General features: G+C 39.5%; 2 protein-coding genes across 6 annotated transcripts; one reads left to right on the top strand and one right to left on the bottom strand.

Moving 5' to 3' along the window:
* Positions 1 to 54,706: 54,706 nt before the first annotated feature.
* Positions 54,707 to 102,205, bottom strand: RNFT2 (ring finger protein, transmembrane 2). Of its 4 annotated transcripts, none has more exons than XM_075178510.1 (10): positions 102,086 to 102,205; positions 100,968 to 101,180; positions 92,925 to 93,430; positions 91,211 to 91,287; positions 90,655 to 90,755; positions 82,742 to 82,895; positions 66,408 to 66,557; positions 59,673 to 59,738; positions 58,062 to 58,160; positions 54,707 to 57,439 (listed from the first exon to the last, which is right to left on the bottom strand). In XM_075178510.1, exons 2-10 carry the CDS (start codon positions 101,039 to 101,041, stop codon positions 57,305 to 57,307), a joined length of 1,362 nt encoding a protein of 453 aa, XP_075034611.1. In that variant the 5' UTR covers positions 101,042 to 101,180; positions 102,086 to 102,205; the 3' UTR covers positions 54,707 to 57,304. The 4 variants fall into 4 exon arrangements, with proteins under 4 accessions (XP_075034611.1, XP_075034609.1, XP_075034610.1 ...); XM_075178508.1 differs by having other exon boundaries at positions 58,062 to 58,163; positions 102,086 to 102,197; XM_075178509.1 differs by lacking the exon at positions 102,086 to 102,205 and adding an exon at positions 101,796 to 102,071 and having other exon boundaries at positions 58,062 to 58,163.
* A 69-nt stretch (positions 102,206 to 102,274) lies between these two features.
* Positions 102,275 to 112,287, top strand: SPRING1 (SREBF pathway regulator in golgi 1). 2 transcript variants are annotated; one of them, XM_075178513.1, is made up of 5 exons: positions 102,275 to 103,194; positions 103,690 to 103,842; positions 105,115 to 105,266; positions 105,835 to 105,948; positions 111,588 to 112,287. In XM_075178513.1, the coding sequence occupies exons 1-5, from the start codon at positions 103,131 to 103,133 to the stop codon at positions 111,669 to 111,671; spliced, it is 567 nt and encodes a 188-aa protein (XP_075034614.1). In that variant the 5' UTR covers positions 102,275 to 103,130; the 3' UTR covers positions 111,672 to 112,287. The 2 variants fall into 2 exon arrangements, with proteins under 2 accessions (XP_075034614.1, XP_075034613.1); XM_075178512.1 differs by having other exon boundaries at positions 102,280 to 103,194; positions 103,686 to 103,842.
* The last annotated feature ends 519 nt before the right edge of the window (positions 112,288 to 112,806 follow it).

Below are 112,806 nucleotides of genomic sequence, written 5' to 3'. Positions count from 1 at the left end.
AATGCAGGCTGCCAGTCCTGTGTTCTAAAAATACATGAAACCTTTTGCATGTTCTGAGACTGGTTTACGCCTCTGTGCTCAAGCTTGTTTAGTTGACTACTAACACATCCATCCAATATTCCCTTCATGCCAGAGCATGAGGTGTTTATATGATGCCAGATCAGCATATAAACACCTCACCGCACTGTTGCATCTTCCCCTGATGTCATGAGATGCAAACTAACTCTCACACACCAGGATCTCAGGTCCTGTAACCCCTTCACTGTCTTTCTAAGCTGTCCCTGCGGTCCGGAGGCTCTGCTGGTCAGATCTCTCTGCAGGATGCTGCCCAGAATGTCTCCACTCCAGAGATCCCTCTAAAATCAGTACATGGGCGCTGGTATTTTTATTCCAGTCACCTTATCCCTCGCAACCAGTCAGAGTGCTGCTGCAGCTCAGCTGACCGCCCAGCTGATCAGGCTGGAGCTCTTGCACTGGCAACAGGTAACGTTGATTCTTCAGACGCCAACCAGCAGTCTGCAGTATAACCATTTATTCCTGCTCAAACAGTGCAGTCCGCAATCCGGTTCCAGCTGTCCGGCCCAAAAATCTGGCTCCACCAGTCCGGTCCAACAATCTGGTTTCAGCAGTCCGGTCCAACAATAAGGATCCAGCAATCTGGTTCCAGTCCAGTCCAGCATTCCGGTTCCAGTCTGGTCTCCTTTGCTGAATCTGACCACCATATTGCTATTCTTCACCACTTGCCAGTCTCCAGTGCCGTTCATATACTCTAGTCTCCTGGTCTCACAGCAACCAACATCTGCATCAGTCCCTTCACTTTCCTGCAAAGGCACCTAATCAAGCCACCCATCTTTTTGCACATAGTTACCAGTTTTGCTCCAGAGACACAGCCCAGCCCGGGTACAGACCTCAGGCATAACACTACCAGTCAAATCTCTCTCATGTGTATTGTGTGTTTTAAACAAATTAATTAAAAATAATCCTTATAATAAATGGTTATCCAGTGTGAACACCATAAAGGCAAAAATTTATTCAAGCATCTGTAAGTAAATGCTTCTTTTGTAACAATTGTGTATGAGCCCTAAATGTGCCCAATGATTGGAGGTGGTTTGAATTATTAACAGTGCAGGGAGGGTTGGCAGACAATGGCATAACTAAAGGGGTAAGCTCTTCCAAGGGTTTGCTGGTGATATAGTAAGTGCAAAGTAGGTAAGATTAATAATTGTCAGTACAATGGGGGGCTGGTCATATGTTCAACAAAGTGATCTGAGAATGGGACCAGTGCAAGATAGAAAGCAGGAAATGGAATCAATGCAAGAACCACTAAAGTGTCACCAGAGCTGAAATAAGGATCTGGGGGGCCTGGGGCATTTAAGACAAGGGAGGGGGTTATCATTTTAGATACATTGTAGACAAATACACAAGCAAAACTGTGTGCACTACTGTTAGATACATACAGCTCTGCCTTCACGAGCAGTACAGTGCGAAGCGGGACATACCTCCCAACTGTCCTTGTAGTCAGACTAAATCCTGACTAAGCGAGACAGTCACCCAAATTCAGGACTGCTCAACCAGATTCAGGACAGTTGGCAGACTGTCCTCTCTCCTACCTGTTCTTGTCACTTTCACCACCTGTGGCTGCTGATGTCTTTAGATCAGTTGCTGCTTCTTTGGATCCTGGAATTTCCACTCCAACCAACCCCAGCATTAAATCAATAGCATCCACAGGCCTGACTCCAGCCCCAACATTAAAATAATAGTACTCACATTTGACAAATAGATCTATTTCCCTCCAACCAATCCCCTCCAAACAGCCCCAGCAATAAATAAATAGCATTTACGTTTAATATAACCATTTCCTACAACCATCCCCAACATTAAATAATTAATACTCACATTTAGTAAATAGCCCTACTCCTCAAACTCATCCCCACATTCATTTAATAGCCCCAAACCACCCCAGCATTACATTATAGGTACGGTCACCACATCTTAATTTAATAGGCCCCAGTATTAAATTAAATTGAATTGCCCCACCATCACCCCACAAATAAAATAGCACTGAATAAATAATTAGCCCTCACCTTATTAAACTAATAGGCTACCTACCACCCATGTACAATTAAGACAGCCTCCATCCCTTCCCTTATAACACACAATATATTCAGGGCCGGATTAAGGGAATGGAGGCCCCATTCCCCCGTGAGGGCCCCCCCCCCTGTGATCTGAGCTGCCCCCCCCCCCCCGACACTTACCTCCTTCTCCAGCGCGCTGTACGCTCTTTACTGAGGAGATCTCATGAGAGTGAGACTCACGAGATCTCCTCAGTAAGGTGACTACAGCGCGCCGGAGAAGGATCGCAGTGAAAGTGCTCAGCAGCACTGATCGCGCCCACCCACCCCCGACCGATCAATACTGCTGCTGAGCACTTTCAAGGGCCCCCTGGATGCCATAGGCCCCTGGTCTATAGCCCAGTTAGCCCTATGGTTAATCCGGCCCTGAATATATTAGCAGAGCTGTAACTAAGCAAGTGCGGGCGGTGCTGTCGCCCAGGGCGCAAGCCCAGGGGCAGTGCCGTAACTAGACATTTCAGATCTTAAATTAGTGATATTTTGATCACTAGAGGGAACAGTTTTATTCACTGCACTTTTACAAATTCTAGACAGATAGAGAATACAAGTTCAGGGTTAAATCATCATTTGGATAAATTATAGTGTCAAGACAGCATAGGACAGATGTACAATGTCTCATAACTAAATACCACGGGCCTATTTATGTATTCTTAATTGAAGCAAATAAAGGCAAGCTTTACAATTTGAGAACCACTGATCTACTCATCACTAGCATATTCAGCATAGGCAGCAAAAAACTTAATCTGAGAAATATCTTCCTGGATAGGCAGCCCCTTCATGTTTTATGACAGTGTGTCACATTTATGTTCCCTTGTGTTGGTATAGCTATACATCAAAATATATATCAAATATTGAGCTATGAATTAATAATTAACCATGTAAGCAGTCTGAAACACTTATATTTGAAAATGTAATTGAAGGGATGGATTTGATTTCAGAATGTTATAATGCACTTTCAGGAGGTTTTTATGGATGAACTGTCTCCTTCTCCCAAACTGTGTTTAGTCTTCTTATTTACATATTTAGAAAAGCTTGTTGCCGTTTCAAACCACGGTCAGCAAATCTGAGATTTTATGACCTAATAGTCGAGTTTGCATTAAATGTTTTTTTTTTATGTGAAATCAATAGACTTTTATGATGACAGGCATAATGACTGAATCAGGAAAGCATAATTTTATATTATTAGTTAGTTCTATAATATCAGTGTAATTCACAATTTTGTACAATGTGTCAGGCCCAGACGAGCAATCTGGAAATTCTGGCATAATGCAGACAGTCTGGGGTGACTAAGAGCATAAGCGGCTGCTCCACTCTGGTAGAACGTTCTGCTGTGATGTCACTAGTGAAGATGGACTCTAGTAGGCTCCTAGCTTCAAGTAGGCTTTCTGCAGCTTGTCCTGCATCCTGATATTGCTATATTGTTGTTTGAAATATTGTGATTTTCCTCCTCTAAGTCTGATATTACTCTGGTTTTCGCAGATTTTCACACGTTGATTCGTGGGACCTACTACATCCCATATTACTTTAAATGCATAGGTTAGTTTCTTTAAGTTGCAGTAAAATGCTATAAACTCAAGGAACAATCCATTTTTAAGAAACAAATGTATAGACCAGTTTGTGTGTCCAGGTTCCAAATTTCTATACATGGCTTTTTACATTCCTCATTTTGAATATGATTGGTATGATTCAGATTTTGTTTACAATGCCTTAATTTACCATTTTAAAACGGTACTTAGAATAATTCACTCTTAGATATGTGGAGTTGGCAATCAAATTAAGTTTGGCAAATCATAAAAACTTCTGATGCTATCCTCTCATGCCTCTGCCCTCTTCGGATATCCCTGGATAACTTCCTCACCTTGGTACTCTCTGCTCCTACTAGCACCCTCCCCCTTGTCTTCTCTCTCTCCTTGTGTCCCTGGTTCCCTTTCTTAGCCTTACCTACTTCCCTTTGCCATTCTCCCCTGCTATACTGATCCCTCACCCTCCCGGTTTCTCTACCATCTCATGCATATATACATCTATCTCACACACAATTCATCCCATTTCCTCACTCCCTACCTCATTGTCAGCCCCTCCCTTTCTCCTCCTTCCCCCCTCCTGAGTCCCACATTCACTCCCCTCCCCCTTTCCCTTTACCATCCTCCCCTCTGAACCTGGCAACTTCCCTTCCTTTTGTGTTACCTTGTTTGTCTACATCTACCTTCTAGATTGTAAGCTTTCATGAGCAGGGCCCTCTTCCCTTGTATTCTCCTCCTCTCTTCATCAGGTCACCTGTCTCTTCCTTTGTAACCTCAACCAATGGCTCTGATCCAGTTTGCTGCACCCACACTCCTGGGTTCAAGTTTGGATTATACCAATTTGCTCCTCCACTAGTCATTATAAGGGACTACCCACTGAGCACTTCATTTCCTGCTGGTTTGGCTATTCGTTTGCTGTATATTCTATTGTTTTGCCTGTTTTGTAGCGCATTGATTTTGCCCTTATTGTAATGTCCTTTTTTGTCTTGTGCTGTTTTACTGTATCTTCTATGTATGGTGCTGTGGACCCTCTGTGGTGCCTTACAAATAAATGATAATAATAGTTTGAAGATTGTTTCAGCTATGATGTGTTCAAATTTGGCCACAAATTTGTTCTTATCTAACTTAACTTATTTTTACTCACTGGTAATATCAGAGGTAATTTTAAACAATACAAAGTATATCTAACATGTGCATGTTATACATGTCTCTGCATTATATGTGGGCCGGACACACTGTATATAGCAAGAATCTATTCGCTCTAGTGAGTTCAAACCTGGCGTGACAGTGGAGCCTTGGCGATTGTAGAGGGCTGGAAACGCCTGGGCACCAGAGGATGCCAAGACTGACATAAGAGGCACCTGTTAGAGGTGTATCTAACCAACAACTAAAGATAGGGTAGGCATTATATCTACAGTAGAAATATTATGCACATTTCAAGTGGGAAAGGTGACTTTATCCTATTAAAATGGGAATGTATTTATAGAAACCATGAAACAGGTTTAGAAACTGTTATCAGGAAGAAGGGTTTATTTTTGGCAAATTCTGATTACCTTACATCTCTAGTTGCCTATATATTTTATATACATATGTCCTAGTGTATAAGCATGGCTGAAACCTGTTTGCTTGTGCGTTTGGGCAGCAGAGTTGCTGGTGAAACTATAAGATTTGCTTCCCAGGTGTAAACCCTTTTGTGGGATGGGTTTTTTGTTATATAACTTTTGTTTTTTAATAAAAGCAGGAAAAAATATTTCAGAAATAATTCCAGTGTTTACATCCCTTGTTACATGGAGAGAAGTACCTCGGGCGGCACAGTGAAAAGCAGTTCAGATGGTTGGCAGCTATTGCCAAACATCTGATACAAAAAAAAAGCAACATCTTTGATTCTGTAAATTAGATATTTTGTTTTGATAAATAAAGACATAATGTAATACAAATTTTACTGATATTCCAAGGCAGACTGAAATCTGTGATATCTCTACTAAAGTAGCTATGGTTTTTAAAGACAATAATTATCTTTACAGTTAATCTACAGAAGAAGAAAAATCCATAGTGTATATTCTCGGATATGAGATCACATCATAGTTTGGCATTAAATACCATGATAGGAGCCAGATAGAATAATTCTAGAAGGTTTTATCATGACCAGTAACACTGAAAAATGAAGATCAGAAATCTGTGATGTTAATTATCCTTTGACCAATCAGGTACTAATTGCTGACTGTACAGTTGTCAGTGTAACATAACGTAAGCTGCTGTCTACAGGTGCTTATGAAAGCCTCATTTTTTTTAGCCAACTAAAATGCATGCATGTTTAATTAGTGGGCAATAATTATTAATTAGAAATTAACAAGTGAATTAGTAATGGTGGGTGGGGCATGGAGGCAGATCTGGGTGGCATGCGGGGGTTTAAGTGACACGTGGGAAAGTCTACTGGGAGGGTTGGACTACATGTGTGGCATTTTGTTGCAAGTGTGGGTTGGAAAGCATCATCATCAACATTTATTTATATAGCGCAAACAAATTCCGTAGCGCTGTACATGTGAGCATGTGAGGGTGTGGTGGTAATTTGGGGGTTGCTTTTTATTAGTTATATATATTTTTAGTTTTGGTTTTGGGGGGTGGCCTGATCAGCAGAGTGAAGAAGGCAAAATAAAGGTGCAGAGTACTGGAGAAGAGTGTATGTGGTTCAATATCTTGTTTTAACTTATCACTGAGATTAAGGGTAACGTGCAGCTCTTTTGAAGGTTAGAGGACTGCACATGCCCTATTTGAGTGTGAACGTTTGCCCTTCACTGACCTAGATGGCCAACAATGCACACATTAAGCTGCTCTCAGGAGATGCCTGTGCAAACTAATGGTGTGTGGCGAGGCAAAAATGGAAACATCACGTCAAAACACTCAACCACTTCAGATCCACCTCTTTCACTAAATAAAACTTGTTTTAATTTTTGCTAAAATACTGCTTCATTCATGACTTACCCTAATGGTGTGTGTGTGTGCGTGTGGGTGTGGGTGTGTGTGTGCGTGTGGGTGTGGGTGTGTGTGTGTGTGTGCGTGTGCGTGTGCGTGTGGGTGTGGGTGTGGGTGTGGGTGTGTGGGTGTGGGTGTGGGTGTGTGTGTGCGTGTGGGTGTGTGTGGGTGTGGGTGTGTGTGTGGAGGGGGGGAGGGGGGGTTATTAGGACTGTTTTATTTATTTGTGGCACTTTTGTGTGATTGAAGCTTTGTTTTGCATTGTTGTGCCTAGATATGTCCTTTGCAGTTGAAGTGCAACTGGAAGTCACAAGATGTATTCCACTAAAAGTATAGGGCGAGATCTAACCTCCGCCAGCTCACAGGTGATGCAGAAATCATGTACGTTTTATGAACTGAAAATGGCTGTGCGACCAGCAAGAAACTCCCTGAAAACTACACACTTTCTACCTTGTTATGACAATTCAACAATCTCGCTATGCAACTTGAAACCTTGTTTTCGTACAGTTCTGCCAGTCTGCATCTACTCTGTACTTTGCAGAGAATGCTCTCATCTCCCTGACACCTCATTGTCCAGTGCAAAAGTCTCTTCCTTCACAAATTCCAACATCTTGCTCCGTAAACCTATACACTTTGCTGAAAATCAAGGAGCACTTCCAATGAGAGTTTTTTTTACTTTATACATAAAGGCCCTGTGACTGATAAGCTAACATTTTTATCACAACCTTACAATGTATTTTTTATAAGATTGGTGAGAAATATTAATAGCATTTTATCAAATTTAAAATATAGGCCTGTCCTATTGTAAAGGTTCTGCTTCTGCTGGAAGCCACATACATGAATCAGCTGGACACAAGAGTGAAATATAGAGGAGTCGGGATATAATTTGTTTAAGAGTAATATTGTACTTAAAAACTGTGGGACAAAATCTCATTTACTGAGTAGTCTTTTAAATAAGACAAAACAGCAATGTGATTTGGTAGAAAACTGCTAGTAAATGAAATATAAGGCTAAATAAATGATAAACAATATTTTATATTTTGCACTGCCCAGCTTACTAAGTCAATAAATGTCACAGTTGGTGCTTGGTGAAAAAATGGAAGAAACACAGAAATTTTATTGCTGTGAATAAATAACAGATCACTGTCGCAGGAAATCAGCTGCTGAAGGAGCTCACCCTGTGTTTTAGATTGAATTCTCTGTGAACAGTGATTTATAAAAAGCGATATATAATGTATTAAAATTTATAACATATAAAGTACTTTAGTAGTCTACCAGCCTGAAACGGATTGCACAATATTTTCAGTATTTGAAACATTTCCAAATAAGATGTTTCAATTAAAATTACAACAAATGGTGGAGAACGCCTTAGATATACATGATGTTGACTATATTAGCACAATATTAGCATGGGTGACATTTGGAAACATCACACACTCCAGCCGATGTACGTTAGGGCAAAATCTCATCCATTGCAGTTACATTTAATTAATGTAAAATTAAACTAGAACTTTCCTGTTTATTCTTCCATCACAACCTATTCAACCTGCACAAAGAAAATCTTCTAATTTGGGTTACAATTAAGAAATTCCAACCTCCTGTTAAAAAGTACCATGATCATGAGCCATTCCAAGCCTTCTCCATACTTTTTTTCTTCCCATTATTCTGGTACAGGTTAATGTTAGTTTCATCTGTCCAAAGAATGCTATTCCAGAACTGGGTTGGCTTTTTTAGATGTTTTTAGCCAAAGTCTAATCTGGTCTTTCTATTCTTGAGGCTTATGAATGGTTTGCACCCTCTGTATTTGCTCTCGCAAAGTCTTCTCTTTTTGGTACACTTGCATAATGATATGTCTACCTCCTGGAGAGAGTTCTTGGCTGGACCATGGAAAGGATCCTGCAATCATGCACTATTGTCTTCCATAGACGTCCAGGCCTTTTTGTGTTGCCAAGCTCACTAATACCACTTTCATACTGCCGCCCCGGCAATATCCCAGGTTTTTCAAGCCGGGTTTTTGCCGGGACTCGGAGTGTCCCAGCTCAGAAACACCATTCATACTTCACCTCGGACCCGGGAATTTCCCGGGTTGACCCCATTCATACTGCACAAGTCTGTGCCCTGGCAATTTGTGGGAGTCATCACCAGAGCAGTTTTCATTGGCTGAAAAATGGTGATGTCATTGAAAGGTGACTGGTTTTTTCTCTATAACAAACCTATGACTTTAATTGCTCAATTGTGCACACTCTGTGCTCTGGTAGCTACACAGTTAACACTTCACACACTGGTATCTAAGGGGTCAACCCAGCCAAGCAATCTATCTCTTCTAAACAGACAGTGAATTTGTTTAGAGCAATAAGAACAGTTCTTATTAACTGTTAGATTTAATATAGAGACAGGCAGACAGCCAATCAGCTTGTTTTCTGTGCAACCCGGGTTGAAAAACCCGGGTTGCACCATTCATAGTGCAGACGACCCGGGTCCGACCCAGGAATTACCCCTCGATAAATCCCGGGTTGAAGACCCGGGATTTTTGACTTGTACCATTCATACTGCACCAAGACCCGGGTCGTTTGAGCTCGCCCCAGCAAAAACCCGGGATTTTGGTGCAGTATGAATGGGGTATAATGCATTCTCTTTTTCTTAGAATGTAAGGTTGATTTGGCCACTCCTAAGAATGGCCTGTTTCACTTGCATTGAGGGCTCCTTTGACCGCATGTTGGGGGCTGCCAGCAACAGCTTCCAAATGCAAATGAAACACTCAAGACCTTTTGCCTGCTTAATTGATAAAGAAATAACGAAGGAATAGCCCACACCTGTCCTTGAAACAGCTTTTGAGTCAATTGTCCAATTAGTTGTCATGCCTTGAAAAAGAGGGCACCTCATATTAAACAGCTATAACTACTAAACCCTTTATCCAAATTGGATGTAAATATCCTCAAATTAAAGCTGATAGTCTGCACTTTCGGCCCATATTCATTAACTGTAACTTGAATATATTTTGGTAAACAGCTAAAATAACAAAAACTGTATCAGTGTCACAATATATATGGACCTAACTGTATGTCAATGGAATATCTAGAGAACCCCTGAAAGTGCCATTAAACCTAAAATAGAAATTGTATTACATAATAAAATAACACTGATAATATTTATATAATAGATGTACATATTTTTCAGGACCTCATGCAAAGATAATTGGAATAACCTCATTCTTAAGAATTATGACAGTTGAACAGTAAGGCCAGATCAAGGTGTGGCCTATTTTGTCCCACATTTACAATCAAGACTGTTGGCAGGTGTGTATATTTTGTTTATGTTTAAACAAAGCAACAAGTAGGACATTGTTGTTATCTACTTTGTATGAATAAAATAATGCCCAGATGTCTCCGTTTTATTGCTTGAGGTTGCAGTTTTTGTCTTGTCATTATTGTCATTGTCATATTAGGTCTGAGTCATTAATTACAACAAGGCAAGAAAAAGTAGTAAAGTAGCGGAGTTCTCTGGGACAAACCATGTTACAATGCAAGGGGTGCAAATGACTTTATTATTTTGCACATAAGTTAAATACTGGCTGTTTTTTCATCTAGCACACATATACTTGATAGCTTTATTTTTACACTGAAATTTAAAGTTGATCTAGAACATGTCCTACCCCAACTATAAATCTTTCTGCACATTTTAAATTGACCTTCCCCTCCAATGCAACATGGTTCTGCCCAGATGCAAAGTTACTCCTTTTTTTTTGCTTTGCTCTCCTCAATGACTCAGGCCCATTGTGTCCATGTGCCTTCTATCACTTGGTCTAAAAGACTTGTAATTTTTCACCATACTGCAGAGACTACCTTCATTATCACGCTTTTTAACTAATACAGTTACCTTTGTTTAATAGAGGAAATGGATAAAGAAATATGGCCAAGTGACTTCTAGGGAAGGAGTATTATCTTAATATTTTAATTCAGTCTCTCCTATCAGCTTTTGTCTGACAACTTAGCAAATTGCAGTCTGGGCAATATTTAAAACTAGTGCACAGAAACATTAGGGGACGCCCAAATCTGTTTGATTTGACTGCAATACAAAAATGATAGCTATAATCTGCAATTGACAACACCACAGTTTTCATGTGCACTAATTTTCATTCTAACCAACCTACTCCAGGCTGCCATGTTTGCAGAAGTAATTTTTACTGAAGCTGGCAAGGTTAAAGATCTATAGAATTGCACTTGTTGCGGTGAAAGGGAGTTTAGAAAAACTGTACCTAAAACTCATGAGATGTATGTTAACTCCAAGTTAGCTTCTGCCTTGATTTTCTATTGAGAGAGAGTTCTCTACATAAAAATTTTTTTTATTAAATAACTGCCCTTCCCAATAATAGTTCTTACGGGGTCTCTCTCCTTGGGGACCCTAACAATTTGCTTTATTAAGCAGAGTGCCAGCACTCGCATAGTGCTGGAACCTTTGCCATTCACTTTGGGACTGCTGTCTCCATAGCAGGAAAATTTAGACACAGCAGGACTGAATCAATAGGGACCATGCTGATACGTTCCATATTCTGCGTAAAATTGCACTGCGCATGCCCGCAATCGGAGCATACACCAGAGAATGCATGTGTTTTCAATTTATCTTTGAGCAGCCTATGATTTCAGGGGTGGAACAGCGAGTGCCAAGCTAGAGCACACACAGCAGCCTCCATTTCAAGCTTTGGGAATTTCAAAGGTATGTTTTTTCAGTCGTATTGTAATACCCTACAAATCACTGGTATATTAATACATGCACTCACTCAGAGAACTAAATCTCCCAGACTATCTCTGGGAAGTTCATTGCAAATTGTGTTGCCCATTTTGGGGTGAACAAACCGCAAACTACAGCCCCAGGCTGCTCACAAGAGCCCCAGACTGCACTAGAAGCACACAGAGACAGTTAGACACTGCAACAAGTTGCAAAAACCCTCGACAAATAGACATTTTGGTACCAGAATGTACTAGAAGGCTTCAGGAGATTCTTAGGGAAAAGGGGAGGGGCCAAAAATGGACTGTTGGAAGCTAGTGGTTGTGGCTGCTGGCTGACTTAATGGAGGGTCTTCCCACAAAGGGCATTGAAAACAAGTTAACCACATTATCTAAGATCCCTTCCTTTCTATTTCAGGTTTTACACTCACAGAATCTCACTTGATTTTAGGGCTGCTTGTTAGAGGCTTAGGTGGAGATGCTGTTTTTCTCTTAAGCATTATCTATATGGTTGCACAACTCCATATCGATGAAAAGTGGAGAACCGTGAATTTGGTTTCTAGGTGCTTCAATGCATAAAACACATTTGCTGCATGGAATACCTTGTTGCAACCTCTATTGGTCATAGGTTTACCTACCATAAAGTATATGTCCCCCACATTGCTCAGCTCTCAGCGTGTTGTGTTAATTTACTTTTCATAGGCAGTGGCCTGCTTTTCCTAGATTTCTCTACAACTTTTTTTCTATAGGCTTCATCTATCATCATTATTATTATTTTGTTTTGTCATTATTATTCTTCACTTGTTATATTTATATTTTATAGTATTTATGTCTGTGTCATTTTGTGCACTCTATCTATTGTATACATTTTTATTTGGGTCCTTTATAAAATAAATCAAACATATTCGTAAAATAACTTCTTTGATTGCTGAAAGGTAGACTTTACCTTAAAAATAGACAGGACACCAGTATAGTTGTATGTATTGCTGACAGGACCACTTTAGTGGGTTGTTCACATTCGGACAAACCCTACTCTTTAGTAAGTGGCACCCTTTGTAGCAGTTTGGTGGATGTCCTCCCCCTGTAATTTCCAATGTTACCTTGTAATCATAAGTGGTCCCCCAACATCACAGCTTGCAGGCAGGTCAGGTCCAACATTGGAGAACTGCAGACGTTGATGCAATTTACTCTAATGTAGAGAGTAGATATGTTTGCAAATGTGGCACTTGCTTGTGTGCTGAGATCGCTGGCCATATATCTATAAAATACACGTCTCCTGGTGTGAATCCTCCACTCCTCTATGGATCTTCTGCACAAACATGTCTTGTGTACATGTTGTGGAACAATGGAGACTAGTTGTAAAAAATAGTTAACAGATGGAATCCCAAGGAAAGGACTATTGCCCAACTGCTCCAAACGGGAACCATTAATGAAAGGGGGAAAGTTGTTGTAAATCTACACAGCTGACATGAGTATGTCATTCTTTCCCTGGGTGGCCTGATAGACTCTCAATTGTTATTTGCATTATTGATATCAACATGCATAAAACTTATGTTAATAATATAGCAATAATGTAAGTAATATTCATAATCTATTACTGAAATAATAAATTAAGTAGATACATAGACAAGCTAGAAGGTATTTGGAAGGTAACAATAAAATTTGTTTGGGTAATTTATTTTTGTTTATATAAAAAGGAATAGGAAATGTGCCAGACGGAAGATATAACATTCTGTTTTCAAATTCTGTTATGTCTGTTTTTATGTTCTTGTTTATATTGCAGTGTTTTTATTTAATTAAATATGGAAATGTAACTTCTTATTGTTTTAATGTAGTCAGGCTACTTGAAAGTATTATTTTTTTACTTACATTTTATAATTATTTATTGGACAATTACATTAAGTGTACAAACCATATAGGTAGCTATCACTGGAATTGAGTAGGGCTATGTGACATCTCCTTAATCTTAGCTAGGAGACGACAAAGTTCCAAATATATGACCATTATTGCAGGGGCGGATCAAGAAAAATGCTGTACCCGGGGCGATTTAGGGGGGGGGGGGCGATTTAGGCCCCGCCCCTTTCTAACATCTTAGTCTGCCGACGGCTGCACAGTATGTGCAGGTCCGTCCAGCCGTGACAGGCATGGACAGTGTGCTGCCCGGCTGCTCTGATTGTGTTTTAAACACAGTCAGAGCAGCCGGGCAGCACACTGTCCCTGCCTGTCACGGCTGGACGGACCTGCACATACTGTGCAGCCGTCGGCAGCAAGTGTCTGCTGGGGGGCGATCGCCCCGATCGCCCCCCACCCCCTGAATCCGCCACTGCATTATTGTCAAGAGTGTAGAAATCCAAATTGCATCAGAGACACTGCAATCTGGAAGCAAGTTATAGCAGGGCTTAGGCCTTATAAAGGTGTGTAAGTGTAGGAGTATATTACGTAAGGAAGTGTTGGAACTAATAGATTCATCAGAATTTAATCACCTCCTCACGTGTGGGAGATCTGTTTGAGGTTGGTTCCGGACCAATGGAGGCTGAAGCTTGACACTCCAGCTCTATGCACATCATAATTCTGTATTTATATGCAACTGTCCCAGTCTACGGTGCACCCCAAAGAGAATAGCTGGAGAGACAGATAACACCTTGTGATCCTGGCCCCCTTCATGCTGTGTAACCACCTCATAGAGGCATGGTTACTTACAAACTGCACCCCTGAAGTAGTTCCAGAAAACTTCAGCTGGCTATTTCACTCTATTGCAGACGGATAGACCGTCCGGCTTAGATAAAAGGCCAGATGCTGTATGCTCTCAAATTCAGGACCTTTATCTTAAGCATTTGTCTAAAAGACAAACAAAACCAGGGGGCGTAAGTACAAGTCACTCACAGAGAACCTGTCACGCTGTAGGCCTATGAGGCTGAAGATAATAAGACACTAACCGGTATTGGTGCCACTGGTCAAACAGGCGCGGAGTCTAACGTACCCCTGGTGTTCACCAGGGACCCCCGCAAGGAGGTTTGGACTTCGCAGCAGAGAGCACGCAGGTCGCGGTCCTATTAGCCAGTTACCAGTGTAGCGTAAGAGAGGTCAGACGGTTCCGGGTCACAGCAATCAGGAATATCAGGTACAAAAGGGTAATCCAAAGGAATAGTCGCCAAGCCGAAGTCACAGTACAGAATGGGTCACACAGAAGAGTACAATGGTCGCCAAGCCGGGGTCACAACAGGTAATCAGGAATCAGAATACTCAGGAGTATGAAGGAATAAGGAAGCCAGGAACACTGGTGGTGAACCTGTTACTCTGGCACCCTAATGGCGCCAGAGGCAGGTTTAAATAGAATCCAAACAGAGGTGATTGGTGGAGAGCGGAGGCGGAAACTGAAGCAGCGTCCCGTTGCCTAGCAACGGGACTGAGGCCAGGGCGCATGCGCCCGCAATCCGGAAGTCCGCGGCTGCCGACAGGGTGATCAGACGTCCGTTCCCCGTCTGACAGGGAATCAGCGGGGACGGCGTCTGACAGTACCCCCTCCCCTTCTCCATCTCAGAGAAGGATTACCTTTCCTCAGAAATTTTGCAAGGAGACAAGGAACATGAAAGTCGGCTTCCGAGACCCACGATCTCTCCTCCGGACCGTAACCTCTCCAGTGTACTAGATACTGAGGTTTGCGCTGGAAGAAATGTCTCTTCAGAATTCTCTCGATCTCGAATTCATCCCCTGAAGATGTTTTAATAGGTGGAAGAGGAGCAGGTTCTCTGAAGAATTCGTTGAGAATCAGCGGTTTTAGCAATGAAATATGAAATGTGTTATGGATCTTAAGAGACGGAGGTAATGTAAGTTTGAAGGAAACAGGATTGATGACTTGTGCTATGGAAAAGGGACCAATAAACTTAGGAGCCAATTTCATGGATGGAACTTGAAGCCGAAGGTTGCGCGTAGACAACCAAACACGGTCTCCTACCCTTAGTACTGGAGCAACTTCTATGAAGATCAGCCGCTTTCTTCTGTCTCTGTACAGAAGTAAACAGTGCTTCTTTGGTTTGAGACCAGATTTGAGAGAAGTCATGGATGAGAGTATCAGCCGCTGGTACTAGAGAAGAGAAGAGGGAGCTTCGGATAAGAGAGGAGGAGTGGGATGTCTGCCGTAGATAATGAAAAATGGAGAACGACCAGAGGAGGAATGTAGAAGATTGTTGTGGGCGAATTCGGCCCAATACAGAAGATCATTCCATGTCGTTTGATGATCAGAAGCAAAACACCGTAGAAAATACTCCAAGTCTTGATTCACTCGTTCTGTCTGTCCGTTAGTTTGGGGGTGATATCCGGAAGAAAATTTGAGACTGACTCCAATCTTATTACAAAAAGCTCTCCAGAACTTAGCGACAAATTGTACTCCTCTGTCAGAGATGATCTCTTGAGGGCATCCATGAAGACGGAAGATGTTTTTTAGAAACAAATCTGCGAGTTTAGGGGCTGAAGGGAGACCTTTACAAGGAGTGAAGTGTGACATCTTTGAAAAGCGGTCTACCACGACCCAGATGGTATTGTAGTCATTGCTCAAAGGGAGATCGGTGATGAAGTCCATCGTAATGCTGGTCCAGGGAGAATCCGGAATAGGCAGAGGAAGGAGAAGACCAGGAGGGCTTTGTCTTGGCACCTTGTGGCGTGCACAAACCGACCATGCAGATACGAATTTTTGAACATCTGAAGCCAGTTTAGGCCACCAATAATATCTGGAGAGGAATTCTTTGGTTCTCTTGTAACCGGCATGGCCGGCAAATTTGGACTCGTGAGCCCAACACAGTAGTTTAGAGCGGAGATGAGGTTCCACGAATGAACGCCCTGGAGGGGGAGAGGTTACTAAAGAATTGGTAATGGCCACTGTTTGTATTGGATTTAGAATCATTTTGTTGTCTAAACAAGTGAGAGTACCATCATTATCAAAGGACCTGGAGAGAGCATCGGCCTTGGAGTTTTTGGAACCGGGACGAAAGGTGAGAATGAGTTGGAACCTGGCAAAGAAAAGAGACCAGCGAGCTTGACGGGGGTTAAGACATTGTGCTTCCTGGAGATAAGTAAGATTTTTATGATCTGTCATGACCGTGACGGGATGTAAGGCACCCTCTAGTAAGTGACGCCACTCCTCAAGGGCAATCTTGATGGCTAATAATTCCTTGTCACCGATTCCATAATTTAGTTCAGTGCTAGATAATTTCTTAGACAGGACTCCACAAGTCTCTAATGTTCCTGAAGCAGATTTCTGGGAAAGTATTGCTCCAATCCCGACTGAAGAAGCGTCCACTTCAATAAAAAACGGTCTCCCCTGGTCTGGCTGTTTGAGTATATGGGCCGAAAGAAATGCTTCTTTAAGAGTTTTGAAGGCCAATATGGCTTCGACAGGCCATGGTTTGCTGCAGGCACCTTTTCGAGTTAAAGCTGTAATAGGACAGATAAAGGATGAAAAGCCTTTAATGAACTGCCGGTAATAATTGGCAAAGCCGATAAAGCGTTGGGTAGCTTTGAGACCAATAGGTAATGGCCAGTTGACAATGGCCTTCACTTTCTGCGGATCCATCAGCAGGCCGGTGCCAGAAACTATGTATCCTAGAAATGGAACTTGTGAACGCTCAAAAAGGCATTTCTCCAGCTTGCAATATAAGGAATGTTTCCGGAGACGAGAAAGAACAGTCTTGACATGGAGACGATGAACATGTAAGTCAGATGAAAATATCAAAATATCGTCCAGGTAGACAATCACAAATTGATACAGAAGATCCCTGAAGATCTCGTTGACAAAATCTTGAAACACTGCAGGGGCATTGCAAAGTCCAAACGGCATGACTAAGTACTCATAGTGCCCGTCACGGGTGTTAAATGCCGTTTTCCACTCATCGCCCTTACGAATGCGGATTAAGTTGTAGGCCCCTCTGAGATCGAATTTAGAGAAGATTTTGGCTCCTCTAATCCGGTCGAACAGTTCTGTGATCAATGGGAGCGGATAGCGGTTCTTGATGGTAATATCATTAAGACGGTGATAGTCTATGCACGGTCTTAATGAACCGTCTTTTTTTTTTACAAAAAAGAATCCGGCTCCTGCTGGCGAGGTAGACTTTCTGATAAATCCTCTTTGAAGGTTATCTGATATATATAAAGACATTGCCTTAGTCTCAGGGAGAGCCAGAGGATAGACTCTACCTTTGGGAATAGTTTTGCCGGGAATTAGCTCAATAGGACAATCCCATGCTCGATGTGGAGGGAGCGTCTATGCAGCGGTCTTGCTAAACACATCAATAAAGTCTAAATACGGCTCTGGTAGTTTGAGGTGGGAGTCCAGAGAGAGACAAGGAAGTTGGTTAGGAGGAAGTATTTTCGAGAGGCATTGATTGAAGCATGAGGAGCCCCAGGAGGTAACTTGAGCGTGAGCCCAATCGAATTGTGGTGAATGTTTCCTGAGCCATGGTAGCCGTAAAATGATGGAATTAACGGACTGTGGGATAACCAGGAACTGAATCCACTCTTGATGGAGAACCCCTACCTGCAACTGAACTGGAGCAGTAGTGTCAGTGATGGAACCGTTGCTGACACGGTTACCGTCAACTGCAGTAAGAACCAGAGGTTGCGGCAATGGAGTGCAGGGTATGTAAAGCTTCGACACCAGAGTGGCAGAGATGAAATTTCCTGCAGATCCGGAATCCACAAAAGCAGAACAATTTAGGGAAGAGTCCGAAAATGTGAGGGTGACAGGCATCAGAAAACTGTTATCTTTGGAAGGAGAGGGAGAATGGAGACATGAACCTAGAACAACCTCCCTGGTGTTGCCTAGGCGGTGAAGTTTTCCGGCCTCTTGGGACAGGAAGATAGCAGATGGCCGGATTCTCCACAGTACAAACACAAACGATTCTTGATCCTGCGTTCTCTCTCATCCCGTTACAGGCGAGAGCATCCAATTTGCATCGGCTCTTCCGCTGGGAGAGCTGGAGATTGAAAACGAGGAGCCAAACGCACAGTGCGACGACCTTGGACCCTATCCTGAGAGCGCTCTTGAAGGCGAATGTCTACCTTGACACACAAAGAGACCAAGTCGTCAAGCTTGGATGGAAGCTCTTGCGAAGCCAGTGCGTCCTTGATAGGGTCTGACAGGCCTTGCCAATAGGTGGCGGAGAGAGCTTCATCATTCCAGCCTAATTCTGAGGCTAAGGTACCAAACTGAACCGCGTATTGACCTGCAGTTAAGTAACCTTGGCGAAGAGCTAACAAACTGGATGCAGCCGAAGACACACGACCAGGTTCATCAAATACCCTCCGGAAGTTCTCAATGAAAGTGTCAGAATGAAGGAGAGATCCATCTCTTCGTTCCCACAGTGGCGAGGCCCAAGCTAGGGCCTGTCCCGTCAGGAGGGAAATAATATAGGCCACCTTAGCTCTCTCAGATGCGAAGTTTTCCGGTGAAAGTTCAAACTGGATGGAACACTGATTTAGGAATCCACGGCATCCTTTGGGATTACCGTCGTATTTCTCTGGGGTTGGAATCCGTAGTGTTCTAGAGGTAGCAAGTATTGCGCTTGGTGGGGCAGCGGCCGGAGCAGGATCAGGAACTGGGGCTGCTGCCTGAGAAGTGCTCAGGGCATCCAAGCGAGAAATCACTCCTTGTAAACACTGCAAGAGTTGTGCTTGGTTGGCCTTCTGGCGTTCTACCCGTACTCCTAAATGGATGAGGAGGTCTCGGGATGAGGGTTCTTCGGTACCGTCAGTCATGGCCGGAGTAAACTGTCACGCTGTAGGCCTATGAGGCTGAAGATAATAAGACACTAACCGGTATTGGTGCCACTGGTCAAACAGGCGCGGAGTCTAACGTACCCCTGGTATTCACCAGGGACCCCCGCAAGGAGGTTTGGACTTCGCAGCAGAGAGCGCGCAGAGAGCGGTCCTATTAGCCAGTTACCAGTGTAGCGTAAGAGAGGTCAGACGGTTCCGGGTCACAGCAATCAGGAATATCAGGTACAAAAGGGTAATCCAAAGGAATAGTCGCCAAGCCGAAGTCACAGTACAGAATGGGTCACACAGAAGAGTAGAATGGTCGCCAAGCTGGGGTCACAACAAGTAATCAGGAATCAGAATACTCAGGAGTATGGAGGAATAAGGAAGCCAGGAACACTGGTGGTGAACCTGTTACTCTGGCACCCTAATGGCGCCAGAGGCAGGTTTAAATAGAATCCAAACAGAGGTGATTGGTGGAGAGCGGAGGCGGAAACTGAAGCAGCGTCCCGTTGCCTAGCAACGGGACTGAGGCCAGGGCGCATGCGCCCGCAATCCGGAAGTCCGCGGCTGCCGACGGGGGAATCAGACGTCCGTTCCCCGTCTGACAGGGAATCAGCGGGGACGGCGTCTGACAGAACCTTCTTTAGTTTTTGTCAAATTACTCCTTACAGTTGGACATCCAATGGATACAATTTAGGGACAAATTCTTCAACAGCCTCATTAATGGGGCTGCTAGAGTGGATACATGATGTAAACTTACTATAGTAGTAAAATGACTCTACTTATTTTTTATTTGTGAGACTGATGCACCTTTGAGAGCCTGAACTTTATTGTGGCATAACAATATTATATTTTAACAGGTTGATTCTCGATAAACTGTGAAAGAAAGTGACTAGAAACTCTTTAGCTAAAACACCTAAGGGTCATGATGTACCGAAACGTGGCTTCATATAACCTGAGGACCTAAATTACTTTTCACTTGTAACTGGGTGTATAAGTACAGCCTCATGCTCCTCAATAACTTTAAGAAGTTAACATGGTAAATTTGCTTCCCCTTTCTAATTTTGGGCTCAGCAATTTCATAATTTACTTCTCCATCTCTGTGTAAGACCTTGAAGGGACCCTGCCATTTGGCCAACAATTTGCTCTCTTGCAATAACCATATGGTGTCACCTGGAGAAAAAATACGAGATCGGCATTATCATTATACCGCTGCTTCTGGGTTCAATGTGAACTCCTCAAATTCTCCCTAACCAGTTGACAAATTATACCTAAGCAGTTATGCATGTTCATCACATATTAGTGAAACATTCTTGTCCCTGAAGCCCCTATTTCTTCCATGACTCCTAAAACAAATCAAGAATGTCTCAAGGCTATAAAAACATTCATACACTGAAAAGTCAGTTGAAGCCTTGGGAACTTTTAGGGCTGTGAACAAGATAAAGGGAAGAAGTTCGTCCCAATTCTTCTTTTTTTGGACACTTTGTATTAAGCATAGCCTTCAAGAAGTTATGAAATCACTTGACTTTGGTCTGTGAATTCTCAACACCCTAACCATGCAAGTTTTCATGAGTTTCATGATGCCCTGAATCAATCAGGACATAGAGTCTGTACCCTGATCCATAAGGACAAGTTCAGACAGACCTACTTGGAAGCTCTATTAATTTTTTAGCTGTTTGTTTAGCAATGGCAGCTCATAACAGAAATACTTTAGAATATTTAGTGTCATAGTCGACCACCACTAGAATAATCTTAAATCTTTCTGATGAGAGCTGTATATGAAGTACTAGATAAATTCCTATTTCTCAAATCAAACCCCAAATATATGGAGAGAATTAAAGAGGCCAGATTAATATCTAGGTTTCATCATCTGATATTACATGACAGACAGTGCAACTCTTGGCTACTTCAGCATAAATCAGAAAAAACGGGCTGTGATTCTGTCAAGTGTTTTGTCCCTTCCCAGGTAGCCTCACCATGGAATAGTATGGACAGAAGTCAGACCTCTTCCTTTAAGGGAGCAAAGACCTCCAATTGCTGAAATACCTCACCTGTTTGTTTAGCTTTCCGATAAAGTATCATCATCATCATTTATTTATATAGCGCCACTGATTCCGCAGCGCTGTACAGAGAAATCATTCACATCAGTCCCTGCCCCATTGAAGCTTACAGTCTAAATTCCCTAACATACAAACACACAGATGGGGAGAGAGAGAGACTAGGGTCAATTTTGATAGCAGCCAATTAACCTACTAGTATGTTTTTGGAGTTTGGGAGGGAACCGGAGCACCTGGAGGAAACCCACGCAAACTCAGGGAGAACATACAAACTCCTCACAGAAAAGGTCATGGTCAGGAATTGAACTCAGTACCCCAGTGCTGTGAGGCAGAAGTGCTAACCACTAAGCCACTGAGCTGCCCAAATATATCACTTTCTAGGATAATGGATGGTTACCTTGGCTTAGCAAAGTTATACTCCTGGTTTCCTGTTCACAATTCTAATTTTTAAAATTCTCTAAACAAAGCAGGATCTTTTCCTTGTGCTGCCCTATGGTCAGGAAGACCTAATATACTTCAATTATATCAGACAAGGTAACATTAGCATAAGTGATAATAATATCAGGATTAGCCTTAGTATTAACACCTGCATTAACATCAGTATCAGTTCCAGTATTAGCGGTTACACTTGACCTTTCTCTCAACTTCCCCATTAGAACTTATCATGAAATCCAGTCTTTATGATTCATTTTCCTCAATCTATAAGTTTTGGAGGTCTTTAATTGAGACAGGCAGAGGTCACAGAAAAAGATATGTTTCACCATCGAGTTCCAGACTCCCAGTCTTGATATTCTTTTTTTTTTTTAATACAGTATTTTTAGTGAGATTTTTTAGTTACAACATACAAATAACATATTTAACATCTAATCCAGGCCTGTCCAACCTGCGGCCCTCCGGGTGTTGTGAAACTACAAGCCCCAGCATGCTTTGCCAGTAGACAACCTGTTGATAGCTGGAAGGGCCTGCTGGGACTTGTAGTTTCACAACATCTGGAGGGCCGCAGGTTGGACAGGCCTGATCTAATCTAACTAACATCTATCTCTGCCTATGTCGCTATAAACATTATACAGTGATATCTAGTGACCTTTTAGGGAGATGATATCATCATAGCATTTTCACTACCTTCCAGGTCACATCAATTGAAGCTGCACAGGGCTGAGAGTTAACCATCCACCTGGTGACTCCCCAAACCCACCATATCATCCTGATGAGGGTGGATAACATAACCTGATTCATACCAGTGGTGCCATATCTTATGGTATTTATGTATGGCCTTTCTACACTCATACATGAACTGCTCATGCCTCCATACTTCAGTAACTAGATTAATCCAGTGAGGTACACTAGGTGGTTCAGTCACCATCCATCCCCTAGCTATAATAACCTTAGCCAGGAAGGTTAAGATCAATATATATTTGAAGTGGGGTTTACTTAAATTTTCTACTAATGTAGTGCCAAATAGACAGATCTTAGGTCATAACAAAAGGGTCACAGGTAGTGTGGAAGAGATGTAGTCCCATATTTGGTCCCAGAAGGACTGGACAACTGGACATGACCATAAAAGATGTCAAAAAGTGCCCTCACTGATACCGCACCTGGGGCATTCCGAAGAGGTGCGCAGTCCCATCGCGTGCATCTTGGTGTTAAGTATACTCTGTTTACAATTTAAAAATGGATCTGCTGGCACAGAAAAGATTGGAATGTCTAGTATTTCTCACCACCATATTCCACTCCTCATCAGAAAGAACCCCTAAATCGGTTTCCCATTTTATTCTGAGCAGATCTAATCCTCTTGGGTACACGTGAGGTAACAATAAGGCATAGAGCACAGAAATAGTTTTATATGACCCTACCGATCGTAATATATTTTTAATCAGAGAATCTGACATATGAAGCAAACCTTCAGGAAAGTGGCCATTCAGTGCATGTCTCAGCTGTAGATACCGGAAGAATTGGTTGTTGGGTAATGGGAAGGTCGCTCTCAACTGTTCATATGTAACTAATTGACTGTCTATATATATTTGGTAAATGGTGTGAAGATAGGAAGAAAACAATTACCCACTAAACTACTCACAACTTCCTGCATGGGCAAACCTATTGCTAAAAGGAGTGGGGGCATATAAAACCATGAAGTTACTCCTTCTCTAAGCAAAACCATGTTTATATTGTGCGGTGCCAGATTATAAGTAGGATGTTTGAGGTGGTAACCAAGAGTTCAGGACTATAAGGGGTCGAGACCCTCTCTATTTAAATACAGAACAGTAAGTATGACCTTAACAAAAAAAAAGAAAACTTGGGCTGAGGGGCTTGTTTCAATGTATTGGGGAGACTCTATTGCTGTTTATTGCATAACATTTAGAGGACCAGGCTTGCTTCATATAGTAAAATATATGAGTTGAGGCTCTTGGTGAATGTTCTAATGAAAATGTAAGCTAACAATTGTTCTGTGGGGAATATTAAAAATTCATGTGTGTTTAATTGATGGCTATGAAATAAAAAAGTAAGTCAAATGGGGGGAGAGGGCTGGGGGTGGGGGGGGGTGGGGCAATTGATTGAGCACAGCCCAGAGGCTATGGAAGGTTTAATCCACCTCTGCTTATCTATGCATATTAATATAATAAATTCAGTGAAGCAAGAAGCAGTACTTTAGAGATTTTTATACTTAGAATTTATAACAGCAAACATAGAATTACCGGAAGAATCTCTAGGAATGAATATTGTGTATGGGAATAAAAAAAATGAAGAAAGAAACCAGATAATATATAAACATAAATTAAGCATCAAACAATAGACTCAAGAAACATTAAGTTAGCAACACAGAAATCAAAAAGGAGTTGTCATAATGATGCAAACAAGATGACCAAATGTTATCAAATAATCATATGCATCGTATAAAACATACACTTTCATTCGGCATAATAAATTTCACTTTATCCTTGGATTTGTAACATGAGACATGGTCCTTTGTTCAACTGGCAGCAAAGTGAACCTTAGCAGCTATGTTCTTGTACGTGGGTTACGGCAGAGCCGTAACAACGGCGGTGCGGGCGGTTCGACCGCCCAGGGTGCAAGCCCAAGGGGGCGCAGCCGCCCGATACCTGCCTCTGTGCCCAGACGAATCACGGCTCTAATCCAGCTCCCCTACAAGCAACAATCGATTCCCGGCATCAAAAGCAGTGCAGTGGAACGCATGTGCGTTCCACCGAAAGCAGGAAGTTCGGCATTTGGAATGTATTTGCGTTCCAAATGCCAAACTTCCTGTCATTGGAACGCACATGCGTTCCACTGCGGGACGGTAAAAGGCTCAAGAAAAAAATCTCTCCCCCCACCCCCACCCCCATACTTGAAATCCTCTCTCCTTTCCTAATTTTCTCTCCTCTGTTCCTCCTTTTCAGAACTCCTTGTTGTTGCAGCTCCACATGTAGCTCCGCACAGTCAGGATCCAGGGCTGCCAAAAGGAATTCAGGGTCCCGGTACAACAAATTCATGGGGCCCCCCTTATAGTCGAGTATGCTAAAAAAAATTCTGCTCTGCGCAAATTTTTCCGAAGGTGTGGTCATGCATTTGGGGGCGTGGAAAATGCGCCATTGGGGCGTGGCTAGCACATCAAAATCAATAGGCTCTCAATTCGCTGGAGCGTCACATATGTCCAAGCACTCCTGATTTTCAGGACATCTAGCACCACAGTGTAGTATAGAAAGAATGCAGTGTGTACACAAAGAGTTCAGTCTTGGCCTGCACCTTACATTGGGCACAACACTCACCAAAAACTTGCATTGTCCCTACTAGAATCACAACATTTCACATACTGTCCTGCTCTCTCCTACCTGTTCTTCTCACTTTCACCACCTGTGGCTACATGTTTCTTTAGTTGCGACTTGTCTGGATCCTGGAATGCTGGGGGTCATATTTGGGAAAAAAATGGCTACATTTAGATATTTCCAAACAACCCTGGCGTTAAATCAATACCACCCACGATTAATAATTAGGCCTTCCTCCAGCTCCAATATTACAATAATGTGCCCCTTCATCATCGCCATGTCTTATGATCACACTGTGCCCTCCATGCTGCTTTTGCCCCTTCACCTGGTTCCCCTTCATCACACTATACTGTGCTGCTCCTCCCCCTTTTTCAATCCCACTGTGCCATGCCTCCCCCCTTTTTAACCCCACTGTGCCATGCTGCCCCCCGTTTTTGAACCCCACTGTCGATGCACCCCCCGTTTTTTAACCCCACTGTGCCATGCTGCCCCATTTTTTAACCTCACTGTGCCATGCCCCCCCCATTTTTTAACCCCACTGTGTCATGCCGCCCCCCATTTTTTAACCCCACAGTGCCATGCTGCCCCATTTTTTAACCCCATTGTGCCATGCTGACACCTCATCTTTTAACCCCTCTGTGCCATGCTGACCCCTGTTTTTTAACCCCTCTGTGCCCCCCCTCATTTTTTAACCCCTCTGTGCCCCCCCTCCCCCTCCGTTTTCCTCCCTTCACTTACCTTTTCTTCTCTCTTCTTTCTTGGTCTTCTCTGCTGCTCTGTGTTCCATTGCTCCAGACTGTCTGAATGCTGGGCGTGACATGATGCCGTCACACAAGGCATTCAGACAGTCTGAATGGAGCACAGAGCAGCAGAGAGGAGGGACGCTGGCGCCGCGATCACGTGAGTATGTTTTTTGGTTTTTTTTAAATACCCTGCTCCCCCCACCAACGACCGATGGGGTGCTACAAATTAAATAAATGGCTGAAAAGCACAGGAGAAAATCAATGTATCAAATGTTGCAGGAGGCCATACAAGCTAATACATTAAAGTCATCTAAGGGTGGTAAATACTTTAAAGGTTACTATTGCTAAAATAAAATAATTATGACTTAATTATGCCAAATATTATTACATTTACATTTTACTCGGTCTATGATAATAGTGATGGGGTGTGGAGAAAACTCAATTGGGAATTGGTAAAATCATAATGATGAAACTGAATTTCTTGACAAATCAATGCAGATTCTGACTCCTTTGCAGAGCTGTAACTAGGCATGTGCGGGCGGTGCCGTCGCCCAGGGCGCAAGCCCAAGGGGGCGCAGCAGCCGCCCGCTACCTGTCTCTGTATTAGACTTTTACTTTCCCGCATAATTCTTTCAGTAAAGTGCTAGCCACACCCTCAGATTAGGTTGGCCACACCCACTTGGCAAATGTCACTCCCATTTAGATGGGGGGCGCCAGTGCCCTGTCTCGCCCAGGGCACTAAAATGTCTAGTTACGGCACTGGGTTACGGGGTAAAGGTGTGAGGCACAAATTAAGTGCCCTTAAGAGGTTTTAAAGATTCTTCAATGATCACTCTTCTCTTGGAAAGTGAAGTAGATGGGCTTCGCAACGTCCACCCCGACCTCCCTGAATTACAAAGGGAGAAAAGTATTTCAGAGGAGGAACGAGTATTCTCTTCTAGAGATTAAAGTCCTGTTTTTGCATAAATGCACCTGCTATTATGTGCAAACATATTGCTTTGTGGGGGTCGAGATGGCGGCAGCAGGAAAGTGATAAAGTTTGTTGGCAGATTAGGGGTATTTCTTCCTGTGTGTGAGCCTGACAGGTGATTGAAAACACTTACCTATAAACTTGCATTTTAAAAACGAGATTTTGTTTTGTCAGATGAAATTATTTGAAAGAGATCCAAGGGGTAAATAAGGTACATTGAGGGTGACAATGCCTGCACGGGTCTTGTGGAGGAGATAGTGTCAGGGGTGAAGTCATGATGCATTGTGGGTGTCTGTCCTTTCTTTCCCTCTCTTTGTATTTGCTGTTTGTCTTCCTTTATCACTTTTATTATATCTATCCACCTTCTTCTACCTTTTACCTCCCACAATCCACTTTTCCTCTTGTCCAACACCTTTTCCATCTCCCCCTGTTCTTCAATGTCTGCCTGTATCACACCTTTCCTTCTTATTCATCTTCTGCTAGACTTTATGATGGAGAACTGCTGGCTGCCGATCATCAGAAGTAATGTGGATGAACAGAGGCACAATTGTGCCCAACACCACATAACTGATTTTAAGATGTTACGATCTATTGTGATTTTGAGACACTGTCGGTCAAGGATACCTCATAATCCCGTTGTTGCAGAGACAGGGTTTTCTCATGTCGTCCTATACATCACAGCGTTACTGCCGGCAGTATGAATTACCTCCTATTTAAGTATCGCAATGGTTAACATCTGTTCTATTATTTCTATCTCAGGGTGTTGGTGACAGAATAAAATAATTAAAAAATACTTTATTCTTTAAATAAAGTATTTTGGGGCATAAAAGAGGAAATGTGATTTACATATTTTTTTATTAAAATATTTTTTATTTATTTTTAAACTTTGTTTTTTAATCTATTCCACATTAGCGGAACTGAAAGCCCACTAAGGAATTAAAATTAATCCAACTTCCCTGGCCATTTTGATAGTGCTAGTTTCTACAAGCTACTTGTTCCTATAAAACACAAATAATCTAAATATAACTTCTTAAACTATATCTCATGTTTCAGCAATACAAAAATTCCAAAATATACTATATATCAAACTGGTCACCCCCTTGCAAGCTTTGACACCACTATAATTAGCAGATGCACTGGTCCTGTACCTTAAATATCATATTTTGCTGTCAGTGTATGGACTGAGGTCTACTATACATAATACTAACTATAATTATACAGTGGGTGACTCACCCGGATGCCCAATGCCCAGTGAGTACCTCCAGAGTTTCCCTAGCTCCCCAGTGGTGCTGGCGCCAGTTTTCAGGCTGACAGCAGAGTGAGGATGGTGCAGAGCAATTGGCAACCAAAGAAGATAAGAAGACGCCAAAAAAGTGGATGAAAAGTGGCATTAATTCTTATGAGCTGTTATATCTCAGTACTGTTATAATACCTGCAGTATGTTCAGTAAAGACTAATGCAGATCCCAAACACCATGCAGATCACAAATGCTAGTACATGTCACGCACGAGACTCTCAGGTCCTGTTACTTACCCCTAGGCTGTATTTCTAAGCTAAATAAAAAATATTAAGAGAAATGGGCGCTACCGGATATCACATGGGAAAACACAATAAAACCAAAACTGTCCTGCTCTAGACTATGGAATGATCTTACAATGTCTAAAACATAGAATCCAAAACACATAAAGCAATAAACAACAAGAAACCAATTCCAATCGTAATACTCAAGAAAGTCTATAAAGTTCAATAACTGTGTATATTCATTCTTCTTTGTTGCTCCAAATCTTTTATGGTCGTAGAGTCAGCTAGAAATCAAGCATATCACTGAACAGATGTCTTCTTGTTCACTTTGTATCCGGAACACCAGATTCCACTCCACCGTTATATAAACATGGGAGAAAAACAGTACTCCGTAGTGTAAAATCATTTTTCAATTTATTTCAAACATATAAAAAAACTAAAAGACGTTTCTTGTACAGGAAAAACTTCATGCATACATTCTTGATATAAAAAACTCCTGCACCGAGGGTGGGTGGCCTCTTACCCTTTAGCTGAAAACGATAAGCATGATGTCAAATACAGCTCAGCACGGACTATCCCGGGTAGAGCTCCCGCAACTATCGCTTCCTAAAAGGGGGCAAGGTCCTCACACCAACAGAGTCCCGGTCGGAGCGTCTGACGTCACTTACTGCCATCACTTACTACATCACTATATATTTTATATATTTCTAAGCTGTTTCTGTGGTCCGCAGGCTCTGCTGGTCTCAGATCTCTCTGCAGGACATTGCCTAGTCTGTCTCCACTCCAGAGATCCCACCAAAACCAGTGCATAGGCAGTGCCCTTATCATAAAAGGACTTCCTAGAGCCGTAACCTGTTGCCAGTGCAACATTACCCAGATGCCAACCTGGTTTCTAGCAGTCTGATCAGGTCATTTTGCCCAGGCAGTGCAGCCTGCATTCTGGTTCCGTTCTGGTTCCAACATTTCGGTCCCAGCATTCTGGTTTCCGTCCGGTGCAGCATTTCAGTTCTAGTCCGGTCTTCTTTGCTAATCTGATCACCACCCTGCTACTCTTGACTTTTTGCCAGTCCCCTGTGCCACTCATACGTAGTAATCTCCTGAACTCTCAGCAACCACCACCAGCACTTGTTCTTTCCTCTCATGTGAAAGGACATTATCAGTGCAGCCAGCTTTATGCACATAGCCACCAGTTCAGCTCCAGAGACACAACCCAGTCCAGGTACAGACAAATCCCCAGGTGTGACAATACATATGTTTATGCTGCATCCAAGCCTGGATTTGTGGAAGGGCCGCAGGTCTATGGTAGCACTAAAGTAATAATGTATTTGTTATATTTTACAGATATTTAACCATAAGTTCAATAAGCGGCTGATTTTTTTCCCCATTTATTTATTTTATGTACATGATCAGGGTCTGGGACCATGTAGAGCTAAACACGGGGAAGAAGATTATGGGGAAGCACAGAAAGAGCAGCCTTAGGGGCATAAAATGTAAATCCAGGCTTGGTTTTTCCTGGGCAAGCATTGATTCCAGAAACAATGACTGACTTCACTAGCCAACTTCTATGTTATAAGCAGTGTTCACTTCATATACATGTTTTTCTTTCATGATATGTATGAAGACAATTGTACTACATAGTTTGGATAACTTGATTGCATTTTTTGTGAGAGAGAATGTGAAAAGGAATATGTGATGCAGGGTGTATTGATCTAGCTCATAGATCAGGACAAGTGAAGTGTAAATTGTGTTTGAAAGAAGGGGAATTTGTTAGAGCATGGATGCTGGAAAAATCCTAATCAAAACAGAGATTTATTGGCTGTATTTCATGACTCATAAATGTTTGCAGGAAAATGGGCAGTTGAATTTAATGGTTGTATTGTTAATCTTGTTAGTCAGAAATGAATTAGCATATAATTTAACTCAGCAATGTGTTTGAGGTTGAGCAATGTATAAAGCTTAGCTACTTAGCTGATGTTTGTCAGAGAATGTGAACCTCCAAGGGGAAAATATTCCAATGAAGCACTTGAGCAGCACTGGTAAATGACAGCATAGTAATGTAAGTACAATGTTACCAGTAGGTATACTGGCATACTCTTAACTTGGCTTCCATCTTCAATGAGACATCATAGAAGCAAATATATTAGCACAAAATAAACTATCACCAATCTAGCTTATTTACCCAGTAAAGAATAAACCTTAGCAATGTTTAGCTTAATTATGTTGGCACCTCTTAGTGGCTCCTCTAAGTGCCTTATGTGATCTCAAGGGATGGTTGTCAAATGTTTCAAATTCACAGACAACAGAAAGTCTCAGTGGAATCAAATAATATAATTAACATTTCACAAAACTTTCCTCTGTTCACCTGGAATTGTATTAAATGTACTTTGTTAGAGCAAGTTTTGAATTACAGTTTCAATAGGGTGATTTGCCTCAACTGTCAATATTCAGTGACCAATTAAGAGAAATCATTCAAATTGTGTGTATAATACTTAGGAAACCCTCCTGCCTGACTGCAAGAGAGCCCTTAAGTGTATTTAGTTGCCTAGAGTAAGAGGACAGAGGTTATATGTAAATATTTCTTAATTATTTTCTCTATGCAGAATTTAGCAAAAAATGTTCATAGTATCAATGTTTGAATAAATGACACCATGTGACAGGGCTGCACTTGTTATGGATGTTGTTTTTCTCCCTGGTACTTAAGTCAATATACAGTAGTTACTTTAAATTTTTGTGGAAGAAAAGCAAACATTGGAAGAAAAGTCTCCATTTAGTTAAACCTTTTCTAAATTCTAGCTGTGTTAATCCAGAGAGAGGCCAAATAAAAAACACAGGACAATTGAGTAGGACAAGAAAATCATACTGAGAAATCTGACAATTTAACATCATAGAGGTAAAAGTCCATTCTAACATAAATCAGGTTAATTCCCTGGAAACACTATTATGTAACATATAAGTAACCATACTGGTTCTTGTAAGGAAGGCATCCAACCCATTTCTAGTGAATCTGCCATCGCTAGCTTATTTGGCAGGACATTTCCTGGCCTGACCACAGCCTAGTGATAAATTAACTTTTATTCTAGTTACAAAGGGTGCCCCATTGTTACTTGCTCAGTCCTAGATAAATGGGGTAGAAGAACCAAGCGTTATTATGTGGTGCCCAAAGAGATAGACTATGGAAATCTCAATTAATTCTTCCAGATTCAATATGGTTGCCCACTATATTAAATCAAAACTTTATTTAGAATTCTTTACAGTCCAATTAGAATAGCAAGTCAGCAAAATAATCGAGACGTGTAAAGAGTTAAAAATCGTACGCTGGGGGTTAAAAGGATATCACCAAATTATTCTGTGTAATCTATTATAGTATGTCCACATTAGAATGATCATTGTCAAGGTGGTGAATAAGTAACTAAGGCTTCTAATATTACTCTATGTAATGGTTTGTTCTTATATTGTATTCCATTTAATAGAAGTCACTAAGTAAAGGACTAGAGTTGATTAGAGTTACTAAGAACAGATTAGCTCTCCTCACATTCCGGAGTATGATGGTGCCATATTAGAGTGTTTTCACTCTATGTGCATTTAATGATCGTCAACAAATCGTTCCATTGAGGGATCTCGGAAACATCTGTACGTATGGTAAATTATATTATGACACACTTTAGGGTGTCCTCTTGCACTGTGTATTTAGAATCACATATTTACATATATTTATAACACACCTCACACTCTGCAACAGATTGCATGCCGTTGTTACACTTTTACTTACCCTTTGAATCGATGTAGGGGTGAAATGAACTGCTATCATCCACTCCTTACGCATTAGCAATTTCTTTATTGCCGATAGTAACAACGTTGCCATGTTACAACAAACTTAGTTTAGTAACCATGAAACACCTAATAATAATTACAACAATGTCCACCGAAAAAAATGAGCGAGCCCCCCCCCCCCTTTAGGGACAACCAGCCCAGTGCTGAAAGCACTAGGGCTCTTCCTACACCCCTGGGAGGTGGGTGTAGAGTAGTAGACGGCGATATAAGTGTAAACAAATAAGCGGATGCCATTTTGTTTTGTGGAACTACACGTCCCAGCCAGCCAGGGTGCCATAAACAGTGTGGGCATGCTGATATTTGTATAAGTACAAGCACCAGCATACCCATGGCAGCCAGGGCATGTTGGCACTTAGAGAACCACAAGTGCCAACATGCCCTGACACCCACGGCTGGCTGGGACCTGTAGTTTCACAAAAGAAAATGTTAAATAAACCACAACACCCTCATTAAAACCACTAACATTTAATAAAAATAATAAAATCCCAATAAAGATACTAAACATCCTCATTTATACCACATGTTTTTATTAAAAATAATAAATCCCCATATACTCACCACTGATGTTTTCATCTGTTATCAGCAGCTTTTAATCTTAAAATGGCTGTAAACCAAGTCTCAATTAAATTTGTAATCAATAGTCCGGCTTGAACAAGTCCAAAATAAATTTGTAATTCCCAAAGTCCGGCTTGAAATGTCCAAAAATGATTTCTATCCTAAAGTCCTGCTTGTAATGTCTTTTCTTCTTCTTGGGCAAAAAGCCCCCATTGTTGATTGAAGTCTTCATTTCTTCTTGGCCAGGAGGGCCCCCTTGTTGCTTGAAGTCTTCTTATCTTCAGGAAGGAGGGCCCCAGATTTGTAATATCCACTTCGGAACATGTGTGGAGATGTGCCCCGCTGTGCCCATGAAGAGGGCGAAGATGTGCCCTGCAGTCCAGCTGCCCATGAAGAGGGCGAAGAAAGAAGAGAAGAACAGTTACTTACCATCCCCGCGCTCCAGTGACGGTAAATATATTTCTTTCTCCGCAGAGGGCAGATGAGCCAAGGGCACAAGGCCCTAGTTAGTGGGCTCAGAGCCCAAGGCACAGAGGGCATAAGGCCCATAGTCAGGGCACAAGGCCCTGTAGGTATGACCACAAGGTCCTTAGTAGCTGGGCAGAGAGCCCATGGTGTAGGGCATAAGGCCCTGGTAAAGAGGGCACCAGGCCCTGTAGGCAGCAGGCGTGAGAGCCCTGAGCTAGAGTAGGGTGCAGTCCCAGAGTTGTGTGTGTGAATCTAGGTGATAGTCCTAGGCAACAGTCCAGCAGAAGGCTCCTGTTAGTGCTATACTAAATCGTGTGGTTAGATAGCAGAGGTGTGTATTCCGTGGTCAGCCTTCCAGATACAGCAGCAAAGTCTTATTCCGTCTGTGTGGTGAATACTGTATTGTGCATTGTATTTGGTTGTGCTGTGTGTGTTTATTTACAGGTGCAAGATGTCAGGCCCCCATTAAAGGTAGGCTCTTGTTTTCTTATTCTTAACCTGTGTCTGTGGGGACAAGGGGTACACACACAGTTAGGGAACAACGCACGGTAGTCTTCCCATCCCGTAGGTCCCTGGGGTTACACTGCTTTCCTGAGGCAGTGATTGGGCACCTCACTGGCAGTGCAGCCCAGCACATTTGAGTTCCAGGGGTGCGTCTCATGGTTCCAATTGGGTGTTCCAGTTTAAGTTCCGGCAGGGTCCCTGCCCTTCCAGATTGGAGCGGTGTTCCGCTTGGGTGAAGGCGGCCGTTTCGAGTTCCGGTAGTGACAACTGGCGGTTCCATGCGGAAGCTGCCACTTTGGTGGTGCGCTGCTCCAGTGAGCTTTAGTCGTGCAGGTAGCGACTGGTCCTTGGGATTCCGTGAGTGACCCCACAGTGAGAAGATAGTCTTCTCAGTACGATCTGGGTGAGGGTTTTATGATCAGCCCTCCGGAGTAGAATGTGAATACCGGCTGGTGTTCCCCGTAGGTAGAGGAAGGAGGCTTAGGGAGTACACTACACCCAGTTTATAGTAAAGTTGCGTTCCTGACCGTTAGTTAGTTGTAGGGTCGGGCCGCCTGTTGTTAGTTAGTGCCAGTTGTGTGGGTTGTACATACTAGCCTCACTTGTAGAGTAGAGGGAGGTTGTGTTTTGTCTGTCTTCCACAGGTGACGGAGAGGAGCACGAGAGCAGGGACCGGAAGTTGGAGTGCCCGGTGATTATAACGCTCTATTTTTATTCTTGGAAGGAGTGAGGTGGGCCAAGGTTTTTCAGCTTCTACAACATCCTGATCGTCTACAGCAGCATAATCAGTGCATAGTTCTCCCGTCTCAGTCTGTCTATGACAATTCCCGTCCGTGTAAAATGTAAAATCTACATTTTCTAAGGTGGTGTCACGTATGTCGGGTCTTGCAGTAAAGGTCTGGTTCAGATATTCAATACAATTATGCGTATCAGTATACCTGCAAAACTCATCCCCAACCAGGGTCTCCTCACCTCCCACCCTTTGTGGGAGGTATGTAGCTGGATTTAAAGTACTACACCGTTTGATGGTGATGTTTGTGGGTGCCATCAGAGCTAGTTCCCATTTTGTGAACCTAGCTGAAGAGACATGTCTGGTTTGAGCTAAATTCAACAGAGCAGATACCGCATGAGGTGTATAGATGGTTGAATCATGTCCTAATACTACGTCCTTGCTATTACTTACCAAAAGAGCAGTTGCTGCTACACTTAGACACGTTGGCAGTGATCTTGCCACAGTGTCCAATTGTGCACAGTAGTATGCTAACGGTCTGCTAGCGTCACCATGTTTCTGCGTGAGGATACCTGCTGCACAACCATCAGCTTCCATACATTAAAACTCAAAGGGCTTTGCATAATCAGGTATTCCCAATGCAGTTGCTCTAGTCAGACTATCTTTAAGATTAAAGAACGCTTGCTCTGACTCCTCTGTGTGTGTATGATACGCTCAGGTTTTGAGGAACAGTCTAACTCCTGCAATGGTAACGCCAGAATAGAAAAACCCAGGTTCCAGGATCTACAGTATCCACACATCCCCAAGAAGGTACGGATTTGCTTTTGGTTCTGTGTCAGAGTCATGTGTTGTATTGCCTTGATTCTGTCCGTTGTCAAGTGTCTTAGCCACTGGGTGAGACAGTGTCTCAAGTATTTAACCTTAGTCTGACATGGCTCTAACTTGTCCTTTGCAAGCTTGTGCCCTGTTTGCGAGAGATGAAGCAACAACAATTTAGTATCATGTAAACATGACATAAACGAATCAGAGAACAACAAAAAATCGTCCACATATTGAATTAGAACAGACCTATTGCTTGGTTGGAAGGATTGTAAGCAGTTATGTAAGGCTTGGGAGAAAATACTAGGGCTGTCAATGAACCCCTGGGGAAGTCTGGTCCATGTGTATTGCACCCCCTTATAGGAGAATGCAAAAAGATATTTACAGTCAGGGTGAAGAGGGACTGAGAAAAAAGCAGAACAGAGGTCAATGACAGTAAAGTGACTAGCAGACAGTGGAATCTGCATGAGGATGATGACTGGTTTGGGCACTACGGGGAATTGGCTCTCAACAACTTTATTAATTCCCCTTAGGTCCTGGACTAATCTATAGCCCCTCCCCCCACTCTTCTTCACATGGATGGGACTATTGGCTGTGCTGGATACACAAATTAATATCCCTTGTTGCACCACCTCTCAATAACAGGATACACCCCTAATTCCACCTCCGGTTTTAATAGATACTGTGGGATTTTTGGAGCTATCCTACCACTTTTAGATTAACCATGACATGAGCTACATTTGCCATCAATCCAGTGTCCTGTCCATCTTTGGTCCATAGAGAACCCGGTATTTGCAGTAACATTTCCTTTACCTGAGATGGACTTTGTTCTATAACGGTAGAGTGTAACATTAACCTTAGTGGGGTGTTCAATATGTCCTGTACCTCATGTGCAACCATCCCTGGTATGTCTAGGAATACACCATCAGGGGTACAGTATATGACACATCCTATTTTGCACAACAAATCCCTGCCCAGTAAGTTAGTAGAAGCTGCTGTAGTCAAGAGAAATGAATGCTTGGTGTGCAGGGGCCCGATACTAACCTCTGCGGGTTTAGTCAAAGGGTAATTTAACACTCTCCCCGTTACTCCCATAGCTGGAATGGATTTGTTTGTGACCTGTAGATTTAAAGGAGAAGTTATCACTGACCTGGCCGCCCATGTATCTACAAGAAATGTTTGTTTCATACCAGCTACATCAACTGTTATTGTAGGTACTTCCCTCAGACTCTCAGTTAACCTAACTGGCTGTAGAATACAGGTATGACCTGATCCTTAGTGCTGACTATGACTTTCCCGCACAGCATTTGCTGCTATAATATGCGTGGGTAGCTGCTGTGAATCTTCTTACCCTTGTATGTGTCTCCTTTGTGGGTATCTATGTGATCCTCCTCTATGTGTCCTGTTTCTTTTCTCTCTACATCAGTGGTTCCCAAACTTTTGCAGTTCGCGGCACCCTTAGAGTCTCCAAATTTTTTCAAGGCACCCCTCCAAAATAATTATTGAGCAGTCCTGTTTTAGAAGTAGTTGGGTCAAAAAATTGTAATAAGTATTTAGGTCAGGACAGAAATACTTATTTAGTTGTATGCAAAAATGCCCCCTCTGCATCCAGACACTCTGTCCTCAGGCACTCTGCCCCCTTTGCATCCAGACACACTGTCCTCTCTCACACTACCCCCTCTGCCCTCTGTCACGCTGTCCCCCCTCCTCTGCCCTCTCTCACAATGTCCCCCTCCTCTGCCCTCTCACACGCTGTCCCCTCCTCTGCCCTCTCACACGCTGTCCCCTCCTCTGTCCTTTCACACGCTGTCCCCCCTCCTCTGCCCTCTCTCAAGCTGTCCCCCCTCCTCTGCCCTCTCTCATGCTGTCCCCTTCTCTGCCCTCACACGCTGTGTCCCCCTCCACTGCCCCTCCAACACTGTGTCCTCCTCCACTGCCCCGCTGTCCCCCTCCTCTGCCCCGCTGTCCCCCTCCTCTGCCCCGCTGTCACCATCCTCTGCCCTCTGTCCCCCTCCTCTGCCCCGCTGTCCCCCTCCTCTGCTCTCTGTCCCCATCCTCTGCTCCGATCCCTCTCACTCTGCCCCGCGCCAACCATAAAAAAAAAAAAGAACACAAACTTACCAATCCGTCGGGCGCCGGGACCCAGCAGCCTCCTCTCTCCCGCAGCTGTCACTGACGTTGATATTCAGTGACAGCTGCGGGAGAGAGGAGTCTGCTGGGTCCTGGCGCCCGACGGATTGGTAAGTGTCTGTGTTCTTTTTTTTTTTCTATGTCTGGCCCGCGGCACCCCAGTGACAGCGCCGCGGCACCCCTGGGAGCCGCGGCGCACAGTTTGGGAACCGCCGCTCTACATTGTTTTATGAGATTTCCTTCTTCATTGCAGTTGTAACACCTCACTGCCATATGTCTCTTTTTTGTGTGCTGTAAGCTTGTGGTCGTGTGTACAGTCCCTCTAAAGCTTGGATACTTACCATCATCAACCTATCACTCTGTGGCTCTTTCTTTCTAAAAATGTTTTTGTCATGCTCCACGCAGACTCTCTAAGATCATCTACCGTGATGCCTCTCCAATTAGGTGATGAGGTTTGTACCCTTGTCTTTAGATTTTCTCAGAGACCATCTATTAATACTGTTACAGCCACTTCCCTGTGATGTGGATCCTCTTTTATGTCAGATATCCCAGTGAACTGTGTCATTGCCTTGACAGAGCTCTAGCGAAATAATCTGCTGCAGTTTCACTATCCTTTTGTTTGATAGTGAAAATTGCTCCAGTTCACTACCACTGGAAAATAGAGGGCCAATTGTGAGGCAATTTTCTAAATATTCTCTTGGTTATCCTCGTCTGTTAAGGTTCTGTCCTCCTCCAACATACAGTCCTTAAAAACTTCTGTATGTCAGTATTGGGAGGAAGACAGGCTCTCAACATCACTTGCCAATCTTTATTAGTTGGCTAGTGCGCATTTCCTAAGTCTTTGACAAATTTCTGACATCTGGCCAACTCTTTTCTAGGATCTGGGAAATCAGTCATAATTGAATGTAGTTCCGATTTAGTCCAAGGACAATGCATTGCTACATTTCTTATAGGAACTATACCATCCTTGTCCGCTTTCACGTTGGGAATTGCTATTGTGTGGACAGGATAAACACGGGGGCGCGCTTGTGCTCAGTTCTCCACGCTCATCAATGGCTACTTCCGCTGTGCACGCACTGCCTTGCCACTCGTTCCCTTCTCGTTACCACCATTTTAAACAGTCATCATGTTCAATTCTCACTTTTATTGATTTAATCAACTGTACTTTATCTATAACATTGTTCAACACATCTGAATCGAAACTACTGATCTTTGGAAAAGGCCTCACACAATCCTTGGTCATCTTGACCCATTTGTCGCAATACGCCGTTTCGTATGCACAATATTTCTTAAACATAAGAAACCTCGCCGAACCAATCAGCCCCTCCTTAGGCAGAACATCGACCATCTCTAGCGTATGTTTAGCTCCCATGTGAAAATCAAATTTTTCTCCAACCCTACGCAACACAACTACTGCTAGAGACCTTAACGGCTGTGGACGGATTGCTCAAGCTGCGTCCACCCACGTCTTCTCGTACTATATGAGGAACACAGAAATATCAACGTGAACCACAGAAGTATCAGCTCCTCGATACCCTGTCTCTTCAACAAATGTGCTGCGTTTATTACCAACTGGTAGAGTTGGGGTTACCCACCTTGCCAGTGTAATTTCTTCAGCTGCTCTCCCAAGTCACAATCACGGTCCCTGTACCATGCGGTCCGATCGCACCGCTTAAAGACACTAATTATCAGTCAGTGATGCGATTACTATTGGGCGCGCTTGTAAAAACTTCTCTTGTTTTCGCCACCAGTATGCCTGCCTCGTCAGACAACAACCAATACTCTCTGTCTCTATACGACAATAAATCAACTCTTTCCTATCACACAATATATACTTTTGTCTTCTGCGCAGAAAATCAATTTTCCAAACATTAGTAATATCTTTTCAGAGACTTTAAAAAGTGATTATACTATACATATATAACAGACTATCAAAACGACTGTTTAAACACGTGGAAACACTACCGGAAATACACATACGCAATGCAGGAAGTACACATACGCTATGCAATGCAATACATTTAAAACGCAAAATGACAATAAAAAGAAACAATTCTCTTTCTTGTCCCTAGATTCAAGTTAGCGCTCCTTAGATTATGCAAAAACGGACATTCGTTTTCACAACACAGAATGAACAACAGATTTTGAACACATTGCGTTCTTACCCGTATGTGACGCGTCTCCAACCTTTGTTGAGGAACCGAAATCCGTAGGCTTTGCGAATCGTCCGGTAGCTTAACCTCCGCCATGAGCCCCCAAATCATTATGTACGTCTAGTTGCTTTCCAATAACGATTGTCCACTTACAGTGATGTGGTTCCAAATCACAATGCGATTTAATAGCAAAAAGCAGCAGAGTAACAATGCAAAATAAAATAAGTACAGCCGTTACTTATAGCAAACGCCTTGGATCCAGTGTACAGTCATTCAGGTCTGAAGGCTGTGGTCAAGTAGACTGAACACTGGTCCAACTTATATACAGTCAGTGATACAGTGAAAACAATACAGATGATCTGGCTTGTTTCTATAGGATCAGGCTCCAGGAAGGTCCAGTGCAATGCAGGGCATTGGCCAGTTCAAACAATGCCATCCAGGGGTGGGGTCAGCTCTCCAGAAGATGCATAATTAATCTTCCCGCCAAGAACTAGTTCAAACTGGTCTATTTGCATTACACAGACAATATCATTCTAATCATTTATTCCATACAATCCATAACTAGCATACGCAAGATGCAATCCATTTGGCGATTGAACCAGACGTCTGCGAATAAATAGAGGATTAGAATAATACCAGACAGGATATGTTTCCTGTGACCTGAACCTTAGATCTCACTAACGTGTATATAACATTATAATATTTAACCATAAACTCTGCTACCTTTCTACATAAATATGTGTTGCAACTTCTTTTAATATGAGCTAATTACAAGTGTATGTGTGCGTGTAAATGTGTGTATAAGTGTTTGCCATGTGTTGCAGTTAATTAAGATCCTCCACGCCGTAGCGTGCTATTCGCATAATTTCAGACAAAGACAATCAAGTTGTTAGATAATAATTGAAATGACCATATCCAATTATCTGACTTTGACAAGGGCAACACTACTGTGATGGAGGTTTGAACTTGATTTACAAGGTATTCATCTGGGGCTAAATTAGGACTGGCTAATCCTAACATCATCCACTTGATCCAATGACTATTATGTTATATTTAGTTATTTTTTATTTACAGGCAACATAGTATGTAATTTATAAACAGGAATTGTTCCTACTTTCCCATACATACATACCTCCAACCTGCACAGCTATTTGCTTGTAGTCCATGTCAGAAAGGTAAACATGTCTCCTCAATGTCACATTATCACCGTTTAATTAAATACAAAATTTTTTTGTCACCTACAATACTGCTCCTAGGAGCCTCATTAACTTTTAAATCACATTGGTTTATGTATCCATATTAATACTTTTGCACTATGAAAAACACAGAGGAGGAAGGAAATAGGGGCATGTAGGTTGTGTAAATATCTGGATGTTTTTTGCTACCAAAAATGCTTTGAGAACTACCGCTAAATCAGAAATCGGAAATGCCTCCAACAGAATTCTTTCTGCACCTCTTAAAATGCATTAAAATATATACTATGTCAGGGGCAGGCTGGGCTGGGGGGTAGGGGGCATCTGCCCCCTGGACCAGTCCAGACCCATAGAGGGCATAACTTGGGCTGGGTTATTGGGCCATCTACATTATTTTCCTTTAAAATGTTCTTAATAGACTACTGAGTCAGTCTTGCCCCTGGGCTAAAATGTGCCAGCCCTCCCCTGTACAAACAAAACCTCATGAAAATATGAATGTCTTGGAGTACTCTGTTTTACCAAAGCCAACAGTTGATCAAGTTAGAAATACTCTGAAAAATCACTCAGCACAACAAAAAATATGCTTTTAATATACTTTTTCTACTCAAAAAGCTCTCCAACTTACCGACACTTAGTGAATACAGTATCTGCCATTATATTTTTAAGCACGTATTTCCTTTCTTTTATGTAGCTGGTTACACACCATGATCTGTAAGGAGCTACTGACTGCAGCAGCAGGGGAGCAGATATACTTTTCATGTAGCAATTGCTGGGCAGATTTGTAAGAGATCGCGGGATATAAATACACATAGAAACACTTTCAGGTGATGTGCAATTGCTGGGCTCCTCTGATGTGAAGTAGGCTGAATAGGATCCTGTTGCCAGGCAGTTTCCGTTCAACACATCTGATTACACTAGTATACATGGAGCGCTCTCACTCTGCACATCAGCCACCCACGGGTTAAACTCACCTCCCCGATCTCATGTGAACGTTCCATTGGGGGAAGATGATGTAAACTCTCCTTATTCCCCTCCCTTGTTCCCTATCTCACCTCCCCTAAAATTCACCATGTGACACGTGAATTAATAATGGAGCTGTTAGCACAATAACAGCTCAGCACACGTTCCCCCTGATGTCTGGAGCTTTGATCTCAGCTGGAGAAGAACAGAGCCATGTGCCCACTACCTTTCCATGCCAGTCTGCCAGAGGTGTGTGTCTGCAGCTCTGAGCGACCAGGAGAGCTCTGTTCCCGGGTACAGCTGACAGCTGCCCGGCTCAGGATGGTCGGGGATGAGCTACACGAGGTGACAGTGCAGAGGAAAACAAGCCTGGGCAGAAAGAGGCTGTGCACCTGCTTTTACCTGCTCTACACTGCCACTCACCTGGCAGCACTGGCACTACTTATGCAGGGCAAGAGAAACCTGTAGGAACCGGGGAAAGATGGAGCTGTCCATTTCAGCACCAGCAACAGGTACTGTACGTCAAGCAGCAGCTGGTAAACTGAGCGCTTGCTATACTTGTTATGTCATATGCAGCACATCGCTTTGATGTCTAATAACTTGATATTTAATGTGTTTAAACATATAAAACTTTTTCTTTACAAAACCACATTGCACTGATTGTTATCAGTTTATGTGCATTTAAATTATTACGTTTATTAGTGAACCACATCACTGTGCATAGCTCACTGCGTTTTACAGGTCACTTACCACCCATTTGATCATGTTCTAATAGCAGAACAAGGCAATGGGAGGTAACATACATTTATGTTGTAGTACAGCTGAAAACAAGACGTAAGGAACTGTTACACTTGTCTCATGGTTTGTTTTTAAACGTACTTCCAGCATTATGTCTTATCTTAAATAGAATACATTAAGAGATGTCCTGTTTATTGTTTCTGCTATTAGACATGGAAGGCAGGTTAGGTAAAGTTTCTTCCTAAACTAATGGTAATATTAGATATATTCTGTAGATCAAAACATTCCCTTTACAGGAGATGCTATTATCTAGTTGTCAGTAAAATAAGGCAAGGTAATGCCTTATGTTAGTAGATTGTAAACATGTTAGGAGAATATATATAAAATCACATTTGCAACAGTTAGTTTGACTTTCTTTGGACAACACCATGTTGCACTTAGGGGATTTTAAATAGAAGTGGAAAGGTATATTACAAATAATTTACCAGATATACTTTAAGAGTGCTAATAGTTTGATATTACACAAACTTGGTGAAATTCTGTGAAATGGGGATTTACTAAAGATAGATGTGTGTTGTACATATACTTTATTGCATACTGTTTAATTATGTTATGGTAGCATGAAACCACCTACCTACATTACTATATATGAAAAATGTGATAATTTCTACGTAGTACAATATGACTCCATCGGGTAAGTTTCCCCTAGGGTTTGTATTAACGGAATACACTCTAGACCTATTGAGACGTGTTGCTATGGTAGATAAGGATTTTAATTGTATAGTCATATGATAAAGTGATTACATAGATAATATAGTGTCTATCAGATAAGGTGTATGGGACATGCTTACATAAGCTTGTTACATTAGACTAAGCAAATGTCATCTAGCTAAAAGTTTAAACATATGTAAACACATGTACACACAAACATATGTAAACATATCTAGTGCAAACACTAGAAGGGCTTTTTCTCTTTGTGTTGAAATACATAATATTAACTGATCTGCTATTAAATTTCACTATGAACTATCTTCAATTTACAGTAATTGCAAATAATTAATGGGACTGCTATGGGATATTATAATCAACTGTAGAACTACATATACATACATTTCCAATGGGTTGTTTTGCAGATCTGGTGCTTAAGATCATGAAGCATCTTATTAAGTAACAGATAATATTTTAGTATAACAGTAATAATATACACTACTGTATGATCTATTACCACAACACAGAAACACTCTTATGTAATACTCAACATCGATCATCAGTCTTCCGTGTGACAACGGTTAGTTAACCTAAGTGTACAAGATTACAGAATTTGGGTTTTGTGTTTCCTGCCATAGTAATAACTAGGTGTCTAGGCAGCTGCAGTTTGAGAAACTCATGAGTCAATACATCATGTGACATTGGTAGGATGGTCCATTAAGAGGACAAGACACACTATTGTTCATCATATGACACTTTAAGGCAGAAAATTTCTAATTAGTCCATTGAGGTTGTTTCTTAAGAAAATCAAACATGCAAACACAATAATAATCCATGAGTTGGATGATTGCTCTCTGGGAAAAAGATAACTGGATAACATTGCTTTACACAGCCCTCATCTCTCTCTCTTCTATGATTATTCCCCTCTCACTTTGCTCCAACCTACAAACAAATATCTCTCCACAGACCAAACACAGCATATTCTGAGCACACACAGTCCTGGGAGAATTGTCCCTTCTAGAAATAATCATACATTAAATCCCCAAAGAGATACATACTCGTTGTATGTGGTTTCACTATATCACATGACTGTACCTGAAATCCTTGTGGGCTGCATTATCAGGACAGTTTATAGATGCACTTGTCTCTAAGGCAGTTTTATTTTTGTTATCAAACTGTAATTTATTATGAACCAGTAACTCTTATTAAAAAAGCAGTGGAATGAGCACCAGTTACATCTAGTAACTGTGGAGTGGTAGATGTGAGGATTGTTCAGTTGTGTAAGAAAGACTGGAGGGGTTACATATTCTGGCCTAACATGTAAAGCGATTACTGTATGTTTACAAAGGGCATATTTGTATATTCTCTAGAACAATAGACTCTACCTATCTCAAAGCACTTGAAACATCAATGATTTAAACAGATGATAATTTAATGCAGCTAATATGCAGGAGAATGGGGACTTCAGCAAAATACTATTACTACTAATAATAATATGTAATTAATAATTAGTTGTTTATGTTTAGTTGTTGTACACAATCGATTAGAGAGACAGCAATGACCCATCCTAAATGGCATGTTGACCCATATTTTGGACTTTTATTCTGTGTCAGAGACCCATGTTTGCTTTTCCAAAGGTAATTTTTATGCTTCATTTTAAGGTATAACAAGTGCAGTAAGTACCAGAAAATAAGGGAAGGAGTTATTATCAAGGGCTGAAGAGTGTCTAGTCCGATCTCCCTATAATAAAAATCAGGCTTCAGACACTGCACGTTCAGCACTAGTACTAAAACAAGTATGTGTTTAAACATCCAGGTCCGAGAGATTCCATAACTTCCAGATTGCCTAGAACACTGCTGTGTTGTTATGTGGATGCCTACATATATGACAAACATTTTGTTTACATGACAATAACCTCATAACAATATTAATTTGTCCTGGCACTTTTAAGCAATAGCTGTTTGTGTCCTGTTTGCGTAGTGTACCTGGACAGACAGATGGAACGGGCCAGAGATATTGGTGCCGATGACAAAAAAAATAATTAAATACATATCATACGAATTATAAAACAATTGATTTTCAGAGGTGGAGGCAACAGGAAAGCTTTATAAGAATACATGGTCTACTGAGTCACAGCTAGAGAGCCTGACTTAGAAATATACGTCACATTGTTATTTTATTACTATAGCACCAACATACTCCATGCATATACATATTAACTTACTACCACAGTATTGCTTTGTTGTTGGTTGTACATAAAATGTGTGTTTTAATCTAATCTGGTACTAGATCCTCATTAGTATATTAGTCTAGATACGAGATTCATCTAAAAGAGAAAATTTTGCTAAAAAAACAGACTTATATCCAGGCTCATATGGATATTTCTCCTTTAACAGGATAAATGTTATTTCTCATCTTCCTAAATAATAAAAAGTTAGATAGAAGCCTGATTTAAACGTACAAATGTAACTTTTGCAACCACATTTACATTTCTGAAGGCTGTATTTTGAGTTGTGTGTATCTTACAGAAATTACATGTGAAGGACCTAATCTGCCTCTCCAAATGCTAGGGGCTATGTATACACAGTGCAACAAATTTTACGCAGGTTGAATGTTTACGTGGTACAAATGGAGTGATCAGCAGATTTGCATAGAGAAGCTTCAGCCTGTTGCTCATCACTATACAATGTATAGTATTCATGTTGTTTCCCAGAGCCATTCTTAGCCTTCAGTTACTTGTGATATGTGCATGCTACTGAAATGAACAAAAAACAAAACAAAAAAAATGTGTAATCTTAAAAATCAAATGGACAGTTTGTAAACTCCAAACTGCATAGTATATAATGTAAGCCATGAAATACTCAACTTAAACATAGGTACTAGGGTAGATACGGAATTCAGTAAACATAAAACACTTTCTTTGTGGTTTTTATTTGGCATTGAAGTGACTTAAACATTACACCAAAATATTTGCTTAAACATCTATACTCAAAGGCAGCGATCATCTTAGTTGTACAAGGCACAAGTATTAAAAGTACCTATCCATGTCTGGGACTTCATATATTAATACTATGTGGTCTTCACAGATAATGCTGGACTGAATCATCTGATGTAATGTCTGGCAGTGACTGGATTAGGCTACCACATTTATGAGAGGGTGTGCCAATCTATCGCCAGGCACCTATCTAATTTTGTAGAACCTGTCACAGCTCCTTTCTACAGTATATTGACAATGCGAAGAGCCCAGATATGGGAGGTTCACACTATTCACAGTCCAAGAAGAAATGTAATATAGAAATAGCCAGAGCCAGTTTGTAACTAGCTTTAAAATCTTCTTTGTCATTGGATTTGAATCATTTAAATGAAAAAGATCCTAGGTTAGAGCTAAAGCCTCCAGAAATATATTATATGTTTGCAGGTTTAATAACCAAGTTATTTCCTATAAACTTCTATTGTTCCATATTTTTAGCATGATGAGTGAATGAGGTCAGTACACGTACCAGCTATGTTTAGCTGTTCTCAAAGCCCTTTCAAATATTTATTTTTTAAATATGTGCTTGTAAACCATGGACAAAACATTCTCCTGTTGTAAATGTAAAACACAGACTTTTGTACACATGTCCTTGTAAAACTAGGAATTGTGCACTTACCATTCTGGGTTTTAAAAAAAACAAACCACGTATATAGCTTTAAATATGATTGTTAACCCTCACCCAGTCTGAATTTCTATACCAGTAGGATGCAGAGAAATTTGTATTTTTTGTTGAATCAGTAATCCAAGAAGGCATACAAGGACAGAGGGTTTTGTTATTGCAGAGTTCAACCTAGCGTTGTTCACTTCACATGATGACATACACATGTTGGCTGGACTTGTAAGCTGAACAGGTCATTTATGAACCGCAAAATATGTCAGGGCACAAAGCATTTCATTTTGGACATGAATGATTGGTTGCCTCATCTATATCTAGTAGCACCCCTTCCATTCCATTTTTAAAACATTTAGATTTAGAACTGCCCCCATAAAAAGTTTGCAGCTACTTTTGTGTTATTGCAAGTACACATAGGCATGTACATGGTAAAAACAGTAAAAATGACACTACAAGGTCCAATAAGACATTAGGACCTCTCCATCCATTCAACTTTTACATTTCTCTCCTAAAACACTGCTCGGTTTGCCTCTCTTATTTCTTCAATTAATGATGAGTGAAAGGATATCAGGATTGTATTAATTATGCACAATCTGTTGTTCTTGAGTGTGTTAATTACACTATCTAGAAATGTGCCATACAATGTACACATGGAAGGTGCATAGGCCGATTCCAACCCCTTTGAAGACATGTAAAATTAAGTTCTTTGCAGTGTAGCTGCCAGAAAACCTGTGCACACATCTCTAAGTGTGTCTGGCCGCACCGTGAATCATATCTGAATACTGTCCAACTAAATGAAATATTGTTTGTTTATCTATGTGGATATAAAACAGACGACGCATACTTTTATTTATCAACATCTCTGATCCGTGCTGCTCTTCTCATCAGAGCAAAAGGAGAAATACATCACAAAACTTATTCTGTACGTCATAATATAAAAGTGTATCATTAACACAATTCACTAAACTATAGAATGAGGACAAAAGCAGTGTTCTTCTGAGTAACATTGGGTAAAAATCTCCCAACATGCAAAACTGCTTTGTGAAGCTACTGCATATTCAGACTTATGATACCTCTTTGCTATACAACAGAACCACAGTTGAAACCATAGCCACAAAAGTCACTAAACCCCCCCACCCTCCACAAAAAACAAGACTTAAATTTGTCTGGGGACATCAAAGCAGTTTGCTAATATTGGTCGCCTTAAATATTTCTTTACAGTTGGACTGATTGACCACTAGCCACATTATATTTTGGCTATAGCCTTATACTGCAGCTTTGAGAATACATAATATATTCATGTAAAATCCCTATGCTTACACAAATCCCAAATGATTAGAAAAATAAACAAAACCATTCCCTAGTATAAAAGAATCCCAAGTTACAGAAACCTCAAGTGGTTTAGCCTGTGTGCTCATGCCATCCATAGCGTGCCAGACACCTCCCAAACATACTGCCCTGTACACAACAGCAACTGTTAATCTACTGGGATTCATGATTAAACCTTTACTCACTATTACTCTAAAAGAGCAACATACACAATGTAATGGCATGAAACAATGCATGTCACTTTGCTGCAGTAGAACCCCCTTCCAACCTCCAATGCGTGGCTGTATGAATATTTCTTATTTTCTCACCATTGGAAGGTAAATATGAAATGATACACCTATACCTGAATATTAAGCTGAGATAAAGGAACAGGCAATATACAATGGTTTTATATAGGGCCTACACACTGTGAAGATATCTTAAAAAGGAGTTATAACATGAATTACTATTAATAAAGAATACACGGGTGATCATCTCTCTCTTCCTCTTTCAGGTTAGGAAGTCTGGCATCCTCGTGAGGAGTAATTGAAGCCATTGGTGCCTGAAGATGAAGAGGATATTCCTGTGCTGTACATATAGTGCAGATGAAGGAAAAGTTACATGGAATGGCTGTGAGGGCTGACAACAGCGGCCATCAGGGCCTCAATGCATGCAATGAACAATCAACCTTACTGTCCTCTAAGAGTGGGGAGGGGCAGCATTTCAGTAGGTAGCTGCCGCTAGCCAGCAAGGTCTGGAAGAATGTGCAATGAGCTGATTAATGTGTGGTGTGGTGAAGCTCTCCTGGAGGGCTCTGAGCTAAACCTGTAGTGTAATGGTCAAACTACAACCAAGAAGCACTACAGGGTTGCAACTGCTTCCAGTCTAAGAAGTTTGTTTGCAAGTGTGCGGATTTTTTGAGGTTTCTATAAGACACACTATATATGTGTGTAAATATTGTATGTACATAATAGAGTCTATTTATTGTACATAAAGTGGTTACCCTTTTCATTTAGTACACACTCTTTCAGAACCATTACTGACAATTACATTTTTAAGATTTATATTGAATAGGTTTATTGCTCATGAGAAAGCAAAATTTACTTGTCAACTGATTTATTATCTTTAATGGAAAAAGAAAGATAAAGCTATTTATTAATGTTTATGTTATGATTATTTATATGTGTGTGTGTTACAGATCAGACACAGCCTTAATGATTTTTGTAGGTGCTGTAAAAAGGAGATTTACTCAAGGATGTGTCTCTAAATTGGAATTTTATCGTTATCCAGCAGAGATAGCCAAGAGTCTAGCTGTTGCTTGGAAATACAATGTAAAGGCCATTTATGTTGTACTATTCTAAATAACCAAGACTATTTTTTCAGACAGCTACTGTTAACCAGAACAGGTTTGTGCAAACCAAATCCTCTCTTTTACAGCACACTTCTACCTTCTCTTTTGTAAGTGGTTTAAATGTGAATTCTTATCTTTAATGATAAGTAATCAACAAGCATTTTAATATTGTGCTTTATTTAATTGACTTGTAAATAAATTATCAATCAGGCACTTAGCATATGGATTTGGATGGATGTACTAAGATAGTCTTTTGTACAGCACATATACAGTCCCTAAATGAGTCCTTCCATTGATTGGAGGTTTAATATCTTTCCCTGACCTGGATGTTTTGTAATTTGCGAAATATATATATATATATATATATATATATATATATATATATATATATATATATATATATATATATATATATATATATATATATATACACACATATATACACCAAAACAAACATATTCTGCAGAACTATAAATACGTAGATAACCAAACATTTCCAAGAAGTATCCCCCCGATATGATAATTCAGCATTGAGATTATACATACATATATACACACATACATACATACACACACATACGTATCCACTTTTATTATAATCCATGTGATATGATCATGTTGGGGGTTACTTACTTATAGGAAACATTGGGGTATCTATATATTTTAAAAATGAATGAATTTATACAAAACAATGCTGTGGTAATGAAACCTTCTACAGGTAATTACAAATTCAGCCATTGTAGCATGGCCATTTGGCAAATGAAAAATTAGATATTTGTGCCAATAAAAAAATCCCCCAAAGTAACAAAAATCCCCTAAGTATATTTTCACAACATTCGTAAAAAAATTTTTTTGCAGTATTACCAGTTATGGTATACATGTTAATGTTAACGTAAAATTATCCAAATTAATTGCATGACAGGCCATGTATAACATAGTCCATCCCTCATGTATTTATATTGTGTACACTGAGGTGCACTTTCCTAATGTTTAGGTTCAATAAGTGGGTTGTTTTATATCGAAATAGCAATGCTAGTTCACATCTATGCCGATTATAACTAGATTTCATGCATTTGTTAAATGCACTTTAGAATGCCTAGAAATAAAAGACACTAGAGATGGAGCAGATATTGTTCCAATGAATGGCACAGCATGGCAGATTGATTTCTGAAATTCACAGCTAAAATAATCCTACATTTGTCATAAGATAGCAGGTATTCTCCTCTTAATCCTTAGTCATGGTGCACCCATCCACTACAATCGTCTCTGCTATATTAGTTTGACAATAGAATATTTCATACATTCATGCTGAAGCTTTGGTGAATTTAAAATCAAACAACAAAACATTTTGCTATTTATTAGCTAACACCTTGTCCAGCGTTTACTGGAATACACCAAGCCATTAGAAGCAAATAAAAGGACTCTGGCACCTATTTGTAGCATTAAATGCATAGCAATGTAAAGTAATTACATTTGGATACAGTGATTTTGCACTATTCAATCTACAATGTCTCTAAGCTACACAATTCAGCAAAAAGAAAAAAACCCCACAGCAATATCTAGTAATGTAAACGGCACCTCGGTTATTGTGTGCAATATAGCACATTTTTGGACTAAGACACTGGCATAGGGTCTATGTTATATGACCTGTCATAGAATACTTTTTAAATACCCTTAGATTAGTTAAGTTTCAATAAGCAAATGTCACTGGTAATTTTTTTTATTGAATTTGTGACATTTTCCTTAACCAGTTTTGTACCAACCTTTGTTGAAAGGCTTTGTCTTAGCCAGTTACAGTGTACATTGTGGGTACTAAGGAATCTTTTGTTCTGTATGCATAAGAACATATGTTGTAATAATCACTGCTTTATGACAAGCATTTGGTGCTGTATAAAAAATTATCATAGCTTAAAGCTCTGGTTACATAACTGTCTTTATTGATAAGATGAAATATAACACTTTTGTGTAAGTGCCTGATTTGATCACCTTGGTCTATATACCACTAAGGTTAAGTATATAATGTTACAACATGACTGTTAGAACTGTACAATATTAACCAAACATGTATTTTATTTGCAGTGTGCTATGGGTCTATTGTTCTGCCTTATAAAATGAGGCTGGTGCTGGAGAGTTAAGTGGGATAGGAGATCCCTATAGATCTAGGCTGGTCCTGGGAATTATGTTAAAGCCTTATGAACGTAGGCTGGTAATGGGACATGAGAAGAGTCAGTAGGCTGATGCTAAAGCCTAGGTGTAGCCTTATACATCAAGGCTGGTGCTTTGTGTTAGGTAGGCCTTTTAAACCAAGGCTGTTATCCTGAAGAGTAATCTTAGGAACGACACTCGTGATCAAGGCTTGGGCTGAAAAATTGGGAGTAGATTATGCAGAATCAGAAGCAAACTTGAGTTTTATGGACTTCGTATAAAACTAGTTTGGCAATAAAGACTGAGGCTAGCTGTTTCTGGGGCCTGGGTAGCTTCATGGCAATCAAATAGATTGTTTTTGGCCTGGTGCTAATTCCTGTGTTTGTGGTGCTATGTTCTCTTGAACATTTCAAGGGCTGTTGGATTGGTTTATAAAAGAAAACAAAAACAAAACAAAAACAACAGATAGATAAAGACAGAGTACATTTTAGATATACAAAAATAAGGAACTATAAAGCATTTTGATTCTTAAAGCTTCCAAGTGGTCAATGTATGAACCAGCACAAAGGTATACTTTTTTGTAGAAAAACAAGACAAAACTGTTAACAAAAGTACACTGATACAGTTACTTAACTTTTTTTTACAGCAGCATAATTTTCCTATTATTGCTCTCCATGCTTTTTTTTGTGTTTTCACGCAGGCCAATCATTAATCGGACGAGCATAAACTATTTTTCCAAAAAATGTTTTTAACTAAAAACAGGCAGATTTATATACCTATATAGCACTTACACTTTTTGAGGATGGACTAAACCTTAAAACACACACACAAGCCTTAGCTCAACTTTAAACATTGAATGAATTAAGTAAAACATGTTCCAGTAATCATACGATCAAGGTTGCCTGCATATTATACAAAAAGACTGACATTTCAGACAGTGGTTTGGGCTGTAGGGCATTTATTTTACTTGAATAAATACTCAGGCTGGTCAGAATTCAATATTCAGAACTTTAAAGGGGACCTATTCACCATTTTTATATAAGATTAAAGCTTACATGTTATTTTATCATTCTTATGTTTTTTGGGCATTCTTGAATTACTTATAGTAATTCTAAATAGATTAACATCCCTTATAGCATAATCACATCAATAGAGACCGCTCACATCAGCCCACGGCCGTTTAGATATTCCTTTTCCTCCAAGTAAGGGGGAATAGAGTGACCGTAACAGAACATTGGCAGAATTTGCTTCATGTTGCAATAAAATAAATAAATAATAAACATACATGAGTATTTTCATTATTGGTCCAAAAATATTCCTTTCCATATAAAACCATTTACAGACAGGACATTTTCATTATTTATTCCCTCTAGTATTCACGTGTGTACTTATCCTTGAATATGCTTTTGAACTGAGCTGCAGTTAAAGACAATGGATAAATCGGTTTCAGAAGCTCAAAGTGTTTTGTAAGCCATTTACAGAACACGTAATTGTGAGCTATGAGGTTTTACCCATGTATCTGTATTTCTTGCCATTTATAAAGACAAAGACATTTTGGAGAAATCTGTTGCACTGACCATACACAAAACATTCTTGTACCTTTTAGTTAGCAAACTAAAAGAACGTAAAGATTAATCTAAGGCTATGTTGGAGGACTGTTATAGTAGGAATAATAAAATAAATACATAAAAAGTAGATTGATGTTATTTATTGTAGATACCAGTATTCCTCCACCCAGACAGGGCACATTCAAAGAAAAATGCTTTTGTGCAATGGTGCAAAATCGTATTTCTTTCTCCCTCATGAAAGCACAAGAGCTGGGTGTTAAAACAATAACTTTCTTAATATTAATTGCAGATTAGTACGGATTATAATCACCTATTAGTTCTGCACAAATCAAAGCAGCCCATCGCTGTGGAAATAAGTACAAAACCCGATACCATAGATGGGACATTAAAGAATAAATAAAATAATGCATTATGTTGAAAAGGTTTCCTTTATGTAATAAAAAGGATACTGGGTATATATTTAAAACCCCCAACTATCTTTCTGCATGTGACTTTCAAAAAGGAATGCTTGTCTAATTTGGCAATGTTAGTCAACTGTTTCACTTTGACAATGAGACTATTTCAAGAACCCACTCTTGGATTAATATGTAGAAATCAAAGCATATTCCTGCAATAACTAGATTTTATGTTGTATTGAAATAAATCTGTCTACACAATGCTCCATCAAGATGTTGTAAAACAGATATTTAAAAACAGCTTCTTAGGGAAAAAGAGCCTTTGTCTCATGAATTGATCTGATGCAGTCATTTCGTAGCAATCCCTTATGTAACAGATACACTGCAAAGAATGCAGGTTGGTGGATTGGGACATTGCCAATTAATGTGATAACAGCATAACTGACCTGGTATGCTTTGTGGCCTATATAAGCAACAGGTTTCCCTTTGTTTGATAGCTCTGGCATTTAGTGTATTCTGTTTCTAGTGGAGCGAGTAGGAAATTCTCAATTACACTTTACTTTGTAACAAATATGAGTCAGGGCAAGACCGAGTAGTGCTGTTTATCTACATGTTTTATAGAAGAACATTGTCATTTCAGTAATTGTCCTTTAAAGTGTACCAGCCACTAAACTAGTATTCATGAGAATCAATTCACTAGAAACCAGTCAAGAAACACGAGACACTTTACCTTAGTGATGTCACTAGTTCCTCCTGAACCGATAGGCCAGTGATGGCTAACCTGTGACACTCCAGGTGTTGTGAAACTACAAGCCCCAGCATGCTTTGCCAGTTATCAGCTAGTTATCTACTGGCAAAGCATGCTGGGGATTGTAGTTTCACAACACCTGGAGTGTCACAGGTTAGCCATCACTGTGATAGGCTGTACTCTTAAGAATGATTGTGTCACATGATTTTGTGATGTTTCTAGCTCGCAGTAAATCAATAGGCTGCACACTCATGAATAATGCTTTAGCACACAATATGGCTGTCTCCACCGTCTTTAAATCGATGAATAAACCTCTCTCCATGAACGCCAATTTGGGATAACATCCTACAAGAACTTACAGCTTACTTATTTTTAGAACATTATTTTTTCCATTATTGTTAGAAATGTTGAATGTAATTTTTCTTGTGTTATGCTTTTCATTGTCGTCATAAAACCGGTTAGCACTATTTCTTCTCTGAAATACCATTCTAATTTAACCACAGAGGAAAGAGATCATTTGGATGAAAGATGAAGGACACAACTAAAGCATAACTTTGTTGACTGCTGTCAAATATAGGAAAAAATAACTGTATACCGAAGGCTTTTTAACATAAAAGAAAAAAACATTTATTATGCATACAAGTGCACTACTCAATTTCTTTATTTTACTATTTGCCGGTTTTATTTTTCTGTGCATAGTGAGAATACAAGGTGTACCGTTTGGATACAATTCTCCTGCCTGTTTTATGACAAATGTAAAAAAATAAATAAAGATGTCTTTTTCAAAACGTAATATATCAGTTTACAGAAATTCTGATTACAGGCGTGTTTAGTAAAGCTTGCAATTCTTCTCGCATTTCTCTGCAACAATTATATACCATAACCATAAGACACACTGTTCCATATGTACCGATACATGATCAACACTCTATACCACAATACAACTAAACACTTTCAGTTATACTGACAAAATAAATCCATTCATTTGGACATATATACACAAAGTGTAATATAGGAAGAGAAGAAAATGGCAAATTCTGGATAATCTTAGATTTGTTAGATACATTTTTATTTTCTAACAAATAGGGAGAAAATGGAGACTGTCCTAGACAAGCAGATTTGTCAAGGTGGAAAGTCCCTTCTGGTGATGAATCGCATCAGCCTGTGTGTGGCTAACAGTCCACATCGATCCGCTAAATACTCTTTGTTTGACCTGTCCACCAAATAACTGTGCCCAATTAGGAAATAAATCATATGGCCAAATAACAGTAGGCAGAGAGTCACTCACTCTTCACAAGTCACCACGTGTGGGTCTAGCTTTAACCTCCTGAATACTCCAAGGGACTTCTCAAGCTTGGTGACTACAGCTTGCATGTTGCACAACAATGCCACACATGTCATATTCGGTCAATTTATAGTATGTTTTACAAAAACATTTGGAAATTTTGCAAGATACTATTGTATGACCCTTTTGGGTCTTGTTTCTAAGTTTTTATTTAAATGGTAGCAGTCTTAGGCAATATCTTACATAACACACTACGGTTGCAGCTACAAAAGCAATAGTTTGTTTTGCTTTGGAAGAAGCTGTTCACAACAAGAGCTAAATTCTTACAAATTGAGGAACATTTAAAAAAAACTAGCGCAAAGGAAAAAGGTGCTGTTGTACAGGGCAATCAGATTTGATAATTTGTTGCTATGGGCATTACAACCTTTTTTCATTTGCACCAGTCTTTAGAAGTGTCACGAAATTCCACATGTTTCATAGACTGCGTATCTCCTATATGTGCCTAGATGTGGATGACTTACAGTTTTTAAATGGTTTTAACTACTGCATATCCTACCATGATCAAATGCAAAAAAAAAAAAAATATTTACCATATATAGGATCAGTCTCTGCTGGGTTCTGCATATAAAAGCAAAACTGGACTTTCGCTAAAAACTTCAAAAAGTAGAAGTAAATGTTCAGCACATGGACCTATACTTATGTATAAGAAAATAAGAACACCACAATGCACACAATTATGTTGTAGTGTTTTCAAAAAAAGGAACAATTTATTAAGAACATGACTGGGGATTACAAAAAAAAGAATGAATAAATCTCTAATTCCAAACTCTAGCCCTACAATCTATTCACACCACAGAAGACCATGGTTGGAATATATCACAGCTGAAATAAATCAATTTTAATAGATTAGAAAGTTTGGGGAACTAGTAAGCAATTTATGCAGATTTTGGGTGATTTTAACTTCTGAACAAAACTGACCTTTGATACATCGCCCCTTATGTGTCTTAATAAGTCTGCAGCCACCATGAGCCATGGGAACACTTTAAAGATATCTTGGTATAGATTCTGGGATAAGAATGGAAGACTACAGTAAGGATGCAACTCCAATCCTCCACGTCATTTCTTTAACTGATACTTTATAAATGGAGGTGGAAAGTGCTGTCTCTGACAGTGGTCCATAACCTCTCATCTACAATTGCCCCATTTGATTGCTCCTTTCCCTCAGGCTTCCATATCAAAAATGACCTCCTTTCAATAAGGTCTCTGAATGTAGCCATGGAAGACAGCATCTTTGTTCATGGGCTATTGAGCATTATTTTTAGGACTATAAACATGCTGCGGAGTTAACTGCTTCATTGCCCCATAAAACCAAAATGAATGTGTGAAAGCACCTACTTCAAAATACGTTGCTTCTTCATTTATCCAGTTATCCTAATGGTCAATGGCAGTTTGCTGGATTTCTTGATCACATATGTCCTACTTTGCAATGACTTTTGTATTTATTAATATGTATTTATTAAATCAAAGGCAGTATATCGTCCATGTTACCTAGGCCTAGAAGGTTTAGAGACATCATCTGTACAACACTCTGGGGGGATGAATCCATTTATTTCCATAACATATTTTCAAACCGTTTCTATTAAGTTTTAACTATAACCTGGATAGGACACATGTACTGTTTGCTTTTGGGATAATTACAGTATAAATAGAATTTTAGTGGACAACAAACAGATATCAGACAATATATTTCCTCCAGTAAATGTTAAAAGACAAAAATAAAAGACATCTGGATTCCTCCAGGATGATGTTCCTCTGTTCAATTCTACTTAAAGTGACAGAACTATTGTGCCGTTTGATCAACACAGGTAGTGACTCTTCACACAATTGATCATAGTGTACATTAAAGCACTGTATGTCAGTACACCTGGAAGTGAGCAGAGGTGGAACCGTCCTTCCACAAGCGGAGGGTTTCAACAGCTACAGAACGGCAGAGGGGACAGGTTCTCTCTCTGTCAAACCAAAGACACAAGCACTCCTCACAGAAAACGTGCTAAGAGATGGGAAATATAAAACAGTACAGAAAGGTCAATTAAAGGAAATACAGAACACGTCAATGGAAATATGCCTAATGCATACACAATTCTTTAGCAGTACTGTCTGCATTACAATATTCTATGTAACCACAATATAAAGAAACAACCAAATTACTTCAACCTAATTGTTTGCAAAATGGAGAAAACCAAACAATGGTTTTAAAATAGGAGTTAAACCCCCCCCCCCCTACTACAGCACACTTCAACAAGTACCCCAAATATGTAAGTAATAAAATAAAATAGTTGATAATTTTAATTTAGGATTATTTATAGTACGATTCCCCATATGGTACAAATGGATACTGTAGCTCTAGCTAACACTTTACTGATAGGAACATAAAGCGTAAATCTAAAATATAAGCAGTATTTTTCTGAAATACTGGTATAATTTCATTTTTATCCAACGTTCAATTTATGTTACACAAACTTCAGGATATTTGATTAAACCTCCTATGATAAGGTGGAATTCTCTGCTGAACTTAAACGTTCAGTCCTTTTTTTTCTTTCTTCATATAAAAATTAAATAAAAGTTAATTGCACTCAGACTCTGCAGTTTATCGTTAACTGCTTCAATATTACCTGACATATTAGAATGATGGGGTCTTTGAAGTCTGCCTGGCAAATGGCACATATATCCCCAGCTTCACTGCATTGCTGGCTGCTAGCACGGACACCATACTTCTGGCAAAGAAGAAGGATTGGGATAAACATGTGAGCACATATATAACTAACTTAACAGGTTAAATCAATACAGTGCCATTAGGTATTAGCCTTACCATGACATACAGCATTATCCCCATGAAGATGTCACAATATTACAGACATTCCAATATACACTGTACATTATTCAGCTACACTACTCCAACTTAAGCCAAGTCAGCTCTAACTGATACACAGGAGATTAATGCTTATGGGCTGCTGACATCACCCACCAAGGTTTACACTCACAAACCCTGTGATATCGTGGCACAATTACATAAACAATTGAGTGAATGTTTAACATATTGATTACTAAACTTTCAAACTGTAATATTAATAGACATAAAAAGAGTGTCGCACTGTATTTTACTTCACACAAAGAGACTTGAAATGTACACATCTTTAGGTCTGTTGGAAGCCAGGCCTCAGCCAAAGCTTTTAATGTAACACTTTTTGCAACTTGCAGGCAGAATGCAAACTAGAACTTGGAAAATAACCGTAATGACGGCATGTAAGCAAGACTGACATCTTGCACCAATAAAAAGTACTGCACTCTTGCATATTTTAAAATTTGGACAAAAAAAGAAAAAAGAAGTTGATTATAGGTGCACTGAAGCTTCCAATTCCTATTTGAATATTAATTAAAATTTAATAATAACAATATTTTAAAATTTGTAAACAACTGAAATTATCTGGTATCACTAATTTTGACGCTCAAGTATTTCAACAATTTATAACTATTATGACCACCCAATGCACAGAACAGAGTGTTTTCCATGGCACTAGAAAACAGCTCACTCACTTTATTCAACTGGGGGCTCAAACTGTTCATGTTTCCAGCTATCATTCAAGTAAAACGTCCAAAACTGTAGATAACTGGAGGGCTGCATTAAAGATTATGTGAATTGCGCTTTCTGTCTTGACTGCAGGGGCAAATTATAATAGGTCATTGCGGCTGTAGCCTGGGGTCCAAGGCTGCCACCATTCAAAATTAGTGGTGCATTATGAAGATAAAGTGAGCTTGTGTGAGGGGCTTGCTGTATATTCCCATGAACTCTGCAAGGTGTCCTTGCTGATTATTGTAGATGCATGCTATATCAATACAGGGCAAGGGACAGTGAATGTTTTCTAATGAAACACGTAAATAAAAAAGATGTACAGAGTTGATATGAAAGAACTCAGTGGGTGATCAGACATGAAATCATATGTAGAGAAGGGATAGCTTGAGCAAGGCAAAGAAATTATGGTGGTTTTAATCAGCCAATGTTTCAAATGTTGAAGCCTAAACTAAGTCTGGTAAGAAAAATGATGTCCCAAGATCTGAACCAGGGTGAAACAATTCAATAAAAGAAGAGGATAAACACCTATATGGCTTGACATGCTAATATGGGTATGTCCTCTTGCAGACCAACTGAGCTAAACTTGATATTGCATTAAATCCTCAATTATTACACCTTACATCTCCTTTTATGGGGTATGTAAAACAAATACCTGTGGATGGCAGAGAATCCGTAAAGCTTTCCTTAAGCCTCCAATACGACCACAGATGTCAAACGACTAGAAAAGAAAGAAAGATCATTTATGATTTGAAAATGTAATGCTAGTGCACAAAATAATTTAATACACTGTACAGCTTCAAATATTGATAAACTTTTTATAGCCTTAAAAAGTATCATCTTATTTAGTTCACAAAACAAGTATTGACAGTATAAATTTGATAATACAAATATATAATCAGATTTTTCTACACACAATACAAGGTTTCACAACTGACTGTGTAGTTCAGTAAAACTAGATATAGTACCAAGGTCCTTAAATAAATATTTTAGTATACTATAGTTGGTCTGCTCCAGACAGTCTCTGGAGCGATTTCTACTGGTCACAATATTATCAATAATATCAAACTGGGTGATACTTCCTGAGTTTATTTAAAGGGTAATTACATCTTCAAAAAATGTGCCTGTTTTTGTTTTATTTTTGACACATTACTTTTATTACAAATATGTTTTATGACCATAAATTACTGTTTACACGATCATCTGGGAATCCCTAAAGAAAATTTTCTGGATTTGTGTCCTGTCAAAAAGCTGTCCTGGTGGAGGAGGAAGGAGGAGTCTGCAGTGACATCACAGCATGGTGTAAAATGCATTTGGCATACTAGCCTACTCTCCCAGGAATGTTCGGGAGACTCACAAATTTCAGGGTGTTCTCCTGGACTTCCGGAAGAGTAGGTCACCCTCACAGAACCGACCCGATATTTTGTAATAGGGACGGGGCAGTTTAACGTCCCCACTGCACAATGATGCAAATTGTGGCATTGTAGTTGTGGTGGGGTTTGGGTGCTGTGATAACGGGAATTGTATAGACACAGCCACACACAATTTTCTCCTTCCCTTCAGCATCTTGTCTTAAACAGAATCTGTCTCCCCCTATGACATCATCAGCAAGTGGCCTGTTGGACTCACATCTTGTTGGATGAGATGGTGTGTGAATGCTGTCTGCACATAGCTAGTAGTTGTAGTGAATGTAATGCAGAATGGAGTTTGAAGTGGGAGGGGACAAACAGTCCTAAAGCTGCAAAACTGTGAAAACTGCAGATGATTATGTAAAATGTGAGATATGAGACGTGTGTGTGCAATAGCATAATGTAATATATTGTAATTAATGTTAAAGCAAACTAGTATATTACTGTGCATGTATAGGGAAGAAAGATGGATGTGCGACATCTCTGAAGGAGAAGGCAATGGGTATTTTCAGATGGTGATCATCTGCTGGACCCATAGAGCTCAAGTGACATTACTGTTGTCATATCTGTCTGAATGCTGGTCCCACTGACTTCAGCGGTCATTGTTTCCATATCAATACAAGTGCCCACTGAGCTCAACTGTGATTGCTGTTGCCAACTCTGTTTGGCTGCTGGTCATACTGACTTCAATTGTCATTGTTGTTTCCATATCAATAGGCTGCTGGTCCCACAGAACCCAGCCAGCATCCTGGATCATATGTCAAAGCTGCAGAGACTACCTACTATCTGTTCACAATCCTTATTTAACCCAAAAAAAATTCCATATGCCTCAGACTTAAAATCCCTCCAACCTTATACATATATCTTCTCTACCCTCCCCTACCTTTATCCTGTGCGCTATGGAACGCAAGAATCAATTGTAAAAATCGCAACTATCCATGATCTGTTCATTTTAAAAGCCCTCAACTTCCATTACAGACACCTGGCTTACCTTCTCTGACACTACATACCCTGCAGGGGACTCTCCCGCAGCCACACTCCAAGAACTGTAAACAGACATGGTGGTGAAGACATTCTACTTTCTCAATATTGCACCTAACGAGTCATACTCCAAAAACCCTTAGGGCTAGATTTACTAAGCTGCGGGTTTGAAAAAGTGGGGATGTTGCCTATAGCAACCAATCAGATTCTAGCTTTCATTTATTTAGTACTTTCTACAAAATGACAGCTAGAATCTGATTGGTTGCTATAGGCAACATCCCCACTTTTTCAAACCCGCAGCTTAGTAAATCTAGCCCTTAGTCTCTTTCTTCCCTTGAAGTCTACAGTATCCATCTATTCTCTACTCTCAACCTTTGTGTTGCTTTAAATTATCACCCCATTGTCCAGTTTCCCCAATTCCTTGATAACTTTGCTGTATGGCTCACTTATTTCCTATCCTTTGACCTGTCTACTTACATTCTAGGTGATTTCAACATTTCCATTGACAACCCCAATGTCTCGCTACCACAAAACATCTTTCAATTACTTCCTCCTTTGATCTTGGTCGACTTCATCTTCCACCCACTGTGATGAGCACAGCTTCTGCTTCATCTCTAGTTTCTGCAACTTGACCTTCCTGCTTTTGACCACAAACTACTTTCCTTCAGCCTCACCTTACCTCATGCCCTCCACCCCCTGCACCTAAATCCACATGTACACAATGACACCTAATTATTGTCGACCTCATACATTTCTAATTTTCACTAAAAGAGCTACTTTCTACTATGACTAACCTGTCCTGCCCTGACCAGACTGCCTCTTTCTACAACAAAGCACCCACTTCAGCCCTAGACGATGCAGCTCCAGCTATCCCATAGTCTTCAAAGATCAAACCTCAACCATGACATAACAAACAGTTCTGCTACCTGCAAAGGATCACACACTGCTAAGTATCACTTTTATTCCATCCTCTCATTTTAGAACAATGCCCTTTTACTTGCTAAACCAAACTACTTCACTTTTCTAATATCCACCCAGTCTTCTAACTCTCGATGCCACCTTCAACTCGCATCTCTGCCTAACTGCATGTACCCCCCTTCCCCCCTCTCACTACTATGGTTTTGCCACTTACTTCAAAGACAAATTGACACCATTCACCAAAACCCAAACACTTCACCCACCTTCTCCTACACTTCCCAATCCATCCTCAGTTCATTCTCTCCTGTAACAGGAGATAACTCCACCACTTGGACTCCCCCTACTGAATGCCCACCTCTAGCTCCCCACTTCAACCTATCTCTCTCCACTAGCACATTTACATCCTCCTTAAAACACACATTCATCTCACCAATCCTAAAGAAACCACTCTCTTCCCAACGACTGCCCTCTTTCTCTCCTCCCCATTGCCTCCAAAGTAGCTGAGTGACTTGTGTACACCCATCTATCTCACTATTTCTCCTCTGACTCTATTTGCGATTCTTTACAATCGTGATTGCACCTCTAATGTTACACTGAGACTGAACTCACAAAAGTGAAATAATCTACCTACAACAACGAATAAGGGTCACTTCTCCGTACTCATCCTTCTAGACCTCTCTGCTGCTTTTGACCCAGATCGCCATCTTCTCCTGCACTCCCTTTACTCCATTGGTATTTGTGGCACAGTCCTTTCATGGTTCACTTCCTATCTATCAAACTATTCCCTTAGGGCCTGAGTCATTAAGGAGAGCAAAGCATAAAAAAGGAGTAACATTTGCACCTGGGGAAAACCATGTTGCATTGGAGGGGGAGATAAATTTAAAATGTGGGACAGATTTATAGTTGGTGTAGGGCATGTCCTAGATCAACTTTACATTTCAGTGTAATAATAAAGCTATTAAGTATTTGTGTTAGATGAAAAAACAGCCAGTATTTAACTTATGTGCAAAATAATAAACTAATTTGCACCCCTTGCATTGTAACATGGTTTGTCCCAGAGAACATTTACTCCTTTTATGCCTTAATGACTCAGGCCCTTAAGTGTCTCTACCTCTAGCACATTCTTTCCTCCACTCCCACGATCTGTGGGGTTGCACAAAGTCTCCAGTACCACCACTGAGCTAACACCAAAACCTACCTCTTCTTCCCTGACCTGTCCCTTTCTGTACAATCTCATGTAACAAACTGTCACTATCTCCACATGGAAATTCCCAATGCTACCTCAAGATCAATACGTCCAAAACAGAGGTTATCTCCTCCAAGAGCAACCACCTCCCGTCAAATCCCACTTACCGTGAATAACACCACGATTTCCTCAGTCTCCCAGGCTCGCTGCCTTCATGTTGCACTTAACTCTGCCTCTGCTTTATTCCTCACATCCAGTCTCTCTCCTCCACCTTAGAAATATTAGGATTCGTCCTTTTCCTGTAGAATATGTCCTTTTCTTACCCAAGATGCTACTAAACCTCTTATCCATTCTCTCAACAACTCCTGTCTTGACTATAACAACCTCATCCTATCTTGCATTTTCCTCACCCATCTATCCCCGTTTCAATCCACCTTAAATTCTGTGACAAGACTGACTCCAATTGAAATTACTCATACAATAAAACTGTTGTAAAAATAAACTCTTACTAGATACAGTCAGACGGTGGTATAGTCATATTCTCTATGCTCCCAAAGTAATTATTTGTGCAATGTCCAGATAGCATTATCAAAAGTATTCCCTCTATATCTGAAAACTGAAACCTTATTAATTCTTTATATTAAAGTAGAAGTTTACTTAAGGTATATGGGCAGCACGGTAGCTAAGTGGTTAGCACTTCTGCCGTACAGCACTGGCATCGTGAGTTCAATTCCCGACCAAGGCCTTATCTGTGAGGAGTTTCTATGTTTTCCCCGTGTTTACGTGGATTTCCTCCGGGTGCTCCGGTTTCCTCCCACACTCCAAAAAACCCAAAAACAAAACATACTGATAGGTTAATTCGCTGCTAACAAATTGACCCTAGCCTGCCTGTGTGTGTGTGTTTGGGAATTTAGACTGTAAGCCTCAATGGGACAGGGACTGATGTGAATGAGTTCTCTGTACAGCGCTGCGGAATTAGTGGCGCTATATAAATAAATGGTGATTATGATGAAGGTACAGTATTCACAGGGGATATACAGTGTATGAGATCACCAGGAGTGGCTTTAAACCCTTTACTGCTGATAATTTTTGTCATCCCTGTGCTAAGTATATTTTGGCACTATTGGTCTCACCATACCGCAACATCAGTCATTTTTCTGTGCAGCACCCACACAAATCAGACCTTATTTTTGTTTATAGAAGACTTTTTAAAAAATACCATTGTTTTCTCTATAACCCAAGACTAAAATTCACAGAAACAGCAGGTGGCAGACTAGGGACAGTCGCTATTCTCCCAATAAGAACTGTACCCCATTTGTATATATGCAACTACTTCTTTTTGTGGGATTTTTTTTTCATATATGAGGAGTTCATTGTAAAGTGATAGGGTATTTATTAATACTTGCTGCCTAGATGTTGTATATTTCAGCAAGAGAATTCTTGATGCTATGGTTAAATAAAACCTACTGGTCATAGTGGGCAGTGACTGGTGGGTTTTCTTTTAACCCCACTTCAGGACAAGAGGGATTCCCCCTTATTAGTAATAGAGTGCATGAAGACGTTCCTCCCGCTCTTGGCAGTCAAAGGGTTAAGGTGCCCTCCGGCTAATCACAAAACATTTGACCCAAACAAACTTGTACAAGGTGATCCTGCAGTAATGCCCTCCAGCTGGCACTGTTTGCAGAGGCAGGCACCAGTCAGGCTCTAGACAAAACTGTATGAATCCGTTTTAGAACATCAAGGACAGTTTCCTAAAGTTATTACTGCACTTGAAATGTGGCTAGGTAGAAGATAAATCAAATCAGCTGGAAACCTTCAAATATGAGTAAACTACATTTCAACAAACATTTTAGCATCTCTCTCTGGAGTCATGTTCCAACAGTAAGATATATATAGAGATTATTGGTTAAAACAAAACAAAAACCCCCTGAAATCTGATTCAACAGTGAAGCCTGAAAGAGCTCGTGTAAGTGTAAAATCAGCACAAGAACTTCACCGTGCTGCCTCCCATCCCATGCCAGCATAGCTGTATTTATAGAGCTTTGGTGGGGAGAAGAAACAAATTGGGCACGGAGAAGAAATGGACATGTATGTGACGCAGGGGAAGAGATAGACAAACTGAGGAGGAAATAAAGGATAAAATAAAACAGGAGCTGGAAAATTTAAATTGTAGCTAGAGATTAATTATTACATGTATTTTACTCTTCCCACTGACACCCCGTCCCCCGACATCCTCTCTCTAGAGATTCTCTGTCCTCTGGGACACTCTCCCCTTTAATGTATAAACATGTGTATACCTCCCAAGATGTCTCATTTCATGCTGCAGTGCATGGTTTATCCAATGTTTCATGTTTCCTATATCAGTAATGTATGCCCAAGTCATGAAACAAGCAGAAATTCAGGTCAAGGTTGTAGTTTTAGGGCAGAATCTTATCATACTTTGTCTGGGATCCATCAAATGCTGATCAGGAATGGTAGAAAGGGGACAATGACAGTGTATGCAGACATTATTTAACCGCAGTAATAGATTATCATATGATTTGGCTGTTTTGCTTGAATTCTGAAAAGCTGCATCTATCTAATCTGGCCACACATCCCAGATCAGGTTGTTGGGTTGGCACCATTCACCTGTAATGAATTAAGTGATGCTGAAGATATTTTTAACATCAATGTAGCACAGGTTACTGCAACGTGAAAAGTATTGATTAAACTGGAGCAGAGAGATGTGTACCAGGTGAGATGGGTCTGGCTGGCAGTCACGTAAAAGGACAGAAAGACTGATTGTGTAATTGCAATAGGTCTTTTTTTTTTTACATTACTTGGGAATATGACATTCTGGGGCACGCATTATATACATAATATTACTGACCAGATGTGGTGAGTAGTGTGAGCTCACCTTACAGAGGCTGTACAGGATTATCAACATGCCTCCTAAGAAATAGGTGCTTGAAGGATCATCACCTATGATATATTTATACCACAGCTGGATGGGCACCAGGGAACGGACCAGCTGGCTCAGCTCTTCAATCAGCAGGTAAAACTTGCCCTGTAGAGACAACAGTAAATACTTAATGCCAGAGAGACAAGGCAGACTCAAACACAGAGGCTTTGATTACTGTACTTCATTTGGTATTATGAATCTATTGAGAATATGTAATTAGGAACTGCAAAACTCTGAGGTCCAGAACAATTAATCTACAGATAACTAAACATAATTTATAGTATAAAAATGCAAGGTATAAAACAAGGGCTTTTACCCACACATCACCACAAACATTACTGCCTCTTAGATCCCCACCTTCATAATTCCACAATTACTAAATGTACGCTCATATAAAACTGGGTTCTGCCTAGTCTGAGATCAGGCCAAAAATACAACCATTACTGGAGAATTACAGTTTACTGTCTATTGTCAACAAAATAAAAAAATACTTTCAACTATAAAAAGAAAAAAACATTTTTTTTTTATTTATTTTTTTACAGTTTAAAGAATATGCAAAGCCACTATTTGACACAGATAAATAGCAAAGGCTACATGACATAACATAGTAGATGTAGTTAAGTATACACACTAAAGTTATCAGCAGGTTGCCATGTCTATAAACAGGCAAAGTGACTGCTTGCAGAGTTGCTGGGCAGAAATGCACTATGTAAATCGGTTGATTCATACATATGGCCAAGGCCATTGGTGTCACAATAACTCAATCATGATAATGCCCAAAATATATGGGAGGAGCTTTGGCTGTCTAAAAAAGTGGGGAGGTTACACATTACTTTTAACAAAAGGATGGAATGTCAGGGTAACAATAAACAATGCATTTACCTGCATGGTTTATATCTGAATTTTAGATCATGTGTAACATCTCTTTTAATTGATGAGCAAACAAACATAACAATTCCTAAAGATCTTCCTTTATTCCTACAAGACACTATATATCTGCTGGGGCACTTTGTGACTTCTTGCCTCAGTGATGTCACTGGTTCATAGTTAATTAATGCTCTCCAAACCTTGGTTCTGCCCTCAAAATTGCTGCTCTTACTTTGTGTGTAGACAACAAGTTCATTTCTAACAAATCAGAACTCATCACTGCAGGTACGAGACTCACAAGTAAAGCTCATTGATAAGCTAACTTGTTACTTGCACATCACTTCTCAAGTCAGCATACCCTAATGTGCTAGTCTCGAGGCCAAGAGTGGCACAATATATTTTGAGTTTTCGAAAAAAAATGCATGCTGGAAACTAACTTTAATATTTACAACCAAAAGCAAAACCAGTCCCAGAAGAACGTCTGAAACACATGTCAAAACACAGCACATATTAAAAATAACTACAATAACAAAAAGAACATTTCACAGAGTTTATGAATTTTATCTCACTGGGTTTATAGGCAATGTCCTAATACTGGCCTCTGGCTTGTGAACTAATGATGGCACCAATTACTGAAGAGCATGTGTGTCTGGTGCACATGCCGACATCAGCTCATTAAGATCTTAGGAAACTGGCACCAAAGACACCTCAATCTCTCCAGTGCAGGAACATGTGCTATCGCATTGTGTAGAGTACCGCATATACTGCTGTGCTGCAGATGAAAAGACCAGAGAGTGTGCTACGCTGATTAACGACTCAGACATAGATTAAAGCCTTCTCAGTCATTGTATCCCCTGAGATCTTTGTAAGAGGAGGAGTGTGTGTTTATGCCTGTGTTTAGAGGCGAAGGAAGGTGAGATCATACTGCATGCCTTGTGTTTTACAGTCCCGCTGCTAGGAATAAGTCTCATTGCTCAGAGCTTTGGCATTCTTATGATCTCATAGCCCTCCAGTGAGCGGAGAGCCAGTATTTTCATCTGCTTACAACACCTCACTTGCATTGTTTTCATTTACATTTTACTCCATAGGAGTGAAATCAACAAGATAATTATGTCAGAAGATTATTTACATTCACATTGACTATTAAAATGAAACATCTGCAATTGAATGGAAGGGCCAGAAAATATCTTTGTTTAAACTATTCACAGCACCTCGATCCTTCAAAATGAAATTATAAATCTCAAAGGTGCAAATTGCAAACAATTGAAGAATCTGAGCCATCATGGTACATTCATTTTAGCAATTTACAATAACAAGATCAGTTTCATTTAGTGGATTTCAAATCTATACATTGAATTGTCAAACCGTGTATGACTGATCGATAAATAATCCCATGGAGTGCAAATGGATCAATTCATTCACCAAAGGGCCCATTACAACAGCACATTTACCTATGAAGAGATCAGCGCTGAAGTAGAGTAAAACTTTCATTACCATCAATAAGTAGTAAGAAATAGCAGGATGACCTCAAAATGAGTAGACCAGTGGGTTGTGGCCTAAACAAATGGGTCCCAAGGTTAGTTAGGGTAGGTCTCCATGAACAACTTTGTACAAAATAATAAAAAGTAGTAACACCTAATGTGTGTGTTATTTTATAGCATTTTGCACCAAATTGTTGTATATTAAAATACTGATTAGTTCATAACTAACAATTTTGTGAGCAAAGAGAAACAATGCACACTAGCCCCACATATCCGAAATAATGAAAATATGATATGCAGCTTGTACCTGGGAACTTTACAAGTATACATTTATGTGGCCGCCAAATTTTCCTGAGAATTTCAATGTGTGTGTGTGTTTGGGAATTTAGACTGTATGCCCCAATGGGGCAGGGACTGAAGCGAGTTCTCTGTACAGCGCTGTGGAATTAGTGGCGCTATATAAATAACTGATGATGATGATAATGATAGCCTCTGATTTATGGAATATGTTTAAATACTACTGCAAATAAATAGTTTTAATGAACATACAATCCGCCCCATATAAACATAAATAACACTGACATTTCATATATTTAGCTTTTTTAGTCTGCCAACACAACAATAGCAATATAAAATATGATAGTTGCATGCATGATATACATTACAAATAATGTGAAATAATATGCATGGATAAAAGTTACAAGAAGTAAAACAGGGGATCCTCGATCCGGTGCGATTATGATAGATTGCAGGGTATGTAAGGGCAGATTTAAAGAAAAAAAACCTGAAGTAAATATAAATGCATTAGGAAATGTAATGGTTTAGGATACTGCATGGCCAGTGGTAGACTAATCCCAAGTCGCATCAATCATATCCAAGACTAAAGTGAAAGGGTTGAAATTTGCAATGCACCAATCAACTAAGCACTCTGGTTGCTATCACAAAGCAGCAGCATTAGGTAATTTGCTCCATATAGATACAAGTATCTTGACTCACACTCTCCCTCTACTGGACATACTGTGACAGCAGCAGCATCGTTTTGTGTAAAAATCTCTCGCTCTCTCTCTATTATCTATCTACATATACATTATATATATATTATATATATATATATATATATATACATACACACACACACACAGACACATATATATATATATATATATATTTTCCTTTCTGCAGTGCAAGAACAAGTTATGTATTTTTATCTAAACAACAATGTATTTAAAAGAAACATTTTTATAAAAGAATGTTAGAAACATTCCAACAATTTGTAAATAGGCCAGTGTCCTTTTTTTAGCTATTACTTAACTTGTAATGACTGACGTTACCAATTCCAGGATAGAGTTGTGGTATGATGGAGAATGGATAACACTCTTTCAATTAAAGCTTTTTAGCCGTCGTTAAAATGTGCACAGAAAAACAAAAAAGCTGCAAATGGTCAAAACAAAATTTACTTCACTTTTTAATAATTCAAAAGATAAATGAGACATTAGTAGCTCTTTCCACTGAGCAGCCTTATGAATTATCTATGCAAATACTTAAGTGCAAACTTCCAGCACAAATACTCTTCCACAACATCAAATTAATACTTTTGCACTTGTTTTTATGGTGTAGTGCACGGATTTGTGGGCCAAGATGGTGACGTCTACAAGGTGCAAACATTTCCACCATCCAGTGGGAGGAGTTTGGTAGTTTGGCGTTGTTCCTTGCTCAATGAAGATTTAAGTGTGCCTACATTTGCACAGCATTGGAATAAAAAACATTAAATAGCTATTTATTAACAGTTACTGATTTAGCACCTACATATTACAAAGCTCTTTACAGAGTATATTTAATCATTCACATCAGATATACGTTTTTGCAGGAAATTAATTTCTATGAAGGCACAAGGGGCCTGATTCATTAAGTATCTTAACTTGAGAAACTTCTTATTTAAGTCTCCTGGACAAAACCATGTTACAATGCAAGGGGTGCAAATTAGTATTCTGTTTTTCACATAAAAGTTAAATACTGCCTTTTTTTCCATGTAGCACACAAATATGAACTTTAAATTTCAGTGTACAAATAAGATATCAAGTATTTGTGTCCTACATGAAAAAACAGTCAGTATTTAACTTATGTGCAAAACAGAATACTAATTTGCACCACTTGCATTGTAACATGGTTTTGTCCAGGAGACTTAAATAAGAAGTTTCTTAAGTTAAGATCCTTAATGAATCAAGCCCAAGGTCTTTTTCTCCCCCCAAAAGAACTTAAGTTTCCGGGCAGCTCAGAGACTGGGTCTCGTCCATATACTTATAAATGGGACACAGTTTGCACGTTTCAGCTGCACTTCTGTGCAACCAATGTAATAAAAACCCAACACACAAAAGTGATGTCACTTCTGTCTCATGATGAATTTAACACATACGAGTTGAAATTAGATTATATCCATATTACTGAAAAAGCACAGGGATTATTGTCAAAAAATATCTCAATTAATTAGGATAGGAACAAGCATAAAGTACAATGGCAGTATTGTAAAGATTAAAGTAGCACTATTGTATTATACAGTGGTGTATCCAAAAATGTTTATACAATGTACAATAGTTACAAATCTAGCAAAACAAAAAACCTAATTCTTCACTCCCTACAGTGACAAAATCACTTAATACACAGGTGAAGACCGTGCCACCACTATTATGCACCTTACATTGTCTAACTCCGATTTTTAAACACAATGCACAGCTCTGCGTGTCTAAGCAATATCGCACAGAGGCCTGATGTTATATCACGCACACAGTGTTTCATGCTACGTAGCAGTTCTCCATTATACACCAACTATCAATGAATTAAACCTTTTCATTATTTTAGATGTCAGGTAAGTTCATATATAAAATTTATGTCTACAGACAACATGTATAAGGAAGAATCTCTGCTTTGTTCAACTTCATTACTATGTTAGTCCTATTGTTTCCCTTCTGTAATTTCATGTTGATGTGGATCTTCAATGACAACAAAGAGCCTCATCTTGAAAGCTAAAGCTGGGTACACACTACAGGGTTTGTCCAATAATCGGCTCAACAAGCCGACATACGACCGCTCGTTCAAAAGTCGGGTCAGTGTGTGTAGTGACATGATGGTCGAAAGTCTGGCCAAATGAACGATTGTCACCTCATTTGGTTGGTCGTACCGTTAAATATTTTCGTTCCAATCTCGTTTCCGCTGTGTAGTGTGTATAAGTTTTCCGACCGATCCACGACAGTGAGTACGAAATTACAGTCATTGCTCACGACAACATGGCTGTAAAAAGTCGCTAACGGGACAGTTGCTCTTCTCTTTATTGTCTAAAACAAGGTTAGTGTGTATGCAGTCCATGGACCGAGCGATCGGACCATCGAACGGATGTTAAATCGATCGGCATAAAAAGTTGGTGAAAAATGCGGTAGTGTGTACCCAGCTTAAGTATGGGACTAAAATCACCAACCAATATCTCTACAGATAACGTGTTATTTTTTTTTGCATGTGTTTTTTATTATGTTTTCATAGCATTACTCTATTATTGTTCCCTATTTTATTTTTCATATTGCAGTTAGGTTGAAGTAGAATGTACCTTATATATCTGATGTTCCCTATTACTGATAGTTACCACTGTAGAAACGCTATTTTGAAGTTTACACACCAACACTATGGGGACCTTGGTCGTAGTGTGGACAACAAATGAGGGCATGTCCCGCTATGAGCAGGAAGAGGAGGAGATTACAGCTTTCATGCCCTTTTACACCAAATGGGGATAAGACACAGTCACATCCTGCTGCTGCTGAAAGTAAAGTGGGGACAGTGGAGCATGACACAGCCCATTGATGGCTGAGTACAGTGGATGAGTATGCCCCTGAGATGTCAGAGGAGAGCAGTTCAGACACCAGCGGTGTTGCCCATTACCTGGCGGTGGAACAAAGTGCAGGTACCCAGTGAAGTGTTCTATGCATGACCATTATCGACCTGATGACAGCTGTGTTTTAAAACGGCACGGTGTACATCCAAACGCTATCCAAAAACAGTGATGGCTCCAGGGTGTATAACAAAAGGTGGTACTAACTGTACTGTGAGAAGTCCCTCTCAAAAATAGTCTGGAGCATATTCACAATAATGAGAGTAGCCTGGGCCATGAAAATCCACCAAGCACTCAAAAGAAAGGTGCATGCAATTGGCACATCTTTGCAATAGAGGAAGCTTTGCACACAATGCAGAGGCGATTTTATTGTATATATTGTTCCTTCTATTTTTGGTGCTTGGATTATCATAATAACGAGCACATCGGGAGTATGAATATATTAGAACTTGGAAATAACACGGCTCCCGTGGATCTAAGCTATTGCGCATGCGCAATGAAATTATACATCCAAGCCTCTCTTTGAGACTCACACCTCTGACGTGTTGAAAATGGCAATCATGTGACAATTTCATCCGACCGCTGATACGCAGAATATAACATGTGACCAAGAGGATTAATTTTAAGGACAGGAGCTTCCAATTATTCTTCCAGAGAAAGAGATGGATGCCGAAGGCTTCATACACTGTGTAGACAGCCAAGGCTTGTTTGCAAGACAATACCTGTGGCGACACATGAAGAGTTGTAAGCTGAACCCAATGGGCAACAAATTCAAACCTGGCAAAAATAGTCCAGTCTCTGTGTGCCTTTGCTCAGCCTGTTCCAAAAACCACCACTGATGTCAGGTGGAAGTTCTTGAGCAACATGATCCCAGATGAAATCTTACTCGCAGTCAAAAATGACCCATGAATCATGCAGATGGCGCAGCATCTCTTCAACAGGGTCGGTTCAGATGTTGGCAGGCACGAGTACATCTGTCAGAAGCTTAGCAAAATGGGTGGCTAATATTACAGGCCAGAAGAGCGACTCCTTTGGAGAGGATAGAAGACTTTACCATCCTATCGAACTTACAGCATGCAGTAAACACTGGGAAGCTGGAAATGACAAAGAGACAGGTACAGTTAAGGCACCCTCGTTGGCGCTAAAAGTTGGGCACAGATTCCAAAAGATATCGACCACTGTGGAGTGCTTAGCCATGATGGAGGGCCGCACTGCTGCGGTTGAAAACACACGTAACTTCAGAAAGATCTAGGACAAAAGAGAGAACGAGTTCATCTCATTGACTGCTTTGAAAACTCTTAAGGAATTGAAGTGGAACATGCCTCAGCTCGTACATTTCACTGAAGACATGAAAAAGATGCACTTATATTTCGATGAGAAGCAGCAAGTATACCAAAGCAGTTTATCCACTGAGCCTACGCTTAACAACTGAGCATTGCTTTCAAAAGTCACTCTTGCACAGGTGATCTTGTTCAATTGAAGAAGGGAAGGGAAATTTTAAAACATGTTGTTGACTACCTTCTTTTCAAGTGATGCTTCGGAACTCCATTAAGATGGTGCTTTCCGAGGTTGAGAGGAGACTCTGCCGATACTTATACGAGGAAACCAAGAGAGAAAAGTCCCCATTTTGCTGACAGCAGCCATGCAAGGCAATGGAAGTTCTTGCAGAGAAGCGTGAAGAATGTGGAGTGGGTACCCAAATGACTATATGTTTGACAGACCAGATGCCTTGTCACACTTCGGAGGCTCTGAATTCATGCGCCTGATAGTGTGGGGCCAAACATTTCCACACGCTGTTTTCCATGAAGCTTCAAAACCATGTTGCCACTCTTTTAAATGTCCTCAACCTAAACAACACAAAATTGGATCAGTTTGCGGACTTCCTTGGACACAACATCAGGGTGTCACGGAAGTATTACCACCTCCCAGAAGGTACCCTCCAACTTGCCAAGATCAGCAAACTTTAATGGATCTAGAATTTGGACGAGATGGACATTGATCTGGACGGTGAGTTGCAAACTTTGTCTCTGATGCACAATTTTGACTTTTACTTTGGTCATTAAAATATCAGTTTCTTTTTAGAATCGATCCAGCTAGAGAGCGACAGATTGGATGATGAGTAATCCCTTCTGACAGGAAGTCTAGAGGTCAAATATTCGGTCAACACTTCCACGTCAGAAGAGAAACAGTATAGTGACTCAGAAATACGGGACCAGTGCCCAGCCATGGCTTCCACAGGTAGGTGTAGCACACAGTTTCATTAGGCAAAAGCACTTTGTGTTTTCTGTATTTCTCAGATTTGTAATGGACCACTCTGTCCCAGGATTTTGTCCGCATTTTGCAACCTGAAAGGAAGCAGAGATGAGATCCAAGCTGTGGAGAAGCACATGATCCTGGCTACCCGGAAAGCGTGATTGCGTCACGTGCCTCGTGGTTGAACCATCAGCACAGAAAGATAGAAACTGGTTGGGGGTGAAATTCTACATAAAGAACCATATAACAGCTTTGAAGAGAATCAAACTTGTTGAAATGATATGCAATAATTGACCTGGACTTTAACCTTCATGGCTAGGTGTCGGTGTATGCGGACATGTGAATGTCCTGAGACGGCCGAAATACATATACAACTTTTTCCACCATGCAGTCCATGTCAGTACTTTGAGCAAAGTCAAACTGTTATGTTTATGTATGTACACACACAGGGCCTGAGTCATTAAGGAGAGTAAAGCATAAAAAAGGGGTAACTTTGCACTTGGGCAAAACCATGTTGCATTGGAGGAGGAGGAGGTAAATTTAAAATGTGGGGACAGATTTATAGCTGGGGTAGGGCATGTCCTAGATCAACTTTAAATTTCAGTGTAAAAATAAAGCTATCAAGTATCTGTGTGCTAGATGAAAAAACAGCCAGTATTTTCCTTAAATGCAAAATAATAAACTGATTTGCACCCCTTGCATTGTAACATGGTCTGTCCTGGAGAACATTTACTCCTTTCTTTGCCTTACTTTCCTTAATGATATATATATATATATATATATATTTTTTTTTTTTTTTTTTTTTTACAAACACAGTGTAACAGTTTTTTACATGTTGCCTAGTACAGAGTCTTTCTAGTCTTCCTGAGCTTGGGAGAGAGCGCAAAGAAACAGTGTGCTCAGAGTCATTTAGGAGAGAAAAACAAAAAAAAGGAGTAGGTTTGCTCTTGGACAAGCCATGTTACAATGCATGGGGTGCAAATTAGTTTATTAATTTGCACATAAGTTAAATACTGGCTGTTTTTTCATGTAGTACACAAATACTTGATAGTCTTATTTTTACACTGAAATTTAAAGTTTATCTAGGACAAGCCCTACTTATAAATATATCCCCACATTTTAAGCTTACCTCCCCCTCCAATGAAACATGGTTCTGCCCAGGTGCAAAGATACTCCGTTTTATGCTTTGCACTACTCAATGACTCAGGTCCAATGTGTCTTATATTGAAATGTGGTGTCACAAAATGCTCTACTGTCACCCCCAGGCCAGATGCCTACTTACGCCGCCTCTCTCCACAGCTTGTGAGGCAGGGAAGGAAGTATAGTGCAATATTGAGGATGAATCTCAAGACACATATAGGGTTTGTGGATTCTTTCTGCACTCTCCTCAAAAGGGACATGTTTTTTTTTTTTAAAAACATAGGGGGAGACTCAATTAACCTCAAAGTGCCATGGTAGTTTTGCGTGATGTATTCCAACATTTATTTCCAGTTAATACTGTACTAAAACCTTCACTTATTTTGCTCGCACCTAGAATCGGTCCGGCCTGAAATTAGGCGAAGATTTCAGGCCGGACATCCCACAGAGCCTCATGGTGCTAGGATCCTGTGGCACTTTGCTTGTAATTGAATTTAACCCACAGAATCTATTTCACCATGCCTATTGTTGTCTAGAGTTAGATAAAATTGGGTTGTAGCATTTAAGTAAAAAGTCTGTGGGCAGACAACAGAAAGTTGCTGCCCCTTGTAAATATTCATGAACAAAATATGTAGAATTTGTTCTGTAATCACCTTGCCGCAGCCACATAGCATATGTACATACAATGTCAAGTATGTCAAGTTCTGTTACGATAGTAAAACTTCCGAATGTATATTTGTGACATTTAGGCAAACTTGCATTTAATGGGTAGTGATCTTTAAGAATGGAGGTTAGCTACAATGTTGTACGAATGCATAAAGATGACTATATCAGAAATGAATGTGGCTAAATACCTGTAACTTGTAATACCCATTTTTCGCTTTCATGGGACGAACATAAAAAGCTAGGGAACGGGAAAATAGAAAAAAAAAAAAAAATAAGATTTCCCTTGTCTGATCTGGATATAGCAATTTTGAATTACATGCAAAATACATCAAGTATCCTGCAACAGACATGAAAAGTGAAAGCAAATGAATTTGCAAGTCATTTTTCAAAAGGAAAAAAACCTAACAAATTATTTAAATGACAAAGTGATCATCATCGTTTCCCATCAGTGCAAATGAAGATGTACCAGTGGAAACAATTGCTATTTTAACAAAACAGTCAGCTGGCAGCGCTGCAGAAGACTACTTATTAATCAAAACGTTGGCTAAAGAGACACCAAAATCACCATGCAGAAACCTGGAAGCGTTCAACCTTTAATCATCAAGCAGCATCTGCGACTGTACTGGGCTCTCAGCTAGTGGAACCCAATAAGTTGGTATTATGATCGAGTGCCAATCAGATGTGTTTGTGTGGCTAAAATAAATGTACCTCTATTATTTTACTACTTAATTGTCTGCTAAGTAATTCAATGAGCCATTTTCTGCAGGTGTTAAAATACCCCCGTGTTCCAACGAGCTGGGGCATCGAGCCCCACGAACCAACGTCCAGCTGAAAAGATCATCAGCGTCCGCATATGGGTTCTCAGCTGCAGATAAGGTTGTCATTTGAAACTGTTCTCCAAACAGAACCAAAAACAGCAAACAAAATATGTGTTTGGAAATGATGAAAAGGATTGTGGTATATGGGCGTAGAAATTAATACACAATAATCAAACTAATTTTGGCCAATTGGTCCAGAAACCACAGGCTCAATTCAAAAATGAGTCTAAGCAGAGGTTGGGGACAAGCTGGGTGACTGCTCAACATAGGTATAACATTGGTCAGTATTACACAAAGTGAAACAGAGGCATTGAATTCTAGGACTGGAGAGTTTCAAATTGCCCAATCCTGGTCTAAATTAACAATTTCTAGGGAATTGGTTAAAATGACTGAGTTATGGTGCATCAAGTTCACATTTTATCAAATGTTATTTTGAAATCATAAAGGAAAACTGAATGCATTTATATGGCTAAATGCACAGGAACATTTTAAGCTGTGTTGCAGATCAATTTACCATATGCAAAAGTAGACCTTTTAGATTACAATCTACCACTATTTGCTGTAATCTGTCTGTAAGCAGACAACCATTGCATGACGCATAATGGTTAGCTCTCAATGAACTTCATACTTCCAATATACAGCTACAAATCTGCAGAAATATTTCAATTACCTGATAAAACCAGGCCTTTGGGTGTAAGTCAGGAAATGCATGAACAAGCTCTAGTAGATGGACTAGATAATGACATACATCATAATATTATATAATGCCGGCAGATCGGCCCCAGTGGTGAGTACAGGATTATCGCTCAATTTGGTCACATGTGTAAGTGGCAGCATTGGGGTTCAGCCGTTTGGTGCGGTTCTGACCACTTGTATCAACATGTCTGATAATTATCTGATCCATTTTGGATTATTATCGAGTTGAGGGTCTACAGACAAGAACTAAATTAATTGGCCTGACATGGTTTTTTGAAAGATACATCTTTCATGGGATCTGAAGTGTGTGTATTATAAAAACGATTATGAGTACAAATAAGTTATTTGGATTCCAATTCTCTCAATTTGGTCATAATTTTAAATATTGTGCTGCAAAGCACCTAAAAATAAAAAAGAAAAGAAATTATTTTAAGGACACACCATAGACAAGTTAACCTGAACAGTAAACTATTGGGCAGATGCAAAAGATATGCCTCAGGCATATATACATGTTTCCTCTGCATTTGTGTAAGGTCTGCACTGTACTTTACCAATGTTAGAATGCCCATTCCCTCTCCCATCCTGCCTCTACGGACGCAGGTAGGCATAAGTGCCAGAATCACTCATGTCTGCAAAGGAGTAAATGCCTGTGCCCACTTTCTGGGATGGCGCAGATTGATTTAACGCAAGATACGCTACATAAGCTGCCACTCTTCAGCCTCTTAATGTTAGTTTTTACATAGACGCCTTTTATTTTAAATTCTTGTCACATCCAGAAATGTATGCTAAAACATGTGTTTAACAGAAACCTGATTATTTAGTGCTGAGAGAAATGATTTGTCCTGACATAGTTACAGTATAGGCAGTTGTGATGCGGTTGTTTGTGGCATAAAAGACACACATACCATTAAAAAGCTGGGATATATTAATGTTTACAATGTTCTATTTTGATGTATGAACAATTACAGTGGTACGTGCAGACTTCTTGTGTGCTAAAAAAAATGCAGCAAAAGTTGTCAACTGGTTGAAAAAAAAATCAGAATTTAGACGAGGTTACAATTTCTACATTTAGTATGAGAGAAGTGAAGCTTGTGCATTAAAACATTATTTATTATTATCAGCTATCTGATGTGGAGCATTGTTGAGAGTTAATAAAACCGCCCATTATAGAAGCTCAGTCCAGTGCTGATTTCATCTAAAAAGATGAATCCGTCATGTTAGACAAAGCCTTGGTGGGAATCTGGGGTGCCTTTCCTTCCTATCATCCACTAGCAAAATGACAAGGATTAATGACTGCTCCCATTTGTCGGTAGATGGTGGTGGGGGTTCTGGAGCAACTCTCAACCTTTTCCGATGAGGCAATTTATCTCAGGAGAGATCATTCCTGTCTGTTCAGCTTTAGCATATTAATTCTAACCAAAAACAAAAAGATGCTAAAGAAAGAGAGAAAGGAGGGGGAGCATAGATTGGAGCAGGGCCAGGAACAAATGAAGAGCTTGCTTGGCTGCATTCCTCGTGTGCCAAAAGTTAATTGAGCTGCCGATGGCACTTGTCTGCCAATGATAAGCTGGGAATTGCGAACCAATCAAAACTTACCATCGATGAACTTCAAAGGGGCCAGGCCTACTTACAAGACAAAGGCTATTTCAATTTTCTATTTTAAAACAGATTCAATACAGTTAAGGAGGTATGATTCCGATATTAAACTAGTCATTCTAAATGAACATGCAAAATGAAATTAAAACACAGACGCAAAACCGAATATGTTTCCCAAAATCTCCCTCATTAGTCCTCCGGCTTAATTAGGTAACAGCTTTAAATGGACAATATACCCATTTAATAAGTAGGCTTTATTTTCTCTGCATTACCATGCATGCATATTTTAGTTACAGTTATGTTTTAGTTATTTTTATGTTAGGATATGCCAGGTTTTGTTATGAATTTCATGCATCTTAGCTGTAATGTTTGCAATGTATTTATTTCAAAAGAAACAAAAGCATACTCACAACTGTTAGAGACAGAGCTGCACAGTTATCTTAAGGAAGCGACAGTTCTCTCCCTAAGGAAGCGATTCGTGAATCAAGTAATATACCTAAAACATGCTGGCATAAGGCTGGGAAGACCCTACAGGGTTTTCAGCCAATTGCTGGGCCAATCACACATTAAACGACCGTTCAGCCCGATCTCGCATTAATGTGTACACTCCAACGATGAACGATTATCGTTCCAAAGCATATCGTATTGTTTCATTTGACTTTTAAACCGGACTAAAAATCTTAATGGATGGAACAAGGTCATTCCAATCCTGCAGTGTGTATGCACTCATGACTGGCAGTGTCCATAGATCTCTATGGAGTTGCTGAGTCAAGACCTTTTCAGTCGATTACTGTCTGTATAGATGATGCTGTCCAATTGAGATTATTTATAATATTCTTTATTGTATTTTAGAACAGTAGGAATTGAACAAAGAGAATGCTTGGGAAGCACTCTGCATCCATTATGAGGCTCAAAACGGGGGAGTGACTAAACAGACTGACAACTTGTTCATCATAACTATTGACCTTGTATGACAGGGTTATAAGTTCTAATTTTTTGTTTTAGTATTAACTAACCAAATTCTGGAGTATTTGAGCTTTCACCAATGACTTCCATAATGTTACATGGTATACAAATCACTTTCAAAGCGACAAAGCATTTAAGATTTCCCCACGGCAGATTAGATTCTGCATTGCGTTGCCAGAATTCTTAATAAACTCTTATAATATAAATAAAAAAAAAAAATATTTGTTAAAAAACTAACTATTAATGTATAATAAAAGATGTGCAGGTTTGTGCTGTAAAAGTGCAGATGTAGCTTAAAAGTAAGTACAACCAGGATAGGAAGTGGGTGACACTGGGCTAGAGCAATTTTGATACTAACGTAGGGCTGTAGACTTACAAACACAAAACAGATATGAAAACAATATCAGCATATTACAAATGACTTCAGTATTTTAAAATGTTTTCTTAATGACATGCTTTACAAAAATCCCTTACTAGATCTGAAATAATTCATGTTATTAAGTGTGGGCAGCACAATGGCCTAGTGGTTAGCACTATTGCCTCACAGCACTGGGGTCATGAGTTCAATTCCCGACCATGGCCTTATCTGCGTTTGCGTGGGTTTCCTCCATTTCCTCCCACACTCCAAATAACATACTGGTAGGTTAAATGTCTGCTAACTAAATTGACCCTAGTCTCTCCCTCTCTGTCTGCCTGTGTGTGTCTATATTAGGGAATTTAGACTGTAAGCTCCAATGGGGCAGGGACTGATGTGAATGAGTACAGCGCTGCGGAATTAGTGACGCTATATAAATAAATGATGATGATAATTACTTCAAACCATAACTATTTATTTTGTTTTATATAAAAAAAATAAAAAAAATGATTTTTTGTGCTTGAATATTATTAGTAATAGATGAAATTGTGCTTTCTGGTATAAGGCGAGCTAGGCATCCCATTGAAAGTATAGTCCAAGGCTTGGTATCCACCACCTCTGAGGAAGTTTAAAAAAACAAACAAAAGAAACGCATTCATATGACTAGCTCATAGTGAACATGCCCGATCTTCCCAAGATGCAAATTAACTAGAGCAAAAATGTGTTGTGTTGCCTCAAAGTAGCATTTGCACTGCATGTCAATTGTTTTAGTACGTTCATAAATGACAGTTAGTGACTGATAGCAGTGATCACTAGCTTGCACAGCAAATGTAAATAGAACGTGAAACTTCTCAAGTTCTGTAATAGGATGGGAATTTTCAGCAGCTAAAAAAACTTTCCACGGGATTTAAACATAGTGATAGAGCAGAGCATAAAAACGCTTCCGGTTAAACTCTATACCAGACCTTAAAAAACAAACACAAAAACAAATACATCATGCTCACCACTCATGTTTAGATAAGGTTGGTCTTTTTGGTTGTGATCCAAAACCAAAAAGGAGGACCATGTATGACCCACGAGTAGTCTTTTTGGAAGTTCAGTTAGATGAAATGGTAAATCAAGGTTAGCAAATGAACACTACCGGAGACTGTGAAGCTGACAAGGAAATAGTAGGTGTCTTCACATTCCTATCCGGTCGTTAGCGGCTGAGGCCTGAACTACTGAATCTGCAATTTGTCACCAAATTAGTCACAGATTCAGAAGTTCTGCAAACTACACGATCGAGTGTGTGTTCAGCTTCAATCACACTGGGCAAAATGCAATAAAATTCAGTGCCAGACTGTCTAGTCTCTGCAATACACAATAATGGAAGGAACAGCATGCACACGGAGCCATAACACACCATCCAATCAATATAACTTGCATGTACTGCAATATGTTGTGTATTTCATGATATCAAATACATAGTATATTTTATCAAAAGCAGAGTACTGCAATAGCATTGACAAGTAATGCATTTAGATCATTGTGTTGGTGCAGGAAAGCAAACAAGTTACAAATGAGCACACGCTTATATCTACCTTGGATTTAACAGCTATCACAATCCTAGGAAGAGCGAGAATAAGACACTTCAGTGACACTGTGATGTATTTTAGAACAAAGTCCGAGATTCCAACGATCCACATGAGCTCAAAGAAATCCATGCTCTCCAAGTTGGGTTTCAGAAAGATAAGACTGCAGAATCAATAAAAAACAAGTTGAAAAGACATATAAAAGGAAACAGAAGTTGTATGTCCCTGAATGCCTTGGTTTACAATCCCTGACATCATCCACAAATAAGCCAATTACAGCATTATAATGCTAGAATGCTGGTCTCTAGGGATTTGTTGCTTCTGCAAATTGCCCATTAGTTCTATACCTGTAATCAGCATTGTTGTAAAGATTAAACTATCCTATTTGACAAGATTTAGTCTCAGGTATAGTGCACAATACATGGCACAATAACCTGTCAGAAGAGACAATGAAATTGCCTTCATCTGTTCCACGGCTCTGATATTAAAGTAAGGGGATCAGAAGCAGTGAGGAGACAACTAAATAAATTGTCTAAGTCAGTGTGATTGTTTGTCTGTAAAGCAGAACATAATGCATGGTTAACACGTTAATAGAGGCCAATCTTACCCTTGTCCTGATAGATTTAACTGTCAAATAAGTTTCTCAGCTCACTTTCAAGTGAAAAATATAACAAATTAGTTTAAGAAACTAAGAAATAGAATAATGAATATAACACATAGGTGATCCTTATATATGTACAAAACTAAATACCTATATACATGTCCCTTCCAAGTGGAGACAACCCATGTTGGACAGCAGTAGTTGCAAATGTCAACAACATTTGGATCAAGGCTTGGCAGTTAGTTACAGCATTCCTGTAACATATCTAACATTTTAGATTTAGTGTTATTAATTTTCAAGCTGCACTATTCCTAGTAAGGGGAGGAACAACTACAATCCGCGATCAAAAGATTTCGGCTAGTGATCGGCACTCCCGCACACAGCCACCGCTGTCGCCAGTTTAAGTTGGTGAACTATATGGATTTGCTGGTTTTGTATTGCACCGGTATGTAGTAGCTCTCGGGGTTCCGATTAGGAGGGAAGAGGGGCAACAGCTTTCCTACCGATATAACATATGACCTTATTATACTTACATGTTATTTCTGCTAATTGTTATTGTTTGTTTTTATTTATGTTGCTATATTTGTTTTTAATTCATCCTTTGCATTATCTTTACCAAAAATAGAAAATTTAAGTAAAAAAATAAATATAAAAATAAAATGATATATCTCTACATATCTATCTCTCTGTATATGTGTATATATATATATATATATATATATATATATATATATATATATATATCTCTACAAATGGTAAGTTTATTAAGAAAACTTGTTTATTATAATAAGGTACCCCCTATTGTAACTTATTATGTATACATAGTCATCTAGGATTACCGTGTCTTATTATTTTTTTTTTTAAATCCAGTATTTTTATTGGAAATTTTCAAGGTACATACATACCAACAACAAAACAGAAAATAAACAAATACAGAAGAAAGAAAATACAATCGCAAATATGCCAATATTAAATATAAAATATTGGTTAAATTGTAAGACACCAGTATCGCATAATGATAACATTTGTACAATACTTAATTAGGAATATACATCGTAAATACTCTTGCATACGCACTCTGCAGAGGCGGGGCTCTGCTTTTTGTTATGGACTTTATTATTGTTATTATGTAATCCAGGGGAACCAGACCCTCATGTATTCGGGACATCATGACTCGAGGATACAAAATAAAATGGAGACTCCACCCACCTGTACTATATATTCTCAAACTTTGGCAATGCCTGCCTGCTCGTGTAAACAAATCTTTCATGCCCCATTGTGGCATTAACCAGGATTTTCAAACTCTTAATTGTGGGACTCGTCGAGGCTAACCATAGGCGGGCTATGCTAACCTTAGCCACCATAAACAACTGGGAGATATACATTTTTGTCAGCTTGTTGACCTTTCCCTTCAGACGGAGCCCAAATAAACAGGTGGCCGATGACCTAAGTGGGACTTCAATTCCCGTTTTTTGAACACATCGTATGACTCTTCGCCAGAAGTTTTGTATACAGGGACATTCCCAAATGAGATGCCAGAAATTGCCATTTTCCGAACTACATTTTGGACATTTAGAAGTGCTATCGGGGCGGAACTTAGCCAGCCTAATAGGAGTCAAGTAGGCCCTATGCAGAATGAACACCTGTATTTGCTGGAATTTTAATGATGCTGTGTAGCCACTAGTGCTATCCATGACCATCCCCCATTCTTTGTCTGTTAAGGGACCAATATCTATTTCCCATTGATTTCTCAGGTCATTCAAGTCATTTACTGTGGATTCATACAAAAGACAGGAGTACATACATGAAATCAGACCCTTGTTGCTCAAAGCCTGTAACTGCTTTCTCAGTGGGGCTATGGCAACCACTGGTGGCTCCCCTTTGAATTGTGTGTACATGGCATGTCTCAGTTGGAGGTAGGAAAAGAACATTGTTCTAGGAACAGAAAATTCCCTGGACAACTGTTCAAAAGATTTAAGAACATTTACTTCATATAGTTGACCTACAGCCACCACACCATACCGGGACGACTGCCTGGACCCCACCACTGTGTCCAACTCCCTCAATCCCCTCACCCCCCAAATAGGAGTACATGGATCTATATCTGTGAATCCCACCATTTTATTACTGACTGCCCAGATCTTAATTGCCTGAATCAGGAGCGGAGAAGCCTGTGGGCCGAGCCTCCCGGACAACAGTGACTGCAAAGGCGTATGATTGGCATTGAATTGATGAACTAATATCCAGTGTAGACCCTGGTAACCCGGAACGGAAATCCATGCCTTAAGGTGGGTCAGTTGAGAAGCAATATAGTACAATTTTAAATTTGTAAACGCAAGACCACCACTAGCCCTGGACCTGCACAACGAGCTGAGCTTAACCTTGGCCCTCCCCCCTCCCCAGACCAGAGAGGTCAAATAACGGTCAACACTGCGAAAGAAAGAGGGTGGGATATATATAGGCGATTGCTGAAGTATATATAAAAACCTTGGCTGCACCACTATCTTAATTAAGTTTATTCTGCCAGACACAGAAAGAGGGAGCTTCCTCCACACATGTATTTTTGATTTAAGATATTCAACCTGAGGCTGTAAATTTAGTTCCATAAATTCTGAGGGGGTGTTAGTGATCCACAATCCCAGGTACTTAAATTTTGGTGTCCACCTCAGTTGGAGATATTTTAGTGGAGTAACTGGACATTTCCAACCCACTGGGAACACACTGGACTTATCCCAATTAATTTTCAGACCGGAGAATAACCCAAAACAATCAACCACCCTCAGGAGAGTACCCAAAGACTCTTTATGGTCAGCAAGGAACAGCAGCATATCATCAGCGTATAACGCCACCTTATCCTCCCTATGTTCTGATTGAAGTCCCTTAATATCTTTATTGTTACAAATAAGGCAGGCCAGTGGTTCTATTGCTAGTGCGAACAAAGCAGGAGACAATGGGCATCCCTGTCTAGTGCCCCTTTCCAATTGAAATGGCTGGGAAAGGTGGCCGTTTACACATACCCGAGCTACAGGATGTGAATAAAGTAACTTAACCCATTTTATGAAATTGAAACCCACCCCGAAACGGGATAACACCTCCCACAGGTACGGCCACTCCACCGAGTCGAACGCCTTAGCCGCGTCGAGGGATACACCGTGTCTTATTTAGTTACGAAACTCTTCACTCACAACTAAAATGGCAAATTTTAAGAATATGCAACAGTGGTAAATTAAATAAAGAGAAATGTACATGTGACAATAACCCAAAGAGCAGCAACTGAGTAAAACATTCTACTGGTAGCAGAGGATAGGCATATAAATCCTTGTATGACATTTTCACAATTCATGCAAAATTTAAACATGTGCAACTATACAAACATGCCACCAACAATCAGAGCCACAGTACCTACAATATTACTTCAGTATTGTATGTACATGAATCTATTTCATGGCTTCTGATTAACTAGCCTCCAAATTCAAAATATTTTTGCCCAACCACTATATTGAGCATTGGTTTGTAATTATTGCATAGCTTATATGTCAATTATGGTAAGTACAGTGGTCTATTAATTTAGGTTTCTTTGCATTTGCTACACTAGAATTTGTTTTGCTCTGACAAGTTGAACCATTTTTATTTTTCATCTACAGTTTAGCTTTAGAAATCCAATACAGACAAAGAGTGATCACCATGCAAGCTCCCACTGTGAGCTCCATGACTCTCTGTCCCAATTACAACAAAGAAACTGTAGAGAGGCGACCTTCACTGAGCACTGAACAATGTGTCCAACCTCTGTATGACAGGCATGTCCTTATTCTTCCTCTACTGATCTTTGACTCTGAGCTCATCTTTCCTCCTGTTACATTTCTTCACCATACTCTACCGGCCCCTCTCTGTGATATGCTCTTGTTAAGCTCTCAAAACAAGTAAAAATATTAAACAAAAAAGGATTGAAAAACAAAATTATAAGAAAACAAATAGAAAGTAGAACTTAAAAATACTCACACACCACACTGGACTAAATGATAACCTAAAACATAAAAGTGAAAAAAAATAATAAAAAGGCGGCCAATAAAATGAAAGGAAAAATGACAAAAAGTAAATCATTATTTTTGCTTTTTTTAAAAAATAAAAACAAAAACATAAAAAACGGGATTCATAAAGACTTTGACTGCAACATAGACTCTAAAGTAGCGATACTGATTTCCTAGAACTACTTTCTATCCTCTAGTTCTATGCCGCTGCGTTGATTTGTATTTGTAGAACATCTTACAGAATTTGACTAATAACCTTCTTGCATCAAATATATTACTTATAGCTATGAAATAACAGCCTATAAACAACAAAATCATATCTGAATTACAACTAAAGTGCTGATTGCAATAAAAACAAATGGGGAAGGAGCGTCCACTTTTAGGAGACTAAACATGAAAGTTTATTTAATAACAGCACAATTACATAAGTGTAACAAACTAGTTTTAGATACCTTTGTGTTATTCAAACAAATACAAATCATGCAGATACAGTTAACCCCTCACATCTAATGAAGACATTACTTTTGATGCCTCTCCAACTGAAGCAATGTAATTTACACTTCATTATTCTGTACCATTCAATGTATAACTATTTATATACAAAGTCCTTCTTCAGCCTAAATATTATGTACTCTGCCAGCTCAGCTTTCATTCATACTTATCTTCCTGCCATGGAAGCTGGCATTGCAGTTGTTTTGTTAGCCATTAGCGGTATTATTTATATAACTTGTTTGGTGTTCTTTTAACACACAAAATCATTTACTTTCACACGTATCTACTGGCTAACACAGTGCAGGAAATATTTTGCTGACATTAGGCTAAATCGCACTATTCTGATTAAAGCGAATATCCGATTTAATAAAGTGCATTTTGCACTATGGGCCTGATTCACTAAGGTTCTTAACTTGAGAAACTTCTTATTTCAGTCTCCTGGACAAAACCATGTTACAATGCAAACAGGGGTGCAAACAGGGCCGGATTTACCGCTAGGCAACTGCCTAGGGCCCAGCGGTACCCTGAGGGCCCTGCCAGAGCCGATGGTGAGCGGGGAAGGCACGTCAGAGGGGCGCTCCCCTCCGCCTGACATCCCCCTCTTGCCGCCAGCATAACGCTAATAAAGGATTTAAGAAAAAAAAAAAGAAGAAAAAAAAAAGTCAGCTGACCGTCAGGACCCGGCAGTCTCTTCTCCTTCTCTGCCACTGAAAATGACGTCGGGCGTGATGACGTCATCACACCCGACGTCATTTTCAGTGGCAGAGAGGGAGAGGAGCACTGCCGGAGCCGAGAGCGCTCGCCATAGAAAAAAAGAAGTAAACAAGAAGAGAACAGAACAGAGAAAAGGAAAAGGAAATTAAAAGGTAAGTTAACTAACGGAGGGCCCATGAAAGAGGAATTTGGAACAGGCATTAAGGGAGGGGGCATGATGACAGAAATGTGGGGCATGAGGGGCATAATAATAGAAATATGGAGCAGAGGGGCATAATAATAGAATATGGAGCAGAGGGGCATGAGGGGCATAATGGAAAAAATATGTAGCAGAGAGGCATGATGACAGAAATGTGGAACAGGCAGTGTGAGGTAAAATAAACAAGGGGAGAAAAAATATGGAAGGCACAGTGTGATGGTGAAGGGTGCACAGTGTGATGGTGAAGGGTGCACAGTGTGATGGTGAAGGGTGCACAGTGTGATGGTGAAGGGTGCACAGTGTGACGGTGAAGGGTGCACAGTGTGACGGTGAAGGGTGCACAGTGTGACGGTGAAGGGTGCACAGTGTGACGGTGAAGGGTGCACAGTGTGACGGTGAAGGGTGCACAGTGTGATGATAAAAGGGTAAAAGCATGATGGTGGGCACAGTGTGATGATGAAGGGAGTACAGTGTACTAAAGGGGTAACAGTGTGAAGGAGGAGCAAAAGTGATGTGTTGGGGATATTTTTTTCTCTTCTGTACTTCAACTTATTTGGCAAAATACATTTTTTGTAGGAGGGAGCTGTGAGAGCTTGCGCAGGCTCAGTATGCTTGGACTGGGCGTGCAGGGACTGAAGTGACATCATACGGAGGATCGAGGTACAGTGCGCAGAGTTGGGCCAATAATACCAACCGTCAGGGAGTGAAATAACCTTTCTTTTCATCAGCAAATATGAGTAATGAAAAGTAATCATTGTAACAGATTATTGAAAAAACTCCTATTATTTAAATGTAATTAAAGCTATGTATAACATTATTTGTGCTCTGTTTTATGTAAGGATTTAATTAAAAGTTAATATTTATTGCTATATCAATCATTGTTTGCACTATCTTCTCTAGTAGGTATTAACAGTTAATATAATGTATGCTTTAAAAAATAATAAAAAAAAATGCATTGTTTCACTGGGGGGGTGGGGGGGTGTTGGCGGCCGGGCATTTGGGGGCCCAAACCGGTATCTTGCCTAGGGCACTATGAGGTCTAAATCCGGCTCTGGGTGCAAATGAGTTATCTGTTTTGCACATAAGTTAAGTACCGACTGTTTTTTCATGTAGCACACAAATATCAACTTTAAATTTCAGTGTACACATAAGCTATCAAGTATTTGTGTGCTACATGAAAAAACAGTCAGTATTTAACTTATGTGCAAAACAGAATACTAATTTTGCACCCCTTGCATTGTAACATGGTTTTGTCCAGGAGACTGAAATAAGAAGTTTCACAAGTTAAGATCCTTAATGAATCAGGCCCTATGTTATTATAGCTTATTGCAGTGATCGGTAAGCCAAAGAAGAGAGTATTTTCTGCAATATACTCCAATGTCTTCAGCTTTTTTCAGTTTAATCAGAGACAGCATCAGTTTGTCACTTAATTCATAGCCATAGTGCACGGTTTCCTGTATTAAACTTCACTCCATCTGTAAACAAATCATTGTCCTTGGACCTGTTCCACTTTGGTGTAACTACATATGTGTAGTAATACTGGTTGCTTTTGGAATTCAGATCAGCGCAATTTACTGCAATAAATTCAGGAGCAATGTGCCAACATACTTCATATGATAAACATATTAAGTGCTATATTATTACATATATAAAATACTTGAATCTCTGTGTTCCCTTAATACAGAAATACTGTGAATGTAATTGGTAAGAAAATGTTGTAGAGCCCTGGAAACGTCCACTAGTGCCCCATGGATACAAATGTGTGAATATTGGTGTTCAATACCTTAATAAACATAAGAAAACTATATATGGAAACACTCACATGTATATGTAAACCATGAAGACAGTCATGCAGCCACAATAATTCTATATTGGATCTACTACTCACCTGTAATAAAGCTGCTGGGATCGGAAGCTATATAATAGGTATAAAGTGTTTCCAATTAGGAACACCACAATCCAAAATACTGTAAAGACAGATCGCTTTTCCTAATGAGTAAGATAAAAAACATTAGAACTATTACTGTCATCATAGTTACTATAAAAAGAGTTATACAGAAAAGCAAATCTTTATAGGTAGTCGCCAAAATAGCTTTACAAGCAACTCAATTCCTTTCCCCAAACTAAGTGTAAGGAAAAGTAATAATACAAATCAGTGATGGTAATTTCCAATATTTTTAAATATTAGTGTAAAATAATACATCTTTCTGACTATTATTCTTTGTTTAACGCTTTTATGGAAATACCATGGTTGAACTAAACAGCGTTGCTTAGCTATCCACCTATAAAGATAACTACTGCAGTTTGTCAATACCTGCTTTAAATTGGTCTTACAATGTTCTTTAATTATCAGGTTACAACATTTCCACATCTTTCCAACCTGCGGCTTTATTACAATGTGCAGTCTTGTCTCATAACTGAGTCTTCACAGCATATATCCTTACCTTTAGAGACACCTGGTGTTTGACAGAGGAATTAGCATAGGCAAAAGTACTGGCCATCCCGATGCACACAGCAATGCCTGGAGGGATACATTAATACAAGTGTTCGTCAGATCAATATGATTATTTTAAATAAAGATGCTTTACTCTGACTGTTTCACTTCTCAACCTGTCAAGCAATACAGGGTGATCATATAGCACAAGCTTTTAGAGAAAGGGAGAAGCACTTTGTAGTACAAGAGAATAAGTAAAAAATATGCAGATCATCTTACAAAAGTAAATGTATTTCTTTGCATGCTGCATTTATATTGTTTTATGGCAACATTATTTGGGTCAGTTTTATATGGTTGGAATACTGCGCAGCTCACTGGATTGTTTACTTCATAAATGATCTATATGCTGTGCATGCTTCATTCAACTATAATATTACATTCAGCAGAGATATATATGTTTCTTTGCCTTCTTAATATTATGTACTTTTCTGTGTTTTAATGCAATCTTTCTGGATGATATGACAATATGCAAATATTTATTAAACTACACTAATATAATTATTATTCGTTACGTGAACGGGGCCAGACTGAGTTGTTAGGAATATATATTTATGTACACTCATGAGCTGCCACCTGGTGGATAATTTTTGTATCCCTTTCTAATTTTGGGCTAAACTTCGCAATTATTATGCTATCTATGGAGTTGAAGTTGTAATACAATTGTATCCTCAGAAATCATGCAGGACATAAATTTGGGACAGTCCCAGTGCTGCGTCTCTCTCGCTCGTTCTGAATTATTATTATTATTATTATTAATATTTATTTATAAGGCGCCACAAGGCATCCGCAGCGCCGTACAGAGACAAACAAAATTACAATACAATGGGAGACAGCACAGTACAGTAAACACAGCAACTCAGTAAGCTCAATGCACAGCTAGAGAGGGCGGGGAAGGGGGAGGGAGGATCCGCAAACGACGGGGCCCAAGAAGGAGGGCGCGGAAGACAGGGAGACCCCCAGGGGGGAGGAGGGAGCGAGAGTGGACGTGGGGTGGAGGACCCTCGAGGAGGAGGGCTAAGTAGCTGGAGAGCAGAGTTAGAAGTGGTGGAAACAGGAGGAGAGATGGCCCTGCTCAGAGGAGCGTACAATCTAAGGGATATATAAGAGATATATATGTTTCTTTGCCTTCTTAATATTATGTACTTTTCTGTGTTTTACTGCAATCTTTCTGGATGATATGACAATATGCAAATATTTATTAAACTACACTAATATAATTATTATTCGTTACGTGAACGGGGCCAGACTGAGTTAACCTGTGCATGAGGCAATCTCATTCTCGCCTCTCAAGAATGCCATAGAAATGACAGCTGTGTTTTCTAGACATTAGCACAGACGTCAATCTGAAAGCTTGGTCCTCCCACTCCTGAATCCTTTCGCCGCCATATAAAGATAGTTAGCTTAATTGATTTGCAGGCTATGTATTACAGAACAGGCAAGAAAAATGGCAACATGTAGCAGGCCACGGGGCACTGGTTAGTTGGACGGTTAGTAAAATATTTCGTAGGCAGCTCTAAAAGGAGTAAATTATGTAAAATTAAATAAAAATAATTGCATTGAGAATTTACTTATCAAGGACTTAATGACCATGTAGAACAGATAACACCTGAATCAAAGGTAGCGTACTACAGATTGAGCATGCATTAGAAAACAGTTGCACTTACCAAGTTTATGCTGAAAGCAAACTTTAGCGAGTAGAATAAGAATGAACGGAAGCCCCTTCTGTAACCATGAGACAATGGCCCTTAGTTCGGACAGTGCTGGAGCCGGAGTTCCAGGTTCTTCATTGTTCTCCTCTCTATGGCATTCTGCAGTAGCTGCATGCAGCAGTGATGGTCGGGAATGTGAGTGCTGAAAGGGATGCTGTGGATGATGTGCTGGTGGCGGTGGCTGTTGTCTGTGATGAGGATGATGGTGGTGATGATGAGCAAAGGTGCTAGTCTCTGAGCGACCACCTGCTTCCTCCCTAAGTGGAGCAGGCATTTGTATAAACACATCACCCCCTCCCGCCTTGGAGCCCAGAACTAAACCAGACTGGACTGTGATGGGACCAGGCTGAAGACCGGCTAAGCTGGAGAACAGGTGCTGAGAGGAAGGAGTGTCTTGTTTTAATCCATTAAATACGCCATCATCCACACTCGTATCAGAGCTCAGGTTCTGGTTTCGACTCCTAAGCAAATAAGGAGGAAAAGGTGCTTCAGTTACCTGGGTAAAGGAAAACTACAAGACATGGCCACTTTCAAAAGTGGCTTCCATTAAATACATTAAGCATAAATATACATATTTGCCTATACAAATTGGTAAGAGTGAGTTTTAGCCTAGAAGATACAGCACTGACTGGCCTCATGTGGAGCAACATTGTTTCATTGCATACTAGACACATACCGCGTTTCCCCGATAATAAGACACTGTCTTATTTTTTTTGAAGGGCCCAAAAAATGTATAGGGCTTATTTTCGGGGTAGGGCTTAATTTGGAGCATACGGGGAAAACAGGAGTAGGTCTATTATTGTGGTAGGTCTAATTATCGGGGAAACACGGTTTGCAGCCTTCTCTGCAACCGATAGCTCTGTGTAAGCAAGATTCAAACACAGGTCATTAAGTTTGTAAAATTGAGAGAGAATGGACAATATACCAAAGATACTCAAATCTACTTCATGCTGTGCAGCAAAGCTCCCAATTGGTTTTTAATACTTTGGACAGCTCTTTAGCAAATCATAAAATTTGGTCAATAACAGGGACTTAGCAATACAAGTTTTTCCAATGCATCTACAAAGTTATTTATTAGACATAAAGACACATTGGTTGTGCAAAGAAAAAAATAAGTTTACCCCCAATGATCACAACTTTGTGGTTCATTTATCAAAACTAAAAAACAAACAAAAAAAACAACAGATTGTTAAATAAAAATATATCATTGCTGACATTTTGGCAGAGAACTACCTACTTCATTTATTTCTGAAACCTTGAAGGATCATTATCAATGAAGAAATTATTCAGAAATAATCTTGACAAGTAAAACTCTAAAGTTTGTTCCTCTGAGGTCCAGAGCCAGAAAATCACTGTTTGTAGTTGGTAAATGACAATCAGTATTGGAAATGGAAGACATAATATATTTCAGTCAAATTAAGGTCCCATACTGGGCGAACCAATGAGAGGCATTGGGAAATGTTCCCATGTCTCTGATTAGTTGGGCAAACCATCGATTCAAAAGAGGAGCATACTTCCAGTTATGCTAATTTAGTGCCAAATGGTACAAGTGAATTGTAGGGAGTGGTTTTTAATTTTTTCCCATCTAATTGAACTACTGCACGGTGGAAAAAGCACAATCTGTGCTGAGGTAAGTCAGTTCAAGGAAATAACGTGCTTTTTTCTTTATTATAAAGATTTTATTGAACAACTGGGGAGGGGAATGAGTGTCTTAATCAAATAGCATTTATTCTGTGTTAAATGTGTGTATTAATAATATTAGACTTTTTTTAAGGTATAATGATCAAGAGTCCTATGGACCTCTTAGCCATCACACAAGGCTCCACGCTGGGTTTAACATTATTTATTACCCAGGTACTCAACTTTTCCAGGGAGTTAACAGAAAATGTACACTTGGCTGAAACTTCCTTAAACCTACAGGCATCCATAAATCTGCTAACCCAACTTATGTAACTATTTCTTCTTTGGACAAATTTTTCTCGACTTCTCAGAGGACCTGATACTGTAAAGAGTCCTGGGTTTATAAACCCAAATTCTTGACCGGAATGATCACAATGATGAAATCAGAGATATCTCTGATGAAATTGCCTGCTGGCGATGAAACGCGCCAGATTTGGATTTTTTTATATAGTTTTTTGCTACAATCACCACTTATTTTTATAATCACAAACAGCCATCGGGCTTTGTGCAATTCTATTTGGATGACTGAGGAAAGACGCTCAGCGTTACGAGAGGCTGTACTAAAGTACATCGGAATCTGCCTCCACTCCCTGGGGAACTGATACACTTACATGTGTAAGGAGTCTATGCAAGTCTGGGAACCGGATTCAAGATCAATTGTTCTTAGGGGATCTTTTGCGGCAACACTTCCCAACACGAGTTGTTTGAGAACTATCGTGAAGGCCGGTCTGACGGCTTATTGCCATTCTAGGTATCTGGTAAGAGACTTGAATCAACTGTGTACCGCACGTATAATAAATCTTCCCCTTTCTATACATCTATATAGTCTGTGGATAAACCCAGGACTCTTTACAGTATCAGTATACATCTTCATAGGATTGCATGTGACTGATTATTATGAATCATCATAAGTATATACCACTATTGTGTCTTCTGACATTTTGCTCAATGCTTGTATTATCTATATATGACTAGTCATATTGAATATGTAGGTGCACCTACTGATGAATTTTTTGTGGTATTTTGAACTTGTATTTGAAAATTCAAGTGGTATTTTTGGATTGTGATCTCTGATTCATAGTTTATGGTTTTAATGTGGATTAGTATTGTTTTATAGAATGAATTCTTATATTTTTTTTGAACCTACACAGTGCACAATTATTCGTTAGTGGCTTGGATGACCATTGTATTTTTTTGTTCATACATTTTATTATTTCGGGGACGCAGACCCCAAGCATTGGCACCTGAATACCACACATAATTAGCGCCAAGGGGATTAATATTTTTCTTTTCTTAAGTTATGGAATTCACTGCCAGGGAAGGTTGTGAGATTCAATAGATATGTTTAAGAAAGGGTTAGACAAATTTTTTGCGGAAAAGTGTATCCAGGGATACAACCGTTAAATAAAATAAAGGATAGTAGTGGATATAGGACTGCAATATTGGGTCTGGGGGGATTTTCTCAATTGAAACAGATTGGGGGTTGCCTACTCTGGGTCAATTTCAAATATAAGTGAGGGATCACAGGAGATCCAAAATAGGTTGAACTTGATGGACAGGTGTCTTTTTTCAACCTCATCAACTATGTTACTATATTATCATAAATGTTTACAAATATGCACGTTCTAAAGGCTTTAGTTCCTCCTCATACAGTCCAGCAGTTTACCAGGATGACAAGAACAATGACTCTCATCATGTGTATTGAAATATTTCACAATTCACCAATTATAAAGTGTGAATTGATCATTTAATCATACCTACAACACTAAGCTACTTAGCTTGAGCAATGGATTGATAACTAGAATACATCTGGGAGTCTATTACACATCATCAAGCTTTATGTAATAAAGTGCACAAGACCCTTTCTGTTTCTTTATTCTTCTCCTGTTGGTTATTTGATTATGGAGTACTGGACACTTAATGAATTCTGTTTACAATCACTTGTTGAAACACTACTGCCATTTTTATAAATATTTATGTGCATATATGATTGACTATTGTTCAAGATCAAATAATACATATTGGGATATTAGCGTTTTTGCACAAAAGATTTTTTGATTATTCCTCGGATGCATAAGAATTATGAATTTGTGAAGAATGATGTACAAACAATGTTTTCTATTGCCAGTATTACCTCTTTGTTCCTACACTGACACAAGCAATGTATAACGATCACAGTAATGACAGCAGCTGGCGCTTCAGAGGTGTGGTGGAGGGAACTGATAGGCTACCAATGTGGAGTAAGTTCCTGAATGCAAACACATAACGACTGCTGCATCTGTATAATCTACACTGATAAAGGTGTCTTCAGAAATACATATACAAGAAGCACAGTATGTATATATCATAAATCATCATCAGCTATTTATATAGCGCCGCTAATTCCGCAGCGCTGTACAGAAAACTAACACCTCAATCGTGGCCCGATAGGAGCTTACAGTCTATATTCCCTAACATACACACACACACACAGACATAGAGAGAGACTAAGGTCAATTTAATAGCAGCCAATTAACTTACTAGTATATTTTTGGAGTAATAACTATATAGGCACCATAAGAAGAACAAAACCCACACACATAATCAAAACTATTCATATGTTATAAAAAAAAAAGCCAGAAGATAGATGTTTAATAAAAATCAAAACAATAATGTTCATATAAGATCTCGGTTGCATATGTTGAAAAGATTATAAGAGTTTTGTCCTTGAAGTCTCTGAACAATTGCCACACATCTTGCCTGGTATCATAACACATAAATGTGTCCTGAAACAGTCATCCAACAGGAAATCACTGGGCTAGACCTATAATGGATGACAAATAAAAGGTATATAGAAGACCCTGTTGCAAAGCACCCTCCACACTAAAGCTGGTCACACATGGGCTGATCAAACAGCTGAGCCTCAGGACTGAATGTCAGGATCCCTTTCCAACTCATGTGGGTTGCCAAATTGAATGGGATCCAGCTATTCAGTACACAGGCCAGGTGGCTGGATCACTTTTGGCTTACAGTGCTACCAGTTTCTGGGGACTAAAGATGACCGCACACAAAGACTGGTAGGGTCATCTCCTGGCTTCATTTTCCAATATGCCTGTCTCCCTTACCTGAAACAGAGATCAAGGGCTAGATTTACTAAGCTGCGGGTTTGAAAAAGTGGGGATGTTGCCTATAGCAACCAATCAGATTCTAGCTGTCATTTGTAGAAAGTACTAAATAAATGAAAGCTAGAATCTGATTGGTTGCTATAGGCAACATCCCCACTTTTTCAAACCCGCAGCTTAGTAAATCTAGCCCCAAGTAGTTAAAGAACACAAGATGCACCAAAAGGGTGGCAAAGCAGCCGACTTGATGGCAGTACATATCACTATCACTAAATGCACATTTATTTTAACAAGTAATAGAAAATGAGACCGAATCAGGCAATAAGGCAGGTTATGTTTATAGTTGTGATATACCATATAGTGATACTTATTAATTGGTTACAAAATGTGTCTTCATCACTGAAGAAATCTTACGTATTCAGGCAACTATTTAACCTCAACCAAATGTTATGCATCTTATACAATACACAAATGCAACCATGGACCCTGACAGACACTACAAAAACAATGAACCTACATAGACATACCATAAAGTAATACAAACAAAATAATTATACACACCTCTGGGACATTATTTCCCTCAAATCACCTTAAAAATGGTTCTGAAGGGGAAATGCATTCAAGAAAAGAAATCATATTCACAGAGAATTATTATCGTTTGTCAACAAATTAAATGATGCAGTAAACCATAGCAACCAATCAGCAATTAGCTTTAATGTGTCAAGTGCAAGTTATAATGGTAACAAATGTCTGACTGGATGCTGTTTATTTAGTGTAAATGTTAGTAAATAACTATTATGACCATTCACAGCTCTACTACTACCCACTCCCAGTAATCCCATGTTCTTTCCTGCTCTAAATACCGATTTGGCTAATTTTTATGGTCTTGTTTATCTCCACTCTTATCTCTAAGTTTCCCTTTATTGTACACTTTTTATGCATTTTGTTGAACCTCCTCCGTTAATCAATACTATGGAGAGTGGATCTCTCCAAACAAATGAATTGTTGGTCTAAAGAAGAAAAGTATCAAAAATGATATGTTATCAGGGCTGAAAACAGAAAATAAGTCCATCAACTTCAACCTATTCTTCTATCTTCTAGTGTTGATCCAGAGGAAGGAAAAACAACCCATCAGCAATACAGCTGACAATTTACCATCACAGTAGGAAAAAAAAAAATTCCTTTCTGGCACCATAAAAATGGCAACTTGATTAACTCCAGGATCAATAACCCCAATAATGGTGATCCTGGTGATACTATTGTAAGAAAGGTATCCAATCCACTTTAAAATACTATTACTAAATTGTCGATCACACCTCCCTTGGCACAGAATCCACAATCTGACTACTCACCCTTTTCCATGCTGATAGTGAGTCACAGTGCTGCCTGTGATTAGACAAATCTTAGTATAGACTTTGAATCTTTGTATTCACAAATCTCTGTCAACTTATCAGTTCCTGAATTTATTGTCTTCCCTAGCACAAGAGTCTCCCCTCCTCCCACTCTCTCCATCACTATTGGTAATACCATCATCTCCTCATCCACGCCTTGATAATTTCCCGCCTTGATTACTGCAACCTCCTCCTTACCAGCCTCCCCCGCAACCATCTTGCTCCTCTTCAGTCCATACTCTATGCTGCCAAGTGACAACGTGGTAAAACTATATTTGCTTCATGTGCATCTATTCTCCTTTTCAGGTATATCAGGATTGTATTAGCCTTTGCATCTGTGCCTCAGCTTATAGTCTACTATTGTTAATTTTTTTTCCCCATTTCAGATTTCCCCATTTGTATCCAATTTAAAGTGTAATTAAGAGTGGCTTAGGTGCATAACCTTACAGTTATCTATGTTAAACTTCATCTGACATTTCCATGCCTGACTTCCTAATTTCCCTAAACCCTTTAAAAAAAAAAAAAAAAAGATACAATCCTCTTCTATGTTTATAACCCTACATAGTTTATTGTCCTGTGCAAATATAGACACCTTACTTTCTAAGCTATCTACAATGTTATTAACAAAACTATTAAAATGTCAGGGACTAGTAGTGGACCTTGTGGTAGCCTTCTAAAAACAGTAGCCCAGACCAAAGTTTCCAATTGTAACACTGATTTCTATTCTGAAGCCACTTTTTTACTTGTGTACATATATTTTCCCCGAGACCCAAAGCTCTCATCTTATGCACCAATCGGTAATGCTGAACAGCATCAAATACTTTTATATAAATATAATAATAGACCTCTGTGTTGTCACTTGCTTATTTAGATCTAGAATGCTTTAAAGATGAGCAACTTGCTCACATCTTGCACAGTAGTACTCACTCTCCAATAGTTGTTTTCAGAAGTACATACACAGCGTGGCATTACAAGTCATATGGGCCTGATTCAGAAAGGCAGGAAAAGCAACAAAAAAAGGGAATAAATTAGCTCCTGGACATTCCATGTTACAATGCAAATGATTTTATTATTTTGCACGTAAGGAAAATAAACTGCTTTTTCATGCAGTGCACAAATACTTTTCACAATACTTTATATAGATTTATTTTTGCATTGAAATTAATACATGATCCAGGACATGCCTTACCCCAACTATAAATTTGTCCCCGTGTTAAATGTACCTCCCCCCTCCAATGCAACATGGTTTTGACAAGGTGCAAATTTACTTCATGTTTTGCTTTTCTGTAATGAATCGGGCCCAATGACGTAAGCAAAATATATGGGCATACTTACAGACTTAAAGCAATATTGTGGAATATACAAGTACTCATTTAATGTACTATGAATATTTAATCAACTAAATAAAACAGCATTAAGAGTATTGATTTAAAGTATTAGTTAGAAAATGTAATTTAAAAATGTGTGGGCTACAAATAGAAAAATATATTTCACCTCAATTTACTAAAATTGCACCTTTGCCTTGTCTAAACTTACTTTAAAAATGACCCATGTCCCTTTTTCTAACCTCCGTTCATCTAAACTAATGTGAAATTAACTCATACACACAGTACAGTACACAATTTAATGCTATAAACACTAGCAATAGCTTCCAGACCTACTGTACTTAGACACAAGTGACTTGTTACACAAACTTGGATACAAACTTAACCTCTTTTTGTTGAAGTAGGCAACTGTTTTTGTGGACTAATATAACAACTACTTAATCTATATTCTTAGCATATTAAACAAACTAACTGGTGCTTGAGTTTGACTTTTTAGTTTACCTCTCTGGGGGAGGGTTGTCTGTTAGGCTGCTGTGTCTTCTCTGCATTGTCCTCAGGACCTTAAAACAATACATTTAAAGTGTATTGTCTATAGGTAAGGTGAGCAGGCTGCGATCTTTTTGCTGGAAGGTCTTGAGCACATGAGTGCTCTTCAGGTAGATAGAGTTCAGAGACTCATACCGGGGCCTCTTCAAAGATGCTTAAACCCACTGACTGTACATAAAACAGGAACAAAACAAGAGAATATAGAACAATGAGAAAAGTTTTCTCTCAAGATGGTGTGTTTAAATCACAAAGATAGAACACTTTGTTTTTTTTTTTAAAAGACTAATTGTTGAAAGCATGCATTGTACCAAATAAAACATTATTATTTTTGTCTGTAGAAATCTAGTAATTGCTAATGTAGGCTATTTGGACATTGACTCTATCCATGTTACCTTTGTTCTATAACAAATAATATCAAATATGAACATTCAGGACATACCTTCTAATAGGTTATGAATGGAACATTATTTAGCTCTGTATGATTTGGGCAAAAGCAATAACAAAAACACAAGGGGTTACAAGTCTCACTTTACTAAAAGCTCTCCCTGTTCTTGTTCCCATGGGCTGAAAAATCAGCCTAAATATATGAATATATTTTAAAAAGAGCCACATGCAGTATAACTATAGGCCAATAGCTTGTATGTCACCTAACAGTATACTATAGATAAGGGTACATTGATGACACTACAAGGGTGGATACATTGTGCTTGCGTCCACATTCAGCACTGACATTTTATTTGACTTGTTCTGGACTCGAATCATTCAGAGCTATAAAACGCTTACTTGAAACCAATGAATGAACTGCGGCCAGATTAATTCAGTCTGAAAGTCCGTGATAAATGCTGCAGCAGGTACATAGGGTACAGGCTGCAGCCGGCACATAGGGTACAGGCTGCACCGGGCACATAGGGTACAGGCTGCACCGGGCACATAGGGTACAGGCTGCACCGGGCACATAGGGTACAGGCTGCACCGGGCACATAGGGTACAGGCTGCAGCCGGCACATAGGGTACAGGCTGCACCGGGCACATAGGGTACAGGCTGCGGTGCCCGCTCCCTGCCCGGCTCTCACCTCATCTCAGCCGGCGCAGTACAGGACGTCCCTTCCCGGCTGCAGGAGAAAGGGGCTGTGAGCTCGGACAATGGTTTCCGGGTCGCTGCAGGAGACAATGTAGCTGAGCTGGAAGAGGACTCAGCCCTGTAACTCCGAGCCTGTCACTATAGGAACAGGGAGCCAGGAAGTGTAACCCCGGAGTGATGGAGTTCCGGGGTATAATACAGACCACAACAAGTCATATGGAGACTGTGCACACACTGCATAGCACAGGAGGTCACTGCAGGCAGCACTCACACACTGCATAGTAGTACAGGAGGTCACTGCAGGCAACACTCACACACTGCATGCATGACAGGAGGTCACTGCCAGCAACGCTCACACACTGCATAGTAGTACAGGAGGTCACTGCAGGCAACACTCACACACTGCATGCATAACAGGAGGTCACTGCCAGCAACGCTCACACACTGCATAGTACAGGAGGTCACTGCATGCAAGCACACACTGCATAGTAGTACAGGAGGTCACTGCAGACAACGCTCAGCCTCACACACTGCATAGTAGTACAGGAGGTCACTGCATGATAGTATTGGCGTTCACTACCTGCAAAGTAGTACAGAGTTCACTGCAGGCACACTGCATAGCAATACAGGAGTTTAAACTGCAAGCACGGAACACACAGTGCACTCAAACTCTTAATAACTACACATCATTACAGAAACTGCTGTAAGCACTGACAGTGCAGCATCCTATTCACGTTGAGCGTAAACACTTGTACATAATGATTGTGTTTCCAACATGAATATGTTAAACCTACATCGTGTCATTTCGTTGGAGCAATCCTAGTTGTTACACCTCACTTGGCAGAGTGATAACCAGCATGACTTACTTGCTGATCAACAATCATTGAAGCTTAAAATATTTGCCAGAATAGGATCAATCAAGTAGGACACATTGTATAGTAATTGCAAAAAAGATTTTTCTCTCCTGCCATATAATTAAGTTGGTTTGGAATGGTCAATTTGTTATCTATGGTGTGGAGGAAGATCCTACGGAAGAGATGGGTGCTAGGTGTTGTTTTTGGCCTCTCTCTGATATATTTTCTCACAAGCACCTTCAAGCAGGTGAGTACTGCCCTCTAAGTCTATTTCTGTGTTTGCCAATGTACTTCAGATTTATTTTGAAGCATCAGTTCAGGGTTTCAAGATAATGTTTTATATTTTACATATTAAGTTTAGAAGGCAAAATAATATAATAGATCTAAATATTAAAATTAACACTTTATCCATTATTTTCACTTTATTTTTATGGATGTTTATTAAGTGATATTACCACAGTCTACAGAACCTTATTTATCTGTTTGTTGGAAAGATTGGTACGACTGTGGAGGAGGATGTCTATATTTAAGTGTACTCTCTGTAAAACAATGGATGCGCGTATAACTAAAGACCTTGTAAGTTTCAGTGGATGGAGAATCATTGTCTTGCTTGCAGGGCCATGACTTATACATTGTATTTGCTGTAGCAATTATGATTGAATATATTATGCTGAATGGGGAGTGCAATATTGCTTTTTCTATTGCATTGTTTTATAAAATGTTTTATGCCTTCATCAGGAAGAGAGAACAGTGAGAGACAGAACTCTTCTCCAGATAATTGATCATGACCAAAATATTCATTGGAAAATCCAGTTCAATCTTGGAAACAGCAGCAGGATCAGTAATCAGTGTCGTAACTCTGTTCAGGGCAAGCTACTTATTACAGATGATCTAGGTAAGGAAACATATTTTCAGATTATGGTACCAAACTGGTAATAAAATACTTTAAAAAAAATATATATATTTATTGACATGGACAAATTTGTATAGTGCACTGCGCTTGTCACATAAGTTGCGTAATTGTCAATATAAACAAATTCAAAGTGGTTAAATGCAGTTTGAAGGTTCAATCCGAATGTTCTCCCCAGAAAATTTTGCCAACCAGATGGCATTAGGAAGTAGCTGGGTGGGGGCAGTTGTAATACTTTGTAATAATATTGAAAATTTTCTGGGAGATTATTGCCCACACCTGCCAAGACTGGTCAGACTAGTGGTCAGTGATCTAACACACACTTCTGGCTGTAGCGATCACATAATGCCTGTTCTAATAAAATAAACCATTGTTTTTTCCTATTATAATAAGATTCTTTTGGGACTCCAAGAGCTGGGTGGAGCACCTGCTAAATTGGTACTGGGGAGAGCATGTAAGCCCTTGGCAAAATGAGGTGTGTTTAACAAACTAGATGACACATTGTTTTGTTAATTTGTTAAGCTTTAATTTTATTATTACAGCAGAGTATTAGTGTCAAGATTGTGGGTAGGGGTGTACTAAGAATGTTAAAATAAAGCTACATAGACTTGGTTGAAACGTATCATATGCAATCATCATCCTTCGTAACGCGTTCTATCAGCAAGCTAACATGTTCAAGATGATAACAAACTACAGTCAGACACAAAAAAGTAAATTAATTAAAGCAAGATGAACACTGCTGCCAAAGCTTGTAAGTACTATATACCATGATGTGATTTTTTTTTTTTTTTTTTTTTTTTAGCATTTAATTTGGAAAGAGTTACTTGTGGCAATGTTTTGGAGTATAAATTATACTTTTGTTTTGTTTTGTTTCATCTTTGGAAAACTAGGCACAACTAGTGGAAAAGAATGCACCTTTACATACTTATGGCTATGATCAGTTGAGTAGGAACATACCGATGATATATCCCATCATTTTACTATTTCTCCTGTATTTTTATTTAAATATGTGTCGTCTTAAATAGTGTTTGAAAGTTACAGGAATCATAAATGTGTAATCTTAACACTTCTGTGCACCAGTTTTCATAAATTGTCCCCAGTGCCTTGTTTATTTCTGTTGATCAGCACTCTGGATATACATTTCTGTATGGCAGGATAAGACCATATATTTTATTTCTGTAGTCTACAAACTAGTAAGGCAGATATTTATTCTTATTCGTGCCTGTATGCTTTTTTTTCCCCTCTTCCACCTAACAGGTTATGTCTGTGAGCGTAAAGAACTGCTGGCAAATGGCTGCTGCAACATTAACGTAGCCAGAACCAAACAGTATAACTGTGAGAGCTGCCTGTCCAATGGATGCTGCAGCGTTTATGAGTACTGTGTATCTTGCTGCCTGCAGCCTAACAAGGTTTGTTCTCAATCTGCCTTTTGCTATATATGTACATTTAATAGGATATTAAATCGATTTACCATCGTTCTTGTGTTTTACATGTTCTCTATAGTTTGGTGCTAGATTGTAACTAAGCATTTGGCTCTCTCCCCAGTTAGTAGCACCCTATTTGTGTCTCCCCCTTCCCTTTAGGATGTAAGCTCTCAGGAGCAGGGCCCTCTTTCCTTGTGTGCTCCTTCTACTATTCCATCACCCTCTGTACCTCTTGGCCTGCTTCCCTAGCCCTGTTTTCTTAAGCTTCGGCCTACTTCTCGCTGATTTCTACCATCGCTTTCACTATCTGTCCCAGAAATAATCAGATTTCCTTTACCTTGTTACCTGTGTTTGTATATATTTTTGTTCTTTCTGTATCATGTTGTGTCTTGGTTCTCTGTTTTCTGTATATGTAATGTACGGCGCTGCTGACCCTTTGTGGCGCCTTATAAGTTAAAGATAATAATAAAATAATAGTTATTAGTATTCGAAGTTTATTTAATTACTAACCCTTTGATTAATTTATATGATTTCCTCTTGCTTTGCTGCACAGCAACATGTATTGGAGCGTTTTTTAAAACGAGCTGCAATGGGGTTTCAGAATTTATTCATGGCAGTAGAAGACCACTTTGAGTTATGTTTGGCCAAATGCCGGACATCCTCACAGGTAAGGAGTTGAGCTTTAATTGCATGTTTTGTTTCTAAATAGTTGTCCCTACCTCACTATTATTCTGTAATTCAAAGTACATTTACAAAGGTGCTATGCAGAAAAGTGGGTTTAAAATTTTAGGAAAGTCATAAGACACATTTATAATGGCAGTTTATGTCATTTGAAATAAACTGTTCATCCTTCAAGGAGAGAAGTAGAAGTACCCCACCAAAAAAACAAACAAGGAGTAAGAACAGTAGACTTTATTGCACTTTGTGAAAAATTGCATGCACACAAAGTAGATATCCCTTCCCCATCTTCTCGTATAAACAGTATTTGTGTGTGTGTGTGTGTGATATATATATATATCTATAATATAAAAGCCTAGCGGCGTGTGTTAGTCTGTGTGTGAAAAAACACAAAAACAAGCTGCAGCGCCACCTGCTGGGCGGAGTTATACGCTGACCTACTAAATTCTTAGCATCATCTAATATGATGATGCTAGCGGCGTGTGTTAGTGTGTGTGTGTGTGTGTGTAAAAAACTATTTTCTCAGAAATATATATATATATATATATATATATATATATATATATATATATATATATATATATATATATATATATATATATATATTCTTATTGTGACAGAAGCACTGGGAAAGTAGTAAATGGCAGGTGTATTAGTCCTGTACTTCTGTCATTTATGTTTTAAACACCCCAGGGAGATTGTGTGGAGAAAAGCTTACCAAAGGATAAATTCCATTTTATAAGGCCCATTTCAGGTTTTCCAACCAGCTAATAATCAGGAGTTGCACCTGATGATGTGCTGCTAAAAGGCTGCTAGGTTTTTTATTCAGTCACTACCTGGGAAGAAGGTCAGAGAGATGCTGCATTTTGTGATCTGTACGTTTTGTATGTGTGTGGGACACTAGGATCCTCACTTTAGAGAGGGAGTTCCCGTGTATAAGTTAGATGCCAGTCAGGATAGGATTTTTGTATTTCCTGTTTGTTTATTTTTATGCCTGGTGAAGAAAACTAGCTGCTGTTAGTTAAACCAAAACCATTGACTGGTGTGATGTCCTTGGCTGATCTATCTCAAGTGCAGCCGTCTACCCCAGGAGACGGTTGCCACAATACGATCTCAAGACAATAAAATACATATCTCCTGCACTAGCAAAGTTGGCAAAAGTAGATTGTAGTGGGGGATTCTTATTGTGCCTACTATTCACAAATGGTCCTACAGTTAAACTTGTTTTAGTTTTTGGGGAAAGCATTTCTTGTTTTGGGGAGATTTGGCTAAATATGTAGGAAATCTTAAGGGATAAGTAATCATAGTGACTAGACAATATGTCCCACAATTGGACTCAGTAGGACCAGAGAACACTGGATAGATTTAATCATACATAGGATCAGGCACCCCCTATAGCTTAACCATTGGGCAACCTATTGTTATTTAGTTAGTTACTTAGCTTTATACAGTCTTGATTTACTCTTTGACTTACTCTTTTGTCCCTTTTTTTAACAAATGACTAGTTTCCCTCTATTTAAACATCATTTCAATCTTTAGTTATGCTAAGCAACTATTTTTTTTTCTGGGGGAACTTATCTGCTATCAGCTGAAATGGTCCCCTTGTTACCATTTAGATACAGAAACATTAGTCTTGTGTATGTATACATTTAGCATACCCTCAGGAGTAGATGTGTAGATTGGGGCATGGCCAGAATCTGTCCTGTTTTTTTTTAAACTGCAATGTTGGGAGGTATGGCTTGTTTGTATGTCACTGCACAGTGATAGTAACACATTACAGTACATAAGTGAGAGTACTAGCAAGTATAACAGTATAAAAGCAAATATTGTCACTTTAATCTTGTTACAATGACACCTGTCGAGGGGTGAGATATATTAGGCAGCAAGTGAACAGTGAGTTCTTGAAGTTGATGTGTTGAAAGCAGAAAAAAAATGGACAAGTGTAAGGATCTGAGCGACTTTGACAAGGGTCAAATTGTGATGGCTAAATGACTGGGTCAGATCATCTCCAAAATGGCAGATCTTGTAGGGTGTTCCCGGTATGCAGTGGTTAGTACTACCAAAAGCGATCTAAGGAAGGACAACCGGCGAACTGGCAACAGAGTCATTGGACACCCAACTATCATTTATGCACCTGGGAAGCGAACAAACACAGTGTACAGGCGCTAAAAGGAAAATAAATATACCTAATGTAGCTGCAACTGGAGGTGGGAATTGGTTAACCCACACTAGATAGAAGCCTAAAGAAAAGAAAACCAGCGCACAAATACAATCAGGCAGTGGATGTAAAAATAAATAAATAAAAATACTGGCCTATGGAAATAAACAGCACAATTTATTGTTATAATAAAACCAATGTAACAGAGCTCGATTAAAGAGACAAATGTAGTACTCAGACTTAGTAAGCCTGATGCCAATACTAATATAACAATGACTGGTTGACATATAATACAACAACCATAAAATATCAAACTGAGAATTATTCAAGACTCCGTAAAGGTAGTCATAGCATGTGTGATGAAGCCAAAACCTGTGGACGCCAATCCAAATGGAATGTAGAGGGAAGTAATCCCATGATGTAATACTGCACTATGGAAGTAAAGTACCTGTGCACTAGAAAAGTGCTAATGCTCTCCGGACAATTCGCTGTGAACTGTGCACCAGTATTCAGAAAAGTACTCACGGCTCTGCCGCTGTAACACCCGCAGACGTCCCAATGGTATAGTGTTCACATATTCTGTGGGTGCGCACTCATAAACAATAATCGTAAAAACAGAAGCAGTAAGTTGGTTCCTAGAAGGGATAATTCCTATTGGCGTATAACACAGGATAGTATAGGTGATCTGGCTGTTCTTTCAACACAAAAAAGGTTAGACCCGCTGACGCGTTTCGTCTGACATAGGCAGACTTTCTCAAAAAAAGTACTTTGGGGGGAATTGAATTCCCCCCAGTGTGTATTAAATGCTTTATGATCGATGTGTGATATTTTATTATTATTATGTTATAAACTGTATCTTTTCTTTTTGTTTCTTTACTTCTGGGGTTGTGCAATATTAAATTAAAGTTTGATTGGCTTACAAGTACATTCTGCATATGATTAAATCTATAATCAGCGACTGGGAGTTTGTTTTTGATTCCCCCTACTCCCTCAATCAATGCTCAATGCACCTTACTATATTTTTTAATTACAGTTTACACACAAAAAGTAGATATCTTCTCTAAAAGTTATGTTTAAACTAGAGATGGTCACTGACCCCCGTGTTTTGGTTTTGGATTCGGTTTTGGATCTGGATTACCGTCGTGTTTTGGTTTTGGTTTTGGTTTTGCAAAACCGCCATTGCGTGTTTTGGTTTTGGTTTTGGTTTTGTTTGGTTTTGTTTAGCTATTTTTTTGGAAAATCCATGTTTTTGGGCCTAAATTAACCCAATTTAGTGCTCCAACTGTTTTAGAGACAAGTAATCTAATTGTTGAGGTAATAAATCATCCAAAAAAACAGTTTAATTCTTCGTTGGTAGGCCTTCATTTATTCTACACACAAAACAGATTGTCTTCCTCTCCATCTATGCATATTGGCAATGCAGCCATCGTCTTTGGATGTATATTACACCCTACACTTATAGTTAAATATGTAAAGAAATGGAAAAAGACAGTTTGCTTTCTGTCTCTATAGGCCCCCCTCCACTTTTTTAAAAAAACTAAAAATTCAGCCATTAAAGAATGTACAATATTAATTGACATGGAGAAAGCCAGTTTGGTTTCTGTCTCTCTAGGCCCCCCTCCACTTGTATAAAATACTAATAAATTCAGCCGTTATATACTGTACAATATAAATTGAAATGGACAAAGGCAGTTTGGTATCTGTCTGCATCAGATCCTCTCTCCACTAGGAGTAAAATAGAAAACTATTCAGCCGTTATATAATCTAGAATATAAATAGAAATTGAGAAAGGCAATTTGGTATCTGTCTGCATCATAATCATCAACATCATCATTAGCGCCCTCGTCGCCTACACAAATCTCCCCCTCATCCTCTTCTAATTCCAAAGTGGCATCCTCAATTTGTGTATCACCGGCTACACTCGGGCTATTAAGGCACACATCAGCAGAATGCTCACGATTAGACATCCCACTGTTGGATGGACTCTCCACAGGGATTGTTGTCATTTGTGAATCAGAGCAAATATTCTCCTGTAATGCCTCACTGTTATCTTGCAGCTCGGCTTTGACGCGTAACAGTAGTTGTGCACCAATTGTAGGCTGGGTAACTTTTTGGGATCTGCCACTAATAGCCAAAGGTGAAGGCCTCATTCTCTCTTTGCCACTGCGTGTGTAGAATGGCATGCTTGCAATTTTTTTTTTATCGTCACTTAACTTTTGCTCAGTTACACTTCTTTTTCGCTTCAATACAGTAAAATTTTTTTTGGTTTTTGTTTTTTGCACTAATTTGGAAACACTCTGTTGTTTGACATCACCTTGGCCAGGTGACGTACTGGGAACACTAACATCAGGACTGGTGACAGAACCTGGTTGCTCATTCAGATCATATGTGGACTGCTTTGAATCCATTCTGAGCGCAAACCACTGGGGAGTGCTAAAAATTATTTAGTAGATACTGCTGACAGATATGACTTTTGACAGCCAGAAATATTAATGCACAATTAGGGAGGACACCCCAAAAGCACTGAGGAGTGCTAAAAATTATTTAGTAGATACTGCTGACAGATATGACTTTTGACAGCCAGAAATATTAATGCACAATTAGGGAGGACACCCCCAAAAGCACTGAGGAGTGCTAAAAATTATTTAGTAGATACTGCTGACAGATATGACTTTTGACAGCCAGAAATATTTATGCACAATTATGGGGGACACCCCAAAAGCGCTGGGGAGTGCCAAATATGAAGAAAAAATAATAAACCTCTATCCTCCTCTCTGCACTAGCGATTTTGGTTAGAGCAATTGCAAGAACAATATTGTATTCTCTGTCCCTGCTCTAATTAGCCTATGACTACACCCTGCTCTCTCCCTCTGTCAAATGGCGATGGATTGCTGTGGAGGCGTGTATTTATAAAGTTGAAGTATCGCGAGAACCGAGCCCCGAGATCCGACGACGTCACAATGACGTTCGGCCTCGATTTGGATTCGGAATGGGCGGGAGAGTACCGAGCTGCTCAGCTCGGTACTCGGATACCCAAAGTTCGGGTGGGTTCGGTTCTCGGAGAACCGGACCCGCCCATCTCTAGTTTAAACATACATTTAGATTATACACAACTTTGATGATGATGATCTCTGTTTTAATTCAGCATGCAAGTGTAGAAATAAAGTGTGATTTTGAATAAAGCTCACAGATGGTAACTGAATGAACGTCCTCCATGCCCTGACATGAGAGATGCTGCTCATACGTTTGTTGCCAAATGTCTACAATTTGTGAAAACTATCCCCAGTTAAATGTAAGAAAATGTGTTTATCTGATGACAATATCCCCAACATACTAGCTGTGTTTGAGAAAATAAACTCTGTAGTTGCCAGATAGACTTTAGATTTTAATGCAACATACCTAAAGGAAATCTGCATTTTAAAACGTTCTAAAACAAAGGTTTTTTTGTTTTTGTTTTTTTCCCCCCTCAGAGTGTCCAACATGAAAACACTTATAGGAATCCAATTGCCAAGTACTGCTATGGAGAACACCCCCCAGAACTTCTCCCCATGTGATAAAGAATGTGACTTGCATATAGAGCAAGAATAACCATATTCTACCTGCAACATTGTGTCTCTGAGATTACGGACTGTGTGTTACAGAATACTACGGGTACATATGCGGATTGCGATGTAGAATCTACAACAGGAGTTTACACAGAAATGTAAAACATCAGAAGACTTGTCAATATGAGGCATTTGGAACTCAAGAAAGTGTTTCACTGACACAATCAACATATAAAGATGGATTTACACATAATGTTTTCATATTCCATGGTATGCACTGAGTGCAATATAAAATTCACAGAACATTTAATGAGCTAATTATGGACAAGAATATACCGGAAATGGTTGCTTTTAAAATAAAGACTGGCATTCATTATAATTCATGTGTACATTCTGAAACTCTTTTTCAAATTTTGTGTTCCTTGTGTTTTTTTTTTTTTTTTTAATAGAATTGCTGAGTGTTTTGTTGTGAGACATTTTGATAATTTATTAAATGGAAAGTTTTTAGTTCTAAGGCATGTTTGTTGTGCTTATTAATAATAAAAGACCTCAAACTGAAATATATATAGAGTTGGTAAATCCAATTGACAATAAGTATATGAGGTTGGGTTGTATTTAATATTCACTTCATCCATGTGTGTTTTTTCTAAGGTTAGATTGTGTAACATAGTTTTTATATTATCGGTATTTAGAAGATTCCACAAAATTCTGCAGTGCTGCACAGTGTTGTAGTAAGTATTGATTTGACTGTTTCTGCCTAATCTTACTTAGTAACTGTAGCTCTGCGTCTCATTCTCTACAGACCTATACTTGTCTATTGTATCATCCATGCAGCATATAATACATAGCTGAATATGCAAATTGTGTTTGAAGGAAAATCTGTTTAATTTCAGAAATGACTTGGGAAAGGGATCAATGGCATTTCAACTAAATGCAATACTTGTTTTCCAAGGCTCTGTATGATGATAATGTAGATGCGAAATTGATGATATTTCAAGAGTTGCCATCATTATGTTTCCCTGTTATATGGGCACACATGTTTTAGGCCTTAAATCTGCCTCTTCTAAAACACTGATTAATTTGCTTGTAACATAATAGCCTCACTCGTCCTGTCCTCCTCTTTCTGCCAAGTTTTACTCACTTG

This window comes from Mixophyes fleayi, chromosome 1, assembly GCF_038048845.1.
Source record: "Mixophyes fleayi isolate aMixFle1 chromosome 1, aMixFle1.hap1, whole genome shotgun sequence".
NCBI lineage: Eukaryota > Metazoa > Chordata > Amphibia > Anura > Limnodynastidae > Mixophyes > Mixophyes fleayi.
The sequence above is the reverse complement of the archived record's forward strand: the minus strand, read 5'-3'. Positions and strand labels throughout refer to the sequence as shown.

Coding starts and splice junctions, on each gene's coding strand:
- SPRING1 (XM_075178512.1), top strand. CDS start 103,084: ATGGTCAATTTGTTATCTATGGTGTGGAGGAAGATCCTACGGAAGAGA. Junction 103,843..105,114: donor ACTTATTACAGATGATCTAG/GTAAGGAAACAT, acceptor TCCACCTAACAG/GTTATGTCTGTGAGCGTAAA. Junction 105,949..111,587: donor AATGCCGGACATCCTCACAG/GTAAGGAGTTGA, acceptor TTCCCCCCTCAG/AGTGTCCAACATGAAAACAC.
- RNFT2 (XM_075178508.1), bottom strand. CDS start 101,041: ATGTATTGTTTTAAGGTCCTGAGGACAATGCAGAGAAGACACAGCAGC. Junction 91,288..92,924: donor TTGCTTTCAGCATAAACTTG/GTAAGTGCAACT, acceptor GTATCCCTCCAG/GCATTGCTGTGTGCATCGGG. Junction 82,896..90,654: donor TCCCAGCAGCTTTATTACAG/GTGAGTAGTAGA, acceptor TTGATTCTGCAG/TCTTATCTTTCTGAAACCCA.